A 142,793-nucleotide genomic window follows, 5' to 3' on the forward strand; every position below is an offset into this window, starting at 1 on the left:
AGGGGGGCAAGGCAGCCGGGGCAGGGCTGGGGAGAGAGGCCGAGGAAAGGACAGAGACAGAAAGACAAGAGAGACGAAGACTGAGAGAGACCGAGACAGAGGCGGAGAGAAGCAGAGACGAGAGCTGGAAAGGGGAGCGATGCAGAGAGATGAGGAGGAGAGAGCGAAAACACGGAATTATAGAGAAATAGCCAACAAAACAGAGGCGAGAGGAGTCCACAGGACCATGTTCGTCATTTTGCATAGAGATTTCTTTTCTTTTGTCATTTTTTGTAACATAAAAAAAAAGCCCCCCTCCCCCAGGACGTGCTGTGCTTTAGTGGGCGTGTAGCTGTGTTCCCCCCTCCCCCCCAGCGAGCGGCGACTCTCACAGCACAGACAGCGGGGCGTTATCTACAGGCAAGGCGGGCGGGCACCTGGGACTCTACCGGGAGGGGCGGGGCGGGAGGGGCGGGGTTATATACACGTGGGTTCGCCTTCACAAGACACACACCGTCTTTCTAAAAAGCAGCAGCCTGTTGGGTGTTTTTGTTTTCCTTTTTTGCAAAGACCATCATATTAAATAAATGTAGACTTGACTTTTTGCGGTTCTGTTCAGTTCCTGCTAGAGGAAGAGGATGGAGGTGGGTGGAGTGGGCAGCCCCCCACCTTCCACTCCGCGCAGCTCAGACGCCAACTCACATCCTGCTCCTACCACCGGCAGATTGAGTCTGTGTCGGGGCGGGGGACGGGGGTCATCGGGTAACTGCTTGGGGGGACCAGTGCCGCGGCCTGCAGAAACTGGTCCTGAGGCAGGCACGGGGACAGACTCAGGTGAGGGCGGCGAGTTAGGGAAGAGAGATGCAGAGCGACGTGGGATCGGAAAGGACGGGTAGGAGGAGGAGCTGCGAGGTGGGTAAATGGAAGAGACGCCGAGGTAGGGGCAAGGCGGGGGCTGAGAAGCTGGTCACTAGTAGGGGCTGCCTGGGCCCTTGCGAACTGGGCAGTTCAGGTGGAGTTGGGAAGAGCCAAGGGTCGGACTCGGTGGGTGCGGGCTGCTGGGGCCTGTGTGCCTTGGGTCCCAACCTTGGAAACGCCTGACGATCCCCAAAGCACATCCCTGAAGCCCGGCCCCCACGCCCCCATTCCATTCCACCTTCTGGACAGGGCACACTCAGAAGGTGGGGGCAATCTGGCTGAAGCCGGGATTCGGACATTTTCCCGAGGTCTCGGCAGGAGGCTCTTCCTCCTTCTGCAGAAAATCGTTTTGTTCTTCATTTCCTTTGCCCAGTCCCTCCAGCGAAGCCTCCCGGCGCTCGCCGGAGCGTCCGAGGCGGGCTGCTCCCGGGCTGGGCCAGGCTGCAGTCCGCGCTGATTGTGTGTCACAGAAGCGTGTCCCCCGCGCGCAGCGGCGGGCCCGGCCAGAGTCCGGCGGTGCGGCTGGTGGGCTCCAGGCCAGCTCGGGCGAGGCGGGGACGAACTGGGTCGGGCCCTCCTCGCGACGCGGCCAGTCCAGCAGGCGGGAAGGGGCGGCGGGCCCGGGCCTGAGGGTCCCGCCCGCGGCGTCACTCGTCCTGTCCCGCCTTGGACGGGGTGAAGTGAAGAGCTGGAGGGGTCCTGGGAGGGGGATTGGGTCTGGGGCGGTGGCCGGGAGGCTTCGGGTCGCGTCGATCCTGCCTCCCTCCGGGGCGGGCGGTCAGACAGGGACGATGTGGAGGCCGAAGCTGTCGGCCTGAAGCTTGATGTGGTCCCCGCGGTAACTAGTGGCGGTCATAGGCAGCGGCAGCAGCGGCAGGGGCGGAGCCCCGGGGGGCGGCACTATAATAATAAGGGGAACCTGGAAGTTAACACAGGAGAAGAATGGGCTGGGTGAGAGGACAAACAGGAGAACAAAAAAGGAAAGAAAAGCAAAGCAGAGACCTCGTGCTGGGGTCTAGCAGGATCCGTGCAGGGAGGCCTTGGCTGAGTTGCGGGGCCGGTTGCCCTCAGGAGAACTGCATTCACCGGGTGGGAGAGGGACCCGATCGGTGACCGCCGCCGCCCGACTGCGGACCTCGAAGGGGGCCCAGGGTGGGGCGGCGCAGAGCCTTGCAGCCGCCGGGAACAGAGCGGAGCGGAGGGAGGGGCGGGAGGCACGGGCTTCCTCTAGGGATCCCGGGGCCTCAGAGCTGCGCTAACGAGCCTGCCCGGCTGGGCGCCCAAAAGTCCGGTGGGGGGTTGTGGAACCCGCACGGCCGAGCTGGCGGGCTGGCGGACCGACACGCTGAGCCGCCGGCCAGCCAGGTGGCGGTACTCACTTAGTAAGGCGGGGTTGCTGAATCTCCAAGCCTCGTTGTAGGCCGTGTACTGGGGGTGGCTGTACGGGTTGCCGGAGAACTCGCTCCCTGCGGGGGGGGGGCGGGGGAGTGGGGATCAGACACTCTCAAGGCCAGGGCGGGCCCGACGTGCCCGGCCAGGGGCCTCCCCCGGGTCCGAGGTGCAGATGCTTCGCCAGGCGGACGGGCGGAGAGAGAACAATCCACCTGGTCCGCAGGGGGAGACCCCGTGCTAATGGTGGTGGTAGTGGTGGTGGGGTGTGTGTGTCTGCAGAAGCACCGACGCGCCTCCCACAGCGCCGCGGAGGTAGTTTCGGGGCGCTCCCTCGGAAGCGCTCCGAGTCACCCAGGAAGGGCTTATTCTGAGTCCAGGGGCACCTACGCCCTGCGATGGGGACCAAAGCCTTTTTAGTGGAGACTCTGGTTCTAGGAGCCACAGCCCCACAGGGTGGAAGCGGGGGGAGGATGGCGAAGACAGGCTCTAGGGACACTTTGTCCCAGAAAGTCCGGGGAATGGCATCTCAGCACTGTGCCAATGCGAGGGGTGGGGGCTCTGCTGGGAAACACTCCCCTCTCATCTTTCCCTCTAGAGATTTGAAACGTGGGCCACGCAGCAGGGGAAGGAGGCGGCGGGAGGAGGCAGGTGGACTGCCCGCGGGTTCACAAACGGTGAACGGAGGGCCCCGTGGGCTGGGAGCCGTCGGAAGCTGCTTCCCTCCCTCCGCGCGAGAAAGGCCAGGCCCCCGGGTTTCCCCCTCGCCCTTTCTCCTGTGTGATGACCCCAGACTGTTTACAGTGATCCCTAACCGCGGGTTAAGTAGAGGAGAAGGGCCCCTCTCGGAGAGGGAGCTGGGGTGGGGGTGGGGGATGCAGCCACTGGAAAGCCTGTTTATTGACGAGGAGGGAAAGCATGCGTGCAGCAGGATAATGAGCTTCTGAGCTCAACTGTGACCAAGAGGAACTGAGCTATCTCCTTCCCCATCGCTAATGAAACAAGTGTAATTTCCTCATCAGCACTAGATTCTGTTTAACGACTCCCCCCTTGCCACCATGAGCTCTCTGCGGTTCTCCTCACCCCATCTCCTTGCAGGCTATCCCCCCACCCCCGCACCCCCATCTCTCTGAGACCTCCAGTCTCCACCTGCTCTCGCCTGGGACCTTCCCAGAAGAATCTCCTTGCACCCAACACTCCTGTTCCCCCTACTCTAAATCTGGGCAGGAATCCCCCTACTCACACCCTCAACTCTTTTTACCCAGTTCCTCAGCCCCCTGTTCTGCAACTCCAGGCAGCAATCTCCCCCTCTGCAATCCCCCTCCCCTAGCTCTGCTGATCAAGGGCTGTCCCTGAATGGCCCATCCAGGAATAGGGCCAGTCACCCTATTCTATCCACACTCCCCCTTCCATGAGAGCTGAGCTTCAGGGAACGGGCACACAGAGGGTGCCCAGCAGGACAGGATGCAGGGCCAGTGACTCTCATCCTCTTTAAGACAAGAGTTTTTCGGTGTTGATGTGAATAGGAACTTCAACTCTCTGGCTTCAAGCCCAGCTCCCAATCTGGGGTGAGGGGTTGGGGAGAGCACGGCCTCCAGGTGTATTCACCAGATCCTGCACATGGCCCCTTTCTCTCTGATCCACACAGCCCAAACCCAGCTCCTCACAGAGGGGGACAGGTTAGAGCCCCCAGGAGCAGTGAAGGCCCAGGGCTCCTCTGAGACGTGGGGGCACTTTAGGTTGTCTCTCTGAAGCCCGCCTCTCTGGTTCCTGCCACAGCCTGTCTTCTGTTCCTCTCTCCTTAGGGACTGACTCCCTTCTCTCCCTGGGATGGGGTTGGCTCCTGGTCTTCCCAGTGGGTTGGTATGGACCAGGGTGGCTTTGTCTGAGATGTGAGTCCCTTTGACCGACATGCCCCTGGAAATGGTTCTCGGCTCCAAGTTTCCATGGAAACCAGGGCAGGCTCTTCCGAGCAGTGTCAGCTGGCTGGGGGTGGGCTAGGGCACTGAGGGTGGAGCTGAGGCCGAGTGCTCCCAGGGCACAGGCTGGGGTGGGTGGGCACTGCAGAGGGGCCAGGACATACAGGGGGTACTTCTGCAGGCTCCCTCCGTGGGGTGCTCAAGAGGGAGGGTGAGGGACCCCCGCTGCGGCCTCTAGGGAGACAGAGGGATAGAACAGCAGTAGTTTGTGGGAGAGGAGATATTGGGTCTCCCCCCCAGCCCCCAGTCTCAGACTACAGACCATGCAGCAGTTTACCCACAGTTCAGCTACCCCCACCTAAATCAGGCAGCTACAGCTGGGTCACATACCAGGCACCATTCCTGCCAGGGTGGAGGTGGGGTAGCTTCCCTGGCCAGTGGGGGGCACGTGAGGGGGGTAACCAGGCAGAGTGGTGCTCGCCATGTCACGACCTGGAAAAACACAAAGGGGGAAGGGGTGAGGCCTGGAAGAGAGGGGTCTGCCTCTGCTCACACCAGGGTGCTCTGTGGGAAAGAAGTATTGAGTGCAGACACGTGGGAGCAGAGCTGAATGAGGAGGTCCAGGTGAGCCCTTACATGTACCTAGCTTGTCACCTGAATGTCCCAGGATCAGCTGTGTGTATGCACCTCTGCTCAGTGTAGCTCTTTGTGTGTCTCCGTGCATGTGTGTTGCAGAAAACAATAGCAACCCACTCCAGTACTCTTGCCTGGAGAATCTCAGGGACAGGAGAGCCTGGTGGGCTGCCGTCTATGGGGTCGCATAGAGTCTATGGGGTCGCATAGAGTCAGACGCGACTGAAGCGACTTAGCAGCAACAACAGCATTGCATATGTGTGTGTGTTTGCCTTTGCTTGTGTCTCTTTCTAGCCCAAACTCAGTTGGAGAAGGGAGGGAGACGACCTGGCTTTACTCTTCCTTCCCAGTGAGATACTCAGCTGTATCTCTCCAGTAGAAAAAACAACCTCTATCATCTTGCTCAGCTCTTCCCTCTCTGGTGCATATGGTTATTCCCTGTCCTCTCCAAGTGAAGCTGCAGGTGCTGGGCCTGGTGGGTGTGAAGAGCAGGGGCTGGCTGGTGGGCTATTTTCCTGTTAGTGTTTATGACATTTAAGTGATAGAAAACCATCTCCAAAGCAAATCAGGAGCTTTGAGCCAGCAATACAAGTAGATTAGACCAAGTTTCAATGAGCAAAGTCTGCTCTGCCCACTAGCTGCTGGACTTCTGTCCCTGGAGGTGTCCGTTGCTAAGAGTCTGGAGAGTGGGAGGAAGGGCTTTCCTACTGTCCTGGAGTGAAGGCGAAGCATGCCAGTCTGAGGGAGATACCCATGGTCCACAGACATCTCAGGAACACAGCTGTCCCTGAATGGCTTTCCTTCCTTGCAGACCCCCTCCATTGCCATAAAGTGGTCACTGCCTCCTTTGCAATTTAGCATGCTCCAGTCTCTAACAATAATTTGCCCTCTCCCATACTTTCATGCCCTAGAGACTCATTCATCCTCTCCTGGGTCCCAGGTCCCATCTCTCCTCTCCATATTCCCCTTAGTCTCCTCTTCAGCCAGTGCCACTCTCCCACTTCAGTGCCTCTGTCCAACCCTGGGAAGAGGTGTGGCTGGAAGAAGTCACAGAACTATGCATCTCTGGCCCACTTTCTTCTCATTGATGGCGCTAGACCTCATCCTCCTGATGGCTATTCCAAAGCGCTTCCCTCTCTCTCTCCTTGACAGTCTCCCCTTAAAGTTGACCTCACCCCCAACTTCCCTGAAATGTGTGTTTCCTCACTGCTACCTTAACACATCTGAGTGAGTCATCCTTCCCTAAATAGACAAAGACACAGCTCAGGCCTTTGCATTCCCAGCTGCCCGTGAACCTTTTCATTAGCTGTCCCACCATCACCTCAAACCTGACAGGAATAAAAGTGATCATCTTCCCTACAGTCAGTTCTACTGACCCACTTGAAGACCATCAGACCAAAACCTCTGGAGTTGTTCTTGACATAGCTCCCACCCTCACCATATGAAGTCAGTCACTAAGTGCCGTCAGTTTTCCTTAGCAATGTCTATTAGAGCCATTCTGTTTCCATTCCCTCCATTTGTGTTCCCTGCCTCCACATTCTTCTTCAGTCGATCCCACGTGTGGCTGCTTGGTTAGCCCTCATGAAACATTGCTTTCATCACATCACTTCCCTTGCAAAACTACTGCAGATTCTCTGTAGTCTATAGTTTGAGTGTCTCTCTGGCAGTCTAAAGTCTACCAGGCTTTCAAAGCCTCTCTGGTACTCTTCCCACTCAGCTTTCTCAGCTCTGATTCTCACCCCTCCTGGTTTCGTTTGACTGCTGTCAATGGCTTGGGTGCTGTGAAATCTCTGCTTTTGCCATGTTATTTTCTTCTTACTATCATGTCCCTCTCCTTCCAGCTCAAGCCTTAAAACCCCTACTGTTCTACCTATCAGAGAAGTTTCTCTCTTCTGAAATTTTCTATTATTTCTGTCCTCCATGCTTTACCAGTCACTATAGTTCACGAAGCATCAGCCCTATTGTTTGCTTCCTCAAACAGATCATAGCGGAACCAAGGGCAGGCCCTGTCTTCTGCTCTATCTTGCAGTTGAAAATATGGTAGATGCTCAATAAAAATTTACTGATTAATTCTCTCTCAGTCTATTGGATTTAATAGACTTAATTAATGGACTTCATTCCAGGTGGGTTATATTGTTTTCTGTTTCATATACGTTGGTGTCCTTTGGAGAGGAAAAGCTGAGCAAAATGTAAATTTTAAATCTGCTTTTTCTGTACAAATAGTTTGAATAATGGATTATGAATTTTTATAAGATGATGGAAGATTTATATAGGATGATGAAAATGAGGGACTCATATGTTGTGAGTCAGCTTTATCATGCCATGGAATGATAGTCTTTCTACCTATCTAACATAGCTAATCTCTTACATTTCAAAACTGAAGAGCAGAACTGTCAAACAGAGATCACTTTGGACTCCCAGAGAGATAGAAGAATCTATGTTTGCTTTGTTGTGGGTTTTCTTTCACTGACTTCTATTGTCAACTAAATGTATGACCCTCCTTGACTATCTCTCAGTGGAGAGGACCAGAAGTGGACAACTCAGCAACATCTATCAATTTCTAGGGAGATTAGTGATATGGCATTTTGTGGTCAAAAAAGTCCCAAGATAGAGGAGAGTTAGGGAGGATGTAGAAGCTTTGGTGGCTTAGACGGTAAAAAGCATCTGCCTACAATGCAGGAGACCCAGGTTCAATCCCTGAGTCGGGAAGATCCCCTGGATAAGGAAATGGCAACCCACTCCAGTACTCTTGCCTGGAAAATCCCATGGATGGAGGAGCCTGGTAGGCTACAGTTCATGGGGTCACAAAGAGTCAGAGAGGATTGAGGGACTTCACTTTCACTTTCAGAGGTTTTGAATTACAAAAATATAGAAGACCAATTCTTGGTCTTGTGACCCTAATGGCCACCAAACAGCCAGGAAAAGAAGGACGCGTCTTCTCAATAAATAGGAATTTAAATGCATTTGAATTTTGATTTTCAGCTGCATGGTTCTCACAGCTTGTTACACACAAATTCTTTGTACTCTAAGGTTATGTCACACAATACCTTACCTAGCTTCAGGAGAGAAGAGGAAATGTGGGATAACCAGAAAGGTGTTACCAGCTACCTGGAGGCACCACTATGCAATGTTTATTTCCACTGGAGTTTTTCTCTTGCAAATGATCCAGCTTGCAGCCACAGAACTGTTGATTGAGAGGCACATTTCTAAATTCTATTTAAAAAAACAACTGAATCTGGGAAGCGCTATTCAAATATTTTCGAAGTGTGAGATAAGACACCCACGATGAGGAAAAAGCATAGAAAGCTTCCTGATGTTCTGCACACAGCTGTGCTTATACTCTCCTGGATTCTGTAACATCAGTATCACCACCAAGAAGTGCCTGTTCAGGACCCCTGAGCCAACAAAGGTATAAGCCACTGCATACAAAGCACTCTCAACGGCTTCATTAGCACACAGGTGACACCCGAAGAGCAGGAGCAAATTGACCAAACTCTTGCCAGAGCCATATATCCTTCTGGAACACCACTGTCAATAATGGAAAACACATACTGCAGGAAGTTTTCAAATTACTAAGACCATCATACCATTTGCCCAGCAGCATTCTGTGAGCAAGCCTCTTTCAGTGAGTGAATATGAATGGGTAATGGAATCTTTGCAAGGAAGAATCAACAGAGGACTGGGCCTTGCATTACTACAGATGAGTGGACGAGTGGGAGTGCAGGCGGACTCTAACAAACAGGCAAAAGTGCAGAAACAGGAGGAAACAGCTTCAGAGAAGAATACATGGCTCTAAAATATGTATTATTTGACAGACATAGGGAGCAGTCAAGCATTTGCTTTGCTCACTGGTGATGCCAGGAACATGAAAGTGCGCCAAGTATCACACATGAATAAAACCCACATACTATAAGAGGATGGGCATTTCTCTTTGGATAATTGTTTCCTAAGATGACAAAGTTTTAAAGATGGAAGAGCCTTGGAGATGTTGGGTCTCACTTCCTTGTTTTAAAGTTAAGAAAACGGGGGCACAGAGAAGCATTGTGACTTTCCTATTGCTGCAGAGCTGGTAAATGACAAATGTGAAGCTCTGTCTGTACCACGCTGCCTTTCAATGATAACATGAAGCCAGATCCTCCCCAAATGCACCAAAGAAAAGGAAAAAGAAGTCCTCTGACAAACAGAATCTCATATTGTCACCACTGTTATTAGGATGAGGCAAGAAAAACAGGACACAAAGAACAAAATATTGACACTGAAAGTCTGCAGTAAAACTTCATGGGGTTGGGTATTAATCTCCTTTGAGAGTTTTCTGAGAAACAAAGAAGCTCTTCAAGAAACAGGAGTAGTTGAGAATCTAAAGTACCCAGAAGTGTTAGAAGCACTGTACTTGATGAGGATGTCTTCTCAGTTCAACTGCAGAAGTCCCTGAAGATTCTAAAGCCAATTTCTACAGCAATCGTTACATCTGAATCAGACAGCGCACTTCTGTCAGACACTCCTTACCAAATGGGCCAGATCAAATCAACTGTTTGGGAGAAACTAAGTGCAGTTCCTCCTACAAGTACAGAGAAAAGCAAAGTGAGGCTTTATTAAGAAAATTTCAGTCCCTGGTTAATTTATGCTACTTTGTCAGCTCTAAGATCCAAGGGCAGAGCTGTGTTTCTACTTGCACCTAAACTAGCTAGCATTCACTGAGCACCTACTAATTATGCTAGGCGTTGTCCTAAATATTTTCTATATATTATCTCATTTAGTCCCAATATCAACCTATGATGTTGATCTGGTTTTTTTAATCCACATTTTATAGATGAGAAACTGAAACTCAGAGGCGACAAGTATTATGTTCAAGATTTCACAGCTCATAGATGACAGAACCTGGACTACAGAACAAGCAGTATACTCGGAAATGGGTTCTAGAATGACATTCTCAACTACTGTAGACCCAGAAAATAGGTATTTGGTCCAGGAAAGTAACCTGGGATTATGCTAAGCAAATCCTTCCTATAATAGAACATTGCGTCACTTCTTGTTTCTTGCATATTTCAAGTTCTTCCATTTTCTACAGCAAGTGTTTTAAACTGGGGATCACTGATCCTATAGGGTATCACTGATGGGCTTAGGGAGTCCATATAAAGCTATACATAAGATGTCACAGCCATACTTATGCCATACTTAGATGGCTTTTTATCATGTTCTCAAAAGTATTCATGACTCAAAGATTAGTAGGCAGTGTTTATTAAAAAAAGACCAAAGACACTGATTAGTAAGAAAGACACCGGTTTGTTTGAAACCATTTGAATTGTACCAATAAACCAGATCATACAAAGAACAGTAGAATAACATGTGAAGAAATAGGAAGGCTTATCTCAAGTAAGACAAATGTCAGCATCCAGAAGACCAAGGAAATAATAAAAAGGAAGCCACCAAAGCAGCACAGATGCTTTCATTCAGTGATGGCAAGACAACAAGACTTATTAGACACAGATTTATACAGTAAAAGTTATATTCAATGAGCTTAGAGATGCCTTCCCTCAGCATCTTTCTCTGAAAATGAGCACTTTTGCTATCCACTTGACACTATGGAGGACCCTAAGGGGAGAAAACATAACTCTTGTTTTACTATCCTAACCTCAAGTTTTGTCTGCTTCTCATACGGTAGGGAAAATGAAGACATTAGATTGCTTCAAGGTTGGCAGTCTGTGCCTGCATTTGACACAAGTGTTTATAATACTTTCAAGAGCGCACAGTTATTAAACTTGTAATTACTGTCTAAATATACTGTACATTTACATTCACTACATCAATTATGATCACTTTAGGACCAATCCCAGTTATATAGAACACACCAAAGCAACAACTTTAAATCTGTAAAAGATGTTTTAATAGGAGAGGGGAAGAAATTTCTACCTATTTCATTTTGTTCTTGATTTTCCAGGTTTCCAGATTCTCTGGAAGGTTTCTCCTGGGGGTCAGAGATGCCTGTGTGAGGGCCTGCAGCCCCAGGCTCTGTCTTGGCCCCATAGCTCCTCATCCAGAGGCTGGCCTGCCCTGGGCTCCAGCAGAGGGGGCTGTTTCTGCAGCTCAGGGCAGCTGCTCTCCCAGCCAGTCTGGCTTCCCACCCACAGCTGGACCTCTGTTCCCTGGGGTGTCCTAGGCAGGGATGCCACTCACAGCTTTGTGGGCGGAATGAGGCCTGCACCTTGACAGCCAACCTGCTGGACACAGTCAGTCGTGCTGTTACTGCCCTTCTGCCAGCACACAGTCCGACTGGGCCACGCTAGCCTGCTGGCCCAGGGCCCCACAAGAGGTGCTCCTATAACTCAGCGGGACCATGGATGGAGCTGCAGCCTTAGGATCCTGGGAGAAGGACAGGGAGTGCTGCAAGAATCGAATTCTCAAAGGACTGAAAGGGAACTTGACTATCCTCTAGTCTAAGTCCCTCATTTTGCAGAGGAGGAAAGTGAGGCCCAGAGAGAGCCTCTCCTCTTTCACTTCCCCAGGCTACTACCTTCTCTGGCTCCACTAACAAGTCACAAATGAAGAATGGAGTCTTTAGGTGCTGGCACTCTGGAGGCTGGGCCTGGGCTCGCTGATGGGCTCCCAGCCCCTCGTGCTGGGTGGGCAGAGGTTAAGCCTGTTTGCACAGTCTCTCGATGCTCCAGGTCTCCCAGTTCCTCTCTGGCTTTATTTTGTTCTCTGAGATTGCTGAATTGTCAGCTCTAATCCTTCCTGAAAGCGCAGCGTTTTTCAGGCACTCTGTGTAAGTGAGACCCTAATCCCAAGGAAAACGGCCACTTAAGCTGCCAGAGCATTAGGCTGCTCTCTGAGCCTACTGCAGGATTTCCTCCCTCCCAAGCCGCTCCCCCTCCCCACTCAGCCGACCAGAGGAGGAGAGGCGAGGATTTCAGGCTGAAGGTGTGCAAAGCCCTCTCCGAAGTAACAACAGTGGCAGGGCTTGCCTCCCAAAGCTCAGGGCTGAAAAAGTGCTGGTTTGTTTGTCCCGAGGCTACAGCTCAGAACCTGGGAAGGAAGGGTTCTGATTACCCTGGCGTGGGGATCTTCCTGTCACCTCGTTAGGGTGACTGGCTCTATAGGGGAAATGGCCTTTTACTTAGGTGATTCCGAGACCACCAGGGACATTTCTGAGTCCTTGGTGCCAATACATACCTATAACATTCACTGGGACACCACTATTTAGGGTTTCTGGTCCTTCAGGAAAGGCTGGGCTGGCTGACTTCACTTTTACTTAGCCAACCTCTTCTTCTTAGTACCGAATAATGGGATAAATAGGTTTAGTGCTGGGGGATCCCTCCTCCCACCTTTGGAGAACTCTCCTTTGGGACACTTCAAGCATCTCTAAATATCTACAGCAGCAGAAAGGTTCCCTATAACCCAGCTAACCATGAAAACAGTGCCCAGTGTTCTCTCTCTCTCTCTTTTTGGCTAGGTCACACAGCATACAGGAGGATCCTAGTTTCCAGACCAGAGATCAAACCCTCGCCCCCTGCACTAGAAGCATGGGGTCTTAAACCACTGGACCGCCAGGGAAGTCCCCAGGGACGTTTTCTACTAGGCAACACTTTTTTTTTTTGTAGTTGGCTACTACATGCATTTGAAATAAAGATTGTTGCTCCCTCAAAAATATTTTGATTTAAATTCAAACTGTCCTCTCTCCATGATCTCTAAATAAATCAGTGAGACCATGCTGTGGAGGGCCAAATACAGTCCATTTGGCATGCTCAGCCTTTGGGTCTCATGGATGGAAGGAGGAGATGAAGGGTGGAGTCAAGAGGAGAAGCCCAAGGTAATGGGCCAAATTTGAGCTCAACTTAGAAGCCCATAGAATTACATCTTTGCTAAGATGCTGGAGAGCCCTTTATAACTTCTTCCTCTTCCCCATGCCTCTCCTTCCCTCAGTGGCTCCATTAGCAGCCCAGGGGGTTTTATCCAAGGCACCCTGCTGGGGAGGGCAGCCCATCACTGCTGGGATAGCAGGTGAGCACAGTCATGGGTGTAGAATTGGGGCTGGAGATTAGGGTGGCACAGCTTTTATTGTGTTCAAATTTGACCTGACTCTCCCAGTCCTAGAGTAAATTAATGACTTTTATTTGAAATATCTTTTCCCTCTAGAGGTGGACTGAATGAAGGAGGAAGGGAAGGAGCCCTGATCCAATGACTCCCTAGGCTGCAGACCCACAGCACCCACATTATCTGTCAATGTCTCATTGCTATGGAAATGCCCCCATAATTAAATCAGAGTTGATGTCTGGGGGCTGGTGGTCCTTGGGGATGTGTCTGGAGGCCTCAGGGATGTTTGGAGGAGGCTAGCCTCTTATCAGTGGGCCTTCTCAGCTGAGGAGAAGCCCTCTTGGCTTCATTCAGCTGCCATAGCACGAGCTCTATGACTTGCTATGTGTCTGAAGTTGCCCTAGCCCTCTCCTTTCAAGGTTGGAGAGAAACTCTGATGTCTGTGCCCTAAATTCCTCTAGCTAATCAGGGGCTTTGAGCTGACAGACAAGGCTAGGAGACTCCTAGCCTCCTTCAGAAACATTTCTCAGCCTTTATTGCCCTCTCCTCCCCCAAGGGGCTGGCCAAGGGCTAAGCTGTTTGTTTTATGGAGGGAAATGCAGTCGCATTGGAACGGGGTTGTTAACTACAGGAAAGAGGCATTTCCTAGAGGTCCTCAGGACTCCTGGAGCAAGAGGAGGGTTTCCCAGGGTCCACACCTCTAGGCCACTTTCGCTCACCATCCCAGCTGTGGGTAAGAAGGCTGAACTTTTAATAGTCCGCAACCTTTTCTCAGAAGCTGAGCCCACACAACTCTGTCTAGGCCCCAGGGGCCAGTCCCTGGTTTTCTTTGAACTTTGCCTTACTGGTTTCCTCCACCTCTGCTCAAATTTACCAGCTTCCAGAAGAACCCCATCTTCTGCTCCCTCCCCTGCCGTGGGTGGTATTTCCTGCTTAGGCAGCATCTCCTCCCAGATCTCAGCTACAGGTTCTTGCAGACCTGCAGTCTCTAGGCATCAAGAGAAATTTCCCTGAGCTCTTGAATAAAACCAGCTTATCCCCACCAGGGTGGGGAAGCTAACAAGGCTTTTTAGAAATTTCCCCATAAGGGAGGAATAGACCGTCCCTGCTACAGTTGTCCAATGTTCAGACATTTTTCCGAAAGGGAAGATTCTCTGCTGAGACTTAGCAGTATGGGAGCTTGGATAAGAAGGCGACAGGCTCTACTTTCAGGGCTGCCTGGGGGTCCTCTCTTTCCATGCCTCCAAGTCCCCAGAGAACACAATCTAGGTGTCTTCTTTGCCTTTTTAAGGTCACTATTACCTGACTAGTTGCTGAGCAGTGGTAAGGAAGGGGATGTGGGATCCAGATCTGTGATTAACACAAAACATACTTTTAGATGGAGGAATAAATGGCAACCCACTCCAGTATTCTTGCCTGGAGAATCCCCATGGACAGAGGAGCCTGGCGGGCTGTAGTCCATGGGGTCGCAAGAGTTGGACGCAACTGAGTGAGTAAGCACACCCACCCACACTTTTAGAAATACCTTTTAGAATTTTAAACACGCTTACTATATAGTTGCTTTTGGATTGTTCTGGATAGTTTTGGATTGTTATTATCTCTAATTCTTGGGGGGTACTAATTGTTCTGCTTATTACTTCTACTAACTCTCCCTCATAATAGTCTGTATTTATATGAGGTCTGTCATTTGTTGTACTGAGCTCATCTTTAGTGGTGGACTTGTTTCTGTGGGAGTCCCATGTCCTCTGGATTGTACGATGTCTCTGCAAAGAAGATCTGCCCTTGTCCTGCTGGGGTTTCTGAGCAGGTTACTATCCTGGATAAATTTGTATGTAAGTTCTTAGCTGGGAGTTCCTGCCACATCCCCATGGTGTAAATTTGGACTCAGGGTTAGGCTTGGGGTCTCCACTTCTCAGAGAGACATCACTTTGCCCTCGCTTGTTTCCGTGGGCCCTGGGGATGACTTTGCGGTTTCCCTTTCATAGACAGTGTTGTCCTGCTTTGTTCCTGACTTTATTCAGGGGAATACTCAGTTCTAGTTGTTGCTTCTCTGAGGCCCAAGATCATGTTTTCTGTCTGGTATGTTACAACCCCAGCCTCCCCCAGTTAGGGTCTGCCTCCACTGTGGCCTCTCACACTTTGCTCTGGGTTTGAATCTCCCTCTGTTTCTGATACCAGAGGGTGAGGTTTGGTTGTATATTAGCAATTCTCATTGTTATTTATCCAGCTGTGTTTTGGTGAGTTTAGCTTGCCTTGTTTCTGGACATTGATCTTATTCATCTGTCACCCCCTGGGACTTAGAGGGTGGGGAGAACTTTACTTGCATAAAGCTCCCTAGTGTTCAGCACTGAGTCTCACCAGAGGCTGTGAAGCCCACTCACTCAGGGCAGCAGCTCTGGGGCCCAGTGTATCCCTCGGATTCTAGAGTGAACATGGAGAGCCACTGTACAAGCCCTGACTTCCCCCCCACACCATCTTGCTCCACTGGCGCTCCCAGGCAGGGAACCTGCTCTCATTATCAGGGTGGATCTTCACCAGGCAAAGGGACTCTCTAAATGCTCAGAAGCATCTGCAAGTGACTTTGGGAATCCTGAAACTAGTATTCATCTTACTCTTGCAGATCAACATCACTGCCAAGGTCCCTTCACACTCTCTGCAGCTGCAGACCTGGCCAGGCACACAAGAGGAGTCACAGTGAGGAGGTCATGGGAAAGAGAGGCTTTTTTCTACCAGTGATGGGAGACTTGGAGGCATCAGCACACAGTCAGAACCAGAGTCCTCCCTGAAAAGACCCTGACTCAAAGGCCCTTGGGACCACTGAGGGGTTGATGGCAGCCCTGCTCTGAGGTCCTCTGAAAGGGTAAGAAGGTGGTAGAAGGTTGCTGCAGCCAGGCAACCTGAGGAAGCCTGGGGCTAGAGTGCCCCCCACCCCCTCTCTCATCCAGTTGGCCCCCTTTTCCTTATCACTTAGGAGAGACTCGGCTCTGTTCCAGACCAGCAGCCTAGAGCAGTGGGCTGGAGAGAAGAGATGCTGCTGAGCTGGAGTGGCCCAGCGGCGGAAGGGAAAGTGGGTGATAAATTTAAATAACCAGCTTGACTTGGCAGCTTGCTGAGTTGTGATGCGGTGAAATTAAAATCTCGGCAGAACTTGCAAACACTACCCAGAAAAATCCGTCTCCCTCTCTGGTTCCATGATGGAAGGTAGGGAGGGGAGGCATTCGGGCCAAGCCCCAGGCTTCAGCAGCCACCCTTGCTTGCAATGTGATTAGCTGTGTCCTGGCCCACTGGGCTCCACTCTCCCCTCCAAACAATAGTCCAGGTTCCTCTCTCTTCTCAGTCCTGACCTTGTGGAACAGCTGCATCAAGTGGCTGGTGAAGTTTGAAATCAGCCTCTAGTGCCAGGAGGTGGCAGGAATATCAATAAGGTCGGCTTGTTGGGTTGGGCTAGGGCTTCCTGAGCTGTTTCCTTAGGACTCACTTGCAGAGGTTTACAGCCTCAGCTGCCTGTCCCCTGGGAGGAAGATGAGCTGGGGGTTTAGTTTAGGATATAGGAGGTGAAGAGGGCTCCTCAAACACCTGAGCACATTCAAGCTGGACTGTGGCCACAGGATGCCCTCTCTTACCTGGAGCACACACCTGGCCAGAATCACCTGCTGGAAAGCTCCAGCCCTTTCCTCCCCCACCAAAGCCCTTCATACTCTCCAACCAAATAAAATCATAAAGAATCTTAGGGGGGGATTTTTTCAAATACACCAAAAGCCATTCCTGTATCTGAGCTGTGCTTGGAACCCAGTTCTAGATATCAACATCCTTCTAGAAAAACTCACCCGAAATCCACCTCTCTGATGTCCGCTCTCTTTACATCACTGCTCACTGCTACCCACAAACTCCTGGCCTGAAGGCCAACTTGCTGGACCCAACTCCTGAGATGGTCCAGGAAACTTCTGGGCACTGCCCTGTTTCTCACCTTGACAGTACCTCCAGCAAATTCTGTTCGTCCCCATATTAAACACATCATGAATCATTCATCTTTAAGAGATTATGCAAATTAGGAGGACATAAAATCAACAAAGATCAATAACTGCAGCCGTTTAATTGCCAGCAAAAACATTTTAAGAATGAGCATAATCTGTAGCCCTTTCTTGGGTAATGGCACCATTAATCCAAACCTTGGATCTTGGCCTAAGTGTAGAAAAATCATTCCCTGCCCCCTTACCTCCTCCCATCGCCCCTCCCCCACTTCTCCACACTCTTCTCTCTTTTTGGTAATTTCCAGTTTCTGAGCGAGTTTCCCCGTCATTACCACTGGTGAACAGCTCCGAATGTTAATGGTTCTGCTTTTGTTACTCCTCGCTTGATTGAAATGTCGCATACAGATTGAGATGTTAGTGCTAACTTGCCACCTGGGAATGTCAAGCTGGGTCTGAAATGAACTTTTCTCACACTTGGATCCAGATGGATCAGCCGGAGATGTTCCCAGGCTGAGCTGGGACCGTTCCAGGGCCATGGGGGGGAGGCGGGCGGGGGGATGCTCAAGGTGGAGGCACTTTTCTGCACCAGCCTGAGTTCTCCTGCTGTAGGAACCCTGCCCCAGAGATCCTTATCTCCACTCCAGAAAGCCTCTACCTTCTGGATGGTGGCCCTGGGCCCAGGGAAGCATAGCTGGGGTTAGAGAAGTCTCCTGGACTCTGATTTGCTGCTGCCTTGGGGTGGGCCACCTTTGGGAAGTGACGACTGTAACTCTCAGCAGATCAGAAGAAACGTGACCCATCCTAGGCCATCGCTCTTCCTTGGGTCGGAACGCCCACAGCTCAGAGAGCTTCTGTACTGGGCAATGGACTGTCTCCTGCTGAGGGCCAGTGGGTCCTGTGTTGTGTCCTGACCCAGCTTTTGGCTGTCACTTCCAAAAAGCCTGTCCAGAACTCAAACTCTGACTGCCTAGCTTAAGAGCTCTACTCTGTCCAGGCCGGAAACAGTGGGTCTGGGACACCCCTTAGGGAGAATATGGAACAGCAAGCATCAGGGCTCTCCCAAGCTCCCAGGTGGAAGACGGTGGCTGCTTGCAGCCTGTCTCAGACCTGAGCCGCGTTCAGAACAGCTCCAAGTCGGAACCTGTCCTCCAGTGGGGCCAAGCCCGCTCCCTGTCTCTGCTGCTGGCTGCTTACAGCTGGGCTGCCAGGTCCCCAGGCCACCTCCGCTCGCCTTGCTCGGCAAGTAATGCCTCAGCATCTCCCAATCCCCACCGAGACCCTTCTCAGTCATTCTCTCTCCCAAGGAACAAACGGCACATTGGCTTTATTGTCTCCAGAATAATTAGGTGAATTTTAATAACATCTCGATGTGTGTCTCTCCCACTTGGGCACTTTCCTGGCCCGGAAACCCTTTTCTGCAGTGCCAGCCCGCAGCTCAGAGGCCAGGAGTGTCATCAGCTGGGCCCTCCACTGCGCCGCACCTCGGCCTTCTTCCCCTCTAGCTGCCTCTGCTGCTCTGGATCCACCTGGATTAGGTGCCCCACCCCCTGCATCGAGGGACGGGACCCTGTCTGGCCTTGAAATCAAGCCTTGGTCTCAGTGATGTCTCTGAGAAGCTGGAGAAGGGCTGAACTAATTGAGCTTATCTATTACCACAGAACCAGATGCCATGCCCTGAAGCCCAAAGCCACAATTTTGGTACTCCCGGGCCACCCAGAGGAGAGGGACACAGGTCCTCCAGGGGACTTGAGGACACGGGAGTGTGGAGGCTCAACACTGAATGAGCACTCAGGCTCCATTCTTGCTAGCCTGGCTTATTTACCCTCCTTCTCCCATGCACATCCTAGCGAGAGGCTCATAATTCTCACCACCTTGGTAGAGGCAAGAAAAAAAGGCACAGAAAGAGGCAAAAGCATGGGCAGAAAGAACCAGCTATAACCCATCCTGGCTTTGACCTTTCCAGGCTGCAGCACACAGAGAGTCTGCCCATGGTGTTTTCTCCTACATCTGTACACGTCTGTTGAGGAAGTGCCCTGGCTTTTGGAGACTTGCTCTTTCTACAGAGATCATGGCAGGGAGCCCACTTGTCGCACTGGGCCCCAGATGGCATAGGCTGAGGCGCCCCCACCGAAAGCAGTTTCCCCACCCTCCTGGAAGCCCCCTTACCAGTCACAACAGGGTATGTCTGCGTGCCTGACACGTTGCTGCCCAGCTCGGGGTTGGTGGATGCAGATAGACTCGACTTGACTTCATCAAGCCCAGGGGTCAGGGCTGGGAGGGAGTACTCATTCCCCTGGGAGGAGAGAGAAAAGAGACAGCTCGCTATTGACGCACACATGCGGAGAGGCCTCGGTGTGCAGATGGGGAGGAGGGACGGGGAGCCCTCCCAGATGGGGTGGAAGGAGCTGGCCAGGCAGAGGGCGGGGAGGGTTGGGGGGGTGGGCTCAAGGGATGATGCAGAGTTGTGTGTGGGGGAGGCAGACCTGACTCTGGGAAGTTGAGGGGCAGCCTGTCCATTCTTGGTGGGTATCCGAGCACCCTTGACCTCTCTGCAGCCTCTCCTGCTTAAGAAGCCCCCAAGGGCGAGAGGTAGCAGTGGGAAACCCCCTGGTAAGAGGCCAGGGGTGTTTTCAGGTGCCCAGGGGTAGGGAGTCTCAGAGAGGAGAGATGAAGCCTGATGCGATGGCAGAGGCAGGAGCTGGGGGGAAGGGCCTAGTGGGGCCTCCAGCCTGGCACTGCTGGGCCGCTGATCGGGTGCTGGCGCCCCTTTTTAAAAAACAAACAAAGACAGCCTCACGGGCCCCTCGCTCTCTGCCTGTGCACTGGGGTATGAAATTGGGGAGGGGGAGAGTCCACATGGCTAACAGAAGGGTGGGAGGGGGCCAGTCATTGACTCTGAAAGGGTGTCCTGCCTGAAACACTCCGGTAATTGCCTTTTTATTGCAGCTACCGCCAAGCCAGACCCCAGAGCTGGGCTGACCAGGAGCCCGCACAAAGCAGGAAAAGTTGCTCTGATTAATATTACGTTAAATTAAAACTGATTTTCTGTGCTTTCGGGTCCATTTTTTTCTCTTCCGCTTCCTGGCCGCCCCCCCCCAGAGGACCCCCTCCCCTCCTTGGCTGGACAGGATTGCCTCGTCATTTCCAATTCCTTCTCGTATTGATCTTCCTGTAGAAATCAGTTTTGTAATTAGCTGCAAATTAGGCCTTCTACTGGGGGTGAAGCTGCCCCCTGATTTATCACCAGAGTAATTCGCTGTGATCGGAGAGAAATTAAAATGAACTCAATTAGGCTTCGGATTTGCTTTATGGGCCCTGCTCCGAGTTTCAGGGGGAAAAATGACTGTGCTGGTGTTTAATAGTCTAATGAAAGTAAATAAAGGTTATTCATTGTAATACAGCCGGGGACTCGGGGAGGGTGCACCAAGCCGTCGGCCTCGGCCGGCTCCTCCTTTGTTGGTTTATGGCTCAGGGCACCTTAAAAAGACTTTTGATTTTTGTTTTATGAAGACAAACAGCTTATGGGATAAAAGGACGGGCGGGGAGAAAGGCGAATGGCTGAGAGCTGTTGGAGTCCCAAGTAGAACTGTGCTGTGCAGAGTCTGCATGGCTGTGCTTGTGCATTGCGTGTGGGTGTGTGCTGAGTGTGCAAACATGGCAGGCCGTGCTGTGCTCACTGTGGGCCTGGCCCGGGCCGTAGTGTGGGGAGAATGTGTGTGTGCTCCCGCGTAGGAGCATGCACGTGCGGCGGTGGGCGGGGGGCTATCCTATCTTCTGGGTGAAGGCCGCCATGGAGGGGTGCTGAGTTGGTGGTCTGGGGGAGGGCACACCAACTGGCTGATGGGCTGTGGGGGAAGGGGTGGGGAGGGAGCAGGTGGGTGGTGGATCGTCTGTGAACACATGCACACGGTTAAGTGTCAGGAGTTAGGAGATGTGTTTTGTGTGTTGTGCTGGGGTGTTCTGGGTTGTTCTGCATCTGTGGGAAGTACTGGGTCTGAGGGGTGGGCTGTCAGCCTGCCTGGGGTCATGATGGACAGCCGGGTGGGGGAGCAGGAGGCGGGCACTGGGCTCTCTTCCTGACACCTCCTGGGGCAAGAAGAGCATCCAAGCTTCCTCAGACTTTCTGTAGGACTCTAGGGGCATTTAGGCAAGGGCTGTTCCTGAGTACCCTATGCCAGGAGCACAGGATGGCAGGGCTGGAAGCGACCTGTCAGGTCTTCCATCCAAGCCCTTCATTCTATAGACAGGGAACCTGAGGACAGGGCTGAAACAGAGGAGGTAAGACTCGCCTACGGGCTATACTTGCACCAGAACTCACCGTTTCTAACTGCCACATACCACGATGATTTTCTCAGCTTTGTCATAATGTCCTAGTGTGAGGGTGCTTATAGGGTGTGCACACACGACATACCTATAGGCAGCACGTATGATGCTGGGTGTGCACCTGGCCGACCTGTGTGCATGTCCTCCAGAAGCCTTGCTCTGCCCAGTCCCTCTCCCTTCTCCAAGCAGAGAGCTCCTTCCTCACCTGCTCTGATTTGATGTGCTCTGATGCCTGGAAGACGTCAGGGTAGGAAGGACGCTCAAAGACCCGATCCAAAGCTTCCAGCTGCTGCTGGGTAAAGGTGTCGGCCCGCAAGTGCTTCCGCAAACTGTCCACGCCACTCTGGGAGTCTCCATTGGGGACTGAGCCCTCGGACACATCTGGAGGACACAGGGGCACTTGGGGCATGAGCGCAGGTGAGCAGAGACACAGAACAAAGCAGTGGGCAAAGGGGGTGGGCACTTGGCTGGGCCCCCGGGGCTCTGTACCCCTTCTAGGACTCCTACGCCCAGTTTTGAGGCTTAAGGGGCTGACCTAGGGGCTGGCCATGCGTCAGAGTCCTGACTGAGGGAGCCAGCGCCCCAGAACGACCTGGGAAGACAAAGGGAAGGTATAACAGCTGGGGGTGGGGGTGGGAAGGACTAGGCAGAGGTAGGGGAGCCAGAGGGGCTCTTGGGACATATCTCCCCTGAACCCCTCCTGTCCCTCAGCCCTGGGTCAGCCTGGGGGGAGGAGCTGGGTGTCTCAGGCCAGCATTACTGAGCCTGTGGAGAATTGAACTTGGCTCTGAGATGAATTTCAGTTCCACTGACTCCAAGGGTGGAAAATCATCAAATCTCCGAGGCTGACTGTAACACAGAGACTGGGTGAAGTAATTAACTTCACCACTGAGGGAGGAGGGACTCGGGGCCCAGCGGAGGCGCTCTTCTTACGTTGGGTCAGGCCTGAGACTGGAGCAGGAGGAAGGCAGGTGACAGGGAGCCAGGAAACGCGACTCGGGCAGAGACTGAAGCCCAGGTCCTTGCAGATGCTGCTGTGCTCTGAGGCAACCCCCCCCTCAGCTTCTGTTCTTGACCTGAACTCCGGCTAAACTCTGCCAGAGGCCTGCTCCTTGGCCACTTGCTTCCTCCTGCCATCTCCACAGAGACCTGAGACCCACCCCAGGTCTGAAACACCAGGACAGTGCCACAGAGTGCCCACTCCCTGGGGCTGCAGGCCAGTCCCATCTGTGTGCTGCTTTCCCTGGGCCTCCCATCACTTGGCTACCCCTGCCTCCCTGGCCCTGCCCTCTCTATCTGACCCGCAGGGGTTTTCAGAGTGCACAGTGGGCCAAGCACCCACTCTGCCCACATTCCCTGAACCCCTGCCCCACCACTCCCCGGGCCCAAAGCTGGGTCCTCGCAGCCACCGCTTGGCCACTCCTTTGCTTCCCTTAGCCCGAAACCAGCTGGGGAGTCTTGGGCCTGGGGCCAGCCATGCTGGAGGCCCCAGGGTGTTCCTCTGGGTCTGTTATATATATCAGTTTATAGGTGATTATACGATATGATATAATCAATATTGCATTATATACAGTAACACCATACAGTATCATTCAGGAGACCATAGAAAATATTACATATTGATTAACCTCAACCTGCAGCCATCGTCTCTTGCTGGTCTCCCAGATGGAGCAAGGGGATCTGCTTTCCTAATGGGACTTCCTGTCTTCACTCCATTCTGGAGGGGGTGGGAAAGCAAAGAAAGTGTGTTGTATGTGTGTGTGTGAAAGAGAGAGAAATGGAGACCAGGATGATGTCTGAGGTAGACAGACAGACACAGGGACAACATGAATGATATTTCTGTTTCCTGTGTTCCTAAGGCCACAAAACGTGTGTTTTTTCTGTGTAAGCCTCTGGGATGATTTTCTGTCTTAGAGGGAGTGTGTGCTTCTCTCTATCTGAGTCAGGTGGTGACATATTTATTTTCCCCTTTTGTGTATCTTCTGTGTATATGCATGCATTTGCACACATATACACATCCAGATAAGCGTCTGGGTATGTATAAGTGACAGCACAAGAACCTTTCTGAAAAGGTGTGTGTGTACAGGTGTGACTGCACAGGGAGTGTGAGCCCACATCCTTATGTTTCTCCTGTGCCTGCTTCTCTTTCAAGGACGTGCCATCATCCTAAGGCCATCCCTTGGAGCTATTAATATCTGCATGTTTCATTGTGTCTAATCCTCTGTTGCTGGAGTCCTACCTTTTTGGGAAGCCTTTCTGTCAGGGCAGAGGGAGACAGTGAGTGTCTTTGTGTGTGGTTACTCCAGTGTCACCCATGGGTCCTGGGGAGTCAAGTGCATTTGTCTGTGAACACAGCCTCACATGCTATATGCATGGGTGTGTGCTATGTGTAGTGAGACTCATACTATGCCTCTCTGTAGATTTGTGTATATGCCTGTGTGTGGCTTGGCTCAGCCCGGGTGTGTGTGTGTGTGTGTGTGTGTGTGTGTAGGGGCTGAACTGAAGCTTTGTCCTTAGGTCACTGGCTGGAGGAGTCTCTTTTCCTTCATTTATTCAGGGGCCCTTCAGATCTTGACAAATCTGTCACTCTAAATTTGCGAGAGATTATGGTGCTCTCTCCCCAGCCTGCAGAGAGGTGATATATGATATCTGCTGCCCCTATTGATTGCCTGATCTGGTGGCAGAGGCCGGCGAAATGAACTTGAAATGAACATCATGCCTCAACTCATTGTGCGTATAATACACTACTTAATCCCACATTTTTCAGCCGCTATGGAATTCAATTGATCAATCATGTTCCACTGATAGTACTGTTTTAGGGGTTATTGCTGCTCCCTCCACTCACTGACCTTTTTATTTATTTATTTTTTTTCGTATACTCAGGCCCTGGTGATAAGACAGGTTACAGAGGCAGCCACAGAAAGGGGAGGGAGGGAGGAAAGAAAGGTGAAAGGAAGGCTGCTCCTGGAAGAGGTGGTGGGGAGACTGGGAACGGGGAGAAGGGAAGAGGGAAGGGGGGTGGGGTGGGGAAGAGACAGAAGGTGCCAGAAGGGCAGAAAAGCAAACCAGGGTGATGGAGGCATGAGGCTGCCAAAGGCTTGAGGAGACCCCCCAAAGGAGAAGGAAGGTGATAGGGAATGGGAAAGGCAGCAGTCGTGATGAATGGCGGAGGAGCACAAAGAAAGTTGTGGGGAACAGGGTGGAAAGTCGCAGGGGCAGGGAGAGGACAGTGGCATTACTGGTGGGGGACAGGGAGGCAGTGCCCCCCGGGTCAGCCCGCGGGCCCACAGGCTCTCACAGGCTCTCCCCAGAGACCAGGGTGGTACCCTTCCCTCGGCTAGAGAAGGGAGGCGGGAGCAAAGGCAGGAGGAAGGGTGGGGAAGGGAGGCAGGCAAGGAGGCCTGGACTCAGAGGTCCAAGGCGGAGGAAGCTCGGTGAAGGAGGAAAGCCAGAGACAGACAGGACAGAAAGAAAGAGAGGAAGAAAGGGAAGAAGCTTCCCGCAGCAGATGCCTAGAGAAGCATAGGCTGTGCTGAGGGCATTTGCCCACTTGCTGTAGGAATGAGCCCAGCTGGCTCTGCTTTCCTGGAAGCTCAGGGATCCAGATGAGGAGCACAGCCCAGCACCCGGGTCAGGGTGGGGCTGGAGGGTAGAGGGCAGAGGAGGAAAGAAGAAGAGAGTAGAGGAAGAACAGAGACCATGGAAGAAGAGAACTGAAAAGGAAGAGAACACAAAGCCATTGCCTGTGCCTCCCACTGGCGGGGGTGCATCCTCAGGACGCGGAGAAAGAGGGCCCGGGTGGGCCTTCCCAAGGGTGGAGTCTCAGAGGTGGCATCGGGGAGGGGTGGGGCTGGGCTAGGAGACACTGCCAGGCCCAAGCACTGGACAGCTCTCTGGGGCGAACATGGAGGAAGAGGCAGAAGCGAGTCTTGATCTGGGCTGAAGAGTGAGCAAGAAAGAAAGTGATTAGACAGCATCCACCTTGCTAAGGAGCCAGGCTGGAAGCTCCCCATAGGCAGGAATCATGACTAGTACGTCTCTATAGCTGCAGTGCCAGGCACGGTGCTGGGCACAGAGTTGGTACTCAATGAATGAATGAATGAATGAGGCTATCCTGAGTAGCATTCAAAGCCAGAACCCTGGCAGAAGGTCTCTGAACCAGCCACCTGGCAGACTTGGCATCCCAGGACATCCAGTCACTTGTCAGGCAAGTCCCATGCAGCCCCAGGTATCAGAGGGTGTGAGAAGCCCACAACAGGCCCCTGCATCGACTCACACACATTCCTCACCCGCTCCACTGCTTGTTAACTTCCAATAGCATCAACTCTGGTCCCTTCCCACTCACACCAACACCTTCCTGCCTACCTACAGTACCTCTGTCCAAGAAACAGAGCACGCTGTGTTCCCAGTTAAGAGTGAAACTTGACCTCGGAGCTGCAGATGCCGTCTAAGGCAGCCGGCAGAGGCTGCTTGAGAACAGGGCCCAGAGACGGCCCTTACGTTGGACTCCCCGCACCTCGGCTCTGGTCACAAGGTGTGGGATAAAGCGGGTCTACCTGCTCATTTCTGGTTCCAGGGAAGTCCTTCCCTAAATGACACAGTGGGTCCTCAACCTTCATCTTGATGGTAAAACCGGCCCAAGTCTTGTCAGGGCTCCAAGAGGAGGGCAGGAGTATGATGCCACATGTCCTGGGCTTCTGGAGCAATTCTGATTTCCAATATCCTTTCCCACTCTCAGGCCCCACTTTCAGATTGAGGTTGGAAAATGTGGTTGCTGAAGGTTTAGTAACCTTGCCCCCTCCCCCGAGAGGACACCCTGCACTTGTATGTGGAGGGTTCGGCCCTGTTCTGCTGTCCCTGCTCAGCCACCATCCATTAGCAGCTCACAGCACTGAGAGCTTGTTCCATTTAACCCTCCATCTGATCCTCCCAACAACCTGTGAGGTAGATGCTGTGATACCTCTTTTAAAGATAAGGATGGGACTTCTCTGGTAGTCCAGTGGTTAAGAATCCATCTGCCAATGCAGAGGACACAAGTTCGATCCCTGGTCCAGGAAGATGCCACTTGCCGCAGGGAGACTAAGCTTGTGAGCCACAACGACTGAGCCTGCACTGTAGAGTTGGTGCTCAGCAACGAGAGAAGCCACCTCAGTGAGAAGCCCACACACCACAATCAGAGAAAGCCTGCAAGCAGCAGCAACGAAGACCCAGCACAGCCAAAAATAAAAACATTTTTTAAAAAAGGAAACCGAGGCAGAGAGGTTAAGTGGCTTATCCAAGGCCGTGCAGCTGGTAAATGAGTTGGGATTTGAATTCGGGTCTGTTTGAACCCAGAGCCTGCCCTCCACATCACTTCACTCTGCTGCCCAGGTTCCAAACCCAGGAGACCCAGCTGAGGGGCCCCTGACCCCATCCAGGACGCTGTGTCCCTCCCAGGGTCCCCCCTTTCCTGATTTGCACCCTCCCTACACTGAAGCTACAGCCTATGAGCTGCTGAGCCCAGACTGTATGAAGAATGATGAGGGGACACTTGGTCCAAACTCCTCATTTTAAGGTAATAAAACCCAGCAGGGTGGGCAGTGAGGTGGGGGAGGGGAGGTGACGTCCAAGGTCACACTACGAGGCAACAGGACTCTCAGAACTGGAGCCCATTCCAAGTGCTGTGTCCACTCTGGCATGAGCCATAGCATATCTGAAGGAGAGTGAGCTCCCGTAAGTCTTTTCCAGAAGGAGACAGCATATAAATAAATTAATTAAACAAACTGCTGAGTTAAAACTTTGACGCAGATTATTCTTTCAAAGGGAACAAAGGCTTGTATTGTCTTCTCTGACCGCTTCATATTTGCCTAGCAGTTAACAGAAAGCTTTCGTAGATCTTATGTTATTTGGGCTTCCTAACTACTCTCTAGGAGAAGGCAATGGCAACCCACTCCAGTGTTCTTTCCTGGAGAATCCCAGGGACGGGGGAGCCTGGTGGGCTGCCATCTATGGGGTCGCACAGAGTCGGACAAGACTGAAGCGATTTAGCAGCAGTAGCAGCAGCAACTACTCTCTAAGATAGCTAGGGATTATAATCTGCTTTTTACTGGTGGCTCAGATGGTAGAGAATCCGCCTGCAATGCGGGAGACCTGGGTTTGGAAGATCCTCTGGAGAAGGGAACGTCTATCCACCCCAGCATTCTTGCCTGGAGAATTCCATGGAAGGAGGAGCCTGGTGGGCTACTCCATGGGGTCCATGGGGTCGTAAAGAGTCGGACACCACTGAGCAACTTTCACTTTTTACTGGTGAGGAAACTAAGGTTCAGAGTAACTGAAGTGCAGGTTAAACAAGGATAAATGGCTAGATCAAGGGCATATCTACCAGGCTCTACCAGGGAGCCTGGCACACGGAAAGTCCCTGTGGACAGTTGTGGCCTGAGCAGCAACGAGTAGCAGTATCTGCCGGTCCAGCCCACAAGTAGGGCTCCAGCAGTGGGGCCCTGAACTCCATGCAAAAGAAGAGAATTGTAAAACCAAAGATCACCTTGACCAGGAGAGCCACCCACAGGGTAACAGTGATTACTCCCTGATCATGAGCAAATGCTTTACTTCTCATCTAAGTTTTTCCATATGATCCAGGCTTTGTACAAGAAGCACATACCACTTCAAGAATCATTAATAAAAATGACTTTTACTCCTCAACAAAAAAGGTGTTATCTTCTCATTCACTTAGCCTTGTCACTCCCCATCCATTCCTGGACTGCCTGGGAACAGAGCCCTATCTCCCGCCCCTCTGATCCCAGGCCAGATCCCTCTGGCTGGCCAACCATGAATAGGGCTGGCCAGTGAGGTCTCAGAATCTTAGGGAGGAGGGCAGGCACTGATCACCACATATTAGGGATGAGGGCTCGAGACAAGGGACAAAACACAAGAATTCTGTCTTCCTTTTGTGTTGACACTGTACCTGAATTCCCCAATGTAGGTGTGGGTGATGGTAATAGACAGAATAAAATTATGCCATTTCCTTGGTTAGAAAGCACCACGGTTCATCAAAGTCAATGTGGAATGAACAGGGGCTGTCCACTGAACCCAAGGAAGTAGGAATCAGGCATTTGAGAGGAATTCTTTTAAAGGATAGCAAAGAAGTATATTAATGTCAAATTAACCCAAATACACATGTCTACCCATCTATAGGGAAACTGACAACATCAGGGCTTCCACATACACGCATTAATCCATTCAATTTTATGAGGTATTTACTATCACTATTCTCATTTTTTCAGATGAGAGGCAAAAATTATTTGTTCAACATCTCCCAACTAGAAAGTAGCCAAAGGCTGGATTTGAACTCAGGAATGTCTGACTCTAAGGCTCTCTCCACTCTATCAGATTTGTTTTCCTTGTCAAAGATCATCATCGCAGCCATTTACTGAGCACTAACTCTGCATGAGGCAGGCTCCAGGTGCTTTCCACACATTATCCCTAATCCCCCACAGAACACTTGCAGAAGAGATACCATTAGTCTAATGTTACAAACGGAGAAATAAGCTGAAGGAGAGTAAAAAACGTGTGTGATCACACAGCTAACAAGAAGCAAGCTCAGGGAAAGTAAGCCTTACTTCACCTGTAGACTAAAAATGACCTGGAAAAGTGATACAGGAAGAAAAGAGAAAAGTGTGGAGGAAGTGGGGACACTAAGTCATGGACCTCCGCCTCTAGGGGATTTGGGGAGCAGGAGCGATCAAGGGTACTGGGTCCAGGTGGGGGCTCTTTGCTGCATCCCATTCTGATTGGTGGCCTCTACCCTCCTCTCTCTGCCTTAGCTCCTCTCACACCACCTTCTTCCTCTGCGGGGTTCACCCCCAGGCCACCCCCAGTCTCCCCAGCTGCCAGTTGTTGCAGTTTCAAACTCAATTGTTCTCCTCGGTACTGAGGCAAATGGAGTCATTAATTACCTTCTATCGGCTGGGCTGAGTTCAGAACGCGATCAATATCCCCGCTTGTCATTCAGGGCAGCCCGCCTGTGCAGCCCCGGCCCCACCCCCACAGCGGCCAGGACCAGAGGTCTGGGCTGCCACCCTGGCCTCCCCTCTGATGGAGGGCCGGGAGAGAGGTCAGAGATGCTGAAGAATCAGGCTGCTCTCCATACTGGGAGAAGAGCGAGGATTCAGAGAATGGAGAGGCGAGTGGGAAGGAGGAAGGAAAAGGAAGGGGATGAGGGGGTGAGGAGAGAAGGGCAGGAGACCAGAAAGGAAGGAGAAAGCAGGAGAGCGGAGTGCCACATGCTGGGAAGGGGCTGCAAGGGCCAGGTGGGAGAAGGCGCTGATGTAAATAAACACTGTCCAGGGAGGTGGGATGACATTCTGGAACCATGGCCTCTCGTCCTTATATTAATACTAGACAATCCGTGGGACTGCCCTGGCCAGGCACCCCAAGCCAAGTTCAAGAGGAGAGCATAAAGAAACCCTTGGAAACCTGGCCCGAAGCTTTGGCTCTGAGCAACAACAGCTTCTGCCCAGCCTTCCAGCCCTGGCAAACCTGCTAATTGTGACCAGGCTCTGCTTCTCAACACTCCATGTGTTCAGGACAGGGTGGAAGACAGGGGGTGGCTACCTGCCTGCCTGACCTCAGTCTTACTGTGCCAATTTACACCCATGTGTCTCTGGGGACATGAACTACATCTGTGGTCCTAACATAATACTGGACTAGGAGTAACATCTTGCTGGGCTGAAATTCTACTTTTATCCCTCACCTGCTATATGTCCTTGGCCACGTCTCTCGAGCTTTTCTAGACTCTTTCCTCAGATGAACACCAGAGGGTTGCTAACTCCTACCTCAGCAGGATTCACTTCTCTGTTCTCTGCGTTCCAACAAACATCTATCCAAATCTCTATTGTAGAAATAATAATAACTAAAATCGATCCAATTCCTATTATGGTACCAGACACTAAGCCTAACATAATCCAATGATTTAATCCTTATAATAACAGCAGCTAACATTAAGTGCTTACTATATATTGGGCACTCATCTAAGAAGTTTACATATATTAACTCATTTCATTTTCACCAGAACTTAAAGCAGGAAGCTTCTATTATTATCTCCATTTTGTAGGTAAGGAAATGGAAGTGCAGAGGTTCAGGAACTTTCCTAAGGTTACATAGCTAACTAGTGAAGGAGGAGGCAGAAGCAACCCAGGCGACATGCCTCTGGCAGCTGAGCTCATAACCTGGAGAAACTGAGAGCTAGCGAGGTTGGGTAACTCGCTCTAAAGCACTTGTTCCAGACAGTAAGTGGCAGAGTCAAATTTAGAATCCATATGTACTTAAGGTTTGGTGTTTTTTTTTTGATGTTTGTTTTCTTCACTAAACTGTGACTATTTTAAAGCCAGGGACCCATCTTTTTTTCATTTTTGTAAATCTAGCCCAGAGCCTGACACATAGTAGCTGATAAAAGAATGCTGGCTGCTTTGTAGTATAGAATTCCCAAAGCAAAGATTGATTCATTCTTTACTTGCCTTACAGTTTACCTTTAGAAGGAAAAAGCAGCAGCATAGGACTTTACTAATTCACATAGGAATTCAGTGTTATCACATTTTATAGCTAGAAAGTATCATGGAGATAATTTAATCTGATGGCTTCTTACAGATTAAAAAAAAGAAAGAAAGAAAGAAAGAAAAAAAAAGAAAGAAAAAAAAAAAAGAGGCTCAGAAAGGTTGGGTGATTTTCCCATGTCACACAGCTAGTTATCCTTAGGATAGGAACGAAAGCTCTCAGTGTTATGCCCTTTTCCAGTATTCCAGGCTGCTTAATTCTGATCAAGAAAGAGGAAACTGATCACAGGGACGCACTGGGGATTTGGGAAGAAAAGAACCATGTCTAGAGTTGACAGTGGCAAAAGAAGAGGACTCGGGCTGAATCCGACTCGAGGAAAGCAAACTGCTACGCCTTGAGGGAAAGAACGGCTGTGTGCACCCACAGCAGGAGATTCTAGAGGGGAATATAATTCCATGAGGACAGGATGCTCTAAAAATGAAATTCCACTGCCACAAGCTCAAATAATCAACCTGACAAAGTAAAGAGAGTGGGAGTGGGGAGGTGGAAAGAGAGGGCATTTAAGGGAAGTCGTTGTTGCTGCACACGCATGAGCTTTAAAATATGATGAGCCTAGATTTTAAAAGGACATGTACATGGAACAGTGGAAGATTATGCAATCATTAAAAAAATCATGTTTTCAAAGAATATTTAATGATATGTGAAAATGGTCCTATATAATGTTAAGTGAAAAAAGTGAGATGCAAGCTGTATGTACAGTGTCATTCCAATTTTGATAAAAATTATACATATATATGTAATATATATAATTATACATAATATAAAGAATTATATACACACAGGAGACAAAAAGACTGTAAAGAATATGCCAAAATTCTAACAGTTGTTATCTCTTGGTGATGCGATTATGGGTAATTTCTTTTAAAAACGACTGTATCTTCTGAATATTTTTACAATGAGCATATATCACACTTAGTATCAGACCAGTTATTTTTTTCTTCTTATAAAGGACAGGAGGGAGGAGGGGACCATAACCAGGGATAGATATGAGAGTAGCAGGAGCCTGTCAGGAAGACAAAAGCTCAGAACAGTTGAAACAACAAAAGAGCCTTGGCAACCACGTTTGGAGAAAGAACAGAAAGGAAGGCAGGCGTAGGCTCAGTGCTCGGAAAGGAGGTAACACTGAGAGAAATGAAGGAGAAGGCAGAGCTTCTCAACCCCTGGCTTGACTTTGTCTTCTCCATCAAAGAAGACTCCTCAAAATGAGACCGGCAGGAGATGCCCAGGCAGGCGGGAGCCAGGTGCGTAACTCTTCACCATTTCAACTGAGTTACCTCTCCCAGGCTCAAAGAACTCAAATATCAGGACCTCAGGTGGGGCAGGGTGGTGGGGTGAGGTAGACAGGATCCTAAATTTTTTGTTGATAATCCTTGAGCAGTCACAATGAAAGGGCAAAGCAGTGACAAGATCAATGCCATAGCGAAAAAGGGGGACAGGTAAGCTTATGCAAACAACACTCTAATATATTTACTATTAGGGTCTGGAAATCTTTAGAAGAAATTATCATGCAGGGGCTTCCCAGGTGGCACTAGTGGTAAAGAACCTGCCTACCAATGCAGGAGACGTAAGAGTCATGGGTCCAATCCCTGGGTTGGGAAGATCCCCTGGAGGAGGGCACGGCAACCCACTCCCAGTATTCTTGCCTGGAGAATCCCATGGACAGAGGAGCCTGGTGGGCTATGGTCCATAGGGTCTCAAGAAGTCAGACATGACTGAAGCGACTTAGCACAGCACACACTGCATATCGTGAGTTAATTTGTGGGCATTAGAAAAAAGGGATACCATGGAGGCTGCATGCACTCACCAAGAGTAGGTTGTAGCAACCTAACTAGTTATCATTATTTAGGTCAAATGCCAGCCCCACCAAGACTTCCTCCATTGCCCTGGTGAGAAGCAACTGACCCCCTCTTTCTTGACATATATCATTAGCACTTTATACTTTGATCATAGATCTATCACAATCTGCTTGTATAACGGTATGCACTATCTATTTATCTATCTCCCTACTAGACTAGAAGGTTTTTGAGGTCAAGGACAGCGTCCTTCCTGTTTACCTTTGTTAAGTCAGTTCTGTTATGCTTTATCCATAGCAGACATTCAATCTGCTCATCAACTTATATTGGATTCTTTTAACTGATTGAGAAAACACTGCAGATATGGCAAATGTTAACATTTCACAGAAAATCTTTCTAAACTTTATGAACAAGATGAAGAACAGCGAAATGGGTGACGGTTGTTGGGCTCAATAGTTCCTAAAACAGCCAGGAGGGACAGCTCTACTGGTGTGCCTTGTGGCTCTCCTTTATTTTAAAGGAAAATAACTCTTTAAAAAAAGCTACTTGGATGATGACATAGAAGACATCCTTAAGATCTTATTCGGGTGAAATTAAGAGCCCAAACCAACAAGATAAAATTCAACAGGGATAAATGGAATGCCCTGTGTTTAGGGTTTTAAAAAATCAATTACACAAGTGCAGAATGGGGTAGACTTGGCTTGATAGCAATTGATGTGAAAAAGATCTCGAGGTTTTCGTTGACCACGAACTCAATATGAGCTTCAGTCTGACACGGCTGCTAAAAAATCGAATGTAATCTTAGGCTACATTATGGATGTAGACTCTCCAGATGGACAATGGCAAGGATTCTACTGTACTTGGCTTTGGCTAGATTGTCTCTAGAGTTCAGCGGTCATTTAACAGGGACTTTAACGGTCAAGAATGAATTCAGAGATGGTAACCAGGATGGTGAAGGACCTCCCTTAAGTGCAGGGACCACACCATGTGAGAAACTGAAATCCACCCAGGGCTCAGCCCAGTGTTTTTTCAGATGCTCATTAAACCAGATGGAATGAATGGAAGGGAGGGAGGAGGGGGAGAGAGGACTGTCGCATCTTGGCCTCCATTCTGTGTGGTAAGTGTTCTTATCTGTTTTAAAGATGAGGAAACAGATGCAGAGAGATTATGTAATCAGCCAGAGCAAGTAAGGAGCAGAGATGAAGCCCACATCCAGACATCGAGATCCCAAGTCCCATGTTCTCCCCTTACCACCACACTGACTCAGTACAAAGGCTGTGTCGCTACCAGTGACAACTGTCCATCTGGGTCCTGTGTCCAGGCAGGGGCCGTGACCTGTCAGGAAGAACTGCTGCTGCGGAGAGTTTTATGTGCATGGCAGATAAGACCAGATGACCTTTAGGAATCTGACTCCTCCTTGTCACCACTCTCAGCCCAGCCACTGGCCTCCCTCCATGGGGGAGACAGCCCTAGGGACAGCCTCTCCATATTTCAGCCATTTCCAGCTTCAAGTTCCATTTCCTGCCGGCTCTTCTAGCCACTTGCCTGGATTCCTACTGAACGCTCAGCCACGTGGCTCAGCATTGAATTAACAGCTTATCGTCTGATCTAGGCAAGCCTTGCCTCTCCAAAGACTGTGAGTGCTGTGAGGTACACATCTTGGTTATTTGCCTCTCTTATACATCCCAACACAGTGGGAACTTCCGCCCACAGAGAGTCCCAAAGAGGTCAGTGAAAGCTTTCTCAGTATCCCACAGGCTCTCAGTTCTCTGAAACTGTTTGTGGGAAATATGCCTGTGGACAGAGGGATGGACTGAATGATCATTTAGGGAGAAGGGGGATATATGGAGGAGACCTAGAACCCCAGAGAATGATATTGGTACAGTTACTTTCCCTGTTTTGGATAAGTTAGCCTCCAGTTTGCAGAAAAGAAGTGCACAGGCTCCCGCTGCCAACACACTGCCAGCATGGTGTGTGTGACCTCCGATGGAGAAGCAGGAGGGTGAGCAGGGACAGGTGGGGGAAGGGGAGCAAACAGGTAGTGGGAGAGAGAACAGCTGCAGAGAGGAAGAGGAGGGGTGAGTTTTGGGTGGATTTGGGTGAATTCCCCACAGTGATCAACTTTCCTGGCCAAGAGTATGCGCTGTGCCTTCCTGTTGGCCGTGGGCAGAGGCTGGGGCTCTGGGCTCACTGGCCGCTGGCGGGGAAGGAGGGCTGGCTGGGGTTCTGTTTGGGTGGGACCTGAGGCCTCCTTTGGTCCTGTTTGGGCTCTCAGGAGGGCTGGGGCCTTCTGCCTGGGGCCGGGCTCCAGCTGTGGCCAGAATCAGTTAGAAACCTCTCTGGAGCCAGAAGGGAAGGGGGCTTTGTTATCTCAAAGGACACAAGCAAGGCGAAAAATTACATACCAGGCCGCTCTAAGTATGCTTGTTTAGAGAAACTGCTTGCATTTATGAAGTCTTTGGTGCGGAAAGCAGGGTTGCAAATGACTGCATCAGAGCGACAGTAAAGGCCATTAATTTCCTGTTATGTTTTCCTGTGTTGGGGGCTTTATTAATTTAATTTTACACTGTCGAACAACAACGAGAGCTGACACTGCCACACCGCCAGGACTGGGGTTTTCTTTTTGTGTGTGGAGCAAGGCTTTGCCTGACATGCATATCAACGCTATTACCGGAACCAATAAAGATGTGTGGAAGCAAGAGGGAAGGGATGAGGATGCGAAGGGAGGGAGAAAGGGAGAAAAGAGGAGAGAAAGGGCAAAAGCCATCCCTGGGCAGTTTCTGCCTCGCTCCATGCCTCAGGTCTCCTGGCTTCCCAGAGCATCCTCCTCAATCAGCGATTTCTAGCCACTCTTCCCCTCCTCCTTGACTTCCTGCCTTCAGGTGACTCCATCTCTGCTGTCTTTCTCTGTCCCAGCTCCTGGAAGAACGTGAGTAGGGACATGGGGCTCCCAGGAAGAGGTGTGTGTGTTGGAGGGGGGTAGGCTTCTCCCCTTGCCCATTCTCAGCCCAGGCATGTCAAGGAAGCACAGGGACAAGAGACTGGAGGTTGTCCTCTGTCCCCTCCACCTCCCCCCAGCCAGAGCTAAGGCCTCTGCTATATAGTTCCCTTTCCAGTCATTTTTCTTCACACTCCCCTTTCCTCTAAAGCTAAGGATTCTGGCCTGCTTACATATTATTAGTGAACACACACATGAACCCATGTGCTTGTGCACACGATGAAGAGTCTAGAAAGTGACTCCAGCTTGCTTGTCAGTCCCTCTGAGCACTCCCATAGCCTACCTGGTCAACCATTTATTTCCTTTGAATTCCCAGAAAAAGATACTGTCTCTGATTGTTTCTCCTTAAGAGATTCTTAAGTTTCTCCTTCAGAGCTGTCTTCAGTAGCCGCGAGGTATTACATTGGTCTAGACCAAGTTGCCAAAGAAAAATGGATCGCCAGTATCAGAAATACAGGCAGGTTCCTGGGAGACCACTTTTTGGTCCCTTTTCTTTCCAGGACCTCAAGATCACCCACACTGCCCTTCTCCCAGAGCTGCTTCCATAAGCTGGTTGCTCCAGTGGTCCACACTGCACAAGTGATGGAGATGGGGGTGGGGAAGTAAGAGGGCAGGGAAGCACCCGGGGACCCTCCTACCAAACACTTATCCGCATCCCTCATCGCAGGCTCTGCCGTCTGCTGGGGCTGAGAGGGATCTGTGAGAGCCAGAGAGAGAGAGGGGGAGAAAGAGAGTCCGTGCATCTTGCCCTCTGTCACTGGCTTGCTCGCACTCCTGCCTGCACTTTCTGCTTTGGGAGCTGTCTGGCAGGCTTGGAGAGGCTGTTGGACAGATTCCAACTCTCCCCAGGAGGAAAGCATAAACTTCATAAACTGCATTTACTTTAATGCAGGTTCCTGGGGCTGCTTTCCTCCAGCTTTTCTTTCCTCCCCTTGTCTGCTCTGTCTCGATCACATTTTATCTCTGCCCCTGTGTGCACCCGGACCACACACACACACACACACACACACACACACACACAATGTGGCTAGTGCTCCTGAAAAAGCTGAAGTCGGGGCAGGAGGAAGACAGGCATGCATGTTGTAAAAGCTCTGTCTGAAGGAGAAAGCCTCAGCCTAGCCCCAGAGAGACCCTGTGAGATGCCCACACGCCTGTCTCCAGTGGAAATGAGCACAAAGGGTGCTTTGAGGCAAGCAGGCGGGCACCCCAGGGGAGGGAGGGATGCTGGCATTTTGCTGGGACGGCCAAACGAGGAGCCACCTGAAGGCTGGGCCACGGGCTCCGAGGCCGGGAGGGAGAGAAGGCGATGCCTCCACACAGGTTGAGGTCTGTGAGGCCTCCCTTGTCTGGGGCTGTCAAGGTCAGCAGGTTTGGGTTCACCGAAGGGTCAGGATGGTTTGAATTACTGGCTCTGCGGCAACTCTGCTCTGAGGCTCGTGATCGGTCTCTCAGCCCTCCCCCAACCCTCCTGGAAGAATGGGGAGGGTCCCAGAGACCCCTACTGGCCACCAGCGCCCTGAGGAAGGCAAGTGATGGTGGGTGGAGGCTGGGGGGAGGCTTCCCTGGGCCCCAGCGCCCCTCTGGAGCAGACACTCATGGTTGGGAGTTTACTGGGACCCATTCCTCTAGCAGGCGGCAGGGCTGGGTCTCCCAGGCTGCCTTTTCCCTGACCCTTTTTCTGAGGGATCCTCTAGGACCCTGCCTTCTCATCTGCCCGTGGGCCTGCAGAGGAGATGGTGCCTGGAGGAGGCGAGCCTTCCAGCAGAAGGGCCTGAGGAGCAGCCTCAGGGCCCAGCTCTTCCCTCCATGGCCCCGCCTGAGGGAGAAGGGCAGAGCTGAGGCAGCGGAATTCTTGCTTGGTGCCCTTGCCCATGGGGGAAGGAGGACAATGCCTACCTGCAGGGCTTGAAGGGAGTTACCAAGTGAAGACATTCTGACAAGGTGGGTGTGCATACACAGATGTGGTCACAGAGACCCGAGGTCTCTGCCCAGTGCCCTACTGTGCTCCTGCCACCCCAGTTTCCAGTGGTGGAGGGTCGCACACAGCCCCTCCAATGCGAGTCTGTGCATTCTTTCATGGGGAGTGGGGTCGACCTATCCATTCTGACTTTTTTGACACTTTACCAAAAAAAAAAAAATACATGCTTTTGTGCTAAACCTTAACATACTTCCTCAAACAACCAAATGTAACTCTTCATCCACAGCAGCATGAACTGGCTGGGAAACTAAGGTGGTTAATGACTCAGCTGCATACGCTGGTATAATTGCAGGTATTTATGTACAAATTCACGCACCTACGTCAGCTACACACAGTCATGGCTAAACCCTGGTTCCTCCCTACTGAAAAAGGTACGTTCAGGTGTACACAGGGCCCAAGGCAAAGGTCTTAATAAAACCTTTAAACCTACCTCTGTATAATGACCTGGTTGGCGTTCAACAGGCTCGTAGCCAACATTACCCTGAGAGTTTAGCTAAAATATGCGATCCAACTATGATAGAAAAATTCCCCGCTTAGGTATGAACGGTCTAATTTCCCAGGTTACTAGGAAGATATATTCATAACAATGAATGTGTGTTCAGAAGTGGATTTTTCGGGGGCGTCTGTGTCTTAGTGAATGCTGACCTTTGAACCTTAGTTCGCTCTTGGGCTGGATAGACAGCAGCCAGGTTTTGAATATTTGTTGGAAAATGAACATAGGCTGAGCTTTGTTCACGCAAGGTAAGGTCAGGTACCTGTCTGGATGGATGATTCCCTCTATGGAGATCTGGTTTCTGAACTTTCAGAGGACCTGGCTCCTGGGGGGTCAGAGTCTGTGACCTGTGCTAGGTAGCAGGCAGTGTGTGTGAAATCCTATCATTCCAGCAATGATCCACAGAAGCACTTTCCTTACAGAAACTCAAGCTCTGCATGACTTCCCTCTGTCAATCTGTCTTCCTGCAGTGCCTGGTCGGGGCCTGGAGGACAGGAAAAGCCAAAAAGGCTCTGCCATGCCCAGCCCATGATGTAAGCTCACTGCAGAGGTGTGAGAGCCCAGAACTTCTGGGTCCATGCTCCCGGGTGGGTCTTCTCTAAGAAGGAGCTGGATGGCTGGGTTTGGCTGTGATTTTAAGGGTTTGGTGGCAGAAAGACATAATTGCGCCCAAGTACCGAGTTTAGGTTAAGGAATCAGTGCAACCTCCTTTTGTTTACCCAACATAGTGCAACCTCACCTTGCCTTCTGGGCCCTCCTAGATCTGCGGACTCAGCAAAACATCCCTAAGATCTTTTCATGAAGGGAGCACTCAGATCCCTCTCTGCTTTCACCAGCCCCCAGCCTCTGAACCAAAAGGTCAGAGAGAACCAGCCCTGTGGGCCCCAAAGAATTGGCTCCTGCCTCTGCCTCTAAATGTCCACCCGTGCAAACCTGCCACGGAGAACTCACCTGCTGACCCCCTCAACAGGACTGCAGGTCCAGGCCATGGACACCCAAAGAACCAGAGCCTGGCAGCTGGCCAGGGGCAGTCTCTCCTCTCTCCTGGGGTCCTCCTCGCCTGCCTTTTCTGACACCAGCACTCCTCCCACTGTCCCTCCAGGAAGACAGCAGGGAAGGGAGCCGGGTGACCAGGGCATGCCTGGTTTACATTAATGAGATACACCGAGGGTAATCCAGCCATGGAGGCAGCCTACAAAAGGAGGTGATCGCGGGCGGCCAGGAGCAGAGCGGCTCAGGTAATTGGTTTATCTATCTGGAAGCAGGGGGAGCAATCTCAGCACAGACAGACTAGCAGTAAAGTCTCTTCCTTAAGGCTATTTCCTTTGTCTTTTCAATTGCTTGCACATCCATGTGAGAGAGGGAGAGAGTGTTAAAGAGAGAGGGAGAGGGAGAAATGTTAATTTGTGAATTAATGGCTTTTCTCAGCGGAATTGTAAATTCAAATGTCACCTCACACAGTGACACCACGGCTGGTCTGCTGAAGAAGCAATGATAAGATCCCCACCTCCCTCGGTGCCCCTCCCTCCCCAAAGATAGCTGCGGAGTGGAACATGCTACTTTTAATTTGCAATAACAACACAACAGAGGTATGCAGTAATGACTGCCTTCTCCCCTCCTCCTGGCTTCCTGCACCCCCCCAGTCCAGTTGGCTCCCCACTTCCTCCCTCCCACCCCTGTGCTCTTCTGAAACAACACCTCACCTCACCCTGGCTCACCCCCCCCACCCCACCCCACCCAGGCCCTGATCACATGGGGGGGGGGTGTACCTTTGGAATTGACGATGCTGCAACCCTCTCTTCTCCTTCAATAATCAGGGAATTAATGACCCTGAAGTTAAAGTGAGGCTGATACCGAGGCCCTGCCCAGCGTTGGGAAAAAGCCTTCATTGTTTTCAAGCAGGAGGCGGGCAGCAGAGAGGGAGATTCATGGATGGAGATTGAATATGCAATTTTCTTTCACCTTGCCAAGAGCTGCCCCTGGGCTGTGCCTGGCCTAAATTTTTCCTTTTACCATCTCTGCCTTATCCGGCCCTCCCACCTCCCTTCCATTCTTTCCAGAAAATTACCTTCAAAATTGATTTCCACTTTTACAAACAAATATAATGGGAACACAGGAAAAAACTTGGGCCGTGATGAATTAGGGCTGTCAGGTGCTTCCAGGTCTCCTTTGCTTTTGTTTTACTACCCGATCTGCTCTTTGTTTTTCCAAGGGCTGGAAAAAGTGCCCCCATCCACTGAGGGCCTGACCCTCCAGGCCACCAGGGCCTCAGCCCCCCAATCCAGCAGGGCCCAAGGCGGAAGTGAGCCAGGCCCTGAGACTCCGTTAGCCTTTGGTTTCCAGTGGAAGCCTGGGCCACCTCCTCCTAGTCTGCTCTCTGACCCTTAGGAACCCACTCACTAAAGAGTCTCTAACCGCCTCCCCAGCTCTCTCCCCTGGCCCCCTCACCAGGTTCCCTCTGGCCCCCATACCTCTTAAAGTCCAGACCAGATGCAAACCTCCACCTCCTCTAATGTGGGCAGGATCAGTGTATACCTCGACTAGAGCAAATAAGAGACAGACAGACACTGAGAGATCACGAAAGGTAGGCAGGTCAAAGACCAGAGGTAAATCCAGAGACTAGGAGACCAGGCTCCTCTGTGAGGGTCCCCAGCCTCAGTCTCCCTTGTGGTGGGGCCCAGGCCCCGCTGGAGGCAGGACCAGGACAGACCATCCTTTTGCCAACAGGGTAATGCTGACATGGGCCTTTGGGCAAAACTCTACATGCACATCTGTGTCTCAAGACCAGGCAGCCTGAGCACACCCAGGCCTGGCTCAGGACTCTCCCCATCCCCTGGCGCTGGTGTCAGGGACACAATTGTGCACCTGCTCACATTTGATCATCTCTCTGCCTGTATGCACTACCCAGAAAACTGTGTGCCTGCCCAATGCATGGCATTCCATGTCCCTTTCACCCAAAGGTATCAGAAAGGTAGAAAACACACAATACCCACATCTGCATAAACCATGTGAGAAAGCACCTATGTGCACAAATCAAACACACATTTCCCAAGGTAAATAAATAAACGTGTGTGTGGAGGCAGAAATACACAGCAATGGAGGGAGGGAGGGAAGACTCCGTGTTGGGGAAGAGGAGGTCCTGGGTTTATTTACACACATCTGAAACACCTTTGGAGGCTAATAAGAGATGACACGTGGCCCAAGCGGATGGCCACAGAGCAAATGTGAAAACAGAGATGGACAGAGCTCCTCCCGGTTACACAGGGAGGCTGGCATCTTTCCTTGGCTGCCCTGGTCCCATCCAGGGTGGTTTATCCAGCATCAGCTTCCCTAGGCTGCTCTGTTTAAAAGGAACCGTACCAAGATGAGGGTGCTGGCACCCACAAAGTTTCCTTTTGACACAACTTCATTTCCCCTTGAAACATAAACCTACCGATTTTTCCTTCCTCCCCAGACACACAGTGAGCCATCTTCAAAGATGGAGTTGGCTCAGCCCATGTCCGTGATCTCATGTAGTCCTCTCCATGGTCCCCGTGAAGTCAGTGCTGTCACTACCTCCATTTTACAGAGGAGAGGACTGAGCTGATGAAGGCCAAGAGGCTTGCCCTAGGCACTACGATGCAAACCCAGCTGCGCCTCCCTCCAGAGCCCTTCCCCACTAAGTCACATTGCCCAGCCCAGCCCAGGCAGGGATTGCCTGCTGGCCTCTCTACCGAATCCTCCTTCTACACGGGGCCCTTTGCAGCCTTCACTTGCTTGACGCCTGGGATCCTAGATGGGGCAGGAGCTGCTCCTTCCTACAGCATAATCCCTTCATCTGCTCAAAGTCAAACCCCAGCAACACACAAGGGACTTCAAGGAGGGAAACTAAGGAAATCACTTCTCACAGTGACGGCTTCAGCCAAAGCAGAAGGGAGCTATTAAAGGCAGTGACAGGGCTTGGCTGCTTGCAGCCATGCAACCTGCTCTGCCTGCAAACGTACAACTGCACTGCCTTGGCACCACTCAACTGCACAATTCATTGTGTACCTAATTAATGGAAGGCAGAGTCATGGCCCCCTGCAATCCCATGCATCAAAGGATGATACCGACACACCTCCCCTTGCACAGATCTAAAGACTCACACCATACGACTTCATTTGGAGTTTTGGACAAGTGATGTAATGGTTCTGGGCTTCACCACCACTGATGGACGGCAATGCTTTAAACCATGGCCAAAAGCAACTGGGTGAAGGCAAAGGACTTTGGTCCTGGAAAAATACAAGAGTCCCTGTTCTGCAGTCACATCAGCCAGCTCATGCAATGTTCGGTGATGCAGTGTCCCTAAAAAGGACTCTAACATACCCACTCATAGTTAGAGCCAAGAAGAGGGACAGATTTCAGGAGGGTACTGAATGGGAATCTACTTTCTCAAACTGATGGATGGCCTGTCTGCCAGGTGCTTTATGACATAACTTCCCCATCTATTCCTGGTCTGTCTACCTGTCTCATTCCAGGATCTTCTGGACTCTTGGGGGGAAGGGGGAGGGTCAAAGCTTCTTGACTAGCACCTTTCTCAAAGGAAAAGTCTGGAGATTTTTCCATCCTTCCAAAGGCCAGGGCATGAGAGGGCGTCTCAAGCAGGCTCACAGTCACTGTTGGTTTCCTTTTTCCCCAGAGTCACAGCTGATCGGTCCTTTACTAATGTCCCCACAGATCTGATTGCTGCAGATACTAATAACGCTGTCCATATTCTGAGTGCCAACGCCAATAATGCTCTGGGTATTATCACTGTGAACACCAATAACTACTGCTGAGATTGTGTCCAGTAATGCCAGCACATGCCGCAGTGATTGTCCTCGCTAATGCCCACCACCGTGACATTGTTAGAGCTAAAGAATAGGCCGCACACTGTACCCATAGGCAGGAGCAGGAGTGGCTTCCTTGAGGACAGAGACGCTCACAGCTGGCCCCTGGGCTATGACACTGCCAGGGAGATGCCCCCCATGTGTGGGGCCAAAATCAAGCTGGCCTGGCAGGGGCACAGGGCCCTCCAGTAGGAGACCTGTCCCTCCACTCCCGCAAGGTCTAGTGCCTTGATGAGCACCCTTGTTCCCATCCCAGCCCCCCTCAGGTCCCTGGGCCAGCTCTCTCTTTCGCCTGCAGTGCCGGCGGTCCGGGAGCTGAAGGACACACCTGGGTGTCTCTGCGGCCCATGCCCGAGGCTGCCTCCTGCGCCCGGCCTGCCAGCCGCTGTGCTACCTTGGCCTGACTGCAGAGTTGGGCTACATCATCTTGACACTTAATTATCTCCCCTGTTCTTAATCATCTGAGCTGCTCCCTAATGCAAACTGGGCCTGGCTGCTTGGAGGTGCCCGGAGTTGGGGGAGGGGGTGGCTGTGGAGGGTCTGCCTTTCCTGTCCTCTCCCTTCCCACCTGGCCCGATGGATCAAGTGCGTGGATCATGTGTGGTGTGGGGTGTGTGTGTGTGTTGTGGCACAGGGTGGTCAGGGAGAACTGGCTTTCCTCATAGGTTCTGGCCTCCATGAGGGAAAGGACAGCTCCATCTGGCCTGGCATTGGTCAGAAGGAAGGGTGAGTCAAGGCAAAAGAACCACCCCACTTCCCCAAAAGAGAAGCAGGGTCTCTGATCCTTCTTGCCACTGAGCTAGGCCTTGGGGTACGTATTTATGCAATAAGAGTAAATTTAGAGACTGCCATTACCTCTCACCTAGAATTCAACTGCTTTCTGAGGTGTCTCCCTGCTGCCATCGCTACCACCACGCTGGACCCAGCCCTGCTCTTGTGCCCTTCCTGATCAGACACTTTTGGTGGCTTCTCATGTCTGCAGGCAAAAGTCCCGTCTTGGCCTGCTCTCCCATACCCCTAACCCCTCCACTTAGCCCTACCTCCACAACTTCCCCTCAGGCCCTTTCATCCGAGCCAAAGCACCCCTGTTTTCTCCGCACAGTACCTTCTGGCCACCAGACTCAGTCTGTCCCACAGAATTTCAACTACCATTGTCTTTGAACTGTGCCGCTCATCCATCCCTTAAGCCCCTCCTCAGAGGGCAGCCCTTCCTGGGGGCTCACTCCTTCCTCTGTCTGAGTTCCCACAGCCTGCAGCCCAGACCTCCATCACAACACAGATATCCAGATACCTGAGGGGCCTTTCTGCTCTCTGGGCTCATGTGTTTTATATGCCCCACTAGACTATAAGCTCCTTAAGGACCAGAATCATATCTTGTTCTGCTCTGGGAACCTAGAGCACCAAGCCTTTCTTATGAGTGATGCCCAGAAAAGGTTCACTGAATTGAATTGACTTGAAACAATGAATGTGATCAATTGCTCAGAGAGGAGAGCACTCTGTTCTGCCCACCTGCAGTGGCCACAGCCTCAGGCTAGTGCTTCTCTATCTCCAGCCTCCTTCCTTGACCTACAGGAGTCCAGGAAGCAGTGGACATGCTTGACCCCAACTTCAGACCAGTGGGGAGGAGTCCAAAGGGGGTCCTGTGGCCTCGCCCAACCCCCTGGTTGTCTCACAAGTGCTAAGCGTTTAAAGGAGAAATCCTCAGGGTCTGAGGCAGAATCTTCCAGATTACTCAGGGTGCTGGGGAGCTTGGTGAAGGCCTGAGTATGGGGAAGCCCCAGGGAGAACTGAGACGCAGGCCCTTTCACACAGCCGCCCCCTGCCCATCAGTGGCTATTGCCAAAACAACCACAATGAAATTTAGTGAGTGGCAAAGGCCGTGGCAGCCAAATGTGTTTGGATATTTTGGAAGAAGGAGAAATAGAGCCAGACAAGCTGTTTTCCTGTGAAACGAGGCCATTAGGGCTTCTGGAAGGAGGCCAGACCCGGGTCATCACTGTCTTGCCAGACCCAGGCCTCTCCTACACACTGTCCCTTTCTGCTGGAGTCCGGGGCTCTCACACTCTCTTTTCCCTCAGCCTGGGCCTAGGGATTCTCAGCTTTGTCTCTTTTCTCTGTTCCTTACCCTCTAGAGCTGTCCCAATCAAGGGCTTGTCTGTGCTTGGAATGACTGCAAGATTTACTGTCCAAATAGGACATTTTTGAGAGAAAAAGGAGATGCTGACTGGCCAAGATGCAGAGACAAAGGCATAAATTGAGACTGTCTGGATGAATGCGATATATGGTCCCCCACCTATGTTCATATTTAGAGGGTTCTATTTCATGGGAGATACCCTTAAAAGTTCATCCTCTCTAGATCAGGAAGTTACTGCTTCCCCAGCAGGGACGGTAAGATCAGGGCAGGAAGCAGGCTCCAGACACTGGGGTCTCCCTTTGTCTGGGCCTGCCAGCCCTGCGCCCTGGCCTCATGCATCAAAAGAGAACCAGATGGTCACCAAGGGACCCTTACTATCACAACATTTGAAAAACACCTTCTCCCAAGCTCATCGCCACCACTCTCTCCTCTGATTTTCTTTCCCTGCTTCTCCTCCTCTTCATCCCTCTCACTCTATAACTCCCTGCCCAACAGCTAGCTGCCCCCAAGGAATTACAGGGAATGAGGGGAAGGGCCAGAGAGGAGCCTGGAGGGTGTCTTCTCCCATGGCAAAGAGCAGAGAGGGCCCATGCCCAGCTCCCTTAGTGGTTTGAATGGGCACAGGGTCAATGTGTTACCGAGAAAGCGCAGTAGGGTCAGCTGCACGTGACATAACTCCCCCATTTCCTGATGGGTTGAGATCTGGGGAGGACAAGTCAGTTTAGCTTTTCATCCCCAGGTCAGAAACCAGCTGTCCCCTAACCTCCAAAACCTTCTCATGGTCCATGGTTCCTGCTTTTCCTCCTGGCATCCCACAGGGATGTTTGGGGTGAATCCCGGCGGAAGGTGAAGCAGTTGGGGCTGCTGAGCAGATGGTGAAGCTGATGGCCCCACCAGCAGCCTGCCTCCCTCTCTCCAGGAGCCAGCAGGGTAGTGGAGGGACCTGGGCTTTGCTACTAAAAGTGATCTCACAGCAAAGCAGCTGCGAAGCTGGGCCGAAACCGGAGCTCTGAATCCAAGGACAAAGCATGCACAGGGGAAGCCAAGCCTCTTCCCTCCTCCCTACCTTCATCACGTTTCCTCTTCTCGCCATTGGAGCGAGGGATCCCCAGGATCCCATTGATGGAGTAGGATCCCACTGGATCATTGGAGGCGCTGGAAACAGGAGGGGAGGCCGTACTGGGAACTGGATGGGAGGAAGGAGGAAATGCCATCAGGATAGTGGTTGTGATCGCAGGCCAAAGCCCCAAGTCTGGGGGCAGAGAGAGGCAGAGGGAATGAGCGGGGATGGGGAGCCCATAGTCTCCTTTCTCTGAGATTTAAGGGGGAACGAGTTGCTGCATACAATTCAGGCTCTTCAGTGCTGTCCACCCTGGGCTTAGTGGGGACCAGTCAACCCAGGCCTTCTCTGCAGACCTGGAGATTTCATTCACTCACTATAGGTTGAACCCACTCTTGAGGATGGATGGAAACAGCAAAGCGGACTCAACCTAGAAAGTGGTTCAGGGGTCCTGAGAGCACAGCCGCTTCTTGCACAGCTCATCCCCAGATCCCTGGGGCTGGGCAAATCCATTTAAACAAGTCCCAGCCCATTGTTTCTAGTCTCCTAGGCAGAGTCTTTCCCAGTCCTGATTTAGAGTCTGTGGCTTTCTAAGATCTCTCTGATTCTCTTAGAGACACATGAATGGGCCTGATACTCCCCAGGGGTATGAAGCTCTTCACTCCGACCTGTTGCTTCTGGTCTTGAAATCACCTGAGAAGCTCCTAATTTCCCCTTCAGGGCACAGAGTAGTGAACACATTCACTCGGCTGTGATCAACTCAGGTACAGCTCGATCCAACCCTCCCCCTCAGCACACGCTGCAACCCAGGCCTAGCAAACAGGGCTCCTGCCAACTCCCGGAGGGCTGGGACCAGCCCTTTTCACTTTCTGCTGGTCCAGAGAGAGGGGACAGCTGCCAAGAGGGACAGCAGGAGAAATTTAACCACATCCCAGTCCCTCAAGATCTCACCTATGGCTTCGGCAGCACTGAGCGCCCTTGGGTCAAAGGGAAGACAGTGCGTGGGAGGGAGGGAGGGGGTGCTGGCAGGTGTTCTGGTGGGACTGGTCGTGTCTCTGCAAGGCTGTGAGCGAGGGTCAATAAATGAGGGGGCTGGAGAGGGCAGAAGGTATGGCAGATGAGAGAGAGAGACAAAGACATCAAGCGAGATGAACTGAGAGGAGCGAGACCATGAGGAGGGAGGGGTACAGACAGAGGAAGAGGTCCAGGGCCACCTGGACAGAGAGGAGAGGAGAGGGAAAGGCAGAAGGGGGAGAAAGAGGAGAGAAGACAGAGGGGGAGAGAAGAGAGGAGGAGAATCTTAAAAATTAACAAAACAAAAATGGAATAAGCAAGTAGACATGAAAGAGAGAAGGACAGAGAACAAGAGATGGAGCAGGAGGAGGATGGGAAGGAGAAGGAAAGCTAGAGAAAAGGGAGGGAGAGAGACAGACACACAGACTGATAAAGGCAAGGAGATGCGGGCAGGAGGCAGAGCGCGGTCCTCGTGAGCTGGTCTCTCAGGCAGATCCTGCACCTCTAGAGAGCGCAGGCCTTGGGCCTCAGACAGTGTGCATTCCCCAGGGCTGGAGCTGCACTGCCCAGCTCTCAGGGGGCCCAGCATTCCCCCTTCCCTAAGTCCTCTTACCAATGGTGTGGCCAGGGGCAGTCACTCCAGTCCCGGCTCCATCCGGCGTTGGGTGGAAAGGCTGCTGAACTTTGGTCCGGATGATCCTGCAACAGCATCACCAACAGCATCACACGTCACATGCCCTCTGATGCCCTGGCCAGCTCCAGCCAAGCCGTATGGAGGTGGCTCCCCCGAGCTCCCTAGCTCCCTCCTCCCTCAGCTGCTCTCTGCACCCCCGCCCTTCCTGACTGCTGCAAGGCAGGAGCTTGCCCTCCTGTTGGCTCTGCGGATCCAGGTTCAGCGCATCCCTGGGCCAAGGCAGTCTGCATTCTATCCTGCAGTGCATTGATCAAATTGCCGTTTGATGTCTGGTAGCAAGGATCAGGGTAGTGGAGCGAGCAGACCACAGCCTCCTTCCCTTTTCTGGGAGTTGCCCTGGTGACTCGCTGTCCACCCTTCCCTTCTGGAGATCATTTTGGAGCTGGCTTTCCTATTGGGACTGTATCACAGTCCTCCAGGATCAGGGAGGGGGTGACATCTCCCCATTTCCTGAGCTAAAGACAGAGTCAGGGAAGGGCTGGGTCACAGTAACCCTTTCGTCTCCAGGGTTCCAACACAGCACACAGTCCCTGTCAGGCCCTGAGCAACTCCTTGAACCATTCAGTGCTTTCACTCCCCACAAAGTCCTGTTGCTGCCCAGCTCGCTGGCACACTGGCCTCCTTCCCAGAGGCGTTACTTGAATCTCAGCTTCTTTACCTGATTGGGTGAAGAGACTGGTGCCTTCCCCATGCACTCCAGGTGAGGGTGGGGGTGAGGGCTCCAGATCCAACATTGCAGGGCTGAGGCCTGTCAGTGATCCAAGGGCCCAGGGCTCAGGGACGCAAAAGACCAACCCTAGGGCCAGCATCGAGGAACATTTCCCTCCACCCACTGGTCCATCAGGTGCCCTTGGAAGCCACTTTTCTGAAGGCAAGTCCCCCTCCCTGCAGAGAGGTGTGTGAGCCAAGTTCATCTCAACTGGCCAGGTGAGTCACAAGCTGTGCATGGACTGGAACACTCGCAGGTGGCCAAGATAAGGTCTCTGCCTCCCAGGACTGGTAATAAAATTGGGTAGGGAGGTCACACCCTGAGAAACCTAAGTCACCCTGAGGGAGGGAACAGGCAGTAAGTACCAGGAAGATGCAGGAGAGGAGTCACCTGCTGTGCCTGGGGCAGAGGAAGGGGAATGGGAAAAAAGACACTGAGGAGGTGGAATCTGGAATTTGATGTAGAGCCTCCAAGCAGTGTAAGGCTGAATACACACACACACACACACACACACACACACACACACACACAGACGAGCCAAAGGCACAGAGGATAGTGGAAAAGTCACTGGGCTACATGTCTAAAATCTTGATTCTGCCATTAATTGGCCGCATAGCCTTGGCCTCATCATTTTCCTTCCAGGCCTCAGTTTCTTCAGTTATAAGGTAAAGAGGATAGATGACAGGCTCTCTAAGGTCTCTTTCCCCAGTGAAAAATAGCACGCTTTTAATGTGAACAAAGAAGTGGGAAAGAGGACGTTATAAGCAGATGCTGGAGGAGGGGGAAAGAAAAGCCAGGAAGGGAGCAGGGGGTGAGGCGGTAATGCCTATCCAGGAACGCTGGAGGGATGTAAGGGACTAAGAGGAAATGAGGCTGAAAAGTTGGAAGTAATGATGACAGCAGTGATTTTTCTATTTATTGAGTGTCTACTATGTGCCTTTATTACTGTACTTATAAAATTTTTAATTCTCATAACAATCTTCAAAGCAATACTATTATCCTCATTTTGCAGACTTAAAGTCAAAACTCAAAGAGGTTAAGGGGCTTTCTGAAGATTACACTGTCAGCTTGTCAGTGGAGATTGTCAAAGAGGGGCGTGTTGGTTGGGATGAGAGGCCTAAGGAGGAGTCCCTGGAGGACATCTCCTAGCAGAGGCTAAAGTGGAGGGCTAAGGGCAGGGGTGGAATTCAGTCTAAAATGTGTACTTCTCATTACGTTGTTAGACCTCCAGGTTACATTGTTAGGAACCAGGTTTACAGGGTCTTAAGCCATGAGTGATTTCTAAACGAAAGGAGACAGGTACAAACCGATGCAGGTAAAGCAACAGTCAGGCACAAGGCCATAAGGGGCTGGTCTCAGAAAAGAGAAGGAAAGGAGGGGGAAAAGGGAATTCCCTGGTGGTCCAGTGGTTAGGACTCGGTGCTTCCACTGCTGAGGGCCCAGGTTCAATCCCTGGTCGAGGAACTAAGATCCCACAAGCCACTCAGGGTGCCCCCCCACCAAAAAAAAGAGAAAGAAGGAAGAATTTGCAAGACACAGTAAAGGCAGAATGGCCAGGATTTGGCAACTAACTGGAGTCAACCATGACTCCACTAGTCTGCGGCTCTGAAACCACAGTGGTGCGTAACTGGAAGGCTGGTGGTTTGTCCAGCTCTCAGGAAGAGGAACGCAACATGGTGACTGGCTGGTCCTTGACATGCCTCATTTGAGGAGGCAGGTGAGTGCCCAGGTGGAAGATTGTTCACTACCCAGAACAGCAGACACAGATTTAGGAGACTGTCAAAGAAGGGCATGTTGGTTGGGATGAGAGGCCTAAGGAGGAGTCCCTGGAGGACATCTCCTAACAGAGGCTAAGGAAAAGAACCTGACCTTGCACAGCACTCAGAATTGGTCATACAGGAAATGGCAGAACCAGGATCACGTAGTGTTAACCAAGTCAACAGAGAAGAACACTTCCAGAAGGAGAACATAACACACAGCCTCCATGATGACACCATCCATGGTGACATAAAGTTTGAAGGGAACTGGAAATAAGAAGAGGCACAGATTTGGGGATTTTGGGTGACCACTAATGACGTTGTGAGAGTGGTCTCAATAAAGCAACTGAGTTATGATCCAGCAATCCCACTGCTGGGCATACACACTGAGGAAACCAGAAGGGAAAGAGACACGTGTACCCCAATGTTCATCGCAGCACTGTTTATAATAGCCAGGACATGGAAACAACCTAGATGTCCATCAGCAGATGAATGGATAAGAAAGCTGTGGTACATATACACAATGGAATATTACTCAGCCATTAAAAAGAATACATTTGAATCAGTTCTAATGAGGTGGATGAAACTGGAGCCTATTATACAGAGTGAAGTAAGCCAGAAGGAAAAACATAAATACAGTATACTAACGCATATATATGGAATTTAGGAAGATGGTAACAATAACCCGGTGTACGAGACAGCAAAAGAGACACTGATGTATAGAACAGTCTTATGGACTCTGTGGGAGAGGGAGAGGGTGGGAAGATTTGGGAGAATGACATTGAAACATGTAAAATATCATGTAAGAAACGAGTTGCCAGTCCAGGTTCGATACACGATACTGGATGCTTGGGGGCTAGTGCACTGGGACGACCCAGAGGGATGGTATGGGGAGGGAGGAGGAGGAGGGTTCAGGATGGGGAACACATGTATACCTGTGGCGGATTCATTTTGATATTTGGCAAAACTAATACAATTATGTAAAGTTTAAAAATAAAATAAAATTAAAAAAATAAATAAATAAAGCAACTAAGGCAGAAGCCAGACAGGAAGAGATTTGGGAGTGGACAAGAGGAGAGGAAGGCAATGAAATAGATCATTGCTTCAGAAGTTTGTAGAAAAGGAGAGAGATGTGTGGAAGCTGAAGAAAGCAGGTGAGTGGAGGGAAGCCTGTTCAGGGCAGGAAGGGCCTGGACATGTCTGTAGGCCAAGGAGAAAGAACTGATGAAGAAGGAGAGGCTGAAGTTGCCAAAGAGAATGTGGGTGACCGCCAGACAAGGCAGAAGAAGGAGAGAACAGAATGGTGGGCACAGGGAGGAGGCAGCGAGAAATGGCATATGGTGATGTGGCCCAGAGTTTCTGGGTTTGGAGCATGATCATGATGGCAAAGACCTGACAGTTGCTAAGGGCAGTGTAGTCTGGTCTACAGGAGAAGTCTAGAGGCTGAGCAACTCAAAGCAGCTGCTCCTAATTCACTGCAGCAAAAAGTTTCTGGGGTCTCAGGGGGCTGGTAAGTGGCTCTGATTTGAGGGCTGATGAGCTGTGGACAGAGGGAGCCCCCAGACTGAGGCTGGGTGAGACAGACAACCGGGTGGCCTCATGCAGCTGCTGTCTTTGTTACCCAGAGCCTCTGACCCCTGGGGCGCTGGTGCAGATTTAGCTGAGGCAGCAAGTGATGGAAAATCACTACTTCCTGACAGCGGCTTGGTGGTGCACAGGAGAGGAACTGGGCAGGATGCCTGCTGTGACTTACTAATGTCCATCCATGCCCCCCAGGCGGTGGACACTCACCAGTCCCCAAAGCTAGATCTCAGAATTTAAGGACCAGGACTGTGGAAACCTGATGGCCATCCATCACCCTCCTGCATCCCATACACAACCCAATGACTCATGGGAATATCCCTAAGGGTTAAATGGATACAGAGGTTGCTTTGGGTGACTGCCTGACACTACTTCCCCCTGTTTCTCCTTCTGTTCCTTCAATTCTTTTTCATTCTTGGCCCCATAAGACAGCCAAACACATCTGTAGCCCCCACAGCTCCAGGCAGAGTTGGCCTGGAAAGTCAAGTTCCCACACATGCATCCTTGGAGGAGACAGTCAGGAGTTCTGAGCACATTTACTGGGGGCCGGGAGGTGCCATTTCCTGCAGAAAGCCTGCCCTGCCGGGGTACCTGCTCTCCACTTCTCCTCCAGGCACACTTTCCTTGACAGGGATGTTCTTTCTCCCCCACCTTCCAGGGAACCTCCTGGAGTTCTCCTTGGCTCAGCACAGGACCTGCAAGTACTCAGCATCTCCACTCATGAGGCTGTGAGTAGAGCAAAGGGGAGTAGAGGGTGGGCTCCGGGCTCAGTCTGCCTGAGCCCAAGTCCCAGTTCTGTTACTTATTGTCTGTGGAATGAATCCCAGGTGTTTCTCATTCTCTCATCTGTAAAATAAGATGACACTATCTACCTCATAGGACTGCTGTGGGGGTTAAATAGGATAATTCCTGTAAAATGATTAGTGTGATGCTTGGCTCAATAAATGCTAACTATAACTGCAACTACTACTACTATTATTCCTGTGGGTGACCCCCAGGCCAGGCTGCTCTCTATGGAGGGGCTAAACCAGGTGCAGGCGAGGAGGCCACTGAGGCCCATCTGCCCCAGCCTGGTCAACGCAGCTGCTTCCAGGACCCTGGGAGGCGCACTGAGAAGACAGGAAACAGGAGCAGCAGGTGTCAAGCCTGACCCGACAAGAGATGCGTCAGAGACTCTTGGGAAGACAGACTGGGGGCCCCGTCTGGCAGCGCTGGGAAGGGTCCATAGACAGTAGGAGCAGCAGTTCCCTCAGGACCCAAAGATGCCATGGGTTTGTGGTAGAGCTTTGGAGTAAAGGAGGACAAGGCAGGTGAAGTCCCTCCCTCTTTGGTTAAATTCCCAGGAGGTCTCCACCCCTGGCCATGCTGGAGATCCAAAGAGTCTCATGAGGGGGACTTCCCTGGTGGTCCAGTGATTAGGACTCTGCTTCCACTCCTGGGAGTACGGGTTCAATCCCTGGTCAGGGAACTAAGATCCTGCATACCCTGCAGTTATGGCCTAAATAAATAAACAAATTTAAAACCAAACCAAACCAAATTAAAAAAAAAACACAAAAAACCCAATCTCAACTGCTCTGTCAGTTAGCATGAAATCAGGTAATGAGGCTCCCATTAACAGTTTGTTAAACTCACGAAGAAAGAAAGACACTCTCGACTCTAAGAAAGCACTGGGGGGGATTCTTCACTCCTGTTCTGATTTTCTTCCTCCTCTTCCTCCTCCTTCCTCTGCATCTCATTCTCTCTCTCCCCTTCCTATCTCTGCCCCTTCTCTGTCTCCCTTCTCTATGTCTGTCCGTCTGTCTCTTGGCACCCTGAAGTCCCACTGTGGCTGTGTGAGCTTATTGATTCCTGGGAGCTGGGGGAAAGCGGGAGGCAGGGCTGGGGTGCAGGCTCGGGGATGGAAATGGAAGGCTATAAATTATTTGTGACAGGAAAGCAATAGTGGCAGAGTGCTGAGCACAAGTCCTGTGTCACTATTAGATTCCTTTTAGCCTGATGACACTGTAAAAAAGGTTAAGTGTCTGCTGGAATCGTACACCTGGGGGGCCGGGGCAGCCTGGGAGCAGAACAAGCCACTGAGAGCAGGTATATCAATTCTCCAGGCCAATAATATTCCTCTCATTGATCGCCACGCAAAGTTCAAAAATCTCATTACAGCCAGGCAGACCGGGAACTTTTTACAAATCAATAGAATGATATAATGTATGTATACTTAGTACAAATGTATCTATTCATCTATCCATCCATCCACGGTCCGCCTCAGGGTTTCCAAGTTAACCTACCCATCATATTATGTTATGTTATGTATGATATTATATTGCATTATATTATATGATAATAAATGGTGTGCAAAAACTCCCCCTGAGGTGGAGACAAGAAGAGGCCCTATTAGCATTGAGGTGAGCTCAGACAGCTCACCTTGGAGGGAGTCAGGTGGCAGCATTTCCAGGGCTGGGCTGCTCAGGATTTCTGGGAGCAGTGCTTCCTTAGCAGAGACTCCAGTAATAAAAACCTATTGTTTACTGAGTATTTACTATGAGCTAAACCCAGGTAGCTCAGTGGTAAAGAACCTGCCTGCCAATGCAGGAGATGTGGGTTCAATCCCTGGGTCAGGAAGTTCCCCTGGGTAAGGAAATGGTGACCCAATCCAGTATTCTTCCCTGGAAAATCCCATGGACAGAGAAAGCTAGAGGGCTACGGTCCATGCAGTCACAAAGAGTTGGACATGAATGAGCGACTAAACAAGAAAAAACAATGTTCTAAGTGCTTAAAACAAACAGTTCATTTAATCCTCACAACAACACATTTTGCATATAAGGCATATTATAACTTGCCTAAAGTTACCTATTTAAGAAACGGAAAATCTGGGGTTTTAATTCAGGCAGACTAACCCCAAGACCCCTACCCTTAACCATGAAAACATACTGCCTCCAGGAAAGAGATACCCCAAAGCCCAGGATTCCATGGTTCTGTTCTCTTGTTCTATTGTGTTTTGAGAAACGAAGGATAAGGGACTCCCTGGGATTTAGCATTCCTTTCTATAAAATGGGAGTATAACGCCTGCTGGAACCAGCTGCTGACAGCATGATACACACACGGGACCTCCAAGCATGTCCCCACAAAAGCCTGCCCAGCTACCTAGAACAGACTGCTTTCTCCACTTTGGAAGTACTTCTTAGTAGAACCACAGGTTGGCCCAGGGCCTGGTCATATCGCTGATTTGCTGAAAGTGTCTTTGGAGCAACAAGTCAAGTATTAACATACATGTGTTGTGTACATATATAAACCGTGTACATATATAAACCAGTTTCAGTTGCCTACTTCTAGAGGTTTGCAGAAAATGTTTCACCTCTGGTATGGGGAAAGTCTTTCCTGATTGAGTAAATCAAAGGAACTCCAAGGTAAAGAATGTTTCAGACTAGCTGGCCCCACTGATTGTTAAGAAAATGATGGTGGGAGGGGCCTCTACCAGTGACTTTGAGCTGCCCGGGTATTACAGGCTGGATCATTCAAGAGCACAAAATATTTGCTTCAGCAAAGGCTATTTTGCACAACGAATGCAGGTAATTGATTTAACTCAGGCCTTTGAGAGCTGCCTTCAGTGGGCAGGAGTCCCTGGCTCTGCCCTGAGGCAAATTTGAGCTACAAAAACAGCTGGAGACTTTTCATGGCAGAACCTCAACTGAGATCTCATAGATTATTCAGGAAAATTTTGCCCTTCCCCAGAACAGTTCCTACGTCTCCCTACTCCTGAGAACTCTAAGAAACTGACATTCTCCACTCTGTACATCCCAGGAACTGAAGAACTGAAATTCATCCCCTCCTCCCCACAGGCACCAAAAGCAGACGGTAGCCACCCAGCCCTCCCCGTGGGTAGCCTGGAAGTCCTTCACATGAACTCTCTTCTCCTAGGCTCAGGCTCTACATTTGGTGCAGAGTTTAGAGTTGTTTGCCCACACCCGCTTGCATGCCCCTCAGGTTTCAGTTTGGACAACTGACCATATGGCAGGCAGGGTTCTGTGCATGAGAACAGCCCCTGATGAGTGGAACCTGAGGGCAGGCCCTTCCATTCTGGCTGCAGTACGGATATAATTAGAATACACAGGTTTCCCCTAAATGTGTTAAGAGTTTCTGCCTCTTTTGCTACTTCTCAGAGGTCATAACTGAGCTCCAAGAGATGACAGTCCTACCTAAATGCTTACAGAAAGTTGTCCCCAAACTACCATCCTTGAGCCACTGGCATTAGAATCCCCTGGGGTGCATGCTAACATGCACATCCCTGGAACCTCCTCCAGACCTTACCTTATGCATTTAGAATTGCTGATGGGATTGGGCTCAGAAATCTGTATTTAAGAAATTCTCTAGATTACTCTTAAACTCTCTGATATTTGAGAAACCTAGCTTAAGCCAAGGGGTAAGGAAACCATTCTCGAGAGAGCTGAGAGAACATCTTAGTGAGTTGAAGGTTTCTTACTCACATTCTAGCAATGCACGTCTCCCTCATCAGCTAATTCTGACTCCATCTGACACAGTAAACAAAACTCAAGAGGCTATCAGTTCCTCTGTGGAAACAAACAATAAGCCACAAATAAATATAATTTCAAAATAGTTTTTGGTACCTTCCCAGGCTGATGGGTTCCCAGTGGGTTGCTTAGATGCCAGGCATACTTTCTGCATCAGTTTAGCTTCCTAAGACTGGCACTGAGGATGATAATCCTTCTACCACGTGTCCCTGGGAGCCCAGGCCAGATACAATTTACCAGGCTAGATGGGCCATGGGGCTGGCCCAAGGGGGCAATAGTGACGGTTTATATGATGAATGGTAAGCATATGGATTGATTTAGCTTCAAGATATGCATAGGTTTAAAAATTAAGGGGCAATGTGATTAACTAACCATTTGGAAACCAGTCTGCAGTGCATGCCAAGCTCAGAGCGTGACCAGACTAGCTCCTCTCACCACCGGGCATGCCCTCATCTGTCAGGACTGCCCTGGGCTAGAGTTCGGGTCTACCAGCTGTCCACCGCACAGTCCAGCGGCTACAAGACTGCCTAATGTGATGGTGAAAGGGGTCCCTGTAGACTCGTTGCAGGGACAAGACATCCCTATCCATCCTTCCCAGCCTTCCATAGGCAAGCAGAAGGGAGCCTGGAGAGGAGAGGTCTTCAGCAGCAGCAGCCAAGGTGGGACCTGCTAGCTGCTGCCTGGTCTGCCTCTGGACCCTCCCACTGCTCACCTTCTTACTCCATATTCAAAAACAATCCATTGGTCTCTCTATGCCTGCTCCTGAAAGAATGTGATGTGGCTAAACTCAACTATTGCTTCCTATTACCTACAGGATAAATTTAAAATTCCTCAACCTGGCCTTCAGAATGTTTCCCAATCTGGCTCTGCTCTGGTTTTCCAACCTATTTCTCTCTGATCCCCTCTCCCATGTAGGGTCCAGCACAGAGCTGAAACCTGTTTTTTTGTTTACTCAATCCACAGTGAGTCCTCCTCTGGACTCTGAGCTCTGTAAGGTCACATGTGACGCCTATTTTTCTCACTATTGTATTTCCCGCACTTAGCAACAGTGCTTGGCATGGTATAAGTACTTAAAAACTACTTGTTGAATAGCAAGTGAATGTTATTACTATTAAAAATAACAATAACATAATCTTAAGGGACATAGTGAACTAATATATGTTCGCTATGTGCCAAGGCACTCTGCTGAGTAAATGGATTCTTTGTTTTTCACAACTCCTTATGAAGACTATTATCCTGTTCTGCAGAAATGGAAGCTGAGGCTCAGAGAGGTTGTGTAACTTGCCAAAGGTCACACAGCTGTTAAGTACCAGAGCCAGGATATTTGAACTTGGGAGCCTGACTCCAAAACCCATGTTGCTAAACACTAGGTAGAATAAGTCAGTCAGATCAAGAACAGGTGGTAAAATCTATGAGACACTGGGCCTGGATAGAAGAGTGCATATAAAAATAGTAAAAGCAATAAGTATCATTTATTTCATACTCATTATATGACAAGCATTATAACAAATGCATTTTCTTATCCAAATCCTAACTATAACTCTCTCAGATGGAGACGTTTTCTATTTTCCTAAGGAGACAACAGAGAGGCTAAGCACCTCGCCCAAGGTCATGTGCTTAACAGCACTGGAGCCAGACTTTGGGTCTGTGACTCCAATGTCTATAGGCCGAACCATATCACCTCTTCTGGACATTTTTGTTATTAATATTTCTTTTTATTAGCTGTTTGGGCATAAGCAAATTTTTTTCCTTCAGTCTTTTCAAATCCATGATCTGGACAGTTGTGCAAATGCACGTGTAGACAATAAACAGAGACTGAAGGTAGCTGTAACTCTAAACATACCTACCCTCTCCTGTGCACGTGCCACGGTTGTATTTGATAAGCATCCTGTCTGTGTTAGCCTCAATTTCAGGTTAAGTGGTTGTGGTTTCACTGTATTTTATACATGAATACATTGGTAGGTTGGAGGGATAGATTTTCTAAATTCTTTGTATCTATCTATCTATCTTATCTGTCTACTTTCCCAATCATGTACACAATTCTGTGGCGATGCTGAATACAAATGTGTTTGTCAGTTTCTAGAAACTATTTCTATGATTACTGTATCTTTATATTCATGTCTGCTCTAATGCATTGATCCAAGATTTATAATACTGGATATATTTATCAAAACTCCCCTCATGAATTCTGCCCAGTTATGCCTTTCTGTCAAATCTGTAAGCCACAGTCATACATGACTCCACACACATCACTGTTCTCTTCCCAAGGTGTTTCAGATGCTCACGTCACAACTGTGTTTTTATATTGGTCTGTGCACCGATATTGATGTGCATAAATGTGCATTTGTATACCTGTGTATCTTTCTGTCCATGGCCAGGATGGGGTGGGGGTGGGGGACTGTGGAAATGAGAGAATTATTAAATGCCAAGTAGATGTGCAATAAATTCCATTGATTTTATAAACTCCTACTTGTCTTCAGTCTCCTTCCATTCTTTATCCTGGGGGCATTACAACAAAAACCTATTTTAAATACCTTTACTCCCCCCTCCCCCTCCCCAAAAAAGTGTCAATATTTTATTTGGATTTTTAACTTCGCTCCATAACAGTTGTTTGACCTCCTGACTCGTGCAAGTCACATAAATTCTGGGACTTTATTCAGGAGCCATGTTCCTGCTATTGAATAAGCAATTTGGGAGGGTGAATTAATGACTTGTGCTGTTGCTGGAAAGTCCCTGAAGAAATATTAAAATTGCTTGCAGACTGAATCCATACTCAGTGAACACCCAGCAAGAGGGCTTCGGCTCTGGAATGGCCACAGGAGGCAGGGCTTGGTGGAGGAAGGGGAATTCCCGCACCCAGCCTGGCGAGCCCCCTACCAGGCCACCTTGCTTGCCCTCCATCCCTGGAGCTCTGTCATTTTCAGTATCGGCCAAGTCTTATTAAACCCCAACCAGTAGACCGCTGATTTGTCCTGTCTCGGGAAGCAGGCTCAGGGGACAGTTTACTCTCTTACTAGCAACGAGAGCCCGGAGGCTTTATTGGAGGTGATGGTCTGGACACATCCACCTGCTGGAGAGATGGGAGGGCGCAGCTGCTGTCTGGCAGGCTGCACTGTGCTGGGGACCAGAGAGCACTGGGTCTGGGGAGGCGGTGGCAATGATCTCTGCTGGGTGTGCAGGAGGGCTGGGTATTGCACTGCTGGCTCCATCTCCGTGTGTGCCCGACCAGTGTTTACTATCACTCAGGTGGCCACATTGTGCATGGGTGTGCCAGTGGGATGAAGTGCTTGAATTGTGTGTGTTACATGTATTGCTGACACATTCTGGCAGTTGGCTTAAGGTTTGTTACTTGATGTTTTGTGGTATTGTATTAAGGTGACTGCACTTTGTGTAACACTGAGTTGGAGGAATTTGATTATTGTTCGGTGGCAATGTCTGTATTTCTGCTTTGAATTATTGCATTCGTTGATCATATCAGCATCTTTCTCTTTCATAATGTATGTCTCAGAGCTTAGGTTAATGGGTGTCTCCTTAGTGATGTGGGTTGAGTAACAATGTTGGATCTGGGTGGTGGTGTATGATACGGTAATTACTTTCTTGGTGGAGCTGTGGGTGAGAAGACCTATCCTTTAGCTTTTTTAGTTCACTCTGGCTTGGTCATTTGCCCTGCTCCTTTCCAGGAGGAGGATTCTAGAGATGCAGGACAAGTCTCTTCTTGATGACCATCTCTACAGTTCTATTATTCTTGGAAACATGCTTTCTCTGCTCAATGAAACAGATCTGATCTTACCACGGTGACACAGGTTCTGGTGCCATCTTCCCTTTATCTGTCTAATTTGGAGAGTTAAACCCCAGGGCCAAACCCTATGCCTGTCTAAAATCTAGATCCCTGGTAGAACTAGAGGAGGATGGATGGGACTAAACTCCCCAGTCCCGATGGGAATAACAACACGAACTCTAGTTCAGAGAATCCCCGGTTCACTCCACTCTGTGACTCTGGCCATCAGCATCTTCTTCCTTCCCAGCATTCCCAGATGATGTGGCTCAGCTGTGGCTTACATTTACAGGGACACACACACACACCAGGGAAGAATACAGAAACTCATACTAGGCATGACTTTCTATTAGGTGCAGAGCCTTTGTTCTGAGCTTGTAAGTAGAAGTATAAATACATCCCTGGGCATGAGACTGCAAAATATACAGAGCTGCCCAAGGAATGCCTGTACTTCCTTTGATCCAAAGCTGATACGAAGTATGGGGTAGTGGAAAAGCACAAAGGTTTTAGAGCCAGTATTGTAGGAGTTCAAATCCTAGTTGTGGTACTTAGCATGTGACCTGAATTAGTTACTCAGCTTCTCTGGATTCCAGTTACATTATCTATAGACAATCCTATAAAGCCCTATGGGGTTGTTTGAAAGTGAAAATGTTAGTTGCTCAGCTGTGTCCAATTATTTGCAACTTCATGAACTGTAGCCCACTAGGCTCCTCTGTCCATGGGATTCTCCAGGCAAGAATACTGCAGTGGGCTGCCCTTCCCTTCTCCAGGGGGTCTTCCCAACCCAGGGATTGAACCCAGGTCTCCTGCATTGCAGGCAGATTCTTTACAGTCTGAGCCACCAGGCAAGCCCCTATGAGGTTGTTTATGAGGTTTAAATCAATTAATATATGCAACATGCTTATAACAGTTCCTACTGTAGTAAGTACTTGTTAGCTATTATTATTGAAAACATAGGACTTACCAAGTAAAGTGGCCATAAGATTGTCCTAATCATGTGTATAACCACATATGTTAATGTGAATACAATCCAAGATAAGTCAAGGGGTGTGTGTGTGTGTGTGTGTGTGTGTGATTAAGGCAGAGAAGTGCAAAAATTGCAGTGTGAAGGCACTTGGCTTTCTATCCTTGTGGAGAGTGGCAGGGGTTGGGGATTGATAAGAGTTCACCACTCCCCATCTCCATACTGAGGGCTGTACCCAGGTGATGAACAGGCAGAAAGAAAGATGGTAGCCCTTATACATTTGCAATTATAAAAAAAAAATTCAGGATGATTGAGCTCTTTCAATATTAAAAATATTTACATGTTAAAATATTATTAACTCACTAAAAATATTTACTTTCTAATTTTAAAAATCAGGACTAACAGCTAATAGGTGTCAGTAAGGAATAATGGAATCTAGGCATTAAATTGGGAACTAAAGAAGAGATAAGAGAAGAATCAGAGGAGTGAATATTATCGCATTTGGTATGGATTTTACAGAAGTCCATGGAGCTGGACTTGTTTACCTAAACTAGGCCTGAGGGGCAGAGAGAACTTGGGGCCTCAGACTTATTCCACAGGCTTTCCCATAAAGATAGCAAGCCAGACTATATCATGAGTTTAGGAAATGTCAGTTTTCGTTTTTGCTCATGGGCACAGATTAAGTAGGAGAAGTCACAGAGTCCAGTTACTTTGAGCCATTACACTGAGGACTTTAAGCCCAAAGTGATTTTTTTCTCCTGATTTTTAAAAATTCTTTTACCCCTTAGTGGTGGAATAACTGCAATAATTATCAACCTCCCATGATTCCCTGGAATATCCAGGTATGCAGGGCCACAGGAGATAGATTTGGTTTGAATTTGTCAGATGTTTGCTCAGTTCTTCCTCTCTTCTTTCTTCATCCTTTACCTTATCTTCATTTTCTCTCCTCTTTTCTCCTCCTCCTTCTATTTATCTCCCTGTCCTCTCCCCTCTATGACATTTAAGAATCGGAGGAACCCTTCAAACCCATCAAATAAGGATTTTTCCCCCATAACCATTTCGTCTTTTAAAAAAACTACTAAATGCAAAGCACCACAACCCATGAAAATGCCATGAAGCCCAGAAAATGCCAACCTTCAGCTCCTCAAGCAATCGTAGGCTCGTTCCAGAGAAGGAGTGTGCAATCATTAAGTACACATGCACACACACACACAGACAGGCTGGGCTCTCAAACTAAGTGGATGAAGGGGGCAATTATCTGACTAATTCTGTTCAATGGTCAGATAACAGTCATAAGGGTTTCTATTTTTCTGGAAGTACACAGAGCAGATCCCCTTCTTAAATCCAGCTGGGCTTGCAGTGAACCATAATTCTCACTGGCATTCATGATACACAATTCTGTTCACGGAATATCCTTTTGGCTCCTCAAGCTTTTTTATTTCAAAGATTTCAGTGTTTATGCATGCACAAGCCAGAACTCATGTACACTGACAGACACATAACTTGATGATTACTATTGCTGTAATAATAACTAACATTTATTGAGTACTTGGTATCTGCCAGGTGCAATTCTAAGCAGGTTTATGTGGAATAATGCATTCAACCTTCACAAGAACCTATGGCAGTGCTATAGCTACATGATTACCTTCCATATTAGATCAGAGTAAGGAAACTGAGGTCCAGAGAGGACACTCCCACAACAACAGAGCCAAGGAGTAGGGGAGCTAGATCATCAACACAATGGACATGAGTTTGAGCAAACTCTGGGAGATAGTGAAGGACGAGAAGCCTGGCACACGAGAGTCCATGGGGTTGCAAAGAGTTGGATAAGACTTAGCAACTGAACAACATAACAACAAGGGAAGCTAGATTCAAACTCTGGCAATCACTTCCCAGAGCCCCCTTTCTTGTGTTCTCTGTACTGCACATGTTTATGTCTGGCACATAAGTCTTTGCTTAGCAAAGACTTTCGGAATGGGTGAATGAAAGAACGAATGAAGGATGGATTACATCTTAAGAACCTTGACATGCCCCAAGATGGTGCAGTGGGTTCCCTTATGAAGCCAGGCCTATCAATAGCTTAAGCTTTATTTGGACAAAGTAATTTGCCCTCCCAAGCAATTTTCCGGGGAAAGTGTCCAGCAGCCATGCTTGCTCAGATATTAAATGTTCCTGACCACCAGCTCACCACTTGACTTTCAAGCCAAATCCAGACTCCCTTCAAACCAGATATGAGACCCAAATACATCAAAGATGCTTTCTAACATTTTGTTTCCTAGAATACTTCCCTCCAAAAATGGGTGTTTCCCAATACAATGAAACACCAGTGAAATGAAAATGGGTGTTGGTGCTGTGTCTGGATAAAAACTAAGAAATTCAATCAATCATGCCAACATCTCTAAATCCCCAGATATTTGGCATCATATTGACAACGTTTATAGATGATTGTCTGAAGGTTTGAGTTTTCCTCCAGATGTTTGGGAGTTGCCACAGTCATTAACCTGTTTGTCAGCCAGTGCTCATGCATTTCTAAGAGACATAAGTGAACACTAAAGAGGGAAAGAATAACCCAGAATAAAACAGACTAAAGAGGAGCAGAGCAGCAGCCATTCGATGAAACTAGTCAAGCAGACTCCGTTCCGGGAATGGGCTGCTGCCCTGGAGATCCATTAGAATGTGGATCCAGCTCACCAGAGACTTATGTGCTCAAAGACCTTCAAAAACCTCCTAAGACTGTATCCTTGACTATCGAACCCTACCCCACCAGATTGCTGTGTGGCAGGGCGGATGGACCAGCCCCAGCATCGGCACAGACAGCTCATGTTGTGGTCAATCCACCTTCATACCAACCCAGCCTCAGCCACTCTCCGGACACCTCATGCCTGTGTACGTAGTATGTCTACGCACTGTCAATCCAAGCCACCGACTTACACAAAGCTTGTCATAAATCTGGTTTGTGCCTTTGTTCGTGTCCCCATTTGTGATTTAGCACTCTGCCTTTTATCATCTCTCCTACCTCCATTTTCTTTCCCTCTCTACTTTTTAATGCTATTTACAACTTCCTTAGCCATACTGCAGCACAGCAATCTTTCAGTGTCTCTACTGATAAACCCAAATGATGTTTCTTGCCCAGGTTTTCTCTCTATTCGACTTAATTTATGTTTTGGTAAATAGGAACTTTAGGTCGTTCCATTCAATAGCATTTAGAGTTACCACTTTTATCAGAGGGATCAGGGCACTAAAGGACTCCCTGCAAGGCACATTTGTTTATTCTCATGAGTGATCAGCTCTCCCTACGTTCGAGAAGGCTGCGTGCGTGCGGGCGTGCATGCACAGCGTCCTCAGTTAGAGCCTCTATGCTCCACTGCCCTGTGTCAATGCCGCTTGGCACTGGCAGGAAGAGCCCAGTGGAACCATTATGTGGACAGCAGCCGGCCCTCAAACTGCTGGAGATAAATCCAAGCCCTGGACCCTTGTCTGCTGATGACCACTTGGTTCTTTGAGGAGCAAGCCCACATCTGCTGGCAAGGCTGCTTCTCCAAACTCTCCCTCCCATATCCGCCCTTCTTCCCTGAACTGCAGGGGAGGCTTGTCAGGACATTACTCACAAGCAACGTCTGGGGTCCCTTCTCCTAGAGGTGGGTGTTGGAGGGGGAAGGTGGGAAATGGGGATAACGCCTCTTTCTCTATTTCTGGGCTATCTATTGTCTTTTTCTCCTTTTCAATTCTTTCCACACCTTCCCCTCTATTTCTAACTCTATTTGACCTTGAACTCTGGCCTCTCCCTTCACACCAGAATGTGTCCCAAGGATGACAGAACCTCCAAAGGAGCAGTTACCTGGCTTGACAGGCCGGGAGACCAGTAGCCAGAGGGGCCAGCCCGTCACTCCACTCCTGGAAATAAATTCCATTGTATTTGCATTTTAATTTTCCACATAAACAAAGGCCCAGAGTACTCGCTTGGGCAGCATCACTGGACGAATTTAATTAGAAATGCAAAGTTTATAGGGCCCTCTTTAATGCGATTAATGCTCAGTTAACATTTATCACATTCGTATGCTGGAATCGCCTTTTTTAAGCAGCCACTGGCCATGAAATGAATTTCTCTCAACTTTTTTTTTTTGTATCCAACCTGGGAAGCCATCTCTTGAGGAGTCTGCACTGCCCTCCAAGCTGTCTCCCTGGGGTCAGGAATTACTGTGTCTTCAAAGCCAAGTTAAAGGGAGACAAGGGTAGGGAAAGAGGCATACGTGTGCTGGATTGGGAGGGCAAAGGGTGGGAGAGTGAGCGTGAACACAATTTCTAGGAGGGCTGTACCCTCTGCAGTGAGCTGAGTGATCAGCCCAGCAGACTGGCTAAAAGATCTCAGAGTCTCTACCCCCATCCCCACCCCCAAAAAAAGACACTCCCCCGACTCCCTTCCCAACACACATACTCAGTCAAAAGCCAGGCTTTGGCTCTCGCTTCTCTCCATCTCAGCCATCTCTCTTCTACCACTTTTCTCTCTCATCCTGGGCTCTCTTAGACTTTCCTCCCCAGGCCCATGGTGAGCAGGAAAGGCAGCCCTAGTCTCAAGCCCAGGGATACGCCCTCTTCTCCGGCTCTCGCAGTCACAGTCTGCAGGAAGGCGACTGTCCTGGTGTGTCAGCTCCTCCAGAGAGGCAGAGCAGAGTGTGCGGAACACGAAACCTCTTTTGGTCCCTAGAGGAACGATGGCCTTCCTGATCCTATCGAATTCTCTTTACTCTTCCCTTAGAGTCTACTGAGATTCGCCGCCTAACTCAAACCAGCTAACCTGAGTAATGTTGAGGAAGAGAGAGAGAAAGGAGAGGACGAGGGATGAGGGGAGGGAGGGGAGGTACCCACTCCACAGATGATAAAAGGAGATAAATAGCTTGACCTTTGTCCCTATCTAAATGTACACTCCCTGTGAGGACCTCAGCAGACACCAGCCAAGCAGCTGCTGCTAGTATTCCCAGTAGCGTGTCACACACACACCGGTCCCGCATCGCACACGGCTCCACACCCTCACCTCCAGCAGAGTAAGTGCACACGTGCCTGCACACAGACTAAACTGTGCTGGGACCCTCTGTGCACCCAATAGGGCCCCCCTCATCCACCCACTGAGATGCTGACCATCTCATCAACCCCATGATTTTCAGACAACATCCCAAACAGGCGGGCCATCCTGGTGAAGGCAGAGACTTTTGTCCTGAAAACCAAAAATGCCTTCAGCTGGAAACCCTCTGAAAGGCAAACCAGTTTGCTGTTGCCCACTGGACAAGATGGGCAGCTAAAGCCTTTTAAGAGCTCCTGGTGATGCCAGGCCCTTTGAGACAGCTTCCCAGGGCATGAATGCAAGACTTGGCCAGATGCCACGAGCCCACCCACTCTTTCCAAAACAGAGCTACACGGAGACCCCCAACACAGACGCACCAACCCCTCTCACTACCACACGCTAGGCGGGCACCATCTTGTCCTCTAGAATTAGGATGAAAGGTCACGGGATACAGGGCAGAATGAAGGCCTCTTCCCTAACCATCTCTGGGGCCTGTCGGGCTGGGGGCTGCCCACAGGCTCCTGGTCACCCTAGGCTTCCTTCACCAACCCAGCAGAGACCCTGGGGCCATGAGGGCGCATGAGGCCCGGGGGCAGCTGCCCCAGTGCTCGCTCCCGTGTGTTCACGCTGGAGGGCCCCAGCGCTCTCCCTTCTGCCCTCCTCCAGTCTCCTGAGTCCTTCTCATCATTTCTCCAACTGACTATGCTTACAGTGGGCACAGCTCCCCTTGCAGCCTGCTGCTTGTCTCGCAGCCCTTTCTCCTCCTGCTGCCAGGAGCCACCCAGCTCGTCCTTTGGCTTCCTCTGTTCCTGAATGGCTTCGGGAGGGGTTCGCTGCAGCGGAGTTCGTGCCGGGCTGAAAGCAGGCAGAGGAGTCCAGAGCCAAGTGGCCAGGGCTCCCAGGTGGAGGGGGCTCTAACCTGGAACACCCAGGAAGCCGGCCCTCCCTTCCTTCCTCTTGGCTTCCCTCCCACTCTCCCTCCTGCCAGGGACCAGGCTGGAGTGGCCGCACTGCAGCAGCCCCGCAGCTGCTGCCCGCCTGCCTTGCGGTATGCTCCCTGGTACAGGCAACCGTGGGCTCCAGGCCTTAAGACTTTAGCTCCCACACCACATCCTTTGCTCCGCCACCTTTCTCCTCCCAGGCTGGCCTCCCCTTTTCTCCTTAACAACCTTCCGAGCCTCTCCTGGAGGCCACCCCAGCAGCCTGCTCTACCAGCCGCTCAGAGCTCTGGCTCCCTGCAACCTTCTCACACATTCGGTCCCAGGCAAGCCCAGCCCAGCGAAGCCAGGTCCCAAGCCTCTGCCTTTCACCTCTCAGCCTCATCACCTCCTTCCTCACTCTTCCTCCTCGTTCTTACTTTTGTCCTTCCCTTTCCACATACATCACCCCCTCCCCTCCTCTAGCTATGGGGACTTAGAACTCGTTCCCTTCCTCAGGGGCTCCAGGACTCAGGGGCTCTGGAAATGTCACATCCCCGATACCCACCCTGAGGTGACAGTTCTGGTCTGAAGCCAAGAGGTAAGTTATGTCCAGTTACGCAGACCAGGGGCTGCAGACCAGTGGCCCATGAACTGAATCATGCCCAGAGATGTATTTTATTTGACCAACACAGAGTTTTTAAAAGCGAAATCTCAGCACCTCTAGGCTGGGCCTGTGCAATCCAGCTCCTGATTGTGTGGCTCTCACCACCTCTGTCCCAGCCTCCTCAGCTCTCCCACCGACCTTCCTCGTGGGGTCCTGGAGGCACCTGTCCTCACGACTCCTGCAGCCATACAGCAGCTCCACTAACGTGTTTGTCACCAGTCTGGACTTCAGGGCACTGCTTTCCTTCCCGCATAGCCCCACAATAGACCCCAGCCTCTTCAGAATGCCAATAACTCTGTTTCTCTCTCATGAAAAACTCAAATACCTTCTTATCATATTATCACTCAAAACCCACAAGAGTCCAGTTCTTTTTGTGGTTGTTGAGGATGAGCCACAGAGGAGCCTGGCTCCGCAGCCTCGCCCATCTCCCTCCTACGTGCCTTCTCCTCCTAGCAAAGAGCTCCCAGGTCTACACAGGGCCATGCTTCTTCTTCTCCTGTCCCAGGTCATCCTCCTCTGGTTTCCCACACCCTCCATAGCTCCCCTGCGCCCAGACCCCAAGCATCTGCCTCTGCCATCATGCCCCGTGGGGTTTGGTGTCCAAGCCCTCTTTGGTTCCCAGCTCTGTTTCTGCCCTGTCCTCCCCTCCCCCGCCCCGCCCTGCCCTAGCTTCTTCCTTATTTCCCTGGCACCTGGATTCCTCAGGCAGGATTTGGAGGCTGGAACTGAGGCCTGGAACTTGGGAGCTATGTCCATGACCATGTCCCAGTGCTGCTGCCATGCTTCCTGCTGGGGGCATGGTGGGCCTTGATGGGCCACTGCACCGTAACTCTGCAGCAAGGGGGTGCACCAGGAAGGGCATCTTCTTAGCTGCTTTTGCAATTGGTCCTTTACTAGTTCTGCTTACAGGGCTGGGACTCAAGTGTCAAAGTGGAGATGGACAGTGGATTACACAGCTCTCTATCATAAAGGAGCATCACTGTAGCAAAGCCCCTCATATTGAGGGCTAAATAGAGTGCTACAGTACAAATAAAAATTGAAGAAAAACTTGGCCCCAGTTTTTCCAAATTTGGAATGAGGACTCCTCAGCCCTATTACTGTTGCCCAGTGGCCTGATGACCGCATCAACGATTGGCCTGATGGTCCCAGGGACAAGGTGTCCAGTCTGTCTGTGACTGCAGGCCACGCTGTGTGGGCCTTCCTCTGTTTTCTGCTCTTGACCTCAGAGCCCATTTACCAAGGAACAGACACAAGTAGGCACACACACACACAAATCCACAACCTCTGTTGCCCATAAACCATCATGAATGTATTCAAGCTGCACCTTCAGAGCACCGAAACAACGGGAAGAAAAACATTTCAACCCAGTAGTTCAGTGGTAGACAGATAAACCCACAGTGATTTAATTTTAAACCCATTCAATACTTTACCTGTTACTGGGCACTGGTTGTGAGACACTGTCCCACACCCATGAGATCTACCAGAGGCCCTTCTCTCTTCTCTAGGCTCACCCACGTGGCTGGATGAGTGGCACTGGACGTGGCTGCACCTGTACCTGTTTCCCCAGCATGAATGCAAGAAACTCCCCCTTGGAGAATCTGACTAGGGGAGGGCCGGTGGAGGGAGTGGGGGGTGAGGTGGAACAGCAGGGATTCAGGGAAGTGGCAGGCCAGGTTCACACCCTATACTACATTCTTTTAAAGAACAGGAAGTGAGAGAGGAATTCTTTCCAGTATACAGTTTCCTCTTAAAAGAAGAACTCCAACTCCAGGTAGCAATAAGGAAGGGCTAAGAACAGACCTGAACTTTAAGAGGTGAAGTTTCAGAGCAGTTGGAGTTGGAGATCTAGGGAGCTGGGGACAGAAAATGAAGCCCCTGGTTTAAGGCACTCCTGTGTGGACTCAGAGGGAGAGAGTGCAGGCTGGGGAGGGTGGGGAGTGGGGAGGTTGATTCATCTTCCACATCAGTTACTACTATCGCTATTCTTTCTATGCAAGCATAACGATCTAGTCCACAAACACACCACCGCATATACAACCACACTGTCTCACATACTGGAACAAGCCCACTTCCCAACTGTTCCCTAGCACCCGAGCTTCCAACGGTGCCTCCAGTCCCCTGGGTCTACTTTGCACAATAATTCCTTCTTATATGCACACAAAGCCATTGCTCCATCTCACTCCCTCCCAAATATTCCCTTCACTAGGCACCCTGTCTCCCTTCTCCAGGGGCTCCTCCTGTCTGGTCTATCTCCACTTGGCTAATTCCCCCCGTGGCCCCTGTATTGAACTGTTGTGTTGTCCATTTCCCTGTGACAAGGGCTCTGGTTACAGAGTTATTGATTGGTTTTCATGCAGACAGATGGGCCCTTCCGAGCTCCCATCGAAATCCCTGGCTGTATGGGCTGATTGTTGCCTCTCGGGGTGTAGGATTGCACTGGAGACCACCCTCTACGCAAGCTCCTTTGCCCAGACTGTGGACGGTAATAAATGGAGGCAGCCTGAGCAATAATAAAAGCAATTGAGTAGGTTACCTGTGCAGACACAAGATTTATGCCTCTTCATATTTGATGTGATTGTTTTATTGAGTTCTCGGAATAGTTGGGACACACTTTATTTATTTAGGGTTCCCCCCTCTAGTTTCCTCTTCGAATCACCCTCCAAAATGCACCTGGAGTTTTCGTTACGGACAACCCCTCCTGTCTTCCTGTTTCCTAGGGTTGCCAGTGGAGGTAAGAACTCAGGGCAACCAGCCATCACTCTCACCTGAAAGCCATCTTGTGGCCTGGCCTCCCACTCAAAGCCTGCCCACAGGGAAACAGTTGGACCAATACAACTGCTGGCCAAGACATCTAAAATAACTAAGTGAACAAAGATGGCTTTTCAGGGGGACAACTCCAGCTCATTTAAAGAAATAAGAGTGCCAGCAGTCGTGACTATTTCACGTGCTATTCTAATGAGGAGAAGCCTCGTTAGAAGCAGGAGACATTCTCTGGGGAAGGACAGGTAGGCAAGGGTCTTCCGACAGAAACTGGCACATCTGTCCCTAGAGGTGGCCTGATCCAGAAGACCGAGGGGCACACAAAGCAAGTCCTTTATCCTTATTTTTCCCATTCCTCTGTGGGGAGAAGCCTTCTTCTTAACCTACCTACTTGCCTTGGCTCTTGGCCACGAGACCAACAGCCCTGACCACCAAACAAGTGCAAGGGTACAGAAATGTGGTGGGCAATGCAGCCTCTCTGGTCCAGCTTTGTGCCAAACCAGGTCTGTCCAAGAGTCAAATACGCAATGTTCTAGAACCTGAGTCTCAGAAAAGACACAGACCCCAGCCCTGAACGTGTCTTCAGCATTCCCTTGGCTGGGATGAGTGGCTCCCAGCTTCCTTGGAAAGACCTCTGAATGAACAGCTAGACCACCTGTCACCCCAGTGCCAGATTCTGACGAAGACCTGCAGATGACACAAGATGGAACTGTTTAACAGCCCTGGGGCTGGTGCCTTCTTGAAGCCAGTGTTGCCACCGCTAGGAGAATACATATGTTCACTTATAAGCCAAACAGGTAAAGGAAGGGTGTGGGTAGCAGGTGATTGGTGGGAAATTGACTTTGGGAGGGTCCACTTGAAAGATCTAGGAGCTGGGAGTGCCCTGGTCCCACATAATATAGTGCCGGCTGAGAAAGCTAAAAGATCGATGGCCTCTTTGTCAGCTAAGTCCAAGACAGTACCCTCAGGGGATCTTCAAGAACACTTGACTCTCACTGGAGTCTGCGCCTGTGCCTTCAAAGGAGCTACATTCCCTTCCCAGAGCAACGGCCAAACCTGAAGACGTTGGCATATAATCAGGAAAATCCTTCCTGCCTAGCCAATTGCTCAGCGACGTAACTAGGTAGGTGACTGTTAGCAGGGTGGGTGTCCTTCCATCTCCTCCCCACTCTGGGCCATTTCCCACACGAGCTTTCAGTCTCAAGTCACCTGTTTATAAACACCCCCCCCCCCACATACACAGCAGCAGTGTTTAAGCACAAGCTGAAGAGCTGGCAACTCCACACTCAATGACCAGTAACCCAAAATTGAGAGCCATTCAGATAAATTCCGCATGCTGAACAATCCAGTTCAGCTTCTGGATTTTGATGGTGGTTTCTGGGAGTGAGGGTGAGATTGGGAAGGCCCCCCTTATCTACTCCATTGGCTCAGAGAGGTACTGCTATGAGGATTTGCCAATGGAGAAGGGGAGTTGGATGTCCAAGCCTTTATCACGACAGGATCAGAAAAAGCCAAAACCATTTTTAAAGCAGGAAAAGCAATTTAGTTTATAACCATAATAGCATATTTCAAGTGCGGCGACAGCATCTGTTTGGGGGAGGAGAAGATGAAAACCCTTGTGATTTGGCTCAGGTGGATAAGCACGCGTGGACTTCCTTTCTTGCCAACAGCCAGTACAGACACATCCTCGACTGTGAGTATTATAAAGTGCCCAACACAAGGGGCACCTCACCCACAGTAAAGGTCTAAACTCGAGAACCACCCAGTCCCCAACACACCATAGTTTCGACACAGAAGAACATCTCCAGGTTCCTCCTACGGGGAGTGAGAATTCACAAAGTTCCTGGCATCAGCAGTACCAGCAGAAATCCCACTTTTAGAAGCCTTTGGGGTGAAGCAATGCATCTCAGATAAACCTTCCCCTTCAGAGCAAAGCATCTGGAGGCATAATGCTAAGGGCATTGGGCCCAGATGCATTCCCCCAGACCCGATTCAGCAGCATACCAGGAAGCTCCCAGAATTCTTTCCCACATATGAATCACAATGCAAAATCAAGAAAACTCTGACCAAGCCTTGTTGACAAAGCCAGATAGGAAGCCTCACTGCAGACCCAGGGCTGGCTGCCCGTGCTGCCAGCGGCTTCCCGTTCTCTTCCCACTCCCTTGCCATCTCCAGCAACACCACAGATGGCTATTGTTCCACACCCAAAGGTAGCCTCTGTGTCCCTCCGGTGATCATGCTCTGTGTTGAGCAAATTCTGCTGCTGTCAGAGCTGTTAAACCGAGGTCGTTCTCCCACTCTCATCCCACTAGCAGCTCACTCTTCTACTTTCTCCCTGTTCTGGTGAGTGCACCTCAAGGCCTCTGGAGCTTGGTCCTGGGGTCATCTGTCCCCTGCTCTCCGTGGCTTTTCAGAATGAGAGCATTCCCAAACTTGTGCATAAGCCAGGTTCCCAAAAACATCTTAGCCAGTGAGGGGTATATAGTGGGGAGAGGGGGGAAGAAGGGGTGCTAGGCAAGGGGTGCTGCCACCACACCTGCATTGACTGCCCCAATCTTCCATGCCCCCAGAGCGAAGCGCACTGCTTTAACCAAACATATCTTGGGCTCCTCCAAAGGCTTGCAAATCCTATCACAACAAGATTGCTCCAGAACACTAGCACCCAGTCCCAGCAACACTGCTCCTCAGCAGGGCTTCTCTCCTCCCAAGACCCCAGTTCAAACCCACTCCCTAGACCAGTAACCAGCCTAGAGGTTGAAAGGAGACACTGCTTTGTACCCTTCCCACTCCTGCTCCAGCCCCAGAGCTTCTCCAGCCTCCTCCACTGGCTTTTAAATGCAAAAGACTCATTCCTCTCCCAGTGCGGGGTGGGGATGGGGAGGGCCCAGTCTTTCTCCAGCTCCTTTGGAAGGTGTCTGAATGTCAAACCGCTATGCTCTCAATACCTAGCTGAGCCAGGCCCAGGGAGCTGGAGGGTTTTCGGAGGGTGTATAATTAGCTGATCAGTATTATGTTACCCTGTTCATAACTGAATAACCATTTTAATACAGATGGCACACAGTGGGATAATTTCTGGGGTCGCCTCGCAGTACGTTACAGCACGAGTGTGGCAGAGGGAATCTTCTTTAGCCAAGGTACATTCTACCAGCTAATTTTACCTGCTGTTTTCAGGATGATTTGGGATAATTCCATATCATTTGCAAAATATTTTTTAAAAAAAAGAACCTTGATACGTGATGCCAGTTTCAGAAAAAGGCACCAGCTGAATTATTAGTTGCTCTGATAATGAGCCTATGAAGAGTGTAAAGAAAAACACAAGTATGAAACCCTCAGCCTTTTTCTCATTTGGGGATTTGCCTTAAAATGCAAGGGGCCGGGGTTGAAAAGCTGGCCAAGGCTGTCTGGAATTTGCACAGGGTCTCTGCTGATGTCAGCTTGCACAGTTCTGTGATGGGAAAGCCATCCTGGGTCCCCATCTCCAAGTGCTCCTGTTATGTGCTGTACCTGCCACATGTGTACACTGGCCTGGGTGGGGTGGTAAATACGTGGAGTGTGCACGTATCCTGGACAGCACACTGGAGTGGCTCGAAGATTGGGAGGCTAACTTGTGCTACTGTATATTGAACTGACTCCAGCCTGAGTTGTCACCCTGTGCCTGAACCCGTCATCAGTGCAGCCTCAGGCCTGGACACAGGTACTCTAGGTGGTTGGAGGCATCTCCTGAGGTTCAGCCTCAGGGTCCAGAGTTCTCCCTCCTGACCTGGCATCCCACTCCTTGTCTAGCTTCTCTGCTCCCTGCCAGCGGTTTGCTGGTCGTTGGTGTTTGCTCCACAGGCCTGGATACTGGTGCTAATAGGCCAGAAATTTGTGTGGAGCTGGCTAACAAGGCCTGGGTTCCCACGGCCACCTTTATAGGAGTCAGCAGAGATGATGGGTGGGGGGAGGTGGGGAGCCAGGACAGGTGGCTGCCCCTGGGGAAGGGAGCACGCCTTTAGAAAGGAAAGTCTGTTTAGAGGCCATGAATAGGACACTGGTCATTTTAAAGGCTTCAGCTGTGGGCTGTGATTGTCTCTAGATACCGAGGCTCGTAATCTTGGAGTCTTAATTACCACAAACACTTGGATTCATTTCCAGGACTCCGGCGGGAGAAGCCTGGCAGGAAATACCCAGTCCTGAGCTGGAGACAGCCCTGTCTGTCTGTCTTTCTCTCTGCCTCCCAGGTCCCCTATCCCTGCCCAAAGGACCTGGGGGCCTAGGAGCAAGGGCAGGCAGAGGCTGGAGAAAGAATGAAGCTGGAGCTGGGAGAAACTCTGGTGCATGGGAGCCCCACCCTGCAGCCCAGCGTAGCTTACTCACCTGTTGATGGAAGAGACGCTGGGCACTGTGTCGTTGTCACAGATGCCCTCTGCCAGAAGCCGGTCCCGGATCTCCCAGGCAAACATAGTTGGGTTCTGTCGCTTGTATTCAGCAATCTTGTCCACAACTTTGGGTGTTGCCACTTTTGGCTTGGAGCCACCGATCACTCCGGGTTTGATGCTGCCGGTCTCGTAGTACCTGCAAGGGGAAAGCCAGCAGGGTCAGTGAGAAGCAGGTGGTGGCAGAGAGTGGGGCTGCAGGCTCTGGAGCCGCTGAGCCACTCTCCCGCAGCAGGCGGTGGTGCGGAGGGAAAAGACCTAGCGTGTCTGAGTGGACTTCCAGAGCCACTCGGCTAAGGCAGGGATACATCGGAGGATGAGGGCAGGGACAACAGGGACGCTCTCTCCTGGAAGGTGGTCATACCAAAGGCTGCACACACAGCAGCTGCAATAGGCGATGGGGGAAGCCTGGCCTTTCATTTGAGAAGAGCGGGAGGAACAGCACTTGGAGGCCTCCCGCCCATTCCCACTGAGCACAGGGCCCCTATGGGAACCAGGACTAACCTTGCACCTCTCAAGCTGATTCTTCTTTTCTCGGGGCACCCATCTTTACCTTTACCCTATTCATCCAACCCTCCCTTCCAAAGAGAAGAGCTGTCCTTCCGTTTCTGAAGACAGGAATCCGGCTCTCTCCCAGGGAGGACGCTGGAGCCTGGCAAGCGCGCTGGACCGCGCTTCTGGGGCTGCAGTCACCACCTGCGTGCCCTTGCCAAAAGGAGCCGCTCTCCAGATAGCCCCAGTCAGGGATCTCCCACGCCCGCTAGCGACCTGCACTTTTAGCCAAGCCCTCAGCTGGAGACCCAGGGCTGTCCAGCCCGCGAAGCAGACGGGGGCATCTCTCAGGGGCGGCTCCACGACCCTCACCTGCCCAGGATTTTGCTGACACAGCCGTGGCTGACCCGCAGCTGCCGGGAGATGTCGCAGGGCCGCACGCCCTGGTGGGCCAGCTCCACGATGCGCTGCCTCACCACGTCGGGCAGGGGCCTGCCGTTCACAAACACCCCCCCGAGCTGGTTCACACCCCCGTGCCCTGCTGGGGAGAGACAAGAAAAAGACACAACACCCCACACACAGCAGGGACCGGCCATTAGTCAGGGTCCGCGCGCGGCCCAGGATGGGCGAAGGGAGCAGGCAGGGCGGGAGGGCATGTTCCTGGGCTCGCGGGCGAACGGCGGACGCCGATCACAATGCAGGGGATTAGGGACAGGGAGCCGCGGGGCTGTAGAGACGCGGAAGCGCAGAGGCTGGGCAGCGGGCTGGGAAAGGACGCGCGACTCGAAAACCGGTACGATGCCGGGAGAAAGTGAGGAAGGGATGGGCAGCGGGGCGAGAGGGGGTAAAGGGGGAAGAAGGGGAGAAAAGCAGCCAAGTGGGAATCAAAGCCGGCAGGAAAGAATGTAGGCAAGAGAGGGCCGGGCGGAGGACGGTGCGGAATCCCGCCTGAGCCGCAGGCGAGAGGGAGTTGTCGGAGCGTGCTTGGACGTGGATGATTCTGGGGTGTTGGGTAGGATAGGAGCTAAGTCCCTGACATTCTCCCCTCTGCTCCCTATTTCCTTGTATTTATTTGGAATTGGAGTCTTCCTACATCTTTCCCCGTGTTTTTATTGTGATTTGGGGGGGGGGGCAGGGAGTTTTTCTTTCCTTTATGTTTTCTATCTTTAGGTATTTGGGGAGCCATATTTTCCCCCCTGCCTAGTGTTTAAAGTTCAAAGAAAGCCAACTGAAGGAAGGAAGGGGCTAGGCTGTAGAGGCAGGGGCCCAGAGTCTGCTGTGCTCTGAGACAGGGAGGCAGTGGAGAGCCGTGAGGTGCCCGCTAGCAACCACAGAATGCAGACTGCTTGGGTTCATCCTCCTGCAGCGCTGCGCCAGGCTGGGGACCCATCGCCTCGCCCAGGACGCATGGTACAGGTCGCCTAGGTGGGCTCAAGGTTCACAGGGCACCCTGTGCAGCCAGCCTCAGCCAGCTCGCGTTCCTCTGACCTTTTAGACCTCCGCTGCCACTCAGGAAAGGGAACAACAAGGGCGTTTGCTCTCCTGGGCAAGAGGAGGGTGCTGGGTCTCCAACCTGACTCCTACTGCAGGCGCCCAACCTCGGGGCCAAGGTGGTCGCCAGATGCCAGGCCTGAAGGCGCTGCCTGGCGCCCCATTCTCTCTGACTCACAGCAGTCAAGAAACCCTGCACCCAGAGCCATCAACACGCAGTCGCAGTTACTGAGCAATCCAACCACAGAGTTCTAGCGGCAGAGTCCGACCTGACCGGACCAACAACCTGCAGCCCTGTCCTGCTGGCCTCTGGCGACTTTCGGAGAAAGCGGGGACACCTGCACCCGGCTCGCTGCTCTCTCGTCCCCTTCTGGGGGGACCGAGAATAGGGGCCGGCTAAACCTCTAGGGAGAGGCCTCCAATCTCCAGGCCGGGGGAGGCCGAAGCCTCTTACCCTACCCCTCACCCATGCGAGGTTCCCTACCTCTAGCCCCACTCCTCACCCCTCCCCTCCCTCCAAAGCCGACCATCAATAATTTAGGCCCCGGGAGAACTCGCGTTACCGGTATGAAAAGGCGGCAGCTGCGGGCAGATTAAAGATGAATAATTCAGCCTCCCCGGGCTCCGGGCCCGGCCCCTCGACCCCAGTCTAAGGGGTGGGGAAAGAAAGGGGGTACCGCGGGAGTCCAGGGCTGGGGCCGAGGGCCGGTGCTGAGTCGGGCCTAGACTGCGCCACCGCCGCCGCCGGCGCCGACTCCGGCTGCCGCTGCTGGCCGGCTAGCCCGCGCCGCGATCTCGCCCTTCCTTCGACCACCTTCGGCTCGCCTTGCTCCCCTTTGGGCTTCAAAGTGGTACCCAGTGGGCGGCCAGGACTGGGCAGTTCACCCGCGGAATCGGCGAGAGAGGAGAGAAAGAGCAGAGGCAGCGGGGCCAGGAGGCCGGCTGGCTGGGCGAAGACGGTGTGGTAGCCTGGTTCCACTCCCTCCGAAAAGGAGACAGGATTTCAGGCTCGGCTCGCACAAACCGGCGGCAGCCGGAGGTCTCTGGCTCGGATTTCCTGTGTATGCTTGGAAATTATTTAGGGAAATATATTTTATCCCAGGAGTACTTTTAAAAGCATATATATACATATATATGCTAAATAAATGCTTAGAGAAAAATGCAGCTCTCCCTCCCTCCTGGGCTCTCTTGTCCAAAGCACAGATCCAAGCCAGCTCTAAAAAGTTTCCTTGTGAAAAGTTACAAATCATCCTTGATTATTAATCTACAGAGAAGTTTTCTATTTAGAATCTATTTACCTTTGGGGGGGGGAAAGCCTGCAAAAAAAAAAAATCTCTGAATTGTTTTCCAAGCTAAAGACATAGGACAAGAATTAGATAAATTCAAATTTAATTTAAATAGTCCTCCTTTCCTATTTTAAATTTATTTTCTCCCCTTCTCTTTTTTCCTGTAACATTTTTTTTTTTCTGTTTTCTTGCTCTTTCTTAGCCCTGGTTTTGGTTTCTCTCTCCTTTCTCCCCAGCTTTGGCATTTGCCTTCCTTTTGTTCTTCTCACCTCCTTTTCTCCCTCTTTTCTGATCCCCTGGCCAGGTTACTGGCTGGATCATCCTTACCAGGGAGTGGGAGACTGGCAAGGAGTGTTTAGAACTAGAAGGAGAGCAAAGCTTTGGGACCGCCTGGAAGGCTTTTCTATGTGATTCTCGCTGACTTCGATTTCTCCTTGGAACCCCTCTTTGTTTTTAGAGCATCTCCCCAGGAAAGGTAGAGAAAGATGACCACCAGGTCCGGCCAATCTCAGACTCCCAACTCCAGGACACCAGAGGGGAAGTAGGATGGAAGGCAAGAAAGAAAAGATGAGAAAGGAAGTATTTCAAACCAGCCCGAATGAAGCCTTGCCTGGGCTGGTAGGGCCAGGAGAAGCTGGGAGCTGAGGGTCAGGAGGGGGCACCCCACCCCCACGCTCTTCTGCCTGATTGTCCTGACACTGAGGCTGCCTGTGCGGGGAGTCTTCTCCTGGACAACCACACTCTAAGTTCGAGAAAGGTACAGATGAGAGGAAGGATGGGGAGGCAAACAGAGAGAGAAAACAAAGTAAGCATAACAAAAAACCCTAAAAACTGCCTGCCCATTAGTCTCCCAGCCCCAGGCAAGAGGGTGGCCAGGGGAGCGGTGGTTGGAGCCAGGGTCATGGGCTGTGGATCCACTATTTAAGAAGAAGCAGGTGGAAGGAAGGAAGAAAGGATGGGCACCCGGGAGGTAGGAAGGCAGGTAGTAGGAGAAGTATGAGTGACATAAGGCAGAAGGAAGAGAAGGGTCTTTAGATATACCGAGAAATGGGAGAAAGAGGAAGAACGAAAAGTGGGGACCAGGAGAAGCCAGGGTGGCCTCCAAGATGTGACCTGAGCATAAGAGGCCAGAGACGCCTCAGGACAGTACAGGACAGGACAGGACAGGCTAGGGTGGGACGGGGAGCCCCGAGCTGGGACAGGAGCCGGGCGCCGGTACTCACGGTGCATCGCGGAGAAGGGGTCTGCTTTGCAGTGCATATCCATGGGGAGGCAGAGGAGCGGGAGCAGCGCGGCCGCCGCCGCCGTGTCGCCTCTCAAACTCAACTTCAGGACTTGAGGAGAAAAGGGAGGGACGGGGGGGGAGGGTGAGTGGGCTCCCGGCTGCGACCCGGCGCTCGAGAGCGGGGGGCGCTGCGCTGCGCTCCCCGCGGGGACTCCTCCCGGGCCGGTCGGAGCTCGCAACCGCAGCGGCCGCAACTTCCCACCGTCGGGGCGCGGGGCTGGACGGTCAGCAGAACGGCCCCGGGGCGGCAGGCCGAACCGGGGGGACCTGGGGGCGCATGGCGCGCGCGGCAGCTGCGGCCAGGGCTGAGGCTGGGCGGGGAGACGGCTCGCTCAGCTCCCCTGGAACCCGGGCATCCAGAGGCGGCAGTCGGGAGTGGGCGAGGAGCAGGGGCGGCCCGAGGGCGCCGGGCGGGGAGCCGGGCCGCTCCAAGTGCTGGTGAGTTGAAGAAGTTGGCAAAGAAGTAGCAATCCTCGGGATGTCCGAGTCGGCGCCTTCGGGAGGGGAGAGCGCGAGCTGGGCCCCCGCCCCCGGAAAAGGCTTGCGCGCGCCGCCGCGGCCGAAGGGCCGGGAGGGAGGGAGGGAGCCGAACAACGCCGGCAGCACTGGACTGGCCCCAGGTGGGTTGCGTTTGCGAGAAGACTCGGCCGCAGACTGGAGCCTGGGCTCCCGGTGTGTCTCTCTCTAAAAGCTGCAAAGCCCCCTCCAGACCCCCTCCCCCTCCCCGCGCTGGGAGATGGATGACTTGTCAGACAAAGGCAATAGATTCCACCACTCTGTGATTCGCCAGCGCCGGAGCCCGGAGCTTCGGCGAGGAGGGCCCCGCGCCTGTCACTCCGGTGCCGGCGAGGGGAGGGCAGGGGAGGGGGAAACGGGAGGGAGGGAGAGAGCAGCGGGCGAAGGAAGAGGGAGGGAGGGGAGTGGGCCAGGGGGAGGGGGAAGGGAAGCCTGGGATTAAAACTACACTGAGAAACGAAACTCGCCGATAAGATAAACGTTAGATAAGGATAAAGAACGGCCAGTCTAATGAATATTCAGGTAACGACAGAGGGCCGCAGAGCGCGCCACGCTCCGAATCCGGCTCGAAGTCTCAACTCACCCAGCCCTGCCATCCACCGGCCAGAGCCCGCATGAGCCACGGAGCCCCCAGCTCGGTCCGCATCCCTAGTCCTGTTCCCCCCGCTACTCTCAGCTGAGTTCCCTTCCGTTCCTCCTGGTTCTTCCTTCCTCTCTCTGGTCCTTCCCTTTCGCCTGTCCCTCCTGAGGTACCTCCCCACCCCACACCCCCAATTCTCATTCCGGGGCAAAGTGTCCGGCAATTTGTCCTCTCCCGTCCCACTCTCGGCTGCGTGCAAGGCTTCCCTCGTCCCCTTGCCTAAAGGGGTCTGGACAGTCCAGAACGCTCAGTGTAGAATCGAGCTGGAGACCTCCGGCGGGGACCCACCTGCCTCAGTGGGACCCAACGGACGGTGCGGGAACCCGGGGACTTGGCTCCTGGAGCCTCGGGTGGCCGGGGAGGGGGCTTAGGGAGACAGTGCAGAACGACCGGTCGCTGGCGGCAGAGGAGGCGGGAGATCGAGGCTCGCTCTCCCCGGCTGGGGAGAAGAGGCTGCGAACGAGGCTGAGCGCCGCCCGCTGCCAGCTCGGCGGATCCAGAGCCAGCGCAGGAGGCGCTGCGCGCTCGACCCGGCCAAGCCGCCGCAGCCCTCGTCCGCACTCGCTCCCTCGCTCGCTCGCTCAGGTTAGCTCTCGCACGCACCAGGCAGGAAAAGCCCTTTGTCTCCTAACTGGTTAAGTACAGAATATCCGGGAGATCTTTATGAAATATTTTCCCTCCTGTCATAAATCATCTTGGCACTTCAGCTGATGTTTTAACTCTCTCCCTCCTTCGCTCTCTCCGCACCCTGCCACCTTCCTGGGTCTGCAAAAGGGCGGCTCAGGGAAGCCCGCGATGCGCTCTTGCAGCCGGTACTGGAGGCAACTCTGGCCCCTGCCTGCTGACCCTGGCGCCTGCAGAAGAGCCGCGGACTCAAGCCGCTGTCTCTCTGTCCGGAACCTAGGCTGCAGCTAGGTTGGGGGCCGAACGCGGCGGCCCCCCCCTCACCCCCCGCTCCGACTCAGGTAGGAGGAAACTCCTATAAGGCCTCTTGCACGGGGGTTTTCAGAACTCCCTTCATCCTTGGGCCAGTTTGGGCCAGGTTCAGACCCACAGGGTTTCAAGCTCCCCACTCTTTAGAAGGTCGGATCTGCTGGGATCCTGGCATTTCCTCTCCTTCCTGGATCCTCCGGAGCCCAGTTCGTTTAATCCACTTGCGGAGTAACTTCTGGAAGGAAAAGTCTCCTCCCCACCTGCCCCCGCCTTCCCAGCTCTCAGCCCCACATCCCTTGGGCGGCCCAGCTGGTTCCCTCCGGCGGGAGATGAAAGACGCAGGGTCCAGCCCCGAAGGTCAGTCTCTTCCTCTCGAGACCTGCAGATGGCGCTCCTGGGTTTCCTTTGGCCTCACAGTCCCACGAACACGCACTAACTTGGTGTGGGGAGCGAGAAAGGAAAACCGTTCCTGGCAGCCTAAAGGGAATGGCTCTCGGGCCTGGGAGCAAGGGGCTCTCGGGTGATATTAGCTAGTACAGCTTCGGGCTTCTTTCAGGGAGGTAATTAAGTCACAATTGAGATGAGGGGGCCCCCCCGCATGGAAGAAGGGTCTTCTTAACTGAGAAGGAGCTCAATACTAAAGGAGCCCTTTGCCCCAGGTCTCCTTATGTTGGTCTAGGAAGTTGTCTTAGGGAGTCTGAACTCTTGGAAAAACTGGACAGTGGACAGCACCCCTGTCTGCACAGAGACTCAGATTTTTCTAGAATCAGCCAGCCATATCCTTAGGTTACACAAACTATGAAGAAGTCTGGGTGCAGACAACAGGCTTTTTTTACATACCAAGGAAGAGGGATTTTCTTCTCTTGTAAGGAAGGAGACAGTGCACAAAGTGTGCTGGAAGTTACGCTCACACACCTATACTTGACATGTACCCCCTGAGAAGTGAAGACCCTTCCATGACAGTCCAGTTCCCAGGTAGTCCCTGAGACTCCAGAACCCCACTCGCCCTGCTCCTGAGACACTTTTCCCTGCACTACGCCAGCTGGACATCCACCCTCCCACCAAGCCAGCCCCTGGCAGCTTCCTTTTTGGCTCCAGCCCATTCAAGGACCTAGAAAACCAAAGAGCAATATTCCATGATGATTAGAAACCCTTTTAGTCAAGCCCCTGCCTTCTCCCAGGGCTCCAGGCTGAAGGGCTGGCACAGATTACTCTCCAGAGGCGCTGGTCTCTCCCTCTGATGTTCTCTTTCCTGTTCTTCCCTTTCTTCTTCTATAGTCTTAGTAGAGGAGGAGAGGGGGAGAAAAAGCCAGAAAGGAAAAAAAGGAAAGAAGAGGAAAAGAAAGAAAAAGAAAGAAAACAACCCACCCCCAAACACAACCCGGGCTCCGACCTGTCAGGGTTGGTTGCTTTTCCCGTCTGCCTCTAAATGAACCTTTTCTCTCTGGTGTTTTCAAAGCGGCCCTTCCACCCCCCCAACCTAGGGGCATTTACACTTCAAACAAGGCGCCCGCCTCCCTGCGGAAATTTAAAGGCAAATAAACTTTTGGGGAGTTGCTCTGATACCCATCTCGGGATTTGCTTCATTAGCCGCCTCTGTGCATCTGATCTGCCCAATAAATCTTCCTTGTGGATCTCTGCTCCTTCACCTTCTCTGCTCCCTTCCCTGCCAGACTCGCTGGGCGCCTGGCGCCCCCGCCCTTGCCTCCTTCCTCGCTGATGAGCACTGGCCGCCTGATTCTCCGGCTGTCTCCTGCCTACTCTGCCGGGTGTAGGTGTCTTCGAGGCTATGGTCTCCACTGAGCTTCTCTCTCCTCCCCCACAGCATACACACACGCAAAGGCGCCCCAAGCCAAGAGCAACTAGCACCCAGAGCTCCCAGATGCATTTCTGGGTAGACTGTGCTTGAACTGAAGTGCTCAAAACCCTGTCCGCTACCCCTAATTGCACCCTCTCCCTACACAATCCTTCGGCTCCTTTTCACGTTTCCCATGTAATTTACTGGACTGAATTCCCTAGTCTGGCCCAGTGCTTTCTGCCCTGGTGAAGAAAGGCTGAGGGTTGGCTGCCTACCCTCTGCAGGCAGGGCCCTGACCCAGGGCCTGGATGCCTGACCTGGAGCAGTTGGGGAAGGTGGCTGGGCCTCTGAGGGGAGGGGTTGGTGGGGGCCCAGGGAGCATCTCAGTCATGCCCCTCCTGGACACCTCGGCCAGCCTTCCTCCTTCCACTCCTTCCACCTCCAGGGGAGCGGCAAGGGGAGCCAGGGCTGGGGCTCTGAGTGAGGGGATTAGAAATTCCGAAATTAAATGTATCTCCCTAGGAAATGCTCCCCACAGTGCGGACCAAATTAAATGCATTAAAGTTCAAGGCGGGGAAAGCTGTTTAGAACCAAGGGGAAAACAAAACAAAACAAAACAAAACTAGTCCAAAGGGAAGAAAAGCGAAAACAGAGGAGGGAAGAGAGGAGGGTGGAGCAGAGCATCAGCTCCACAGCCAAGCTCCTTTTCAGAATTATTCCTAGTTTTGGAAGTCACCACCACCAGAAAAAAAAAATTACAAGAAAAGAAAAAAAAAGTTCGACTGACAATCTAAGTCTTGGACAGCCAAGGCCCACTGGCCCCCAGGGTCCCGGGGTGCCCCTGGGGCGCATCCTCTCTGGGATCAGGTCCCAAGCGGCAGGCTCACGCACTTGGGCCCCACTCCAGCTCGCCCTGACCAGCTCCGGCCCGACCCTTTCTCCTCCTCCTCCCGCTTCTCTCCCCGCCCCTCCCCCTTCCTAGCCCTCTGGTCACGTTGGAGGATGGTTTTTTTTTTTTTGGAAGAGCTTCTGGTACAATATGGAGCACCATGGGCTGCAATTTCACACTCCACGGCACATTCCCCCTAAAGCTACTTTCTTTTTTTTTCATCTAAGACCCCCTAATTTCTGCTTCCTCGCTCCCTCCCTTGCTCCCTCCCTCCCTCCTGCGCTCACTCTTCTTTCCCCGCTTTTGTTCCCAATATTTGGGCTCCCTGCGTGAAGCCCGGGGGGCCTGACTCCCGGCTGGCCCCGCCCGCTCTGTCTGTTGGTCCTGAGGAGGCCGGGCGCACGTGCTGCGCCTTTATCCTCCCCGGCCCCTCCTCCTTTAACCCGGCTTTTCCTCACAAGAGGTCCTAGCGACCTGCCGGCCCTTCACAGTCCCTTTGACGAGAAACGACAATGCAAGCCACTTGGCCACCAAAGCGGCCTCTTAGCGGCACGGGCCTGCCAGGTGGCTGCCGCCAGTGGGCCACCGGACTGGGGAGCAGGGAAAAAAAAAAAAAAAAACACAAAAACTGTCAAGCCAGGAGAAACTGGGCCAGCAAGGCTATAGGGTAGGAGGTAACGTAATGAATTCTCTGTACAACAGAGAACAAGCTAGAAGGCGGTGAGGGGGACACAAGAGGCCCAGTGAGGCTCTAGTACTCCAGGACACAGCCAGCCCTCCCCCTCTGCTTCTAGACCCCTGCACAGCTAAGGGGCCACTCACCCAGGGAAGGAGCAATAGCTTCCACGTGCACAGTCCCTTTGCCTCTTTGAGCCTCAGTTTTCTTGCCTGTAAAATAGGGATAATTCCACCTGTCTTGCTTCTCCATGGAGTTAGCCAATAGGAAAGCATTTTAAAAACCAACATATCTACAGTAGATTGAGGAATAAGTGCCTAACTTTCTGAACACTTAACCTTTCACAAAGAGGGAAGAGAGGGATCTAGGCACTCGGGTAGGGCAGGGGGTGATGTTTCTCATCCAACTTCTACCCTATAAAGGTAAAGAGGATTCCTCACTGCTTTCCTTTCTGTGTTCCTCCCTTTCAGACTTTTTTCTTTCTGTTGTCGAAATGCACCCTTGTGCATGTTCATCACTCTACTTTTTTTCCCCTGCCTTTCTTCCATTCCCACTTCTTCCTGCGCCCCTCTCCCCACTGCAACTGCTAGAGGATCAGTTAAATACCCACCCCCACTCCTCGGCCAACAGCCCAGGTTAAGTGTGGCCTCAGGCGTGGTCCCCTTTGGGCAAAATGGTTGGGAGGAAGTGGCTTGCTGGTGGAGACAGTAAGGAAATCCCGTCCAGTTCGGTTCCAAACAAAGAAAGTTGTTCCTCCCAGGACCTGCAGTCAACCTGCCAAAGCCAGAGCGGAGATAAGCTGGCAGGGAGAGGCCTGACCAAGGGTAGGAGTGGAAGAAGGGAGAGAGGAGGAAAAGAAAGGGATGTGAAAGGTGCTGAGGGACCAGAGAAGGCACGTGTCTCTGGAAGGGCCTAGGAGGCTGGTTGGGGCCAAGCCGAGGTGCCCACCTGGCCATCTGCCCTCTTCACTTCCTCCCCCAGGGTGAGAGAGTCCCAGTGAGGCTGAGGGTCTGTGGCGAGTAATGATTAACCCTCTTCTCAGCCAGGCCCTGAGCCCTGAGCCTGACCTGGCTGGTGAAGGGCGATTGTGCCGGCGGACCTCGGACGTCCCCAGCGACACCTTCCAAGCCACCGCCAAGGAGGGGGCTGCGGAGGAAGGGGACAGAAGGTAACATGCAGAAAACCAAAAGGCAACGGAGTACAGGGCAGGGGGAACGCAACTTCAGATGCTGGGCAGACCGGGGAAATGAAATAGCCACCGCCAACGTACAAGGAAAGGAAGGGGCCAAACGCGGGCGAGGGCGCGCGGCTCCGAGGCGCTGAGGAATAGTTGAAGAGGGGCGGGCTGAGTTTTCTTCGAGTTACAGCAAGCACCAAATCTACTCTCTCGGATCCGTCCGCGGCGCTCCCGCCCTCCCTGCCTCCTCTTCCAGCAGCTGTGCGGACGTGAGGAGCAGGCGGAGAACGCGCCAGAGCCGAGAGCGGGTAAGGAAGGCAGGGGGAGCCCCGCCAGCCAAACAGGGAAGCCAGGGGCAGGGCCGCCCAGGCAGGGGCCAGGCTGCTCGGCGCCGCTAAGTGGCCGGAGACAAAGGACCGGAGCGGAGGGGAGAGGGTACCACGGTGGGGAGAGAAGGGCTGATGAGACGGGGAGAGTACCAAGGAAAAGGGGTCTCTCTGGGGACCGGCCGAGGGTCGTCTGCCCCTGTCGCCTCTGCCCACCCCAGCCTGGAACTGGGATGTCCCGGGGGCTCACTATCGCTTGGCTTCCAAGCCGGAGGGCCTGTGGCCTGGAATCGGGCAGCTGGGTGTTGCTGTGTCTGTGGGGTCGTGTGTTTGTGTGTCTGTGCGCGCGCGCACGTGCGCGCGCGCGACTCGGTTTAAGGAAGGGGGGAGGGGTGGAGAGGGGAGGGCCTTCGCCTTTGGGTCAGACCCTTATCCCTGGCTGCCACAAGCCTCCGCCCTCTATCCTGCGCGGTCCAGAGCGGTCCATCCACCGAACTTGAAACAAAAGGGCTTAACCGAATCCCTCTGGAGTCGGGGCACGAACTCTTTCTAGAGAAAGTGCTTTGGTCTGAGACTTTAAGGGTTACCTGCATCCAGGATTGTTTCTTAACTTTCTGCAACTGTTCCTGGGAGGAGGGGCGGGGAGGGTGGGGGGAGATACAAAGTATATCTCGGACAGAGAAAAAGCCCAGGTCTCAGTAGTTCACTCCGGCTATGTCTGAACAGGCTGGTCGGGAAGTCTAAGACCTGCGGATAACGAAGGTAGAGAAGAAACTGATGGAGAGAGGAAGCCTCTTTCAATTTCTAAATCTATGGAGAATTTCTGATGTGTCTCCTTGAGGGCTGAACGCCTCTTGGTGAAGGGATCCTGTGAGTGTGTGAGTGTTGTGAGGGTGAGAAAGATCTGTGAGGCAGGTGGAGTAAGTGTCTAGGCAAACAGCTGTGTCCAAGGCGGGGCTGAGATAGGCGCTCAGGACCCATACCCAGCACCTCCCCCTCCCCTCTCTGCCCTCAGACGAGGCTGCACCGAGGCCAAGGCCTCCGCAGCCTCTTCCAGCGGGGCCGCCAATCAATCCTGCAGGTCAACACAGCAATTAATAACGGGGTGAGGAGGCCTGGCAAATGAGGGCGGGAGGCGTCAGGCTGTGTCTCCCCCAGGCCCCGAGGGCCCGGCTGCAGGAGTAGGGAGTAGGAGGGGTGGGGGTGGGGGATAAAGACCCCTGAGAACTCAGCGTGGGCCCAGAGCCACAGGAGGGAGAGGCAGGGGATCAGTGACAAGGAGGCAGAGAACCTGCTGGGTCAGGCCAGTGGAGTAAAAGGAAGGTTATTAAATAAAGGACTTATTTTTATGGTTCTAAGAGTAGAGGCGTCGATGGCCAAAAACCACAATTGACCTGATAGCCGATCCTTTCCAGTTACCCCCTCCCTCGCTTTATCCTGGTGGTCTTCGCTGTTTCCGGACAGGCTCAGCGATACTAAATAAAACCCGCCTCCTTCGCAAACCCGTCTGCGCCGGTTGCGCCAGCGCGTCCTCCAGGCACGCTCGCTCCTGCGCTTCATTTTGAACCAGCCGTATGGGTCTAAGAGGGGACCCGGGGCCCTCTAGGGCACGCAGAGTCCTGGTTTGTGCTGTGCCTCGGCCAGAGGTGTTCAAAAAAGAGGGGAGAGCCGAGGGACCGGAGGAAGGCAGTGAAAAAAGAGTGAAGGCGCCTTGGAAGGGAAACATTTCCTTGCTCAGACCCAGCCCTGCCTCCTGCCCTGTTCCGCAGCTCCTCCCTACCCTTCCCCAAGGCCCGGCTGGGCTGGCGGGAATGTGATCCCCGCGTCGGCCAAAGCGGGGAAAGGAGGGAAGGGAAAATTGGAATGCTATGCGCAGCCGGTCTTCCCCGGCCGCCGGGCGGACCGCGCCGGGAGAGTGGATCATCGGGCAGATGCAGGTAGGCGCAGGCGGCCCTGGGTAAGCGCCCTCGCCTCTTGTGGAGTATCCCCAACGCCAGGAAGCTTGAGATGAGGGCCCGGAGAGGTGCCCCAGGATGCCCCCACCGCTCTGCCTTCTCCTTCCCGAGGCTCTGGGGATTGGGTCGGGCTGTGTCTTCCGGGAGACTTACAGGGACTGGGAGCCAGGTCCATACACCCCAGGCCTGCGAGGCAGTGAGAGCCGCCTTCCACGAGGGAAAATGGCAAAGTGGGAGTGTCGTGAGCCTGAGCAGACAGGACCGGGAAGGAAAGAGGGGTGGGGGCAGGAGGCGGTAGGAGGCAAAATAAATAGATTCAGAGGGAGAGAGAAGCTCTGTGCAGGAGGGGAAGAAAGGGGGAGAGAGGTTCCCAGGAAGGCCCAGCCATTAGGTCTGTCCTTGGGCTGCATATTTATACGGTCGAGGGGGTGCACAGATGGGCTCTCAATTGAATTCCATCTTCAACACCATCAGAGATTGATTTTGTACTCGCTTTTAATTTTGCCATAATTAATTAGATCATTACAACTGTTTGCTATTGATCTCCCTACTTAAACCTCTGGTGCGGAGGGGTGGCCCAGATCCCTAAAAGCCAAAGAGGCCCCAGTTGACACTCTTGAGGACCCAAGTTCCCCCAGTGAGGACAAGGCCCCCAAGAGGGAATGGAGGTAGCCGAGGGACTAGGCCAAGAAGCTACAGAAAGGGCAGTGCTGAGGGTGGATAAGCAGTTGAAAGAACTAGAGCCTGAGCTGGTAGATGTGGGGAGGAGGGAGAGGAAGAAGGTGATTTGGAGAAGGAGAGGAGTGAGGCAAAAAGGTCTGGAGTTAGTCCTTGACCTCTGTGGTATTATTTGAAAAACTCTTGGAAACCTGATCCAACCCTCTCCCTCCTTGACAATCTGAAACTAAACTTGGGTCCCTGGCTTTCCACCCTGTGCTTCATCAGGAAACCTAGTGGGCAGACAGTGGAGGTGGCCGGCCTGGGGGAGGGAAAAGAGAGAGGGAGAACAGCCTTCCACTGCCTTAGCCCGTTGGGTAAGAGCTTCAGATTCTCCTCCCTACTCGGGTCCCCTGGGGCCTGCCATCCCTCTTCTTGTCCCAGGCCTCCCTGGAGTTGTTTATTTTGGGAGCAACCTTCTCTCCACACACTTTATCTACACCAGTGCTTACACTCTCGCTCATACTCAAGTACACAAGACCCTCACACATGTGCACAGACACTTGTGCACACAGCCTGTCCCCACCCACTAGCACACAGGCACATGCACCCACATTCCATCCCCACTAGAAACTAAGGCCTTCCCAGTGCTCCCAACTTGGGGGAAGTCGGGTAAAATATTTCTACACTGAAGGAAAGCAAAGGGGAAAGATCAAGTCCTAAACGCAAAGCAAGAGAGCAAAGGCCAGATTCTGCAAAGAGACCAAGAGAAGTTGTAAAACTCACGTTTTCTGGGTGGAAAGTTTTTCGTCGGTTTAGAGGACACTGGGACGGAAGGCGGGAGGCCTCAGCGGTGGGAAAGAGGCCCCAGGGTCCCAGTCCCCAGCCGTGCCGCCCGGCAAGCACCAGAAATAAAGAGAAGTGGAGTCCTCAGTTGGCCGCCCCCGTGCGTTTCAGTCACCCCCTTGCCTGTGGCGCCTCAGGGTCCTCCTCGCTCTTACCTGCCCGGCCCGCGCGCTGTTCCATGCTCTGCTCCCCGCCGCTGCCGTCTGGGCCTGGGTCTCGCTTCTCGGCTTCTCTGCGGCCCGACAGCGCGTCTCGCCTTTGCCGCCGCCGCCCTGAGATCTGGGCGCAGTCACCCAAGACCGAGCGGCTCAGATAACCTGGGCTGCCCGCCGCCTTGGCTGTGCGTTCCGCTCGCGCCCGCGCTCACCCAGCCGGCCGCGCCGAGGCACAGCCACGCGCCCGAGAGCCCCAGGCTCTCCGTCCCGCGCACACGCGCGCACACGCACCCCGGCCCCGAGCTCGCCGCAGGCAAGCCGCCGCCGCGCTGCCGCAGGCACCCAGGGACCGAATCCCCAGCCTAGACGCCGGCACACCCTCTCACCCCACCCCCCTCTTCTTCGCTGTCACTCGCTCCCGTCAGTCGCCAGCCTTACACGCAGGGGCGTCTTCACTCTCATGCGTTCCCCAACTTTGTGCGTTCCTCTTCTCCACGACGCTCAGCGTTCGCCCCCTGCCACTTTCTCCACCAGCACTTGCTCCGCCGCCTGCCACACACGCCTTAGTCTTAATACATGTTTCCAAGATTCCTACAGACGCACCCCAACTTTCTTGGGCGACATAATCACTCTTTGTCGCCAATACATTGTGAAACTGCTCGCTAAATCCCTTACAAGCCTCTTCTGCTCCAAATTTTCTTTCCATTCTTCATTAAAAAAAAAAAAAAATCAGAATAAAAGGAAAAGGTTCTGGCTTCCCTGCCTTCAGGAAATGAGGCAGGCTCAGAAGAAAGGGAGAAAGCCCAGAAACCTCCCTGGCTCTGGCTGTGCTCAGAGGCCCACCCGTCTGAACCACCCCCTTCCGCATTATTCTGGTCTTCTCACTCCAAGTTTCTTCGACTCTCAGATTCACACCTCTCAAGCACACTCATGCTTTCCATCCCTGATCAAAGGCTCACTTGAGCTTTGTCCCACTTCGGGGCTCTCCCAACCTGGAATTTACACCTCTCACACCTTGGTCACAAGTTCTCCCTCAAACTTCTACACCACTTTGCCCACACACACCCTCTTATACTCCTTCTTACACACTCACACACTTCTCAAGCACCACTACTCCCACTTCTACCCCCCAGGAACTCTTTTCTCATCTGCCCCATTTCACACTCCCACTCACTTGCTCTGGGCCTCCCACTCTCTTGCAGCCTTTGCTTACACATGCTGAGTAACACTGAGAAGCAGGCAAGATAAGTGCTGGGTGAGCCCCAGTGTGCAGGCAGAGGTCTGTGGCTGGTCCCATCTCCTGCACAAACACCTCCAGGCTCCAGGCAGAAGGCACCAAAGCAAGGACCGAGGCCCAGGTCCGAAAGGCCTACCAAGACCACTTAGCAATGGATGCTCTTTAGCGAGAGTCCCAGATACTTCAGTTGAAGTTCCTTCAAAAAGATTGTGCACCTCAGGACTGGAGAGGCATAGGCACCCAGAGGCCAAACCCATATAATGGCTCCCCAACTTAAAAAAAAATTTTTTTTTTTGCCACGCACAGGTTTTGGGATCTTAGTTCCCTGACCAGGGGTTGAACCAGGGCCCTTGACAATGAAAGCTTGGGGTCCTAACCACTGTACCACCAGGAAATTCCCCTCCCCAGCTTAAATTAAAAAAAAATCATACTCCAGGACCATGAATCTCTACTCTTTCAGGCAAATCATGGCCGAGTTACCATCTCACCACCAGTGTGTAATTTAAAACATCAGACTTTGCTGGGGTTTCTTTTCTTCTTAACTTCTTTTTAAAAAAATCAAACAATGATTTTCCAATATAAGCGTATGGAAACTTAGAAGTAAAAAAAAAAGTTTTTGCTTTTTGTTATACACAGAACACTATTCCCAAGGACAAGGATGGGAGAGCAATGTGTATAAATGAAACCCTAGTCTATCCCCTCCCCCCAATGCATTCTCACGCTGTTATTCCATTACACACAAGTGAGATGTTCACACACATAGACTCTCTGTCACCCACTCACATGGGCCATGACCTGCTGAGTCACACCTCCTCTGCAAGGCTCTTTGTGCCTTTGTTACCACTTCTAAAATAGTGATTATAATCCTTGCCCTTCTCCCATTTTCTCTTGAGAAACTTGGGTGAAAATGATTGATAGAATGTGAAGTGTGACCACAGACATATTCATTGCTTTTATTCCTGTGTTTTCAGAAGCAGGAACTGAGACCCAGCATTACACACACACACACACACACACAAGCAGGGAGGCACCCAGTGGGGAATCAGGTGTTTTGAACTGGGGACACTCACATACACAGCTTAGTGTCCCTGCCGGCTCCTGAGCCAGCTTGTCACAGTTACCTGAACACAGGGCCCAAGGTTGGGGCAGTGCCAGGACTGGGGCCTAGGCCCAGGGGAAGGCAGCTGAAGCCATTGTGCTAAGCAGCCTGTCGCATACCAGTGGGACCAAGAGGAGGAAGTTTTCTTAGCTCTTGGCTCTGATACTTTTGGAGGTTTGGGAATTCTGGAGACCTGCAAAGTGATGCCAGTCAAAGGGCAGGCCCTGTACCTTAGCCTCCCTCCAGCCTTCTCTTTGTCTCCCAGGCCTCACCCCTGTCCTACACAGTCTCTCAGGGCCCTCCTGCTCATTGCCCGCCTCATTGATTGAAAGTCTCTCTCAGGTTCTCCAAGGAGTCCCAGGAAAAATGATCCGCCAGCCTATTGATTCTTCATTAGAATTACATTTTCACGTGTGCTAAATTGGTTTTAAAAGCTTTTTCTGTTGTTATTGTCTTGTCAGACCCTGCGGTCCAGGGCAAACCAAGTTAAAACGTTGTGGCTTCTTAGAGAAAAAAAAAATCACCGGGGCCAGGTCTGTGATTACTTGCTTTCCTGCCTTATTGTTGTCATGATGACAATTGTGATTTGCTTTAAGTATCTTTAGGAAAAGAGCCCTGCAGGAGGCCACTCTTGTCAGACTAGGGCTGGCTAGGGGTGTGAGGGGGTGGATGTGTGTGGAGAGGGCTCTGAAGCCCATGGAGGAAGGACACAAGAGTAGTTTTTCTTTCTTTAAAAATTAAACTTAGCACTTGAACCTGTATTAATTGCTTCTGGGACAAGAGGAAAGGTGAAAGTTTTAGAAATCACTTTTTTCTCTATCTCCTTCCAGATTGAACACAGGAGAAACAGAAAACACAACCTCACTTATTCTAGCTCCCTGCCCGTTCCCCTAAATAACTGGAGAGGGGGTGTGTCAGTATTTCACAAAGTGCTGAGGGCGAGGTTGCAGACTTCTGCTTTGTCGTGGGGCAGAAGCCCAGTCACAAGGATGCTTTTAATCATTACACTTTGTGCTGGGGGAGGAATGAATCCAAATGGGTAGAGAAGAGGGAAGAGAGAGGTAGGGATTCCTACAGAGAAAGGGGGCTGGGGGCCCAGACTATCAGAGAGAGACACACAAACAGACACAACCCAGAGTCAGTCTGATGGACTATTCCTTGCAGAGAAGCAGAGGATAAAGAAGAATTCAAGGGAGGAAGAAAGGAGGAAGAAAGAAGAGGGAAAAGAGGGACTGAGAAAAGGAAACGTATAGAGGAAGGGAAAGAAAGTGAAAAAGGTAGGCAGAGGAGCAAGCCCCGGGGAGCTGGCAGCCCCTCCAGCCCCGCCTTCTTCCTGGCCTGGCAGCCGGAGGCTGTACTGGGGTGTGGGTACAGGGCGGCTGCGGAGCCCAGGCAGGAGAGCCGAATGTCTCCGTGATGTGTTTATCCCCTAATCAGTTCATTAGTTATAAACAACATGACATTAGAAGTTAGGAGGCAGTTGATATTAATTTTTATTTAACTAGTTGATGTTTAATCCGTCACGCCAGGCTGGGTAGCAGCGAGAAAGATCTTCCTGACACAAAACCAGTTAGAACTTCATAAGGCGCAATCAGTGTCCGCGCGTTGAAACAAACAAGAGAGACAGAGACAGAGAGATAGGGAGAGACAGAGAGACAGAGGCAGCCTCGCCAGAAATGGAGGCGGCTAGGCGGCGGGGGCGGGGGAGGGCAGGAGAGAAGTAAGCTGGAAAGGCTGAGAATACAGAGAGGACTGCTCGGGCGAGTGGCTGGCAGTCCAGAACTGAGCCCCAGGCCCAGCACTGCCGGAGGCAATACTAAGGGGCTCAGCGCCCCCCGGCATGCCCGGTCCCAGGAGCGGTGGGGCCATGAGCTAGGGGCCCTGCCAAGCCGGGCCGCGGCCACCAGCAGCCTTCGGCCATGCAGTGCTTTGGGTGTCCGGCGGTCTGGAGGGTGGTCAGAGGCTAAAGTCCCAGCCAGGCTCGGCCCAGACTTTCCCATACGGTCCTCTCCGAAGCCCAGAACGCCGTCCTGTCCTGCTCCAGGAAGAGCGGCCGGCAAGGAGGAAAGTAGGGAAAGGCGAAGAGCCCGTGCCCAGCGGCTCAAGTCTGACAAAGTTTGTTGCGATCGCAAGCCAGAGCAGGATATGTGTGTGTGTGTGTGTGTGTGTGTGTATGTGTGTGTTGGGGTGCTCGGCGGTGGCAAAGGGGGAGGAAACGATCGACAGTCTAGCGATTCTGCAGGCGGGAAAGGGTTTTCCTCCCAAGTTGGCCAACCCCTCCAAGAGCGTCCCCGCGTGCTGGACTCCCAAGTAGAGACCAGGCTGTGTCGGTCGCGGGTTCCTCGGGTGGCCTTGCCCAGTTAAGCTCCCTTCTCAACCCCGCCCCCAAGCACGAGCTGTTCGGCTTTTTCCACCTTCACCCCGGGCACCGGCCGGGCACTGGCTCGGTCACGGCTCGGTGACCCGGCACGGACGGGGAAGGGGGGTGGCTCGGGCTGTAGTTTTCCGCCCTCGCGAGGGACACTATTTGGAGGGGCCGAGGCATCCTCACCCGCGCGCAGACTCAAGCCGAGCATCTCACCATTTGCATGTTAATCTGCCTCCACCGCGAAAAGGAAATCGCTGAAATTCCGAAGAAAATTGCCTCTCGCCAGCGGTTAATAGTTAACTCAGACGGGAAAGTTCCCAGGGAAAGGCGAATGCTGGGGCGAGTGGCGCAGGGGAGGCGGCCTGGGAAGGCTGCGGCCCGGCTCCGGCCTCTCCCCTAGCCCGGCGCGCCCTCTCCCTTCGCCCGGCGCGCCTCCCCTCCTCGGGGCGGCGCGTCCCCCACCCCGTAATTAGCATCGTTTAGTTCACAAAACCCTTCCTGGGAGAAATCTGTTCCCTCGTTCCGGGGCTCAGTTCAGCACCTGATTCCGCCGGGTGAGGCGAATAAATCACGCGGTGGTGGCGGCGGCTGGAGACCCCGACCCGAGCCCGCCAGACTGGGGCAGCCGGGAAAACGAAAAAGTGAGAAAGAGGCGGCCAAGTCAGGAAAAACGATTTAGGGAGATGGTGCAGCCCTCGCGCAGGGAAAGCGAAGGGTCAGGGAGGGGAGATCCAAAGAAAGACAGGGACTCAGAGGCAGAGTCGGGACCAAAATAGAAGAGGGAGGTACAGAAAAGGACCGAGAGAAGAGAGGCAGAGACAGAGAGTGAGAACAAAAAAGCGAACGAAAAGGAAGGGAAAGGGGGAGGTTAGGGAAAAGGGAGGAAACAAAAGAATAAAGGAAATAAAAGAAATCCAAAAGATCAAATGCTTTTGTTGTTATATCAAAAAAAGAAAAAAACAAAACTCCCCTGCGAGGCTCAGCTGTGGAAGCGCGCCCCGCGGCGGCCAGTGCTCCCTGCCCAAGGGCCGAAGACCCGGGAGCGCAGTTTGCGCCCTCAGCGCTCTAGGCCGGGTCGCGTAGAACCCGACTCCCGTTTGAAGTTCCAGGGCACGGGGCGCACAGGAGTATCTGCCCTCGGAAGCAATGGAGTTTGCGTGTGGGATGTCCTCCTGGATAGATGGCCGGGAGCGGATGAGTAAATAAAAGGCGCACGGCTCTTTCTTGGGCGCGCACTGGGCACCAGGAACTTTCTGCCCCAGCGCGAAGGGAGGCAAGGACTGGGAGAGAAAAGGCTTCTGCTGCTTAGCTCAGAGACCAGCTTTCCCGTAGCTAGAACCCCCCTCCCACTACCACACATACTCTTTGGCAGGGTCCACCTGCACCACCACCCGCTCCCCCACCAGCCCCCTTACAGATTCCTAGCGCCCAGGCGGGCTCTCAGGGGCACAGCTACGAGAAAAAAGTAACGCGTCGAGAACCGCGACCCGCACCAGCGGAGGGCGCATTTCCTGACTCTCCTTCCCGCGGCTTAGAGAGGCGCGGCGCAGGTTCAGCTGGCTCTAGGGGCCTGGCACGGCATTGGGCTGCCCAGGCCAGAAGTTGGGGAGGAAGAAAGGGAAGAAGAGAAAGAAGCGGGGGAGGGGGTAGGGAACGTGCAGAAGAGAAGCAGAGAGAAATGAAAAGTGGAAATGCGGGCTGGAGGGAAAGGCAGAGCAAGGGTGTTAGGGAGCGTCTCCCCTTCGGTCTGACCCTCGTGGGAGTGCTCCCTCCCAGGTCTCAGTCATTTCGAGCCCCTGTCCTCTGGCCCTTCCTCAGGACGCCAGGCAGGAGACGGAGACCCGGAAAGGCCTCTGTGCGCGTGTGAACAGAGGGTGAGGAGAGACAGGCTTCCCTGCCAGCCGGGCAGACCCCAGGATGACAAGCATTCCCAAAATTTCCAACCTTTGGGACTTCCGGGTCAATGTGGTCCAGCCCACTTCGCCCCTCCTCCGGGCTTCTACCCCTTCCTCCTGTCTTGTTCCTCTAGCCTGCTCAGCCACTGAGCTGACTAGAAGAGTTGGGGGGGGCGGGGGGCGGGGGTTAAATACCTCCAAGAAGAAAACCGGTAATTCAGTCAATTCCAACTTTTTCACAAGGACAGGAGAAACTGATATCTAGACCAGAACACTTTGGGCTGGGGAGGAGGCAGTGACCAAGCTGACTTATGTGGGAAAGCACTGGTCAGTCAGTTAGTACGACGTGGGGCTGCTCTGTGATGGACACTGGGTTTATGGTACTATACCCCAAGTTCGTATGCCTGAGGCACAGTGAGGCCGAACAACACCAAAACGTTGGGAATTCGGAGCAGAAAAAGGTTTATTGCAGGGCCATGCAAGGAGAAAGGGTGGGTTATGACCCCATCAAAACCCTGAACTCCGAAAGGTTTCAGCAAAGCATTTTTAAAGGCAAGGTGAAGAAGGGGCGTGGTTGGTTGTTGCAAACTTTCTGGTGGTGGAATCCTTTGTTCTTGCAGCTGTCCATGTAGGTCAGGTCCCTATAAATCTTCAACAAGGCAAATGCTATTCTTTGTTCTGCAACTTTGTATTTCTGTATGAATGGTAAGGTGTTGTACCTTTAAAGACCAGAGCCTTGAGAATGGGCTATCCTGTATATTTCAGGCTACAGGCAACATTTTTAACTCAAAGCAAAAGCAACAGAATACAAAGATTGAAGTAAAATAAACATCTAATGTGGAGTCAGATTTTTTTCTTCCCTATTATTCAGTTCAGTTCAGTCGCTGAGTCTGACTCTTTGCCACCCCATGGCCTACAGCATGCCAGGCTTCCCTGTCCATCACCAACTTCCAGAGCTTGCTCAAACTCAGGTCCGTCAAGTTGGTGATGGCATCCAACCATCTCATCCTCTGTCGTCCCCTTCTCCTCCTGCCTTCAATCTTTCTCAGCATCAGGGTCTTTTCCAGTGAGTCAGTGTTTTGCATCAGGTGGCCCAAGTATTGGCTACAGCTTCAGCATCAGTCCTTCCAATGAATATTCAGCACTGATTTCCTTTTGGATGGACTGGTTGGATCTCCTTGCAGTCCAAGGGACTCTCAAGAATCTTCTCCAACACCACAGTTCAAAAGCATCAATTCTTTGGTGCTCAGCTTTCTTTATAGTTCAACTCTCACATCCATATATGACTATTATATTTAAGTAGATAAATCACACACTGGCTCTGCTTTTAAGGAGGATATCACCTGGTGGCAAAAAGAAAGTTTTTGCCAAGAAACTCCAGAAAGTGTCACAATATGGACTGGAAGGGTGACTGAGACACAGGGGGTGTCAGAGAATGCTTTGTAAACAGATGAGGTCTTGCAAGATGATGAAATGTACACCAAATGCGGGGGATACCTGGCTGAAATATTCCCAGGCAGAAGATCAGGAGCAAAAGCGTGGGGAGGGGGCAACAACCCACCTAGCTGGGAAACTGCAAAGGATTCTGTGCGGCCAATATGGATGTGAGAGTTGAGTCAAGGGGAGCAAGGTTGGGAGGTAGGTAGGGCCTAGATCAAGGAGCACTTTTGCAAAGGAGTTTTGATTTCTCATTTAGGCCATGGAGTGTCATTGGAAGATTTTATACAGGGAAGAGAAAAGATCTGATCTGGAGAGGAAAGACCACTGCAAATGTAGATGGTGGGCTGGAGGTAGAGAAAGCAGCAGAGACTGGGAAAACTGTCTCAGCAAGAGAAGATAAGAGGTCTTGGAACAAAAACGTCTGAGGGAAATAAAGAAGAGAGGGTAGATGTGAGAGATGAAGGCAGGATGGTCAAGACTCAGGCACAGATTGGATGTGTGTGTATATTGTGGGGTGAGATGATAAATTAAGGTCTGTCTGGGTCTCTGGGTAACTTAAGTCTCAACTCTGATCCCTCGCCTCCCCCTCCCCTCTTGTCCCCTCCCCCTCCACCCATCCCCTTGCAAACCCTTCCCTTTCAGTGGTTATATAAGTGGAAACCCCATGTATCATATCTGGAGGCAACTCTTTTCCCCTTGTCTCATGCACCCTTACCAGGCAGTCCCATGTACATCACAGGAGAGGAAATTCTCATTAACTCTAAGACAGAGAAAGCAGCATCTAAGAGTGAAAGATGGAGCTGAGGTAGACCCCTCCCCTCTTTCAGTTCCAAAGCATACCAGTTTTCTGGTCTTGGGCACATCCCTTGAACTCCTTGTGCCTAAGTGTTCACATCTATAAAGTAAGGACAGGATATTTGACTTGGGGAATTATTGGGTGGTATTAAACATGGGGTATAGTAACCACTGACATATAGAAGCCCACCCCATGCCCAGACCTCTCGGCAAACACTGATTGAGCATTGTCTCATGCACAGGCACAGGGTGTCAGTGGGTATAAAGAGCAGTAATATAAAGATATTCGGGGAAGTTGTTGATCCAGAGGGAAGACCAGGTGTCTGACTGGAACAAAATACTAAAAAACAATATGTCTGAGAGCTTACTGCATGTCAGACATGCTTTGCATACATTAATTCTGTGCATTCTGCCTACTATTTATTCCTAACTACTTTAAAGATGAGGAAACTGAGGCACAGAGAGTTTCAGTAACTTGTCCACAATCACACAGCGAATAGGTGGCAAAGGTAAGATCTGTACCCAGATACTGCCTCCATAACCTATGCTCCTAAGCACATGCTATGCCAAGTATTCCTAGGGCCCACTGCGGAGTCAGAGAGAAAAGAGACACAGGCTGTGGTTCAGAGGTTGGGTGGGTCCTTCAGCACATCCAGTTGGTGAAACCCAGGAACCCTTCTCCCTTCTTCTTCCAAATCCTCATACCTTTCACCATCTCTATACTCTTCTCTCTCCTCTCTTCTCTCTCTCTCTCCTCAGAGCCTTTGAATCTGGAAACCCAGAGTTAGCTCCTGTGACCTGGCCAGCCAATTCTGTGAGGCTGCAGGGCCAGCAGCCCTCACCCAGCCTTGCAAGAAGCTGGGAGCCCCACCCTAAGAGTTTTCCAGCCAGGCCTTGTCCCTTCCCATGAGACCTCAGGCTTTTCCAGCTTCCAGGCCAGCAACCTCAATATGGGGTGGGGGTGGGGGTGGGGGGCTCCCTGCCACTGGGCTTAGCCTCTGATCGGGCCTCGTGGATCCTGATCCTGAGCACCAGCCGTGGCAAGAATTCCCTGGATTGAACCTGATGCCCTCCACCTACAAGCCTGACCTGGGTTGTCCCATTTGAATCCCCATGAGCTGGGCCAAAGCACCCTGGGAACTGCAGAGGAGCATGAAGGACCCTACTCATGAGCCCATCCTCATTACTGGCTCTTCTGGGTCCACAGAACAGCCACTGTGACAGGTACCTTTCCCCTATATGCTAGAATCATCCTATAGTTGCTCTTTTCTCTAAGCCTGCAGAGGTCTGTCTTTTTCCTCTTAGAGCAGGTGTTATCTTTGCCAAAGGCAGAAATTGAAGAAGTTCTGGAATAATCCAGGACTGTGGAAACTATCTTTAACCCTTCCAGTAAGAGTGAGACAGAAATGAATGTGTGTGGCAGGAGGAGGGTTTTGGGCCTTTGGGTTTGGAGGGGTCTCATTTTTTTTTTTTAACTGGAATTTAACCAATTCCCCACCTATTACACTGAATGGCCTTTTCTCAATGATCTGTGAGTTCTTTAAAATACTCACTGTGGCCAGGCAGATATTATACCCAAAGTGCCAGTGCTGTGGAGCAAAACCATTTATGAACTTTTGGGTGTCTGCCTTCCCAGGTTGCAGCCCAGTCTTTTGAAAATCTTCCTCCAAGATGGACAATGTGTTAGGCAATACGCTGGGTCACCCAGAACAGACACTAGGAATGAAGGTGACTGCATGGATGTGAATTAAGAGAGAGTTTTCTCTGTTGTTTCCTCCTCCGCCCTCCACCCCCCACAGCACTTGGTCAAGGGAAGCTGTCTGAGGGGTGGCGGGGGTGGGGCGGAGAGAAAGGCTGCCTGCAGCATCCTTAAAGTAAATATATCCCCTCCCAAGAACAAATTATTCTCTTAGTTTCCTCCTCTGAGTGAGGAGGCTCATCCATTCTGCCCGGCGAAACTAAAGAAATAAAGCCCCCAGCACAGCTCCTGGCACACGTAGGGGCTCGCATAAATGCTATTGTTCTTTTCGTTTGTCTCTAAAGGAGTCCCGCACTGCATCAGTCACAGGCTTGGGGTTGACGGGTGGGAGCTGGGAGCCCTGAGGGTGAGCTTCCTGCCGCAAAGCCGCGCCTCCTGGACCTGGGGCTGCGGACCCGACTTGTTCCCCTGGCGCAAAGCTGTACGTTCGGCTGCGCAGGCGCGCGGACCAGGGCTAGAGGTTGGACCACAGGTCAGATGCGGGATGGAGATGAGGGATGCGGACTGCGCTCGGAAGCCTCTGCATCCTCAGCCAGTCTGCAAAACGGTACTGGTGGCCGCCGCCGCGGAGCCCTCCAGGCTTGGAGCTGCCCGGAGCCCAGCGCATCTTCCGCGCTTCGAGCGCGCTTGCCCGCCGCCGGCTCCGCCCCGCTCGCCGAGAGCCCGCACTCGATTAATAATCATAAACCCCCCGCTCACCCTCCTCTTAAAATTAATAACTCTGTAATTAGAGTCATTTCATAAGCCTCCTGAGCCGCCGAGGCCTGCCCGGCCGCTGGCCGACCCGCGCGCTTGGCCGAGAGGTAGAACGAGGCCCGGCGCGGCGGCCGCGGCATCTGCAGGTAGAGAATGAGAATTAAAATCGCTCTCAACAATCCAATACACTTTTTATCAGCCATCTATCTGAGAGCCGGACCCATTCATCATCCGAGGCATTCTCCCTGAAAACAAGACCCATTCAGATTTTATACAAATTATCATATTTATCATCGTCTCCAACTCCGGAGTAACATCTCCGCAAAGTGTCTGCCGTCTCCCCGGGGAGCCGCGCGGCTCGGAGCGCCCGAGCGCCCGCCCGGCAATTCCCCCGCCGAGCCCCCTCCCTTCGCCCCTTCTTCCCCCTCCCCCTTCTCGGGTCTCGTCTCTGGCCTTTGATCCACTGTCTCTGCTTTCCCCACCGCTCTTTTCTCCCCACTTCCCATCAATCTCTCTTTCTCTCATCCCTCTCTCGCTCTCTTCTCCCTCTCATCTCGCCCTCTGGCCTTCGATCCGATCCATTGTCTCTCTGCTTTCCCCTCACCTCCTAGAACACTTACTCACACACTCTTCCTTGCACCACCCACCCCTGGCCCCCCAGTCCACCCCGTGTCTCCCACCTGGTCTCAAGGGCCTGGTCAGGTCTTTCTTCTCTTCCTATCTCTCTCTCTGTCTCCATTTCGGTCTGTCTCTCTGGGTCTTTAGTTTCACCCCACCCAGCATCCCCATTGCCCTGCCAGAACCAAGCAGCAGGAAGGGCCGTTTGTGACCGCAGCTCATGCCTCCCCTCGTGGATGGAGGAGGTGTTCCACAGTGGGAGTCCCCAGGTTGATTCCAGGTGTCAACTCTGGCCCACATCTGGGAGCATGAGAAAGTGAAGCAAGGCCACAGGAAAGACACAGCCATCACACACTACAAACACACACACAACCCACCACACATACACACACTACACACATGCACACACATAGCCCCCAGTACATTCATCCCCTCACCACAGACCCACCACACATATACACCCTCATACACACACAGCCCATCACCCAACACACACAGCCTCCAACCCAGAGCCCTCAATACACACTCCACACATACCTCCTGACTGTAATCATGTAACTGATCTCACTACACATTAAGCCCCTCTCATACCACACACAGCCCCCAATACATACATAGCTCCCTACCACACACCTGGCCCCCAATACGTACAAACATAAGGGCAGAAAGTCACAGCTTCTAAAAATCTAAGTGTGCTCACTATACGCTCTTGTCCTCTTACCCAGATTCTCAGGCCCTGTCCTCTACCTTCTGTTACCGTGGTTTAGGCAGGAACAGATCAGGCACTACAGCCTCTGGAAACACCTTCTGGCTTGGGTGGGGAAGTAACCAGCAAGAACTTAGCTCCCTCAACCAGTTACTGAAGATGCTCTGCACTGACCCTCAGGAGTTAATGAGGCCTCCCCAGTTCAGACCCACAGACATTGGGGGCATTTCAGAAGGGGCTTTTATTCAGATTCTATGGAGGGAGACCTCACAAAGAGTAACAGCAGGAATGTTGAGAACACAGGTTTCTGACTCAAAAAACCATCTGTGAGTGATTACTTCCTTTCTAGGCCTCAGTCCTGAGGGGTGACCCTGCTGGCCTTTCTGGGGACATTGAGGCTCCAGTATTATATTGAGGTCCTCCATGACCCAGCCTATCCTATTTCCCCTTAAAAACCTGCCTCAGTGGGGTGCTGTGGAGGAACCTCTGGCTGTAAATCCTCTGGGCCCTTGGTTGGTTGATTTATTTGTTCCTCAGCCATTAGTTCAACAACCATTACAGAGTGCCTTCTCTGTGTCAGTTCTGTGGTTGGCAGGGGTCATGGTGATACAAGAGACATAGTCCCTGCCTCCATGGAGCTTACAGTCTAGAACGATGCTGTCCAGTGGAATTTTCTGTGATAGTGCAAATATTCTGTATCTGCACTTCAAGATGGTGGCTACTAACCATATATGGCAGTTGAACACTTGAAAATCTGAGGAACAGATTTTAAATTCTATGTATTTAAATTAACTTTAATTGAATTTAATTATTTAATTTAAATGTGGAAAATGGCTACTATATTTGCCAGCATAAGTCTCACAGGCAGGTAAGTCTTAATTTCTTTCAATGGAGCAGTGTATATATGAAGGAATTTCCCTCCTCTTCCAGAGATGTGGAAGGTTTGTGAGCAAGGGGCCTCTGAGCATGACTCCTCTTCCTGTTTGGACCACCAGTTTCCCACATGCAACAAGAAGGCACCCCAGCCCCACATGTGTGAACATAAGAACCTGTGCCCCTAAGAGAGGCCCATTTGAAAAATTGTAGATGAGTAATTCCCCATGAGAGAGTAATAATAGCATTTTTTGGCTACCAGACACTATTTGCACATGTAATTTCATAAGTCTTACGGGGGTTCATAAACACAGATGCCTGTGGGGGCAGAAATGGCTGGGAAGACAACAGGCAGGGGGACAAAGTTCTCTCTAAAGGATGGGATTGTCATGCTGAAGTGGGGGCCAGTGATGGCTAGCTGTCTAATTTTTTAAGAGTAATGAGGAATCTTAGTTTTTCTTTGAAATTCATTTAGAAATTATTTAAAATTTTTAAAAAATGTGACCAGGCAGATGACCAAATGATGGATGTGTAAGGATAGTCACTGTGGCTTTGCTTGAGAGTAGAAGTAATCTTAATGTCCACTATTAGGAGTCTGCTTGAATGTCATGAAATATTTATTCAATGGAATACTAGGCAGCCATAACCAAGAATCAAGTGAATCTTTGTACATAGGTGAGGAAAGATCTCCAAGGTGAACTAAGTGAAAAAAGTAAGGCATAGAACAACGTGTAACAGACCATTTATTTATTTTTTATGTTGGTAGGTACCATTTATTGATAAGTGCTTTTTTTTTTTTTTGCCACACAGCATGTGGGATCTTAATTCCCCAACCAGGGATCAAACCATGCCCCCTGCATTGGAATCATGGAGTCTTAACCACTGGACCACCAGGGAAGGGCTGGGACCATTTATTGAAAGAAGAAGAGGCATACATATATATGAAAGTGTTAGCTGATCAGTCATGTCCAACTCTTTTCGACCCCATGGACTATAGCCTGCCAGGCTCCTCGGTCCATGGAATTCTCCAGGCAAGAATACTGGAGTGGGAAGCCATTCCCTTCTCCAGGGGATCTTCTCAACTCAGGGATCGAACCTGGGTCTTCTGAACTGCAGGGAGATTCTTTACCATCAAAGCCACCAGGGAAGCCAGATATACATATACACACACACATTTGTACCTGCACAGATTAGCTCTGGAAAGATATACAAGAAACTGGAAATAGTGGTTACCTCAAGGAAGAGGGCAGGGGTGGAAGGAAGACTTATTTTCCTGTGTATACCCTTTGGCACTAACTGCATGATTATGTATTTACAGTGTAGGCTGAGAAAACCTAGCTAAAGGCCAGCTGTGGCTTTGGGGTCACTTTATTAAAGTCTCTTAAATCTGTTACAATCTTGCTTCTGTTTTTTGTTTTGGCTGTGAGACATGTGGGATCCTAGCTCCCTGCTCAGGGATTGAACCCACACCCCCTGCATTGGAAGGCAAAGTCTTAACCACTCATGGGGTGTCTGTTTGAAGTAGATGTTACTGACCCTATTATATAGATGAGGAAGCTGAGGCTCATTTGGATTAAAGTTGGTCAAGTATATGTAGCTGGTTAGTGGTGGCACTTCAATTCTAACCAGGTCCCTCTGGTTCGCTAGCACCACATGGCCTCCTCCCGGAAGTGGGGAGGAATGATGATGTCAATAACATCATCACTGTCAACAATAGTGTTTATTGGAAACGTTATATGCCAGGTGCTGTGATAAATATTTCATGTCTCATTTAATTTTCGCAACAACTTTATGAATTAAACATCATTATCATTCCATTTTATAGACGGGGAAGCTGAGACTGAGAGGTTAACTGCTTCCAGAGTTACACTGGCCAGAAGTGGTGGAGCTGAGTACCCTGCCTGGGTATTCAAATTCCAGAATTTGGTTCTTAATCATCTCAACGCAGAAAGTTTTGTATCCTGGCAGGCGCTCATCCCCAAAATACTCTATCATACCTCCCTGGGGCCTGCCATGAGTGTACACTGTCTCCTACAGTGTGGACCTGTGAACACATTTGTTCAAACACATCTGTCCTGAAGTAGATGTCCTCAGGGGACAGACTTCTAGTGTTATCTTTCATAGTGAGAAGAAATGGATATCTGTTAGCAATGGTTCTTTGGATTCCTGGTGACTTGCCCTTCCTACCTACACCTTTGCACTGCCCTTTCCTCAGAGTGGCCAGAGTTGCCTCTTTTCTCCAAGTAAATATGTGCCTGGCTCCAGGGCCCAGGCACTGCCAATACTAAGTGATTGTAGAGCAGGTTTTCTTTCGAGTCTCTTAACATCCATTGAGAAAGGCAGGAAAGGAGTATTTATTCCCGTTGTGTGGATAAGGAAACTGAGGCTCACACATACACACATACCTGCACATACTGGTAAGAATGAAACCTATATTGTGGTGCAAATTAATCCACTTACTCCATTATCTCATGGCAAAGTCTCCAAAGTCCTTGCCCCCATCTGGGAAACATGCGAGGAGCATTCTCCAGGCGGGCCCAAGCTGGAGATGAAAGAAGACAGAAAAAGAAGCAAAGAGCTAAGGAAACAGCCATGGCCTTTGAGCAAGAAATTCCCCCATTGGTGGCTTGAGTTCTATGGTTAAAATTGTGGCTAAGTGCGACTGACAATCTGGTGTAGCTCTCTGTGACCAAGGACGTGTGTATACTCACTCCACTGGCTCTTAAGGCACTTGCTTCCCACACTGTTTCCCTTCCCTCATGACAACCCTGTCCTCCTGCCTAGTCTGATCCAAAGAGCAAGTGAATGGGAGGGTCTGAAGATTCTCAACCTGCCCCCTGAGCCCCCTCAGCCACAGGCCTAAATGCATGTGCTAGCCCCAAGCCCAGTGCATGATTCAGGAAGAAGAAGCAGGCAGACATTGAAGGAGCATCCCCTCCACCCTCCGAGCTGTGTCCATGTCTATGATGGCAAAACATGTGCTCTGGCAGGATCCAGAATCTTGGAGGGTCCAGGGTAGCCAGAGGCATATTTACATGTAGATGGCAAATCTGGCGACTGATATATTAGGCCTTTCCTAGGGCCTCAATAATCTCCTCTTAGGGATTCTTTTTAATATTTATTTATTTGGCTGTGCCAGGTCTCAGTTGTGCCACACCAGAATGTAACTCTTGGATGCAGCATGTAGAATCTAGTTCCCTGACCAGGGATTCAAGCCTGGCCCCCTGCATTGGCAGCTTTGACCCTTAGCCACTGGACCACCAGGGAAGTCCTGCCTCCTCAGAATTTAACAAATACTTAAAAGGAATTCCTGGTGGTCCAGGGTTAGGACTTGGAGCTTTCACTGCCGGCTGGGGTTCAATCCCTAGTCAAGGAACTAAGATCCCATAGGTGTGTAGTACAGCCAAAACAAAAACAAACAAACAAAAAACAAATACTTATAATGTATATGCTGTGTACTTGGTTGGCACTCCTGTACATAGTTTTACAAGGGCGTTAGTTTCCTCCGGCTGCTGTAACGCTGCTGCTGCTGCTAAGTCGCTTCAGTCGTGTCCGACTCTGTGCAACCCCATAGACGGCAGCCCACCAGGCTTCCCCGTCCCTGGGATTCTCCAGGCAAGAACACCGGAGTGGGTTGCCATTTCCTTCTCCAATGCACGAAAGTGAAAAGTGAAAATGAAGTCGCTCAGTTGTGTCCGACTCTAGCGACCCCATGGACTGCAACCTACCAGGAAAATCCTCATGGGATTTTCCAGGCAAAAGTACTGGAGTGGGGTGCCAAAACAACACATTTATTAGCTTACCTTTCTTGAGTTCAAAGTCTAAAACAGGTCAGCAGGCTATGTTTCTTCTGGAGACTCTAGGGGAGAATTCGTTTCCTTATCTTTTCCAGTTTCTAGATGTCATCCACATTCCTTGGCTCATGGCCACCTCACTCTGATCTTGCCTTCTGCCCTCACATTTTCTTTGACTGCTATTCCTGCTTCCCTCTTATAAAAACCCTTGTGATGACATTGGGCATGCTTCAAAAATCCAGGGTGATCTTCTCATGTAAAGATCCTTAACATGATCCTACCTTCTAAATCTCTTTTGCCACGTAAGGTAAGATAATCACAGATTTGGGGGGTTGAGATTTGTGAGATAACCATTATTCTGCCTACTACAGCAAGTATTCACTCATCTAGTGCCCAATGACAACTCTGTGAAGCAGATGATATTACTATTACCATTTTGCAGATGGGGAAGCTAAGGCAACCAGAGGTTCCATTTGCCCAGTGTCATACACTAAGTACATGACAAAGCCATAATTCAATTCTAAGCAGCTTGTCTGTAAAGCCTGTGCTCTTAACCACCAAACTACAAGTATTTGGGGGCTTGATAAAAGCACATGCTCTGTGACATCCACAGACACTCCATATACTCAGACACCTCACATAATGTCTATGCATTATTCACAAACATATATATAACATACACTTGCATATGCCCTTCACATATATGCACTCTGCTCACATACATACACTCCATAGATACTTGAATATATACAAAAGACCTGGACACATGCATTCAAAAACATCCCCTCTGCTCACATGTACTCATACTGCATGCATATACACATGTCCTAAACACATATATACACATTTATGCACACTATCCCATACAGAGACTATGCATAAATACATATTCTGCATATAGACCAAATGTATTATACTTTCTATGCTATGTGCATACACAAACATCCTTTCACAACCACACAATGCCCTATGATACGTACATCTTGCACATGCATGCACACTGAGCCAAGCAAGCATAAATCTTCTTTAAAACATATCTTTCAAAAAGACACATAATGTGCCTGTGATAGCATACATAACCCATACATGAATACACCATGAACATGCAATATACTCAGCAAATACCTATCCGGTCTAGACACATATGTAACCTACACATAGACTCTATGCATTTATACCTTATTAGAGTCTCACCTGACAATTATACATATTTGAACATACACACCCTGAACCCCAAAGTTCTGTACTCTGTGTACCCTACCTACATATCTATTTACATACCATACATATATTATCAAGAACCACCATACACACACAGATAGAGTGGCCCTGGGGACACACATCCTGCACACGCACACACAGCCCACCTAGAATGCATACATTCATGCATATATACAATTCTTTCTTAATACACTTTATATGCACATCTTGCAGTTACAGAAATGTACATCCTATCCATCAGGACTAAATCCACAGTGAATTGTCTGCCTTGAGTAGCACTTCACACACAAAAATAACCTCACAACTGTACAGAGAGCTTCCTTAGGCATTCCCCGACCCTTGAGGGGGACTCTTATCCCCATTTTCCTGGAGAGGAGGCTGAGGCTAGGAAAGGGCGGGGCTAGCCCAAGGGCGGCCCCGCCCCCTCCCACCTTCGCCGTTGTGTGATCAGCCCCCGGCTCGTATCCCTCAGCCCCAACAGAAAAGTAGTTCCAATACCATGTTTGTTAACTAGGTTATCTAGGCTGTGGAAGATTTTAATGTTGAATTTTATAGCTTTACCACGCTCTGCCGTCCTTGTGAATATTGTAATATTGCATTTTTTACAAGTTACTCTTCTGTTAATGTTCCAGCTAGTAACTTTTATAATCCTCCTCAATGAAATTTTTTTGTATTCTTCCGCACCGTTAACCCCAATGGCGGCGCCTCGGCCCCTGGCAGGAGGCAGATACGAGATGAATTCCTCTTTAATCAGAAATAATAATAATAAAAACACACACGCGGCTCGGCTGCCTCTCACTCTGGCTTCCCTCGCCGCCGCGGCCGCCTCTCTGGGCCGCCTGTGGGCCCTGCGGCCTAGGCCTGGGGCGGCTCCGAGAGACAGCCGACAGCCGGCGCCCGGCTAGGGCAGGACCAGGCTCCCGGGCGCTTTTCCAGACTCTCGCCCCTTGGCGTCTCCCTCCCCGACGCCGCTGCTCCCGCTCTCCCAGAATCCGAGGCTCCACTTTCCGGGATCCAGAACACACTCCCTGTTTTCCATCCCTCTGCCTGTGTCTTTCCTTCTGGGCCTCTTTGGCTGTCTGTCTCTTCCAGTCACTGTTTCTGCCTCTTCTGTCTTTCTGCCTCTGTCCTCTAAAGCGCTCTTCTTTGTGGATTCTTCTCTTCCCCTCTTCTTCCAATCATTTCGGTTTTCTTTCCGGCTTTTCTCTTTTCTACCTCTTTTTTCTCTATATCTCCGGTCTCCACTCCTTTGGTTTTTTCTTTTCAGACCATTGCCAAAACTCCCAACTCTACATCCCAAATGGCTTCTGGTCCTAGTGAAATGGGGTTTTGAACTAGGTTGGGGCTGGGTTGGGATTAGGGGTGCCTTTGGACTAAGCACATAGCACATTGAAAACACCAGGCAACAGGAGTATCAGAGAGGGTTATGGTGTTTGTGGACATGCAGGCAGTTGGGGACAGTTGGGGGGGGGGTGCAGGGAGAGGGTGTCCAAGAATCAGGGGAAGGCTCAGAGGGTCCTAGCTGCTGGGGCCTGGGGAGAGAAGGCAGCTGGCCAAAGAAGCCCTGGCTGAGTGTCAGACATACTCTCGCCCTGAGGTTCTCTTCTATCTGATGGGAGAGACCCACCATGGAGGTAGGAGGAAAATGGGCTTGCAGTTTGGGAATAGTCTCCAAGGAGGGGGATTGTGTGTGCATGTTTAGGTGCATGGAGTGAAGGGCCTGTCTTTAATGATAATGGTAGAAGAAAATATGATCTAAGACTATAGCATAGAGATAGTTGGATAGCATCACTGACTCAATGGACATGGATTTGAGCAAACTCCGGGAAATAATGAAGGACAGAGAAGCCTCGTGTGCTGTAGTCCATGGGGTTGCAAAGAGTTGGACACAACTTAGCAACTGAACAATAAGACTGTAGACCACACAGATTCCTTCATTCAGTCAACAAATATTTATCGAGCATCTGCTTTGAGCACCAACTGAGGCCCACTGCTCAACCCAGAGAACACAAAGGTAAATAAAAACATAGTCCTTGGCCTCTTGGAACTTATGGGTTAATGGAAGTGACAGATATTTAAATAATCACACAACTTGCAAACTAGAATCACTACTAAGAATTTCTGAGCTGGAGGCAGAGTACATCCCCTTGGCTTTCAGAGATCCTTCAGAGGCTGGAGGGAGCAAATTGACCACAGGGCTTGATAAGAGCTTCAGAGCCTCTCATCTTCCTCCTCCCACGCCTGCTCCTACTTTACAGAGGGCACTACTCCCCCAGTTCATGTAAGTTTTATCAGCTGGTCTTCAAGAAGTCACCCCATCAGATTTCCCTAGGGACTCCCAGATCTGACCACTAAGGTACTCTCCTTCCTTGTAATGCAGAGGGGAGTACTGCCCCACACATGAGAACAGAGATGCCCAACATCTGGAAATCTCAGCCCCAGCAACCACCGAACATCTGGAGCGCTAATCACAGGAGCCGCGATCAGCCCGGAGGTGGGGTTGGGGAATGGGACGGGAGGTGGGATAACTCAGCAAGCGGGGCCCTCGATGCCCAGCTCCTCGCCTCCTCCAATTTGTACCTGGCCGGGAATGCGCCTCAACGCAATGCTGAGGACCCCCCCTCCCCCTGCCAGTGTCCCCGCGTGTACCATCATCGGCGGAACCCCAGGTCCTCTAGCAAGGGTTAACGGCCCGACGCCCCACTCCCAGCTCCACGTCGGACCAGGAGCATGCAGGTGAGGGAATATCTTTAAACCACGACTGGGGGTTGGGGGGAGAAGAAGAGGGACCGGAGGAGGAGGGGTGGGGCGGGCGTGGTGAAGCGGGGTGGGGGCCCCCCGCGCGCCTGTGCGGAGCGTGGAAGCTGCGAGCGCCCGCGACAGTAAAACATCTGTAATGTGCCATTCGCCGCTGCTCGCTGATTGCTCATGGATTAAAGATTAAAATCTCGGCTTTGGCAGATGGGGAGAGAGAGGAAACTCTTACGAGCACGTTTTGCATCTGCATTTCATTCTGCTCGGTTCCCTGCGCCACGCCTGGTGGCGCCCGCCCCACCCCGCCCACTCCGCTCCCGGTTACCCCTGCGCCACCCGCCTGGCCCGGACTTCTCAGACCTTCGGTCCTATTCCCACCGTCCCTGTCGCTCCGAACCCTAGGCGCCTGCCCCCCTCGTCTCATTCTCATTTGGAGTTCTCATCTCTGATCCAGTGTTGGTTCCCCGGCTCCCACCGGAGACTCCAGGCAGGGCAGAATGAACTTTCCCCAGAAAGAGGGTTGCCTCCCTTCCACATGGGGGCACCGCCCACACGCCCACCGTACCTGGCTGCCTACCCCTGGGAGAGGTACGCAGGCCGAGGAGGGCTGGTGTGCGGAAGGTGGATCCAATGGTGGTACTCCTGGCCCTTGGAAATGGTGGCATTTGATTGTGACGTGGCCAGGTGGGCTCACCAGCGTGGATGTGTCCCCTCTATTTTTCACACTGAGCTGCTGTGGAGGCTGGGAGATAGAATAGACAGGGACAGAACGACTCTTAGGAGCTCTTAGGGTCGGGAGGGCTACTCCTAAAATGGGGTCTGTTTTGGTTTTAGAATAATCCCTGTAAATCAGCCTGGTTCTGGACCACAGAGGAGTTGAAATGCTGGTGTTCAGCATTTCACACCCGGTGTGTTCTCCACACCCGGAACAGATCCACTGGCTTCCTCATTTCTCTGTCTCTCCCAGAACGTGTCTCTGGATTAAACTTTGTCTTGGAGGGAAATCCAGGCAGAGAGAACTAGAGACAATGGGCTGTTAAAAAGACAGACAGGTGTTAAAGAAACAGAAAAAGGAACAAAAAGCTGCAGAATAGGATGGCAGATGTAAGCAGGTGCATCTGGTGATGGGGGGAGAAGGCTGGGGAGATGGTGAGAGGGAGCCCTGCCTAGGTTCTCAGGACTCAACTGGGAGGAGGAGGTTGGTTCAGAGTGAACAGAAGAGATGCTGAAGAAGGATGAACGAGAGGAGGGTCGGTGTGGCAGATGTAATTAATTACTGCATATTAAAATGTTTGTTTACAGAGATGAACAGCGGCCAGAGGTCTGATGGTAATTAATTCACAGCATTTCCCAGCCCTCTTTGAGCCCAGACCCCTCTTGGGGTCTGGGAGTGGACTGGGGTGGGTAAGATACTGGCTGTTCTTGTCCTCCTCTCACCAGGGATTGGAGCCCTGATTGCTGACACTGGAGGGAAACTGAGACAGCATCTCGGCCAGTCTACACACTCAGGGAAACCCAGGCCAGAGTGAATTTGTGACTAGTGATTTGCTCAAGGCCACTAGCTAGTTAGTGATGGAGCTAAGGCTGTAGTCTTTGTTTTCTTGCTCTTAGAAATATGTTCAAGGAACACTGAGGAGATGGTGATCTTGGGTAGAGATGATAGAACAGAGGGCAGAAAGGGAGATTAAGACTGAAGAAAGAGCTTGGGAAGAAAGAGACAGACTTAAGACCATGGTGGAGAGGGGACCAGAGCCCGCCACACTGGATAGGTTGGGCCAGGCAGCCTGGTTATCAAAAATAGACTCTATCCCCTCACCCCTTACCCCCCACTGTACTATCCTGAGCCAAGAGGAAGGAGGGAGGTGCAGCTAGCATCCAGGTCTTAGTATCCCAGCCTTGTGACCTTTTGGAAATAATGTAATGTCCCTGAGCCTCTGAGTCTTATAAAATGAACACCCTCCAGGTTGGGCAGTTGGGAGGAGTGCACTGGTTGTTAGTAGAGAGGGATTGGGAAGTGGTGCTTACTCCATGTAGCTGCCTCTGCACCCACTTCCTCTTCATTCGCACATGCTCACATTCTCAACACATGTTCACCCACACCCTTTAACTCATCTATTTGTTCATTAAGATATTGGCTGAGGGACTGCTAGGCAGGTATGTGGGGTGAAGAGATGCAAGATGCAGCCAGGATTTGCCCCTGTTTTGTAGGAGCTCATAAGAGCTCATAAGACAATAATGAAGAGAGACTCAAAAGTGAAGGCACAAAAGGAATGTCACCAGAGTGAGGGGTAAGGTCAGCAGATAGGAGTCCCGGGGGCAGCCAGGCTCCAGGAGGGGAGGCTTCTGGAGAATCTGGGCCCCAGGATAGGCCACAGAGGATAGGTAGGAAGGAGGTGGGAGGAGTAGGAATGGAGGAGGAGGAAGGCTCTGTAGTGGGGCTGGGTAGGTCATCAGTTCATAGGAAGAAGGCAGGAGCCACCACACACACACCCCCACACACACTCCAGCCCAGAGTCCACAGGGATTCCACATAGGCCTCTTATTTGGGGAAGCACAGTAGGGGGATCCCTCATTTCCCGCCTTAGGCCCTACTCCTTCTGTACCAAATAAAGGGCTGAGATCGGGTTGTAAAGCGAGCAAAATTTCCCTTGTATCTCAGCACCATGAAATGACATAAGCGTTTAAGGGAGAGGGAAAGGAGACACCAATGGTGGGGAGAGGGAGGGGTTGAGGTAAGCCGCTAAAGAACTGGAGAAGGATGAATGAGTGTGTTTGAGGAGAATAAGGCCTTCATTCCCTGAAGGGCCAGGGCTGGAGGAAGGATATGAGCAGGAGGCCATGACTGGTGGTGTGTGGTGGGGGCTGTGAGGGCAGGCTGAGTGTGTCAGTGCTCCTGTGGGCGCATACCTGTGCATGAGTGCATTCTTGCGTGTGTGGCCGTGGCTGCAAGGATATGTTTATAGGTGTGTGAGTGAGTGTGGATGTGTGCCAGCATGTCAGCATGCCCCTGACTGTCCCTGAGTGTTCACATGTGAGGAGATGTGAGAGGCTCCTTTTGTACATCTGGGCCTTTCTCCTACATCCATGAGGGTCCCCTACATCTCCTACATCCATGAGGGTCCCCATGCACCCTCAGCCTCTGCAGGTAAAGTGGGAGGAGGGCAGGGTCCCTCAGGGAGGGGTCTCTCACCCAGGGCCCTTCCAGAGTGCACTGGCCTCCCTCATTGTGGCTGAATCAGTGTCAGAGCCTGGGGTCTGGGCCAGAGCGTCCCTCCAACAGCCCCTCTGTCCTTGTGTGGCTTTTATACCTCTGGGGGAGGAGGGCGTCACACATGATATGTTTATTGCAAACACACAAAGACAAAAGAAACTCAGGAGATACAGATAAACGAAAAGAAGGAAAAACCCACCTGTCAACTTACACCCAGGGAAACCCACTCTACAAGTTGGTATATTTCTTTCCGAACTTTTTTCTATGTGAACAGGGTGAAAGCAGAAGCGGGGTCGTGCAACGCAAACTGTTCAGTTGCCTGCTTGCCCCCGGCCATGCTGGCTGCCTCTGTGCCTCTCTGGGGCCACGACTCCCCTCATCCCAGCTCTGAGGCTGCAGCGAGGGAGACGCTGCTCCCGCCTGCCCCCAGAACCCCAGAACGCACGGGAGGGCTGGGTGACGACTTGTCCTTGTCGGGCTGGGGTGAGGGGGTCGGGGGCACCTGCTGGGCGCCCGGCCGGGCAGTGTTGGGCCTGCAGCTGGCGGGTGAGCGAGGCGCAGGGGAGGAGCTGAGGGAGGGAAGGGAGCGGAGGGAGGCGGAGCGGGGCTGTCGCTTCCCATCAGGCGAAGGATTGTTCCCGACACGCGCAGGCCCCGCGGCGTTTCTGTGTCAGGGAGTTTTGCCGGCTCCGTGACCCATGCGAGGGGGGTCGGGCTGCGCGCGGGGAGCGGCCAAGAGTGACCAGCGCGGCCGGCCGCATCATCACCACCTGGCCGGGTCACTGCTTCCCTCTCCAGCCGGGAGCGCCGCCGAGTGGGGGCGGGGCTGAAGGATGGGGCGGGGGCGGGTTTCTCCCAGAGTCACTGCCCCTCCCTCTCCCTTGGGGAAGGTCGAGTGGGAGAAGCATTTCCCACTTGGAGGGAGCATCGGCAGAAGTCATCACGCAGGGTCTCCGTGTCTTCCTTTTGGAATGGAGGGGAAGTCTCTCCTAGTCTTGAATTAAGGATGTCCTGTTCCCTGAGAAGTGGATGAGGCCACTGGCTAGAGAATGGAGTGCCTGAGGGTGAGCAAGTCCCTCTGACAGGAGCCAGGAGGCCCAGTCAATCCCAGGTTGGCCCCAGAGCCAGAGCTGCTCAAATAGAACTGGAACCTGGACTCTCAGTGGAGTGAGACCAGGGACCAGGAAGGCTGGGGTGGGGCATCAATGCAAATAAGATGATAATGGGGGTGTGGGTGGCCGAGTTTCCCAAGCTGGGATGGCGGGTGGAGGGATGGAGGAGGGGCTGCAGGGAGAGAGGGGCAGGCTCGTGACCTCTTCCCCCCACCCACGGGTCCCATCTGAAGTCTGCGGCTCCCATCTTCAGCACTTAATGATTTTGACGGACCCCACCCGCGTACCATCCGGGCCTTTGTGTCTGCCAGACCAATGGCCCCTCTCCCGGGCCCACCCATCAGTCACCCGGAGCTCCAGCTGTTCCCAGCCTTTGGAGCAACCTCGGCCATCACCACTACAAATTGGCTCTCAACAGCCGCTCAGAGACCCCTTTTCTGCCATTGTCTCGGGACAAATGGCCCTTCCCCTGCACACCGCCCCTCAGGCCCAGCCCAGACTGCCTGCTGCTCCTGGGAAGGGGAGGGAATGCCCACAGAGCTCTTCTGGGAAGCCTTCCTCCTTCTCTAACCCCACCGTTCTAACCTGGTTGGGCTGGTAGTTGGGTCCCCACCGCCCAGTTCTGGCCTAGACACCCTGTGGCCTTTCCTCAGACAGATATGGGCTCCATGCTGTTAAGGACTGAAACTCCTCCTGTTTCTGTCACAGCCTCCAGAGCTGAAGAAGTCTCAGTACGGACTTGTTGACTGAGGCTGAAGAGAGGGGTAAAAGGGAAGGGAGGGAAGGACTTATCAAGGAAGGCTTGGAAACTGGGAGCCAGGGTTCCTAGGAGCCAATACGGCCAAGCACATAGCTAAGACAATTACATGTCTAGTTTTGCTGATTGCATTAAAATCAGTAGAATGAGGGATCTGAAAATCGTACATTAAGGGGTAGAATTAGAAAGGGCTTTAGAGACTGGCACAGGCATCCCCACAGTGAATCTGGTATAATTAGCTCAAATTGTGTTACACAGATACTTCCACATACTACCTCAATGACCTTCTCAGGACACCATCCCAAACTCCCTTCCCCTCTTTCTTTCTGTTCCACCTGCAGGATCTCAAACTCTCTTCTCCTCCTCCTCTTTTGCTTTCCTCTCTCACACTCCACGTTGCTTCTTCAGCTGCCTGCTTTGTATGCATTGCAGTGAGTTAGATGAGAGGATACAGTGGGTGGGGTGTTTGGCTTTGAGGGTGGGAGACAGACAGACCAAGACATCCCCTGTGGAGCTCGCCCTTAGTCAAATGCCCCTCCTAGCATCTGTCCCAGCATCGGTGCCAGGGCGGCAGGAGAGTTAAAATGCCCTGGTTTGGGGGAGGGAGGGGGTGGGCCTGTCTGCTAGTGTCTGTGTGAGAGGTGGCCTGAATACCAGAGTCTGGATGGAATTGAGTCTATGGCTGCCTTTGTGAGGGTATCTGTGTGTGTGTGTCTGTGTGTGTCCTGGCTATGCCTTAATCCTGTGGGTAGCCAGCCTTCCTCCAATGGGCATGTGTCAGAGTTCTGGGGAAGGGAGCCAGAGTGTCTCTCTTGTGATCTCATGGAGCAGCGGGCTGGGGACTCAGGCCTGGCCAGACGGGGCTGCCGTGTGGAGAGTCTGATGGAGCACTGGTGAATGGGCCTCTCTGGCTAGGGGAAGAGTGGAGAAAGGATGGGGCGTGAGTGGGGGTGGAAAATGGAATTGCCAGCCTGGAATGAATGGATGGTGGAGTTTCTCTTTTGTAACCAGGAATAATTAAGATAGATGTGCGGATGGATTAGCTGTCCTGCAAGGTCAGGAGCGCATTGCCGGATCACTCTATTATTTCGCTGCGCCACGGCTAGCCCGCTAACGCCTTTTTCATGATATTTTGAACATCCGCACAGAAAAAAACCAAGTGAGTGCACGAGAGATACAAATGGATCGTTTGGTGGAGAAATCCGTCTTCGTCACTGCCGCCAGGCTGGGATTAATGCGATTGAAGGCTCCTCCAGGCTCCGCCAGGAGCCGGGCTCTGGAAAGCAAGAGAAATTGGTTTGTACCCCTGGGAGCACGATTGATGGGCCGGGCCGCCAGGCTGGGCCGGGCCACCGCGTTCTCTGACTGGTCTGGGGGCAGGGAATGGGTCTGGGCCCTGGCCTTGGCCTGGGTGGGGCCCTGTCCTGGAGGAGAGGGCTAAACAGGCTGGAACCTACAGGAGCTTAGAACCTAAAGGAGAGACTTAAGGTTTAGGGAAAGAATAAGAAGGTGGTGGTGGTGGGGCTAATTCCCAGTGACATCCCTCTTCCTAGAGTGGCGGACAAGGCTGCTAAAGTCTTAACAGGACATAGGATTGGCAGGGTAGGGGGGTGGGGTGGAGTGGGGTGGGGAGGGGTGAAGCGTGGGTTTTCTGGAAAAGGGCATGTCCTTTTACTCTCAGAGAGTATTTACTGAGCTTGAACCATGTGGCAAGCACTGTGCTAGGTGTGAAAAGCCCTGTCCTCAGGGAGGTCCTCAGGGAGCTTGTAGTCTGACTGGGAAGGGAAACACTGAACAAATCATGCCAACCAAGTGTGCTGGGGCTTGTGACAACATTTACTCTCCTCGACTAAGAGATTAGGGAGGCTTTCCTCCAAGGGTGACATGAAAACTGAGTCTTGAAGAATGGCTGGGAACAGTATTCTATAGGCAGAAGGGTCAGACCGTTTGAAGATCTGGAAGTTAGGAGGCTGATGGAGAACGCTTCACCTACCTGATAGAGGAGACAGAACTTACCTGCAGAGAGGTCCAATGACTTGTCCAGGGTTATATAGCTAGCAGCGAATGGCGGAGCCAGGGCTAGAACGAAAGTCCTTGGCCTTCAAGTGACTGCAGAATCTGCTATTCTGGTGGAAGAGACTAGGTCTTCTGTCTTTTAAAATGGTCCATGGGTTAGGCTTATTTGAGAGGTCCCTATCAGAAGAGGGGAACAGGGCACACACCTGTGTACCACTAGGTACCCACACACGTTCATGTAATAGAATGAAGATGGGCTCAGGGAGATGATCAGAGAAAGTCCAGAAAATTTTGTTTTTGTTTTTTTTACTTGTTAAAGGTGTGGGTATGGTAAAAATTTAAATATTATACATGGATATACAATGAAAATTACATCTCTTTTTACCCTTCACTTTCAATTCCTAGATTCTCCTTTTTAGAAGAGGCTACTGGTATTATTTTGTGTGCAAAAATATTGTACACATGTATTGTAGAAATATTATCTACTGTCACAAATGATGGCAAACTATACACATTGTTCCACATCTTAGTTTTTTTTTATTTAACACATTATTTTAAAGGTTATTCCAGAACAATACATGAAGATCCCCCTTATTCTTTAGAAAAGCAGTATAGTATCCCATTGTGAAGATGTACTATCACACTTAAAAAAATTTTTGAATTAAAATTATTTTTTTCTACTCTTTTTCAGATTCTTTTCTCATTTACATTTTTGCAGAATACTGAACAGTGTTCCCTGTGCTAAACAGTTGGTCCTTGTTGGTTATCTGTTTTAAATACAGCAGTATGTACATGTCAGTCCCAATGAGTGTGAAGGGAGAAAGCTCTGATGTAAGACGAATAGGAAGAGAGGGAGAAGGAAAAGGGCCAGAAAGGATGGTGAGAGTGAGGGGCTCTGAGCTGGGGAGGTTGGAGGCTTGTCTCTCCATCTTTTTTTTTTTTTTTTTTTTTTTTTTTACTGGTTCTGTGTGATCTTGAGCAAGCTGTTGAACTTATCTGAACTCCTTTTTAAAAATGAGACTTTGTGTGATGTTTAAATATTTTCCATGATTATGTATGAGAAGAAGAGTGGATATACTCTACAATAAAAGTAGCAACTACCACTGGGGAGTAGTATTTGAAATGTTTTTATTTTTTCTTTTATATTTTCTGCATTATTGATGTTATCTAAAATGTCTACAATGTGCACACATTATTTTCACAATCAGAAAGGAGTCATACAAACTTAGATGCTGATGATGGGGATGGGGGGAGGGATGGAGGTGGAAGCCTCTGCAGGCTCATGTATTGGGCAAGATTACTTGGGAGAACTTTCCAGGGGTGGGTTGGATTCTCAGGAAGCAGAGTTAGCAAGAAAATATATCAAGCGGAGGGACATGATTGAGTAAAGATGTGGACAAGAAAGCATCTGTGGGAAAATCAATCCAGTTGGGAAGATTATACTTGTTTCTTTCATTCACTCATTTGACGTGCATTTATTGAGGTCAGATTCTGGGCCAGGCATGGCTCTGCCCTTTGGACATGATGGTGATCAGAAACAGAAACAGTCCCATACCTTGTGGTGTGGGAATAAGTACAATGAAGAGGTATGAGTTACCTTTCTATTATTATTATTTTTGGCTGCACTGAGTCTTTGTTGATGTGCATGGGCTTTTGCTAGTTGCAGAGAGCAGGGGCTACTATTTGTTGCAATGTGCCGGGTTCTCATTGCAGTGGCTTCTCTTGGGTTGTAGGCACATGGGCTTCAGTAGTTGCAGCACACAGGCTCAGTATTATGGTGCCCGGGTTTTGTTGTTCTACAGCATGTGTAATCTTCCCGGACCAGGGATCGGACCCATGTCCCCTAGATCAACAGGCAGATTCTCATCCACTGTGCCACCAGGGAAGTCTTACCTCTTTTTTTTTTTTTTTTTAAGATTTTTTGATGTGGATCATTTTTAAAGTCTTTTTTGAATTTGTTACAATATTGCTTCTGTTTTCTGTTTTGGTTTTGTGGCCAGGAGGTATGTGGGATCTTAGCTCCTTGACCAGGGATTGAACCTGCACCCTGTACATTGGAAAGAGAAGTCTTAACCCCTGGACTGGCAGGGAAGTCCAAGTTACCTTTTTTTTTTTTTTTTCTTTTTTTTTTTTTAATGAGAAAATCTACAAAGAAGCAGGACTTTGCAGCTTCTAAAAGAGAGGTTTGGCCTCACCAGGGAGGTCAGGGAAGGCTTTGTAGAGGAAGTGCCCACTAAATTATGGATTGGAAGGACAAATAGATGTCAGGTAGGCAAAGAGGAAAGAGAGTAATGTTCCAAGAAGAGGGAACAGCATGGTGGGTTACCCAGTGTCAGCAGGAGCCTAGTGAGTATGAAAGACAAGGGCAGAAAACAAGGGAAGGGGGCTGGAGATGTTGGCATGCCAGGCTGTCCAGGGCCTTCCCAGTTGTGGGAAGGATTTTGGATTTATATATTAAAAGCAATGAGGAGCCATGGAAGGATTTAAACCTACAAGTGACAGGGTCAGGCTTGTGTTTTCGGCAGTCCCTGCTGGCTGCAGAGAAATGGAGGTCAGTGAATATGAGGAGACCACTCAGAATAGAAAGTGATAATGTATCAGAGGGGAGTAATGATGAAGATGGAAGGAAAAGGGTGGGGCTAACAGAATAGGAGTGGGAGAAAAGACTGGAGAGGTCATGTGTATGTGTGTGTGTGTGTGTGTCTGTGTGTGTGTGTGTGTATAGACTGTGAGGTGTGAATGTAAGGCCAAGATAAAAAGTTTAATCCTTGGCCACCTGGAGTTTTTGATAGTCTTTGATCCATCGAGTGAAGTAGTTTTCACATGCATGTCTCATTTAATCCTTGCAGCTACCCTATGAGGATGGTGCTCTTATGCCCAAGTTATGGACAAAGTTAAGTGATTTTTAAAGTTTTTTAAAAAAATTTTATTTTGGCTATGCTGAGTCTTCATTGCTGCAACAGCTTTTCTCTAGTTGCAGCAAGCAGGGGCTACTCTCTAGTTCCAGTGTGTGGGCTTCGTATTGTGGTGGCTTCTCTTGTTGCAGAACATGGGCTCTAGGCACATGGGGTCGGTAGTTGTTACTCACCGGCTTAGTTGCTCTGAGGTTTGTGATCTTCCTAGACTAGGGTTTGAATCTGTCTCCTGTATTGCCTGGCAGGTTCTTCACCACTGAGCTGTCAGGGAAGCCTTGAAGTTAAGCGATTTGATCTGGGTTACCTGCTACCTAAGGGACTTCCCTGGTGGCTCAACGGTAGAGAATCCGCCTGCAATGCAGGACTCACAGGAGATGCAAGTTCAGTCCCTGGGTCAGGAAGATCCCCTGGAGGAGGGCATGGCAACCCACTCTAGTATTCTTGCCTGGAAGATCCCATGGACAGAGGAGCCTGGTAGGCTACAGTCCATAGGGTTGGAAAGAGTAGGACACAACTGAAATGACTTAGCGTGCATGCGTGCACACACACACACACACACACACACACAGACACCATGCACCTGCTACTTAGAGGTAGAACTGGGCCTTATATCCTACGTTCTGGTTTTCAGAGTGTAATGAACAGGCTCTACTGTCATGGAAGCTTTTTGAGCGAAAGAAGGATGTAATCAGGGTTGTAACTTTGGAAAATTAATCTGGTGGCAGTGATTTGGACAGATGGGTTGAGGAGAGAGGTCCAGAGATTAGTATTTCAGTTGAGCAGCAGTGAGGTCAGAGAGTCTGAGCCATAGTGAGATCAAAATATTGGAAAGGAAGGGATGACAACAAAGGCTGCTCTGAGTAGTTGGGATTTAAGCAGGTATTAGTTCCCTATTGCTGCTATAACAGTTTACTATATACTTAGTGATTTAAAATAACATCCACTTTAAGATCTCATAGTTGTATAGATCAAAGTCTGAGTGGATTGGTTTCTTTTTTAGAGTGAGAAAACTGAAATCAATGTGTCAGCTAGTCTAGGTTCTTATCTGGAGGCTCTGGGAAAGAATCTGTTTCTATGCACACTCATGTTGGCAGAATTCAGTTCCTTGTGGTTGTAAGACTTAGGTTCCTGTTTTCTTACTGGCTGTTAGCTGGGATTCACTCTTAGTTCCTGAAGCACTCACCAGTCCTTGCATATAGCCACTACATCTTCAAAGGCAGCAACAGTGCATCATTCTTGTGCTTTGAATACCTCTGACTTCCTCTTCAGCTAGCAGCAAAATTTTAAACTCAGAAAGTTCTTTGACTTTAAAGAATGCTGTGATTAGATTAGCATCCCCTAAACAATTAGTTTCCCTTTTGCCCTATAACATAAACACAGGAGTAACGCTCCAAAATCACTGCAGATGGTGACTGCAGCCATGAAATCAAAAGACGCTTTCTCCTTGGAAGGAAAGTATGTCCAACCTAGATAGCATATTCAAAAGCGGAGACATCACTTTGCCAACAAAGGTCTATCTAGTCAAGGCTATGGTTTTTCCAGTGGTCATGTATGGATGTGAGAGTTGGACTGTGAAGAAGGCTGAGTGCTGAAGAATTGATGCTTTTGAACTGTGGTGTTTGAGAAGACTCTTGAGAGTCCATTGGACTACAAGGAGATCCAACCAGTCCATTCTGAAGGAGATCAGCCCTGGGATTTCTTTGGAAGGAATGATGCTAAAGCTGAAACTCCAGTACTTTGGCCACCTCATGCGAAGAGTTGACTCACTGGAAAAGACTCTGATGCTGGGAGGGATTGGGGGCAGGAGGAGAAGGGGACGACAGAGGATGAGATGGCTGGATGGCATCACCGACTCGATGGACGTGAGTCTGAGTGAACTCCGGGAGTTGATGATGGACAGGGAGGCCTGGCATGCTGCGATTCATGGGGTCGCAAAGAGTCAGACACGACTGAGCGACTGAACTGAACATTAGTGAGTGAAAGTCATGGGGCCATCTTAAAATTTTGTATAACCATGGAACCACTTGTGTTTACATGCCTTGGAAAGCTAGGTGAGGCAGGATAGACAAAGGGGTGGTATGGGAACAAGATGGTGCTAAATAATTGGGAGCACAGTGGTGACAACACTGGGAAGGGGAATCAGGAGGAGAGCTGATTTGGGAGGCTGGGAAAGATCATGAGGTAGACATCTAGGTGTACATACAAAGCAGTTAGAAATTAGGGATTCCCTCTCAGGAGAATGGTGGTATTGCAATTTTTTCCCCTTTCTGTTGAGTTATACCACACATACAATAGAGCTCTAGGCTTAGAGCTCAGTGAGCTTTTACATATGCAAATACATGTGCTGCCACCGTCAGATCAAGATTTCTAGTCCCTGTGAGTTCCCTTGCGCTCCTATTCAGTCACTGTCTCCCCATAGGCAGCCACTCTTCTGACGCTGATCACTGTAGAGTCATTCTGTGTGCTCTTGAGCTTCATATTAACAGAATCATACAGTATATCGCACCACCAAATAATTTACTGGGTGCCTGCTGGGTGCCAGGCACTGTGCCAAGCCCTGGGGATGCAACAGTGACGAGACAGACAAAATCCCAACCTTCGTGGAACTTAAATTCTGCTCAGAAGGGAGAGATCAATACTGTGGGAGGCAACAGGATGACCAAGGGGGAGAGTGACGAGAAAGAAGAAAGAGGATGAAGACGAAACAATGAGAAATATTTAAAATGGGGTGGTGGGAGGGTGGAGTGGTCAGAGGATTGAGAGAAGCCTGAGCAGGCAGCCGCACAGAAGCCTGAGAACAAGGAGGGAATGATCCACTGTGTCACATGCTGCTGAGAGGTTAATCAACACATATTTATGGAGCACCTGCTTCGTACAAGGCTAGGCATGGAGTGGAATGGAGGGTGGCATAAAACTCCCTGTAATAATGATCTCTAACATGTCTATAGAGAGAAGGGAAGGCCCTGGCGGGGGAAAACACCATAAAATTCCAATATGATCATGTCACTGCCCTGCTTAAAATCTTCCTTTGGCTTCTCACTGCCATTGAGATTAAGATCAAAACCTCACCATGGCCTCCTGGGCTCTGGTGATCTGACTCAGTGGACCCCTCCAGCCTCAGCTCTCTCTTCCAGTCGCTCTGACTCTTCTGGCATCCTGGCCTTGTTTTTTCCTCTTGTTCTGCTCCCTCCTGCCCCAGGGCCTTTGTACACACCATTCTGCAGCCTAAAACACTTTTCTCCTTCGCTCTACGCCTAGAAAGATCTGGTTAATTCTACTCACCATTATTCACATCTCTGCTCGATGGTTGCCTCTTCAGAGAAGCCTTCCCTGGTTTTCCAGTTTAGAACAGTTCCCCGTGTTTTGCATTTCCACAACTCACTTTATGGAACTTTCTTTCCTGGCACTTATCATGGTGAGTGATGATATATCTGTGTGGTTATTGTATAAATGTTTGTTTTTCTCCAAATCGGAGCCCCCTGTGAGAGCAGAGACCTTACCTGCTTATGATTGTCAGTGATTCCCAGCACCTGCCTCAATGCTAGGCCCATCATGAGGGCCCGATAAGCATTTACTGAATGAATGAGCTTATGAATTTGAAGTCAAAAGACTGTCTTTAAGCCCTAGCTATGTGACTTTGGAGAAGTGACTTTTTTCCCTTCTTCAGGTCTCAGTTTCATCATCCATAAAATGAAGGAATAGACTCTCTAAGGGCCTTTCCAGCCTTATGTCCTCGGATTTGATGATTCACACTCATAAAATGTCACTGGGCTGCCGGCCAACACATTAGCACCGATATTTGTGCTGAATGAGAAGGTACAAAACATCAAGTGCTGTAGAGATAAGACAGAGCAGTGTGATCCAGGATGATCAGAGAAGACTTCCTGGAAGAGGTGGGTAGAAATTACTTAAATAGATGGGGAGAAAAGAGATTTTTTGATGAACCAGAGAAGCACAGAGGCATGAAACATGATGGGAGACCACAAGGAGACTGGTCTGGCTGTAGTCTATGGGAAGGATCCAGCTTCTTTAAAATGGGAGAGGCCCTCTGTACTACTTTTCTAGTGTTTAGTGGCTTAAAATAACCCATTTTATTATCTTACAGCTCCAGAGATCAAAAGTCCAAAAGAAGTCTCACTGGGCTAAATTCAAGGTGTTGATGGAGCTGGTTCCTCCTGTATGCTCTGGGGGGAGAATCACTTTCCTTGTCTTTTCCAGCTTCTAAAGGCTGTCCTCATTCCTTGGTTCATGGGCCTGCCTCCCCTCACCGTTTTCTCTGACTTTGACCCCAATGTCTCCCTTTTATGAGGGTCCTTGTGATTACACTTGGCCCACTCAGATAATCCAGGATAATCTCCTGATTGCACGACTGTTAACATAATCACATCTGCAAAGGCCCTTTTACCATGTTCATGGGGTCTGGGGATTAGGGTGAGGACTCATCTGAGGGGCCCCTTTTCCAGCTTATCACACCCTAGTGGTTATTCCTGTGGTCTCTGGAGTCAGAGTGCCTCAGCTCAAGCTTTGGCTTTGTCACTCATTAGTGGCTTAATCCTATGTGATTTATTTAACCCCTCTCTGCCTCATTTTTCTCATTTGTAAAATAAGCAAACAGTAGTACACACCTTATTTGTTTCAGCTATCTACTGCCATATGACAAACCACGCCAGATCTTAGTGGCTGTAAACAGAAATGATTAAAAAAAATTTTTTTTTTCATGATGGAAGGTTCTTCTGCTCTCCGTGGTGCTGCTGTGTTCCTTCTTGCAGCTGCATTTATCTGGAAACTCAGCTGGGATCACAGCATCTAAGTTGCCCTCACTAACACATCTGATGCTTGATGTTGGTGATTGGCTGGAAGGCCTTAGTTCTCCTCCAGGGGGCTTTCAAACTGTGGTACTGGAGAAGGCTCTTGAGAGTCCTCTGGACTGCAAGGAGATCAAACCAGTCAATCCTAAAGGAAATCAACCCTGAATATTTATTGGAAGGATTGATGCTGAAGGTGTAGCTCCAGTACTTTGGCTCCCCGATGTCAAGAGCTGACCCACTGGAAAGGACTCTAAGACTGGGAAAGATTGAGGGCAAGAGAAGAGGGGTGCAGAGGATGAGCTGGTTGGATGGTATCACTGACTCAATGGACATGAGTTTGAGCAAACTCCAGGAGATAGTGAAGGACAGGGAAGGCTGGAGTGCTGCAGTCTATGGGGTCACAAAGAGTCAGACTCGACTGAGCGACTGAACAACGATAGGGGGCCTCTCATCCCACAGGGCCTCCCTCCCTTCACTGGCCTCTCCAGCAGGATAGTTCAGACATTTTTACATGGTAGCTGACTTCCAAAGGGTGATTATGGAACTGCATGATTTTTCAAGGCCTCAGCCCAGTGGTCACAAGGTGTCACTTCTGTCAAAGTCTATTGGTCAAATAAATCACATGACCAGCCCAGATTCAAAGGGAGGGGAAATAGACTTCACCTCATGTGAAAGTCACATTGCACAAGTCTTGTGAGATATACCATTTGCCATGGTAACTGTGAGGATTGTATGAATTAAAACATGTAAAAGGACTTAGAACTTTGGCTGGTGCTTAGTAATTGCTCAATGTTTTTTAAAAGGAAGGATCTAGTGTTCAACTCCCTAGGTTTAAAACCTAATTCCACAGCTTATGGTTTTGTGACCTTTGGCAAATTACTTAAGCCTCAGGGTCCTCATCTGTAAATGAGATTAATGGTAAAGATTCTTTTCCAGTGTTGGTACAAGGAGGAAATGCAGTGATAAGTGCAAACTCTCAGTTCAGGGCCTAGTGTATAGTTAATACTCAATAAGCATTCACTTGATATTACCAAAGCTCTGTCAAGTACAATATAAGGATTTTTTTCTTTTCTGCACTGCATGGCCTGTGAGATCTTATTTCCCCAACCAGGGGAACCCTTGACCCCTGCATTGGAAATGTGGAGTCTTAACCACTGGACCACCAGGGAAGTCCCTCATATATATATATAAAAAATATATATATATATTTTTACTTAAGCCTAATGTCAACCCTATGTGTCCATGTACACACACACACACACACATGAGGAAACAGGCCCAAAGTACTTCAGAAACTTGGGACTGGAACCTAGGTCTTTGTGACTCTTTCCACTTTACTAATGTGACTCTTTCCACTTTATTAATCATTTACTAATGATTTCAAAAATTTCTTTTTAGTAGAGTACCTCCTGTCCTCCTTTTCAAACAAACTCAATAGATAAAACTGGGAAAGAGAGTATTTTCCTAGCACATATTATGAAGGCTCACATTTTAGCTTTTTAGACATTAGAGGGAAAACATGTCGGTTAGCACACACATTCTCTAATGTGTTAAAATTCAATTCATAACACTTCTGTGAACATGTGATCTGTAATTGAACTTTCAAAGAGTTTATTCTTAAACAAAACTTAAATCAAAACTCTGTGGACCCTCTAAATACCTCAAAGGAACTTAGATTTCCATGGACCCCAGATTGAAAACCCCTCCATCAGATGACATTCTTCCACATGAGGGAGGGTAGATGGAGCATCTGGGTTCTAGCAATGGGGGTCTCAAGAACCTGACAAAGGAGCTTCGAGTCATTTTGTAAGCCATATTGTATCATTTAATGTAATCCATTATTGATTGGATTTTTGAGGATTTGTGATCAAGCAGAATAAAAGCAGGAGCAAACAATCACGCCATTATTTATTAAAGGCTGACTGTGTACCATGACTACACTCTTTCCTTGTTTCATCTCATTGACTTGTTACGGTGCTATGTGGTATGTCCTTTTATCGTTTCTGTTTGACAGATGATGAAACTGAAGCACAGACTGAATAAGTAATTTACCAAGCTATTAAATAATGGAGCTGGATTGCAAACCTATAAGAAGTCATTGGAACTTTTTTTTAAATCAGGAGATCATGAGTGACCTGGTGAGTGGGAGCTGGAGGGGTCAGGGAAGGAAGACAAGGTGGCAGGCACCCTCCCAGGCATTTCTCTCCTTAGGAAGGCATCCTTGTTTGTGCTAAGCATCTCCAGGTCTTCCTACTACTACTCCCTCCTGACCTCGCAATATTTTGACTGACAACTGAGATCGAATGGGTCCATTCCTATTGCTCGATCCTTTTTCCAACTAAAAGTTCATTTTCCAATTGCCAATGCAGGTTTCCTCAATGGAGATAAACAGCAGGAAACTGTTTTCCTTTGCCTATTAATATGTCAGATTAAAGAGTCAATCATATAATCAGCACAGCATTTCTTACTGGCCCTTGAATAAGCTGAGTCCCATCTGCGAGATGAGGCTCTCCTTGACAATAAGCAAACTGTAAGACATCCCAAGGAAGCATGTGGGTAGGCAGCCAAATGTGGAGGAATTATAGGAATAATCAAATGTTTCCTCAAGAGTTTCTACCTTATAGAACAATTGCAAACCCATTATCTCAGGTGACTCTCATAACACTCCTGTCCTAATTATCTGCATTGGGCAGATGGGAAACCGAGGCTCAGAGAGGTGAAGTCACTTGCCAAGGTCGGATAGCCAATAAGTGACAAAACCAGAATGGAAGGAGTGGCTTATTTGGGAATCTTCCGCTGGCTGAGTCCTGGCTGTGAGCTGTGGACTCTGCAGTTTGTGGATGCATGCCCCCTGGCCCCACCCCAAGCACTCCATGAGAATTCTTCTACCCTACTGCTAGGGTTCTGGGCTGGGAGGACAGGAAGGGCTGTCAGGCCCCAGGCCTCTTCCCAGCTTCCCCTGTTGTACCCCCTACAATGATCTTTATGGCTTTTTGAGCCAAAGGTGCCTTCAGAATCCCGGTGCCTCCCTCCTGGTCCCATGGGCCAGTCTGCACCCCTTGCCCACATCCTGAGACCCTGAGAAAAATCCTTAGCCATCCATCCAGGTCCCCTGCCTGCAGGTCAGTGCTCCCCCCGCCACGGACAGGCTCCTATGATGATGGATCGCTGGCCCCAACGCACATATTATTATGAAATGGGTTTATTACACTCTAAATCTCTCACTAATGTGCCGCTGTTTAATCCCTTTATCCAATTCTCAGTCTCTCAGGCTCGGCCACAGCTCTCTCCACCCAGGACTAGGTTTGAATGGTTTATTGGATGATTTCTGACTTGAGGGGACTAGGGTGGGGGCTATTTAGAGGAGGGGGAGGACAGAGAGCCATGCATCCCTTGAGAGAAGAAGTCCAAGGGCTTGTCTGGGGGCTTCTAACCCGGAGGCTTTGTAGCCCTGCTTTCGGTCTGTCGGCCACTTCCCATCTTCTCCATCTCGGTCTCTCTGACTTGGGGCCTCGCTCCGTCTCCACCTCTTGGCTCTCATCACTTTCTCACTTCTCTGACCGTCTCTGTTTGTCACTCTGTCTTCTCTTGAAGCCAGATGGTGGTTAGGGTGATGGCATCTAGTTACCCCTGCCATGAGGAGAGCAATGATCCCTGGCCTTTCCCACTCCACCTCCAGTCCCCTCTTTTCCAGAAGTTCCTTTAATTCTGCTGGGTTTCCGTCCTCTCAGGTCACGTCTTTACCACAGCTCCGCCGACCAGCCACCTCCTACTTTTGACTTCTGCCACTGATGTCCCCCTCAGGCTTTCCTCTCGTACCCCCAGCTTCTCCATCTGCCCTGCTCCTGGGCCCACGCCCAAGTCCCTGCCCACACCTCAGCCTCCTTTCCTCCTCACCCACCCTCAGCCGCCTCTGCCTCCCCATGGTGGTTGACACTCAGCTCCCAAGGCCTTCCCGTCCCTCCTCACTCTAGCTCTGGCCACCTCTGGGATGGCCTTCTCCCACTCCATCCGCCTCTATCTCTGTCTCCCCCAGTATCTCTCTCTGAGCAGTCCCTCCCCGCTCTGACACACCAGCCGGTACGGCAGCCAAGGCTTCCTGCTGTCAGCTGGGGAATAGATAAAGATAAATGATATTATGTTAAATTCCACTTAATGACAAATTTTTAATTTTCTGAACATGGTCATTTTCTGGCTAGTGAATCAAGTGGAGGGAGCTAATTACATGAAGATCTGAACAAAAATAACTCCTAATTTTCAAGGATAATGGAAGAGAAATGTTGGAGATTAATGGCACTATTTATCTTTTTTAAATTTCTATCTTTCTCTGTGATAGCCGTGCTCCCCAAGGAAAATATTCATAAAATGAAATTGAAGTCGTAACTTAATAGGTTATTAAAATTTTTGAGTGCATATCACTTTCCTTCCGCAGCACTGTAAATTTAAATTGAAGTTTGCGGCTCCCCGAGTCACCAGCGGAGTTTTTTTTATGATGGCACAATAGAGAGAAACATGCATCTTTGTCAGGAGGTATTTGCTAGTCTAATTTTATGGCAGGCCGGATTATCAGACGGGAATGGCAGCGCCGGGGGAAGCTGACAAGCCCGCAGCCGGCAGCCATGTGTTTCCATTAGCGCCCCGAGCCGTCCGGGGTTTCTCTGGACTCTCATTTTCCACTTCAGTCTTTTATCTTGATTTAAAGTGAGGGCGCCCAATATTCAGGGCCTGTCATTTTTCTCTCTCATACACTCTCACGGCGCTTCCTCACTTCTCCCCTCCCACTTCCTCTGCTCCAGGGCCTGCTCCCTTTCATCTTGGGGCCTCCATCGTGGGCTCTGGCCCGCTCCAGCCTCACCCAACCCTCTGGGCTCCACCCTGGGAGAAAGAAGAGAGAGGAGGCAGGAGAGGCTGGCAAGGCAGCCGCTGGAGTTAGTCATAAATTTGAGTGAAGCCTTCTCCCCAGGGGCCCATCAGAGGAACCCTGGAATGGGGACTGTGTGTAGGAGGTGGGGTGGGGCTCCCTGGCTTGAGCCCATCAGGCCCTCTAATTGAGTGTTAATGGAGTTTCAAGGGGGAGGGGGCGCAGCTGTTGGCTGCGGACGGAGGGCAGGGAGGATTATGGCCAGTTCCTTTTCCAGTCCCTGTCTCTGTTTCCCTGCTAGTCTCTGTCCCAGCTTTGTCTCTGAGTCTCAGAACCCTCCACACAGAGGGAAACTTAAAAAAACCCAAACCAACGCCCACATTTTAGGGATGGACAAACTGAGGCCCCGACATGGGGAGTGTCTTGCCCAAGGTCTCATGGTTAATTAGTGGCTAAGACAGACAAAACGTTGGATATCACAGATGCATGCACTTTCCACCGGACCACACTGTCTCGTGTCCACCTCTTTCTGCCCTGTTGAATGGAAACCAACATCTCCATGTCTGTCTCGGCATCCATCCAGTGTTGCCCACCTTGTTATTGGCACCATTGTTCTCCAAAGAGCTGGCCTCAACACCCCAAGGTCATCGTTTAACTCCTGTCCTTCCCTCAGCCCCCAAACCATGTCAGTTACCACGTTCTGCCATCACTTTCCTATCTGACCCTTTCTCTCCTCTTCCCTGGGGTTCACCCACCCTATCACATCAGCCCCTCCCTATTCACATGTTTCCATGTTCATTTCCCAATCCTGTTCCATAGTGACCTTCCCCAGATACCCCAGATTCCCAAACACTCTCCTGCCCTTGTTCAGAAACCCCCATATGCCCTCCACCCTATGCCTACAGGATTGAGGTCCAACTTCTCACTCAAGCCTCATAGCCCTGAGCGACCATGGCCCACCATTTCCCCTGTTTCCCCTCCCTCTTGCCTACCATATACTCATGTATATAACTCAAACCAGGGTGGCACCTTTGCTCCTGGTGTCCTCCCTAGGAGCACCCCCTACTCTTCTACTCTAGCCACCATTCATGAGCCCCCCCTCAATTGACCTACTTGCTGGGCCTCCCTGGGCCACATCAATTTACCCTCTTCTCTGGCCTCACCATCCAGACGTTCATCCATCTGCTTACCCACTACTTGAAACTCACTATACTTACTGACTTATACCCTGCTGGGCCAGGGACCCTAAATTCAGTTTGCGTACCTCATGGTCACAGATGCTTGCTGGGTTACACACCTTATCCCCTGAGCCCCAAGCACACAGCAGAGAACCTGGGATAAAACCTCAGATGTCGTAATATACTGGAGCTGGAAGCGATTATGAGACCTTAGCTCTCTCATTTTATTGATGAGGTAACTGAGGCCTAGCAAGAGGGACAATGCTCAGGGTTCTGCCAGGAGTTAGGAAGGAGTTGAGACTCACATCCAGGTTTCCGGACTCAGGTTTCAGTGCTCTCTCCACCTCACCATTCATCCTCTAAGGTTCAGGTCATCTCTGTCACTCAGATGTAAACTGGCAATAGTTTTTTTTTTTTTTAATGCAATAGTTCTTTTTATCTCAGAGCCTTGGTTTCTCCACAATGGAGAAAAGCAGTCCTGGACCATATTTCTTCCTAAAGCGGGGTCAGGGATCATTGGAGAACCCTGTGGCAATGGCAGGACTTTTCAGTGTGGTATCTACTTGCCCCTCCCACCCTCCCCTGATCCCAGACTGCTCAACCCTGCCCCATGCCCCCTGGCCTGGCCACTTTCAGGGACTGTGACCCCTACTCCCCTCTCTACCAGTCCTCCACTGGGCTACCCACCATTGTGTCCCATGTCACAGCAATGTTGTAGGCATGTTGCAAGTGTGTTCAGGCATGTTTCAGGCATGGCCATTTCCACTTGGCTGCCTGTGCCACACAGGTCAGGTGGCGAGTGGCCCCGGCCACCCCTACGCCGTGTTTAGCAGTGGAGCTGAGTGGAGGCGGTGCCTGGTTCCCCAGCCACAGTCTCTCGTTAGAAAGAAATTAAAAGCCACTCAATTTTGGCTAATATCCCTCTGAAGGCCTTTAACTCCACCTGTGACTAACCCATTCATAATCGCTCCGTTTTAGTGGCTCAGGCTGATGTAGCCTCAATTAATTTGGGAGGAGAGATAAACGGCCATTCCTCTTTGTCTCCCATCCCTTCCTCCCTTCCTGCCCTCTCTGTCATCTCCCCCACAGCCTCTCTGTGTCTCTGTCTCTCTGCCTCTAGCTCAGTTTTTCTTTCTCCCTTTCTCCACCTCACCTTTTTCTCATCCTGATCCTGTGAATCTGTTTCTGTCTCTCCGACTCTTTTTTGTGTCTCTTTCAAAGTCTGTCTTAGTTTCTGTTCTTTTTCTACTTCCTTTGTACTCTTTCTGCCTCTTGCTCTTTCTTCCTGCATTTCTCTGTCTTTGTCTCTATCTCTGCCTCCTGTTTCCTTTGGTGCCCTGCTTTTGGTCACTTTGACCATGACTCTCATCTCTGAAGCTACTTTCCTTGCCCACTAATGTGCTTATGTTTCTACACTGCTTCTTTCTGGTTCCCTCTGCCCATCTCTGTCTCTTTATTGTCTCTTTGTCTCAGTGGCCATCTCTGCATCTCCTGTCAATCACTTCCTCCCCAGCCCCTACAGCTTCCCTTCTTTCTCCCTTTCCCTCTTGCTTCCTCTCCTTCCTTTTTACAAAATTCTGCCTGTGTCTCTCCATTTGTCTGTTTCTGCTGTATTTCCCTGAGTTTTTCTGTCACAGAGATGATTCTTCTCTCACCCCTCCCCCATGGCTCAAGCACCTTCTCTCCTGGTGTCTCAAACTACCCCCACCCCAAGCCCCTGAGTCCTTTTGTCTTCTTCTCCCCTCTCGATTATTATTAATGATAAAAGCTCAAACATCACATCAGTAATTTCTGAGTGAGTTTTGCAATGAAACTGGGGCCTTCTCAGCCCCTCCCGAGTCCCACAAATTTTACTTTTGTAATTTCACGCCTCTGGTTATCACCACGCTGCTCCGTCCCTCTCTGCCTCTCAACTCCCCTCCCCTCCCCCCACCCCCCCGGAGAGAGCACTTAAACTTGTTTTCATTCCCTTATTCTTTATTTTTTTAATGTCCACTCTCTCCGGAGTCAGTAATGTTCTTCCTCTCTTTCCTCTCCCATTTTCTGTTAATTCTGCGCCATCTGCCTTAGCATCTGTTAAAAATAAAATTTCCCTCACACAATGAGAAGCTTCCCTGCTCCTCCCTCCCCTCTGCAGCCCCCCAGGTTTGGTGCTGGGGCCGTCAGATGCCACTTCCTCTCCTGGGATGTTTCCCCCTCCCCCCAGTCCCTAGTCTGGTTTTCAGAGGAGAGATGCAGCACTGGGTGAGCAGGCGGCAGGAAGGAGGGGGCTGCCCAGGGGGCCTAGAGCTGGAGGGGGCAGCTGCAGAGGGAACCAGAACGGGGTGGGGGAGGTGGGGGGCACGCAGAGGATGGAACCAGGCTCCACCCACTTGCCTTCGGGACCTTGCCCAGGCTGGAGCTCTGAGCTGCTGAGACTGAACACCTGGCACAGGTAGGTGACAACAGGTGGGGGAGAGACTTGAGGAGTGAGTCCTTTTTCCCCAGGGAAGGAGGTCACGGATTAATCCATTTACCCTTTCCCTAAAGCTGATGCTGGGGGCCTGAGGCTGGGATGGTGGTAGGATGAATTTAGGAGATGGGAGAACTGCCCCCAAGACCCAGAGATTGTCCCCTGCTTGGAATGGATATGGCGTTGGACAATGTATCCTCAAGACTGGCTGTCCAGAAACACCCTCCCCTTATGTGCTGGAGGACTTTGTCCCTGCTGTCCTGGGCTCAGCTGGGAGAAGGGAGAGAAAGGGAATCAACTGACCCCCAAGCCCTGAAGACTTTAGGAGGCAGGAAAGTCTTGGCTTGAAGCCAGCTGGCCAGAGGCTTTGGGAAGACACTCAGTGTGTGTGTATGTTTGTGAGCAAGCGTGTGTGTGTGCCTGTGAGATTAGTGTCATTACTGATCTGTGTAGGTATGTTTGAGGAGTATGTCTATATGAACTGGGTTATGGTTGATTTTCTTTCTGTGTCATACTATGTCTGGCTACGTCTCTCAGGTATGAGTGTACTGTGTATGTTATAGTGGGTGTATAGCTATAGCTATACAGCTCTATAGATGGTGTGACTGTGTGGTAGTGGATATATTGTAACCATGTATTTTTGTGTATATTAGTATAAATGGTGTCTTGCAAAAAACTATCTTCCTGTGTAGGTGATGATGTATGTAATTGTTCATGTCTTTCTATTTTGGTTGATTTGTATGTGAAAATCTACATACTTTGTTTATTTTGTACATTACTTTATCTCTCCTGTGATGCTGGATGTAACTCTTTCTCTAGGCAGTAGTTCCTTTTCTCTTGTGATGGGGTACTCTGTATGTGATCAGTGCCAGGTAGGTACCTCTGTGAGTATTGCTTCACTTCTGAGTGAAGTGACTATGGGAGTATCTTTCTGATCACCACCTGGGAGGGTGATCATGTATGACTGTCTCTGGCAACATGTGCGTGTGTGTGTGTGTGTGTGTGTGTGTGTTGTATGCTTCCTTTTACTCATCACCACACAAAGATGTGGTTATTGGATATGGGCTTGGTTGTGCCAGGGAGGGTGAGGCAAGGCATGCATGGTTATGTTGGTGGGTCCAGTGAGGTCAACTGAGATAAAAAGTCACAGGTAGGGGACTGAGGCAGCTCCGCAATGGGATGGTGAAAAGGTACAGGCTTTAATACCATAGTCCTGAATTCAATTCCTAGATCTGTCCCCGATCAGGTCAGTGGCATAGCAAGTTACTTAAACTGAGTATCACTTTCCACATCTGTAAAATGGGGATAATCATAGCTATGGCATATAGTCATTGCAGGATTAGGGACACAGGATATCATACAACTACCCTGGCACCTAAGAGTAATAAAACAATAGTAGTAGTAGCAGTAACAGTAGTGGTGGTAGTAATAATAATAGGTTATTGAGTGCTTACTATTACATGTTTAATCCTTTACTTCTCACATCAATTCTAGAAGGGTTCTTACTCTTTTGGACATGAGTAAACTGAGGCACAGAGTATAAATAACCAAGATCAGACAGCTAGGAAAGGCAGAGTACCTGTTCATCAGACGATATCTTTATTTGGATAGTAGATGCTTCCTGCAACTACTGCTGATGTTCATGTGAGCATTGGAGGGGAGTGTGCATTAGACCCATAGCACTTCATTCCTACTTATAGGGGCCTTCTTCTCAAGTCACCCCTCACCCTTGGTGCCCCACAACCCAGCGGATTTGTTGCCTCCTGGGACTGTTTTGGGGGCTGGACAAAAGGGATAGTCTGAGGAGGAGGCAATGCCCCCACGCTCCTGGCCGCCTCTTTCCAGCCTTGATCGACACCAAAGACTCTGTAATCTCTCTCTGCCCCGAGGGGAGCAGCAGCGTTTGTGAAACAGATTTTTACAAAATGTTTTGACCCTGCTCTCCCCTACTGCCCCCTCCTCCCCCACATCCCTGCCTGGCACCGTGTCACCTAATTAAATCAGCCTTCGCGGGCGTCTCCGCTCCCTGCTAATTGTGCCCTGGGCGGGCTTCCGGAGGTCGCTCTCCCCATCCCAGTACCCACCCCCAACAACTCCCAAGGACAACAGGGGCCTGGGGCGGGCCCCTGCTGGGGCCGTGTGGCGGGCAAAGATCTCCTAGGGGCCTCCCGTGGCGATTTCCGTGATCCTCCCCTTGTGGCTATTCTGCAACTCTGGAGACTGAGTCATCGGTTCTAACCCCCGCCTGGCCCTGCTTCCTGATCAAGGACAGGGGCCCAGTCTGAAAGGACCCGGGGTCTCGGGGAGGCCAGCCGGAGCGTATCCGGGTAATTGTCTCTGCCAGACCCATTGCCGAAGCAGGCGGCTTGGAAAATCCCGGATTTCTTTCCCCTTCACCGGCGTGCGGGGCCGGCCGGAAGCCAGGCGGCTTTATTTACAGATCCTCTAGCAGGCGGTGGTAGAGGCTGGGCTGGGAGGGCGCTGGCCGCCGCCACCTCTGTCCAGGGTGCTGATCGCACGCAGTGCTGGGTGTCTCTCCTGCGTTTGCCGGGATATTAACAATGACTAAAAATCATTATAGGCGAGTGTTACTGAAAGATTACCAGGAGCCAGGCACTGAGCTAAGGGCTTCCAAGCTCTGTATAATTTAATACTCACAGCAACCTTAAAAAGAAAGATTTTCCCATTTTAAAGATGAGAAAACCGAGACTTCTACAGGTTAAAGAGCTGGAGTTGGGGATGGTTAGGGGGGAATTTCACTCTATCTGTCATGTCTGATTTCTTCCATTATTTTTTCTTTTAATAACCCAAAATATGTTCATGTAATACTTGTGCATTAAAAATAAGCTTGAAAAATCTGAAAATTTTTTCTTAACTTAAGATGTTCTTCTGGGCAAATGACTGAGGTTCTTCAAAGAAAAGGGAAAGAGAGAGATAATAATCAAATACATTGTGGGTGGACCTTGTTTAGTTCCTTACTTAACAAGCTAAATGTAAAAAAAAATGAAATATTTGAATATGGACTGAGTATTTGATGATTTATGGAATTATTGCCAATTTTCTTAGATATGATAATGACATTGTGTGTGTGTGTGTGTGTGTGTGTGTGTGTGTGTTAACTATTTCTGGGAAGGAAAAGCAAGAAAACCTCTTTAACTGTTAAATTTTTGGTTAAAAAGAACTGTTAAGTGACCTGCCCAAGATTACTTAAGAGTCCCTTCTCTCAACCACTCTGGCAGCTCACCATCAGCAGATCTGAGCAGGTCTACAGCTTGGTGTGTTATACAAGTCTGTCTACAAGTTTGTGTGGTCATCTCTGCTCGGGTTGACATAAGTGTTGGTATTGTTTCTTTGTGTGTGAGATCTCTGTGCAGCAAATTTTAAGTGCCAACTGTATGCCAGATTTTCTATAATAATATCTTACAGCACTTTAAACTCAGAACAATCCTGGGAGGGAAGACTTGCTATTCCAGTATCGCAGATGCAAGGAACTGAGGCAGAGAAAGTAATTTTCCTGTGGTCTTATACTAAGGGATGGAACTGGAACCCAGGTATTTTTCACTCTACTTCCTAGTGTTCTTGGTAATTGCTTAAACCACAGTAGCCTTAATAGTGTATGCGAGACTTGTGCCTGAGTATGACTTCATCTAGCGGGTGGAAGTAAGGAACTGTGTATGTAGTCATAGCAGCACCCCTCTTCCTGTGATGCCCTGGGGTGGAAGATGCAGGGGATTACAGATTAGCAAGAAAAGAGAGTTGATTTGAAATGAATGAATCAATGGGGATGATCAAATCCACTAAAGATGATATGATCTGAAGAATTTATTTGGTGACAAAACAGATCTAAATTTGATTTGGAGGCTGGAATCTTTCTCTCCATAATGATAAAGTCATCTTGAGCACCTGCCAGGCCCCAGTCTCTCTCATCTATAAAGATACCTAGAAACTATGTATATATAGCACAGCATCTGGGGCAGAACAAGAATTCAGTTAAAAAAAAAATAGACCTTTGTTATCAAAGAAAGAAGCACAATATAATTCATGGAAGCCAGACTTGGAGTCAGAGAGGGGATTTTCTCAAAACCCACTAGTTGAGTGACCTTGGGCAAGCAATTTAACCTCTCCAGGCCTCACTTCCCTTTTCTGTGATAAAGAGATAATCACACTTAAAGAGACTGTAAAAATTAAATGAGATAATGCATAAAGTGCTTGGCATAGTGCCTAGCACATAGTAAGTGTCCAATAAATGTTAGCAGTTATTACTCTGTGCTAGGTGCTTTACATACATTCTCTCTGAACCCTGTCATCACCCCATAAGGTATTTGATATTCCAATTCAGGCTTCTTTGTATTCCAGATTCATACTTGTTCCATTCACCTGGCTGCCTGCCTCTTTAAGAGCTGTCTGTTTTATTTGAATGTCGGTCCATCTAGTCAAAGCTATGGTTTTTCCACTAGTCATGTATGGATGTGAGAGTTGGACTATAAAGAAAGCTGAGTGCCTAAGAATTGACACTTTTGAACTGTGGTTTTGTGAAGACGCTTGAGTCCCTTGAACTGCAAGGAGATCCAACCAGTCCATTCTAAAGGAAATCAGTCCTGAATACTCATTGGAAGGACTGATGGTGAAGCTGAAACTCCAATACTTTGGCCACCTGATGTGAAGAACTGACTCATTTGAAAAGACCCTGATGCTGGGAAAGATTGAAGGCAGGAGGAGAAGGGGACAACAGAGGATGAGATGGTTGGATGGCATCACTGACCCAATAGACATAATTTTGAGTAAACTCCAGGAGTTGGTAATGGACGGGGAGGCCTGGCATGCTGCAGTCCATGGGGTCGCAAAGAGTTAGAGACGAATGAGCGACTGAACTGAACTGAGAGTCAGTGTTGGGGACTGACATAGGGGATTGGAAGGGAGACAATCGGGGAAGGGCAAGCATTGGAGAAAGAGCACTAGTGTGGGAGTCATGAGATTGGAATTGACACCCCAGATTTTCCATTAACTAATTGTGTGACCTTAGTCAAGTTTTTCTTCTCAGAGTTTCAGTTAACCCTTCTGTAAAATAAGATGGGTAGACTGGAAGAGCTAAGACATTCTAAGACTGGTAACTGGATGTGTTCAAGAGACTTTGAGTAAGATCTAAGAGTATGACTGTGAATTTTGTGGGACTCTGAGAGAGTGTGAAAGGGGAGTGTTGGGTGGAGATATAGGGTATGGAGTTGTGGTTGCAATAATATAAATGACAATAACTAGGAGGGACATGTGACTAGGTTTCCTTAGGACAAAGCATGACAGTGTGAGGCTGTGGGGGAGTGAATATTGGGTGACTGGGTGTGTTTATGTAAGTGGGTGTGTGTAAGCGTCAAGTTCTATGAATGTATTGTATGCGAGGATGTGGGTGTAATGGTATGAAAATTATTATAGTCAAATTTTGTGAGAATGTGAGTACAATTTTAAGGGAAGTATATGGGTTGTGGACTATATGTGAATATGCGAGTGTAGGGGTGATATATATGAGACGGAGACTGACCATGGGCTGATATGGAGAGAGGGATGGTGGAGAGATCTGTAAAGTAGGCACCACAAGTAGGAAGACCCTGAACCGCATCATCCTCCCCTTTCCCTAACCTATGGAGCCCCCTGGAATGATCTACAGCTGACTCAGATGTATTGATTTGGGATAATCTGTTCACTGTTTCCCCCACACAGAGCTGGAGACCCAGTTTTATGCTCCACAGCTGTGGTGAATTAACACTGGAAGTCCCACCATGAGCAAACCCAGCCGAGCCTCCCTCCTACTCTCTTCCTAACAACCTTGGCCAGGGGACTGCAAGAACAGCAGCAAGACTGACAATGAATGCACATTCTTGGGGCCAGGAAAGCTGCAACAGACCTCATCCCTGCACTGAGGAGGCAGAGAAAGATTTGGTAGAGAACTTTTCATGTAGGACTTCAGCTTATGAGGTAGTGATTGTATATAGAACACATACAGATACACAACCACATTTGTATAGAAGGTTTACTTAAACCTTCTTAATCACACACACACACACACACACACACACACACACAAAGTGGTCTGAAGAATTAGGGGTTTTGTTGTTGTTTTGCCTTTGAAGAAAGAGCCCTTTTATTTAAGCAAATGGTAAAGGACTGATGATACCCTCTTATGGTAAAAATATAGAGTGGTACAACCTTTTGAGAAGGTAGTTTGACAATATATACCCAAATGTAAAATGTGTATTTTTTCAATCCAAAACTTTTGTTTCTAAGAACTTGCCCTAAGGGGATAATCGTACAAATGTGAAAAGATCTGTCCACAAATATATTCATCTCAAGTGTGTTTAAAACAGTGCAAAACTAGAAATATCCTAAATGTGGATCAACAGAAGACTGACTCAATACATCATACAGTGGAATATACTTCAGTTATGCCAACAATCACATAGCTCTATATTCATTGAAACAGAATGGCATCTATCATATATTTTTATGTAAGAGAAGATTACAGAACAGAACATAGAATTTGATCCTGTTTGTGTCATATTATGCACCTGTGTCTATGTTTATTTACAGGCAGAAAGAGTTGTCTGGTGAATGGTCATTCAAATAGCAACTGGGGTTGTCTAACTTATATGGGCATTATTTTTGTCTTTCTTCTCTGTATTTCCTGTGTAGGAAGGAAAGGTGAAAGAAGAAAAAGAAGCTTCCTATGTGCCTTCTGTTCACCAGTCTCTGCACTCAACACAGGGGGCATAGCAATGAGTGAGGTGCCAATCCCCTTAGGGACCGCCCAGGATTAAACCTCCACATCAAAGGTGTTGGGGCTGACAATATATCGTCAAATGTGCTATAACTTGATATAGCTTGAATATCATCAAATGTTCTATATCTACAAACTGTCATCTTCCTCCCTTTGCCGGCTCCTTGCTGGATCCATGTTCATCTTTGAGAAGACAGTGAGAAGATGTGTATCCCCTGGAGAGTCCATGGGCTTGGCAGTAGGGGAAAGGAGATCCTTGGATAAGGCTGGAACCGCTGTGGAGACACCCTTTGAGGAGGGAAGTCTCTGTCCTCAATGCCCCTTCCCATAATAAGAGATCACTGAGTCCATCCTCAATCATTTTTTAACTTCCTCAGTCAAAATAACCCTCTTGAAAGTGCCTGAAATCATCCTCCTCTGGGGAGAAACTTCTTAGGGCCTTGGGCCTACAAATGATACTAGAGGCCAAGGATTTCACTGCTCCCATAGTAGTGGGATCCCATAGATCCCATAGATCTCATTTTGAGGATCTTCTGCTTGAACTCCTTCAGGGTAGGAGACTTGCTTCTTCCTGAGATAAGCTTTTTGGTTTCAGGCAGCTCTGATGATTAGAAAATTCATTCTTAAAGAAATGCGGTAACCCATATCTACCTCCTGGAAGGTGTTTATCCTCCATTCCCAGTAAGGAGATGTTCTTCAAAGATGGTAGAAGGTAAAGTAGTGTCTGCTGAGAGTCCTGAGGTCAAAGGGAGATGTGAGCCAGGACAGTGCAAGGAAACGAGTGGGAACCAACTCAGTCACTGCCATTGTACCCCCAGTCGTCATCATGCCAACATGTGGATCAACATGTGGGCTCAGGGATTTCCATTGTGGGAAAAAAGCTAACCATATCCTAGCATTGTTGGGGAGACAGACATTATGACAGGGAAAGCAAATGGTGCCAAATTCCAATGATCACTTATTAAAGTAAGGTGACATTGGGCTGGTCCCTCTTTGGGCTGGTCACCTATTGGGCTGGTGGCCCATATTAAAAAAACACAGAACTTTCTAATATTTATAAGGTTTGAAAAATCCCTTTTAAATTTGAGATCCTGTATGAAGGAAGGAGGAGTCCGTTATTTGACTTGATTTTACTCTATGAAAATAATACGCCAAGGATCAAGTTCAAGCCCCTTTCCTGGTTACGTTCAATGGACATGATGCAACCTCCTCCCTTCTCCACCTCCCTGCCTTCCTCAAACACCACACACCAGAGGGTCACATTCTTCCTCATCTCTGCTCTTCTGCATCTATTGTGCCCTCTGCCTTGGTTTGTAAACTCCTTTTGCCCAAACTCAATTCTTGCTGAGCCCTGCTATACCTGCACTTGACCCCTTCCTGTTGGTCCAGGGCATCTTGGGCTGCTCCGACCCGCATCTTGCTCATTGCTTTGTGGTTGATTGACTTGT

The 142,793-nt window shown here is 50.5% G+C and overlaps 1 protein-coding gene and 1 non-coding gene across 7 annotated transcripts; one reads left to right on the plus strand and one right to left on the minus strand.

The window, feature by feature from the left end:
* Window positions 1-1,146: 1,146 nt before the first annotated feature.
* PAX2 (paired box 2) lies at window positions 1,147-79,442 on the minus strand. Of its 6 annotated transcripts, none has more exons than XM_005888103.2 (11): window positions 79,385-79,427; window positions 75,757-75,925; window positions 74,834-75,031; window positions 47,685-47,770; window positions 46,064-46,183; window positions 40,488-40,556; window positions 21,369-21,544; window positions 19,007-19,133; window positions 4,596-4,697; window positions 2,277-2,363; window positions 1,147-1,797 (listed from the first exon to the last, which is right to left on the minus strand). In XM_005888103.2, exons 1-11 carry the CDS (start codon window positions 79,425-79,427, stop codon window positions 1,676-1,678), a joined length of 1,299 nt encoding a protein of 432 aa, XP_005888165.1. In that variant the 3' UTR covers window positions 1,147-1,675. The 6 variants fall into 6 exon arrangements, with proteins under 6 accessions (XP_005888165.1, XP_005888166.1, XP_005888169.1 ...); XM_005888104.2 differs by having other exon boundaries at window positions 1,147-1,816; XM_005888107.3 differs by lacking the exon at window positions 40,488-40,556 and having other exon boundaries at window positions 1,147-1,816; window positions 79,385-79,442.
* On the plus strand, window positions 49,866-49,938 carry TRNAG-UCC (transfer RNA glycine (anticodon UCC)). The gene has a single exon. It is a non-coding gene; the product is annotated as a tRNA-Gly (tRNA).
* Window positions 79,443-142,793: the final 63,351 nt, after the last annotated feature.

Source organism: Bos mutus, chromosome 26 (assembly GCF_027580195.1).
Source record: "Bos mutus isolate GX-2022 chromosome 26, NWIPB_WYAK_1.1, whole genome shotgun sequence".
Classification (NCBI taxonomy): Eukaryota; Metazoa; Chordata; class Mammalia; order Artiodactyla; family Bovidae; genus Bos; species Bos mutus.

Coding starts and splice junctions, on each gene's coding strand:
- PAX2 (XM_005888103.2), bottom strand. CDS start 79,427: ATGGATATGCACTGCAAAGCAGACCCCTTCTCCGCGATGCACC. Junction 75,926..79,384: donor CCCCTTCTCCGCGATGCACC/GTGAGTACCGGC, acceptor GTCTCTCCCCAG/CAGGGCACGGGGGTGTGAAC. Junction 47,771..74,833: donor AGCGTCTCTTCCATCAACAG/GTGAGTAAGCTA, acceptor ATGCTGTTGCAG/GATCATCCGGACCAAAGTTC.